The sequence below is a fragment of the Miscanthus floridulus genome, chromosome 18 (assembly GCF_019320115.1).
Source record: "Miscanthus floridulus cultivar M001 chromosome 18, ASM1932011v1, whole genome shotgun sequence".
Taxonomy (NCBI): Eukaryota; Viridiplantae; Streptophyta; class Magnoliopsida; order Poales; family Poaceae; genus Miscanthus; species Miscanthus floridulus.
In genome coordinates this window covers 23,500,552-23,644,730 of record NC_089597.1, presented here as the reverse complement: position 1 = coordinate 23,644,730, position 144,179 = coordinate 23,500,552, and the positions used below count along the sequence as shown (strand labels likewise).

The 144,179-nt window shown below is 47.8% G+C and overlaps 6 protein-coding genes and 2 pseudogenes across 7 annotated transcripts; 5 read left to right on the top strand and 3 right to left on the bottom strand.

The window, feature by feature from the left end:
- Window positions 1-5,121: 5,121 nt before the first annotated feature.
- Window positions 5,122-5,817, top strand: LOC136523485 (uncharacterized). The gene has a single exon (XM_066517155.1). It carries the CDS (start codon window positions 5,122-5,124, stop codon window positions 5,815-5,817), a length of 696 nt encoding a protein of 231 aa, XP_066373252.1.
- A 13,103-nt stretch (window positions 5,818-18,920) lies between these two features.
- LOC136520543 (RING-H2 finger protein ATL66-like) lies at window positions 18,921-19,484 on the bottom strand. Its single transcript, XM_066514098.1, has one exon. The coding sequence runs from the start codon at window positions 19,482-19,484 to the stop codon at window positions 18,921-18,923; it is 564 nt and encodes a 187-aa protein (XP_066370195.1).
- Window positions 19,485-59,277: 39,793 nt separating this feature from the next.
- On the top strand, window positions 59,278-63,255 carry LOC136520089 (protein IQ-DOMAIN 9-like; annotated as a pseudogene).
- Window positions 63,256-63,388: 133 nt separating this feature from the next.
- Window positions 63,389-65,182, bottom strand: LOC136520088 (3'-N-debenzoyl-2'-deoxytaxol N-benzoyltransferase-like; annotated as a pseudogene).
- Window positions 65,183-94,544: 29,362 nt separating this feature from the next.
- Window positions 94,545-99,050, top strand: LOC136520181 (protein SEEDLING PLASTID DEVELOPMENT 1-like). The gene is made up of 9 exons (XM_066513621.1): window positions 94,545-95,047; window positions 95,136-95,350; window positions 95,521-95,671; window positions 96,028-96,219; window positions 96,961-97,123; window positions 97,254-97,486; window positions 98,206-98,382; window positions 98,477-98,605; window positions 98,727-99,050. Exons 1-9 carry the CDS (start codon window positions 94,613-94,615, stop codon window positions 99,048-99,050), a joined length of 2,019 nt encoding a protein of 672 aa, XP_066369718.1. The 5' UTR covers window positions 94,545-94,612.
- An 8,572-nt stretch (window positions 99,051-107,622) lies between these two features.
- Window positions 107,623-108,267, top strand: LOC136519989 (uncharacterized). Its single transcript, XM_066513390.1, has one exon. The coding sequence runs from the start codon at window positions 107,732-107,734 to the stop codon at window positions 108,032-108,034; it is 303 nt and encodes a 100-aa protein (XP_066369487.1). The 5' UTR covers window positions 107,623-107,731; the 3' UTR covers window positions 108,035-108,267.
- Window positions 108,268-117,867: 9,600 nt separating this feature from the next.
- On the bottom strand, window positions 117,868-118,374 carry LOC136523484 (uncharacterized). The gene has a single exon (XM_066517153.1). It carries the CDS (start codon window positions 118,372-118,374, stop codon window positions 117,868-117,870), a length of 507 nt encoding a protein of 168 aa, XP_066373250.1.
- Window positions 118,375-123,614: 5,240 nt separating this feature from the next.
- LOC136520893 (glycolipid transfer protein 1-like) lies at window positions 123,615-126,247 on the top strand. 2 transcript variants are annotated; one of them, XM_066514570.1, is made up of 7 exons: window positions 123,615-123,800; window positions 123,999-124,118; window positions 124,617-124,672; window positions 124,896-125,026; window positions 125,121-125,256; window positions 125,754-125,885; window positions 125,969-126,247. In XM_066514570.1, the coding sequence occupies exons 2-7, from the start codon at window positions 124,001-124,003 to the stop codon at window positions 126,002-126,004; spliced, it is 609 nt and encodes a 202-aa protein (XP_066370667.1). In that variant the 5' UTR covers window positions 123,615-123,800; window positions 123,999-124,000; the 3' UTR covers window positions 126,005-126,247. The 2 variants fall into 2 exon arrangements, with proteins under 2 accessions (XP_066370667.1, XP_066370666.1); XM_066514569.1 differs by having other exon boundaries at window positions 123,993-124,118.
- Window positions 126,248-144,179: the final 17,932 nt, after the last annotated feature.

Below are 144,179 nucleotides of genomic sequence, written 5' to 3'. Positions count from 1 at the left end.
ACCCAACGGGCGGCGCCCGGGGTCGCACCCGTCAGGTCCAACACGACATCATGAACGAGGGGAACGATCTCCCACATTTCGCTTGGGCTAGCCAGAACATCGTTGCCGCGGCGTTCTCGAACTCATCGACCCCCAGGAGCGGGCGGTCTACCGAAATCTCCGGGTTCTAGTAGAAGCTGCCACCGTTCAATAGGCAGAAAGCTCCGCATCATGACTCCAACACGTGCCCTCTCTCCCCATCGGGGGAGTGAGGATGCCCCAGATGGATCGCTCTGTCCGCTCATCGCTACAGCCGCCAGGTGCAGCTCAGGAGACAGCAACTGTGCCTCGGTCCGACCTGGTGCCTACCCCGCACTAACGGACGGTACATGAGCGGCCCGATCTGCACTAGGACGCTCGCAGCGTTGTCAGCATCTGGCATCAGGCCAGGCATGATGATGATGTCCACCGAGCAGCGGTGAGAGCAAGCGACATGGATCCTGGCCAAACCATTGAGGGGAGCGGTCAAACGTGCCCCAGGCACGGTCGTCGGCTGGATGACCGGAGTCCCAGCCCTAAGGGCCCGAGACCATGGGCCTTTGACTGGCGTATCCGGAGAGCGCCGTTCCCACAGTGCTTCTGACCGCCCACCAACATCACCAAATACACAGGGGAAACAAACCCCGATATTTGACTCGAAGATTTCTAGCTTGCCTGTCGAGCTGGAAGGGTGGATGATGACTATTTCATCATTCAATATCTCCCCATATGCATGGGGGAACATGTTCGGGCATGGCTTGAATTCCTCCCACATGACAGCATCCGTGACTAGGCAGACCTCAAGAGGGTCTGAAAGGTCCTTGTGTGGTTTTGGTAATTGAGTGACAACCTTGGTGGACTAATTGTGTTTATGTGAGATACACAGGTGATTAGTCCATAGGCACATGTGTGTGAGCAACATATGTCATGAAGGTGAAAATGGCTTGGAGATATTGCAAAGCTCACACATGTAATGACGAAGGAGCTCATTGCAAATTAGACATGACATTGAGTCATATAATCAAGGTGGAGAAGATCAAGACATGACTTGACTTGTTGGACCAGTTGCAAGTGTGAAGGGCAAGTTGGAGGCTTTGGAGCGATGGACCATGTGGCGGTGAAACTTGAGCAAGACTTGACACCGATGGACGAAGACAACGGTGAAAAGCAAGTGAAGTCAAGATCAATGAACCAATATGATCATGTGATGATATGAAGTGGATCATATCATTGTTGATCATGTTGGTGCATGTGTTGCATCGATATTGGAGGAGATGGAATGGAATGCGCAAGGCAAAGGTATAACCTAGGGCATTTCATTTCACCGGTCATAGGTGTGTAGAGAAGTTGATGACCGGGTTTAGGATAGATGGTCGTACTATCAAGAGGGGCAAACTTGTTTGCATATCGGTCATCTAGTGCCACTCGAGTGATCTAACTTCGCATCATCGCTAGGATCGAGTGGCGTGGCAAGTTGAGTGGCTAATCCTTTGGGAAATGTTTGTAAAAAGCTAACACACATACACATGGTGGTGTACACTTGTGAAGGGTTGAGATGGCGACTAGAGGGGGGGTGAATAGTCTGACCGGTCACACTCCAGCTTCTGCGTCACCGTACGTCAGCCTGACCGGACACAGCCAGCCAGCGTCCGGTGCTTTCAGACCCAGCGTTCGGTCAGTTGACCGATGCCAGCGTCTTCGTGACCAACTCATTTTCACTTCTAACTTCTTCACCCTTGCTCCAATGTGCTAACCACCAAGAATTTGCATCCGGCGCAATAGAAAATAGGCATTCCATTTTCTCGAAAGCGTCGAACCCATCTCACCCCTGCAAACACCACCTCCTTTGTAAATGTGCCAACACCACCAAGTGTACACCATCATGTGTATGTGTGTTAGCATTTTCACAATCATTTCCCAAAGGGTGTTAGCCACTCAACTTGCCACGCCACTCGATCCTAGCGATAATGCAAAGTTAGATCACTCGAGTGGCACTAGATGACCAATATGCAAACAAGTTTGCCCCTCTTGATAGTATGGCCATCTATCCTAAACCTGGTCATAAACTTCTCTACACACCTATGATCGGTGAAATGAAATGCCCTAGGTTATACCTTTGCCTTGCGCATTCCATTCCATCTCCTCCAATGTCGATGCAACACATGCACCAACACGATCAACAATGATATGATCCACTTCATATCATCACGTGATCATATTGGTTCATTGATCTTGACTTTACTTGCTCTTCACTGTTGCCATCGTTCATCAGCGCCAAGTCTTGCTCAAGCTTCACCGCCACACGGTCCATCACTCCAAAGCCTTCGACTTGCCCTTCAGGCTTGCAACCGGTCCATCAAGCCAAGTCTTGTCTTGATCTTCTCCACCTTGATCACATGACTCAATGTCATGTCTCATGTGCATTTAAGCTCCTTCATCATCACATGTGTGAGCTTTGCAACATTTCCAAGCCATTTTCACCTTCATGGCATATGTTGCTCACACACATGTACCTGTGGACTAATCACCTGTGTATCTCACATAAACACAATTAGTCCACCTAGGTTGTCACTCAATTACCAAAACCAAACAAGGACCTTTCAACTTGGTGGTGTTGGCACATTTGCAAAGGAGAAGAAGTTGGAGTTGATGTGGATCAACTCGGTGAAGGAACGGAGGCAAGGGTTCGAAACTCCACCGGCGGAGTGTCCGCCCGTAGAGTGCAGATAGTCCGATGGTGCCACCGGCGCCCTATATAGAAAAGATAGGGTCTCACAGAGTGGATCGGATGCTGGTCATGTGGTGACTAGACGCTGGGGTCCTACGTCCGGTTAGTGGCAACCGTGAGCGTGCGGTCTCGGTCTCATGACCGAACGCTGGTGGGAAGAGTGACCGAACACTCAGGGTCTGTGTCCGGTCAGTGTTGACGTATGGTGACATAGGTCATGCTGGAATTAGGTGCATGAGCATAGAATTGATCGGACGTTGGTCTGCATTCGGTCATGGTAGACCGGACGCGTCTGGTCGCAAAACAAAGGCTTGAGGAGCTCTCTAGAAACGACCGGACTCAGGCGCAGCAGCGTCTGGTCACACTCCATGTGCGTCGTCTGATCACAACTTAACCGTTGATATCGGGCGGCTCCTGTTGAACGTAGAGCGACACGTGGACGGCATAGAGTGGCCGGACACTAGCAGGGTGCGTCTGGTCGATCTGATCGGCGCGTCCGGTCAACCCGATATTTGCCCAGTGAAGGGGCAATGGCTAGTTTAGCCCATGGGGCTATAAATAGAAGGTGGTCTCGACCATGGCTGGTGCTAAACACCTTGGGGGACTTTGTGTCCATGCTTGAGAGTGCTTGGGAGACCTCCATCTCACATATGCTTGATAGTGATCATTCAATTGTGTGAGAGAGCGATTCTAGTGCGATTGTATCATGAGGTTGCATCGAGTGGCACTAGGTGATCGAGTTGCAAGCCAGTGGTGCTTGTTACTCTTGGAGGTTGCCACCTCCTAGATGGCTTGGTGGTGGTCTCCACCGAAGCCCGCAAGAAGCTTGTGCGGTGCTCCGGAGAAGAGCTTTGTGAGGGGCACTGTGCTCGCTCCGCGGGAGCTGCGAAGAGCAACTCTAGTTGAGCATGTCATTGAGCTACCCTCACTTTTGGGGAAGGTTCTTGCAGTGCCCGACGTGCGTGCTTGGTGGGTGATGCCAATTAGCCACCAAACCACCAAGTGAGCGGTCGACACAACGGGGACGTAGCGTGTCGGCAAGCATGTGAACCTCAGGAGAAAATCACCGTGTTAACCTTGTTCTTCCCATTGGTTTGCAATCCCTTTACACAAGTTTGTGATTACTTTTATATACATTGCGCTTGTGTAGTTGCTTTTGTAATTAGTTAGCTTATGTAGCTCACTAGTTATCTTCTTGCTTGTGTAGCATAGAAGTAGCTCCCTTGCGTGGCTAATTTGGTTTATGTAACCTTGTTAGTCACATTGCTTAGTTTGTGTAGCTAAGTATTTGTGCTCTCTAATTTAGCTTGTGTAGCCTTGTTATTGAGCATTGCTAGTGAGCTTAGGTGGCTTTGTGCTTTTGCTTACTAGCATGTGTAGGAGCTCCACCGTTGCTTCAAGTACTAGTGGCATAGGTTTGTGTGACCTTGCTTCTAGAATTGATTAGATGAGCTCTAGCTAGCCGGCACCTTAATTGCTTAATTAGGATCTTTGCAAGGTGCTAGAGAACATAGATGAGGGGTGTAGTCTTGGCTAGACCAATAGTTTTAATTTCACATTTGTTTTGGTAAGCCGACATGATTAATTTTAGAAATGACTATTCACCCCCCCTCTAGTCCACCATCTTGACCTTATAGGGTCTTCATCAGGAACTTCCAGGGGACATATGTCTGCCCTAGAAACTCCTATGACCTCAAGAGTTGCCAGCAGGAGCCCAGTGAGTCCCTGTGGGATTATATCCGCAGGTTCTCCCAATGATGCAACTCCCTCCCTAATGTCGTCGATACGGACGTCATCAGCGCATTCCTCTCCGGAATGACCTATGAGTCCCTGATCCACAAGCTTTGATGCCTAAAGCCCCATACCACCCGCGACCTACTCGACGTCGCCACTAACCATGCCTCCAGCAAGGAAGCGATCGGAGCGGTCTTCAACGGGGGCTAGGACAAAGGCAAGGCCAAGTGCATGGACCAAGATGAGTGCCCCTCCACACAGAGGGGCAAGAAGAACAAAAAGGATCGGCGCCAATCAGACAACACCGTGTTGGTCTCCATGACTGATCGCACGGGCAAGCAGCCCCAACAAGAACTATCTAACCACTTCAACAAGCTCATGGATAGTCCATGCACCAACTATGCCTACCCCATCAAATACCTCTACAAGGACTGCGAGTTCCTCAAATGTTTCCTACGATAGGCTGGCGGGCCAAAAGAAGGGGACGGCAAAGAGGCGGTAGCCAAGAAAGGAGGTATGGCGGGCAAGGACAGAGATGGTTTCCCGATGCTGACGAATGCATCATGATCTTTGGTGGATTCGACACCATCTGGTCCAAACACTAGCACAAGGTACACTATAGGGAGGCATACGTCGCCGAGATGGCCGTCCCCTCCTTCCTTAGCTGGTCGGAATCTCCAATCACCTTCGATCAGAGGGACCATCCCTCCCATGTCACGAGACTGGGATGCTACCCGCTCATCGTCAACCCCACCATCCGTAAGAAGCACCTCACCAAGGTGCTAATGGACAGAGGCAGCGGCCTCAACATCCTCTATGTCGACACCATCGACGCCATGCACATCCTCCAGTCGGAGCTCCGCCTGGTGGGCTCTCCCTTCCATGGGGTGATCCTAGGAGCACAGACATACCCGCTCAAGCAGATCGACCTACCCATCATGTTTGGCAACCGGGCCAACTCCTGCTCGGAGGTCCTCACCTTGGAAGTGGTGGACTTTTTAGGGTCCTACCACACCATCTTGGGGAGGCCATGCTATGCAAAATTCATGGCAATCCCCAACTACACCTACCTCAAGCTAAAGATGCCGGGACCAAACGGCGTCATCACCGTGAGTAGCGCCTTTTTGCACGCCTTCACGTGCGACCGCGAGCACTATGAGCTCACCACTATGGTCGTCAACTCATCTGAGCTCCCGCGGCTCGGGGAATCATTGATCCCTGCAGTCCCAGACTGCAACAAACCAACCTCCTTGATGGCCTTCTGTCCGCTCAAGGAAACTAAGGCGGTGGGAATTGGCCCCACTGACCCAACCAAGATGGTTCAGATCGAGACCTAGCTCCTAGCCAAATAGGAATATGAGCTCATCGACTTCCTGCATGACAATCGAGATGTCTTCGCATGACAGCCTTCTGACATACTAGGCATACCACAGGAGGTCACCGAGCATGCACTACGCCTTATCCCAGGCTCAAAGCCCACCAAGCAGCACCTACGTTGCTTCGACGATGAGAGGCACAGGGCCATAGGCGAAGAGATTGCCAAACTCCTGGTAGCCGGATTCATCAAAGAGATTTTCCACTCTGACTGGCTTGCCAATCCCGTTCTTGTTAAAAAAGAAGATCAGAAAGTGGAGAATGTACGTTGATTATACTGGCCTCAACAAAGCATGTCCAAAGGATCACTTTCCTTTGCTATGCATAGACCAAATAGTCGACTCCACCTCGGGTTGTGAGATCTTCTCCTTTCTGGATGCCTACTCGGGCTATCACCAGATCACGATGAAAGAGTCTGATCAGCTCACAACCTCGTTCATCACCCCGTATGGTTCGTACTACTATGTAATCTTGCCATTCAGCTTGAAGAACGCTGGCGTCACCTACCAAAGGTGCATGCAGCAATGCTTCGCTGACCAAATCGACCCGCTCGATCAGCCTAATCAAGCCGAGCGGCCAAAACCAACGATCACAGTCTATGTTGATGACATAGTGGTCAAAACAACTCAAGCTTGAGACCTAATCACAAACTTAGCTGCAACGTTCGTGAACCTTCGAAGATTCAACATCAGGCTAAATCCCGAAAAATGTGTTTTTAGGGTTCCGAAGGGGAAGTTCCTAGGATACATTATGTCTAAGTGCGGCATCGAGGCCAACCCTGAAAAAATCATGGCCATCTCCAACATGGGTCCTATATGTAACGTCAAGGGCGTGCAAAGGCTCACTGGCTATCTGGCTACCCTAAGTCGATTCATCTCCCGGCTCAGCGAACGGGGGATGCCACTCTACAAGCTCCTCAAAAAGACGGACACTTTCATCTAGACTATGGAAGCTCAGCAGGCCCTGGAAAGCCTCAAAGCATCCCTGACATCAGCCCCAATCCTCGTCGCTCCCAAACAGGGAGAACCTCTTCTCCTCTACATCGCGGCCAGCAACCATGTGGTAAGCACCGCACTGGTCGTCAAAAGGGAGGAGCCGGGACACCAACTTAAGGTCTAGCAGCCCGTATACTTCATTGGTGAAGTACTCACTGACCCTAAGGTCTAGTACCCCTAGGTGCAGAAACTCCTGCACTATTTCACCAATCACGAAGTCACGGTTGTCACTTCATACCCGCTCGGGGACTTCATCCACAACCGCAACATCGTGGGACGGATCTCTAAGTGGACACTCGAACTCATGGGCCATGACATGAGGTACATCCCCCGTACCACCATTAAATCTTAGTCTCTTATGGATTTTGTCACTAAATGGACAGAGGTGCAGCTACTGACCCCGGATGTCACCCACGAGTACTAGACAATGTATTTTGATAGGTCCGTAATGGCGCCCGGTTCGGGGGCTAGAGTGATTCTGATCTCCCCGGACAGGAGTAGGCTCCGCTACGCCATTCGCCTCCACTTTTCAGCATCAAACAACATCACAGAGTACGAGGCCCTCATTAATGGGCTACGCATTGCCATCGAGCTTGGAGCTATGTGACTCTACATTCGTGGTGACTCAGAGCTAGTCGTTGATCAGGTCATGAAGGAGTCCTCCTGCAAAAGCCCCCTCATGGCAGCATACTACCAAGAGGTGCATAAGCTCAAGGAGAAATTCTAGGGGATCGAGCTGCATCACGTCCCTCGAAAGGACATCGATGCCACCGACTTTCTTGCAAAATTGGCCACCAGGCGAGATCCATCCCCAAGCGGGGTCTTCATCAACGATGTCCATGAGCTGTCCACCTGCATCCTAGAAGGTTCGGTCCAGACACACCCCGACGCCCAACCAGCGCCTGGGGGCTCCGACCCCAACACCAAGCCAGCACTCAGGGGCTCCGATCCTAGTACCTCCATGATGACATCACCCACCAACGTCGCTGTATTGGCACTCGATCAAACCAACTAGCGAGCGCCGCTACTCGCATACCTCCTCGAGGAGGTTCTCCCACCTAAAAGGACTAAAGCCCAATGGATCGCTCAATGCACCAAGACCTTCATCGCGCTTGGTGATGAGCTCTACAAACGAAGTCCATCGAGGATGCTCATGAAATGCATCCCCACCAACCAGGGGAAGCAGCTCCTCCTTGAGGACCATGCTGGGATTTGTAGACATCACGCGGCCCTAAGGTCGCTGGTAGAAAAAGCCTTTCGCTAAGGTTTTTATTGGCCCACCGCGCTATGAGATGCTGAGGAGGTCGTCCGCAGGTGTGAAGGATGTCAGTTCTACGCTCGGCAAACCCATTTGCCGGCACAGGAGCTCCAAACCATCCCAATTACCTGGCCATTTGTGGTCTGGGGCCTCGACATGGTGGGACCCCTCAAAAAGGGCCTAGGCGGTTTCACTCACCTATTCATAGTAGTCGATAAGTTCACTAAGTGGATAGAGGCCAAGCCCATCACCAACATCCGCTCGAAAGAGAGTCAAATTCTTCCTCGACATCATCTATCGGTTCGACATTCCTAACTATATCATCACTGACCATGGGACTAACTTCATCAGAAAGAAGTTCCTAGACTTCAGTGATGGATACGGCATCAGGATCGACTAGGCCTCGGTCGAACATCCATGAACTAACGGTCAGGTCAAGCATGCTAATGGCATGGTTCTCCAAGGACTTAAGTCACACATCTTCGACCGACTCAACAAGTACACCAGAAGATGGGTTGTAGAGGTCCCAGCAATCCTCTAGAGCTTGAGAACAACACCAAACTAATCCATAGGGTTCACACCCTTCTTCCTAGCCTATGGAGCTGAGGCAGTGCTACCCTCCGACCATGACCACGACGCCCCAAGAGTGAAGGCTTTCGACTATGACCGAGCCACGGAGGCTCAGCAAGACGCAGTCAACCTGCTCAAAGAGGCCCATGAGACGACCATCATCCATTCCGCTCGCTACCAACAAACCCTATGCAGGTACCATGAAAGGAAGATCAGGGGGAGGATACTCGAAGTCAGTGATCTCATACTCCAAAGGACCCAATCAATGAAGGAAAAACACAAACTCTCTCCACCATAGGAAGGGCCCTATACGGTGATCGAAGTAATCCAACCGGGCACCTACCGACTGGAGGACAACAACGACAATGTTCTCACCAACACTTGGAACATTGAACATCTATGTCATTTTCCCCTAAATTTGGTCTTACCACTTTTTTAGTCAACACTTACCCCTGTAAAGCACCCCAGCCCGAACACTTTCAGCCCGGGTCGCTCGGGGGCTCCATGAGGGTATAATACTCTTTTTTTACTATCACGTGGTAAACAACTTTGTCCCCGAATGGAAGCACATTCCATTCCTTTGATTGCCCCTACATAACTCTATTCTTACTCCCAACCGAACGCATCCTGCCACAACCTACGGTTATAAGCAACCGAGCCCTGTGGGCCATGCCCAGGCTCTTAATAGTTGCAGCCTATGGAACTAATGGACAGGTGAGAAAAAGAAAAGGATAAAAATGAAAGTTATGCCAGGATAAAAAAAATAAGGAACAGATAGTGTGGTTCTATCACAAGAACAAAACTAATGGATTCATTAATACAAAAACTGTTCACACGGGGGCTCACCCACAACTATTACATTTTTCTAACTACTTCTAATCCAAATACTACTATGGCCCCTCGACGACATTGCTTGACGCCAAAGGAGAGACTATGGCACATGCCGCCAGACGTAAGCACCGCTACAGGGGCCCCTCCTGGTTCTGATCCCTTGACTTCGGCAAATGTAATGGGTACCTCAAGGGACCCACCCAGTTCCATCGCCTTGACTTCGACAAGCGCAATGGGTACCTCAAGGGCGTCGCACCCATAGATGCTTAGCAACAGAGCATGGAGCTCCTAACCTTCTCATGTAGTTGAGGTAGCTCTTGGGCAAGGACATAGCTATCGAGGTATGGCCACCATGGCTAGAAGAGATCTCATCAAACTTTATGAACTAGCCAACCTAAGCAGCTATAGGCATGGAACCCTCCACTAGCACGATCCTGAGCAACTTCCCCTCCGACAAGGCTCACCCAGTGAACATCCATCGGAGAAAGTCCACACATGGCTCCATCCTAAAGAAGGCCTCATAGATGAATTCAGCATGCCACCCCCTTCGGCGGAAACCGCCCCTTCTCAGGCAAAGACGGTCGGCACCGCCCCAGGCAGCCTCCAGCTTGACATCGTGCATTAGATTCATGAAAGGATCTATAAGTCCTCCCCCTCGCTCACCCCTCTCTCACTTAGGAATCACCGTGGCATACAGGCACTCTTGGTGAGGAGGAAGAAGGAGGAGAGACAATAGTTGGAGAACAGGCAAAGGACTACAACGAAGAGCCCTCTCCCTCCCCCTATTTAAGGAAGAAACATGACAACCGAAGAGGGGCAAAAGATCAGAGTGAAAAACTCTCTCCCTTCCCCCATTCAATGCGGATGGGAAACGATGGGACACACCCTGATCAATGGGACACACGCTGACCGATGGAACGACGCCTGGTCAGGTGGAATGCCGCCTAGTGAGATGAGACATGGCCTGGGTATGGCCCACCACTATTGCACGACTGGGCACAAAAACCAAAGCATCACCACATGTAGGAAGCTCTCTGCATCCCTAGGCAGGACTTGAAAAAACCTAAAACGAGATCTCCACTGGGAGAGACCATCGGGCTTCCTAAGTCGATCGAACGGCTTAGAAAAACACACCGAGAGACAGGTAGGGAGCGAAGGGATGCCCCATATAGGACATGCCGACTCTGTCACGAATGACAAGCATGGGTCCTAGTCGGACATTTCTGACTGGAGCTCTCCAAACCCCATCACTCGAGTCATCAAGGTAACACTACCGACCCCCTCTATTTCTTTATAATCATTACATACATCCATACGCGCATTCATTCCATAGGCCCGTACCCCCCGAACGATTTGGGCACTGAACCACCCGAGGGCTCAGGAACTAAGCATCGCACGTGCAGTGAAATGCATCACAATGTTTTGTGTTGCATCACGAAGCGGTAGTTGCCTCATTCGATATGAGCAACAACAGAGCTAGGGGAGAAAAACGTAGATGAGCCTCATACGGCCCTCGCCCAGTCTGGTAGATAGGGTCATCTCAACCTTCTTGTTCGATCCTAAGCCTCCGCTAAGTCCATAGAATCTCCATCGAGGGGAGGCTATTAGGCCACCCGGGTCGATCTCCGGAACAACCTAGGCATCTATTAGGTTGTAGGTAAAGGAGCAGTGGAATGTCACAAGAGGGCTATGCTGACCCTGTCATGAACGATGGACCTGGATTCCACTCGATCATACCCGTTAGTGAACTCACCGAGCGCGTCATTCAAGCCTGAGCGATCAGGACAAGCGACAAAACTCAGCCCCTCCGGTTGTGAGAAACCGAGGATGGGGTAATGCACACAACTCAAACCGATCGCTACTAAGGCCCAACGGGGCTCGGGGGCTCAAGACACCAAATGCCTAGGTCTATGACCCCGAACTCACCCCATCTAGATATGCTCCAACTACACTCCAAAACTACCTGGGTCTATGACCCCGAACTCGCCCCATCTGGCTACGCTTCGACTGCACTCCAAAAACTACCTTGGTCTATGACCCCAAACTCGCCCCATCTGGCTATGCTTCGACTGCACACCAAACGCCTAGGTCTACAACCCAAACTCACCTCATCTGGCTACACTTTGACTACACACCAAATGCCTGGGTCTACGACCCTAAACTCGCCCCATCCGGCTATGCTCCAATTGCACACCAAACGCCTAGGTCTACGACCCCGAACTCGCCCCATCAGGATCCATGAGCTTTGGCTCGCCCGATCCCTAAAACTAACTAGCTAACTACCTCGACTGCGTGGGCTACACCGAGGCTAGGATCCATGACTCCAACTCGCCTGATCCCATGGCGCACACTGATGCCAGCACCCACGAGTTCCATCTCATCGGATCCCTAAGACTGCCTCGCTCGGTCCCACGGCGTGCACCGATGCCAGGATCCACGATCTCCGTCTCACCCAATCCCTCAAAACTAACCACCTCGGCTGCGCAACAACACCTTGGTTGATGACTTTGTCTCGACTAAAAAAACACGCACACGCCCGCTGATAAAACACCCCCTAGACGATTCTGCCTGAATCGCCCGGGGGCACAGAAGCTACACCCAAGGGTGCGCTCGCGCGCACCCACCGTCAAGACAAAAATCCCCCAGACGATTCTGCCCGAATCGCCTAGGGGCTCGGGGGCTCCTATCGGGTTCAAAACCCGGGGTTCCTCAGGGACTGGCTTCCCAAACAAAGGCTTGGCCCAAGCAGACAACACACAACTCATGGGCCGGCCCAAGTATCTAAACAGCAGGCCAGAAGGGCAATCCAATCACCGACCGGAAGGTCTGGACGAGGAGGAGCGACGCCCGTTTTTTTGACTCCGGTCCACCTCTTCGACTGGAGGGCTCACTTTGGTCTCTAGCCCACCTCCGGACGGCCTCTCCGACTGGAAGGCCTGGCCAAAAGACTACTTCCAACTCCGACCCCACGTCTCCAACCAGGGGTACACAAAAATCCTGCTCACTGCTCGTCTTCGACTAGCATGATCGGAACCGACTGGGACCGACTGACCGGGGACGCCCGCTCGAAAAGGACTAGGGAACGAATGGAGAAAGCAAGGCAGAGCGCACAAGTCAAACCATGATGCCAGGGACCGTAACCTATACACCTGCAGAAATAGTATTCTGCAATCTCCCTGACACAAACAGTATTGTAGGCGCCGACATTTTTCTCTATAGTTTTGTGGGCACCGTTAACTCCCATATAGTAAGGCCCCCACATGCCTCTAGGCATCGACAGTGTTGTGGGCGCTGGCTTTTACCATACTAGACGAACATGGTAAAAACCCCTTGCCTACCTCAGGTATCAATAGTGTGGCAGGCGCTGATGTCTGCCATGCCCAAAGAAGACAACACCACCTCCCACGTGCATCTAGCATTCGACAGTATTGTGGGCGCCTACCATCATCATGTACCCGCTGGCATGGGCAGCAAGGCTCAGAAGCATACGTACTCTCTCTCCCTCACTTGTAAGTCTATCCCCTTCATCTATAAAAGGGGATGCGCTCTCCCTCAACATTCAGGCAATTCCAGATCCATCAGATCGATCAAGTTCACTAGCTCACAACCATAGAACCGCTAGGTTCGGACCTCAAGCACATGCTTGAACACTTAGCTCATAGTAGAGCTCCTGTCACTCTCGGCCCTTCTGACCGGAGCAGACCGAACCTCTTATATCCCCATCTTTCTCCTTCTCGTTTGTAACCCCACTGCAAACTTCGAGCACCTAGGCTCAGGAATAAAGTCACCGACCGACTCAAACTGGACATATGGCATGTTGCCTAAACTAGTATAAACCCTATGTCATTGAGTGCTAGGCCACCTCCGATCACAACGTACGACAAAACTACAAATATTTACTTGTTGGTCACTTTCTGCACCGACACTATGCTTTGCCCGTGTGATTTTGGTCCCTTCGTCACATGATTTGTTATCCGTTGGATTTGTAGTTTGCCCGCATCGTGCACATCCATCTTTTCTGCTGCACTGTTCTCTGATTCTACCCATCCCAAGTGGGTCCCACCTATCATCATGTTTTTGAAAAACATGCCATTTACTTCTCCCTGTTGTTCTTGTGTTTATTCAATTCCCCATTTCCCTACGTCTCCTCAGGTGGGTGTGGAGCGAGCTCCATTTCCGGTGATTTGACTTTGTCTGTGAGTTCTTATTGGCTTTTCTCATATGAATCTGGTAGATCTGGTCGACGCGGTCCTGATCTGTCATTTCCTCTCCGTTGGTTGTTTATCTGTGTTTGATTTTTGTGTTTGTCTTTGTTTCCTCTGAGCATATTCGAAGGAGAGCAGTTGCGTCACCGGCGGTGTGCCCTCTCTATGTGTTCTTTTGCTTCTCTGCAGTGCCATCGTGCCGTCGTCCACCCCTCACGCAGCGCTGTCGCCTTTGCGTATTGCGGCGTGGCAGCTTCGATCCCCCACCATAGAGAGCCTCGACACCACGTCCTAGATCCAGAGGCAATTGTAGAAGCGTTCATCTCCACCAAGCTGTCCCCATCGCCGCCATGATCATCTTTGGCCTCGCAAGTATGCAAAGAGTAGTCTAGCCATGGATCGGCATGGATCTAAGGCCACCACGCCAAGCCCAAGGAGGTTGCCTTCCTCCATAAATGTGAGCTCTCTGCTTCTGATTACCTAGTAGAAGTTGTGTGGATGGGCTTGTTTTTTTGTCTGTATAATGTTTTTACCTATTTGGTTTCTATATGTAATTTTCCTTCTGATATGATACACTAGGATCAGAAGCTGGGGTTTTCAAGTGATGCTATGAGGAAATTTAGTTTTATCCTAAGTGTTGTTTAATTTCTGTATGAAACTGCTTTTGGGAAAGTTTTCCTAGGGCACGTGGTGAAGTCTCAGATTTTGTTTATTGTGAATGATTACATCTGACATTCTGATTGATAGTTTCATGGATTAGTAGACCTTTTTTAAGGTTTCATTTCGCATTATGTTAGATGATTTATATGCCAGCAGATTTTGTACCTTGCTAGTACCATTGATTTGAAAAGTTATATGTGTGCTTATTAGAGATAGCACTGAATGATGCTATCTATTTTTAGAGTTCAGATTACTAATTGTATAAGATGTACGCTTACAGAAGCATAGTTGTTGTTCTGACAGTGTTTGATTTCACTTCGAATCACTGCCTTTGTATTGTTATTCATTTTGCTTTTGATATCTGACCTAATTTATTGCAGATTAAAGACTAGCTTCTTGCCGTTATATTCAAGTCATAAGTCATTACATATTATTTATAGATTTGTTGCACCTTATTATTTGATAATTTGTTTTTTTTTGTTCTGACAACTAGGAAGCCAATAAGATGGGGGCAACCATAATGGTTTTTTGTGTGTTTATTTCATTTGTGCATCATGTGCATTTGTACAGAATCTTCTTTCTGGCAACTGTTATACAAGTCTATTTGACATTTTGACCTACTGAATAATATAAATGTGTTCTTAGCACATGATATGTTACTGGATCAGGTTGAGTTGTGCACATGTTCTCCCCTGCAGTTATTCTTTTTGCATAGAAATGTGTTTGTAATCCCACTTTGCCTACTCCTGTCACCAATTTTGTTGGCCCTTATTATTTTATTAATTTTCTTAGCCATGCATTTTGTTATATTTTTAGTTTAAAAACTTTGATCTATATCATTAATTACAGATATATTTTATTCAAGTTACATCGCATTATTTGGTGTAAATGCAGTCTTAGTTCACTGTAATTTAATAAGTTCATTAATCTGAATTTTATTTTATGACATGTAGTTTTCTTACTTTGATTTGTTTATTTGATTCAAGGCCCTCAAATTTATTTATATTTGCAATTCGTAAATTCATAGAAAGAATATAGTTTTTGTATTTTTTTTCTTTTTGATATGTTTGGTTATTAAAGGCCAAGTAATTCTGTTATTTTGCATCCATAAATTAATTTTGAATTTCATCACTTTGATTATTTGTCGTATGTATATGCTTTCCTCCAATACGTACCAATTCATAGATCCTACTTTATGCATGCTTGGGTGGGCTAATGTGTATAGTAGTTATTTGAGGGTGTCCAACTGAGTTCTTTTGCCTGATTCGGTAGCAATGATATGCGTTTTTAACAGAGAATATTGCTTTTCTCATCATAGTAGTAGTTGGAGTGAATATGTCGAGTGATTATTTTTATTTACTGATGCATATGTTTTTCTAGTGATTTTAATGTGCTGAGATCATTCTTATTGTATACTGATCCATGTGCATAGGAATGCGTTTGTGATGTCAGTTCTCACATATCTATTTTATTTTATTTACATAATCTTGGATGTTGTAATTGTAGTTATAGATCACTGTAGTGATTTTAGTATTGCTTGTGACCGTCTTTGTTATGCCACCCTACACATAGCACGTTCTGTTTTCTCATCATTCATTGCCCTTTTTGGTTGTTAACTGCCGATTCTCGGCTGAAAGCTCATGTTGCTCTTGCCATTTTTTGCTATCATGTTCTGGTCCATGCCTGCGCTTGCTGCTTCTCCCATTTTATAACTTTGGCAGCTTGCTGATGCCTCATAGTTGATCATTTCATCCCGTGTTGTTATGCTTCCTTATGTTTTTGTTTACAAAAATCTCGTTAATTCCTCACAAGTTGTTTCATCTGGTGCTTGCTATCTTGCCTGTTGTATATATGCGTTATCTGTTGCTTTCTCGCGAGTTGTTCTCTGCATCATTAGATGCATGCCCTTAAGTTTTTCCTTTGTCTTACTATGAATGTATTTTCATGCTTAGACTTGGTTGCTTGATTTTACTTACTATGTGTTATTAGAAGCTGTTCCTAGATTAGTATTTTTTTATTTACATATCATTTATAGTAGTTTGACATGACTATTTTGGTGTAATTCATCATATGTAGTATTGTAATTTTTATTTTAATTCCTTTGTCTTTTATTTTTTCATCATATATGTTTATTTGAATTTGATTTCTATATAAATTTATTCGATTTCCAGTTTTGATTTTTTGATTATCTGTTTGTTGTTTTTTATCTTGCTTTCTTCTTGGCCAATCTACTAGCACAAATCTGCATCTAGTAAGAATGTATGGCCCCACCTGATAATGCACTTAATTAATTTACTATCGTGTTACTATGAATTAATTTTGTATTTACACTAGAGTTCAACTAAACTTATAGTGGTTAATTAGGTGTAATTGTTAGTTATTATTGATGTATCTAATACTAAGTGAAAAAAGTTTATTAGGCACATGTTTGGCTCATAGTTTGGATGGAGTATGTTTACTTTGATTTGTTTGTTTCAGGCAATGCCCTCAGAATCTCTTCAGTTTTACTTTCCATAGAAAATTTTGGTTTTTGTATTTTGTTTATTTGGTGCTAGTTTTTTATTCTCTTTTTGTTTCTTGAAGTTCTTTTCTATTAAATTTAGATTGTTTACCCATTAGTTATTTTTGCCAAACAACATGTTTGTAGCAAGACTCACAGATACAATTGATCTATTTTATTTCAATTCTCATGCTCTAATTTTCTGTCCATTTGTTATATTGTGTGTCATTATTGATGTTTTGATCTCAAATTTTGTTCATTCGTTTATCTGGTATGTTGAGTTGGAGCTGGATGTGGTGGAGGATGTGGATGCAGAGTTGTTTTCCAATGTAGTAGAGAGCATGATATGGAGGTGGTTCCTGATGGTGTTCTTGTTTATTTGGTCATATTTTAGAATTTGAGGTACTGATCTTCTCCTATATATATATAAGTGTTTTGAAGATGTTTGACTATTATCCATTTTTGCTTTCATGTCATAGTTTCTCTTCTGCAATTATCCATTTATTTTGGATTAGTTTTGTAGTTACAGTAGACTTCAACTTCACTTACAGTTGTTCATCTAGTACTAAGTTTATCAGGATTCGTCAATTTTTAGTGGATTATGACTTCTATTTGATCTGCTTTTTCATAGATTTTTTAATTTTTTTATCTGTTTGGTTCATCAAATGGCTGCAGATAGTTTTTGGTTTTTGCATTCCATAGAAAATTTTGATTTTTGTAGTTTGTTAATTTTATTTTTGAATATCTTTGTTCTTGCAGTACAGAGAACAAATTCTGTTTGAACCAATTTTGATTTGTTTTTGTGATTTTCTTTTTTCCTATTTTTGCAATACATTGATTTTTTATTTTGATTTTCTTAAGTTTGTTTTTTTATTTTTCTGTTTGACTTTTTTTGTATTTTGCAGTCATAGAAAATTCATCTTTTCTTTTTTTTGTTTGTAAAATATGTTAGATGAAATGGCCTCACTATGTCACGTTTTTGGCTCACGTGTGGATGATGGGTTATTTGGGAATGTATAATTCATGTGATTTGTTCTCCTGTTTCACTTGAATTCTGGTTGCATTTATCTTTGAGTGATTTGTCCTTTTTTTATTACTCGTGTGACCATATGACATAAATCACTCAGATTTTTTTGTTTTATTTGTGTGATTTGTTCCCTCAAATTGCTTGAGTGATCAGAGGGGGTCAAATCACCCAAGTTTCAAATAGACAGATCCTATTTGAATCGTTTAACAACTGAACAAATTCAAATGAAAAAAATTATAAAATTCAAAGTTTTAGATCATGTTGAATTCTACAACTTTGGTTTGGGGTGTCTCTTCATTTGAGGTCATTCATAAAAAAAAATTGAAATTCGAAATCAAAGAGTTTAAAACATAATTTTTGGACAATGATTTCAAATGAAACAAGTCATCAACTATAAAGTTATAGATCTCTCCTAGAGCTACAACGTAGATATAAAGTTTATCTTGGTCTAACCTAATTTGAAAAAGTTATCAATTTGTTGTATTGTACCTATTTTTAGAGGTGAGCTACATTTCCAAATGCTAGAGACGAGGGTGTTTCTAGCCGTCCCTGAGAAATAGAGGACATTGCTAGGGATGATTGAAAATACTAACGGCCTTTAGAAATCGATTTCAAGCTATTGGGTGCTTCTAAAAATCGTTTATGTAGCTATGAAACAAACATGTCCCTATGTGTCTCACGGACAAAATTATGTGATTTGTAAAATAATTTGTGGCCATTCGGCTAGCTAGTTAAACTTAATCAGAATCGGCCCCTCAAGGTTCTGGGGCATTTTCTTCCATGTGGATGAAGGCTTTGTTGTTGGTGGTGTTGTTATTGTGCACATTTCACACATCATAAGTTCAGTCTCGGATTATATTTAAAATAAAATCGCTTGGCATGAAAATTGTTTCATGCCGTCATGAACGATCATGAGCCTGTCACAAGAATCCTGATAAACTCAGACCTAACGAAGAGGATTGGTATAAAAAACCAGACTTTCTACGATCTGATTGAGTTAGTGCCATACCACCGCCGCCGCTAGACCGGCAACTCCGGCACGGCGGCACCGACGGCAGCGCGGCACATCGGGCACGTGGCGTGCGCGCGCAGCCACTGGTCGATGCACCCGGCGTGGAACAGGTGGCCGCACGTCGGCAGCCGCCGCACGGCCTCGCCGACCGCCACCAGGCCCAAGCATATCGCGCACTGCGCCCACCCCGTCGCGGCGTGCTCCCTCTTGTACCCGAACGCCGCCGGGAGCGCCGAGATCGCCGCCGCGTCCATCCCTGGTTCTGCCGTACCGGCGGCCGGCCGGAACCATCGACGATGGGCGGAACCAGCGGGGAGCGACAGGTGCAGGAAGGGGAAGCTGCGGGAGATCCTGACACGATGGGCGGCGAGAGCGAAGACGAGGAAGAGGACCACGACGGCGGTGGCCGCGGCGGGGCCGAAGAGCTGGTACGTCAAGAAGAACATCAGCGCGGAGGCGAGGAGCAGGGCGATGAGAACTCGGCTCTCGTAGGCGTAGCCATTGGTGCGGCTCGCCGCCGGGCTGGGCGGGTTGCCGTGCAACGCGGCGGCGGCGCCGCCCGGGGGGACCATGGCGTGGCGCAGCAGTGGAAGTGGGCCTGGGAGCGCTGGCGTCTAGCGAGCCAGTGGAAACGATCGGGGTATGGGTATATGGCAGTACAAAGTGGGGGGAAACAAAGTCGTCACCGAAGCTGTATTCAATTTCCAGCGGAAAAAAACTGAAGTTTGAAGATTTTTGTATTAGTAATTAGTAGTAGTGGAGGTAAGATTACCTAAGTACCCCTTTAAACTGATTCTTTGTTTTTTTGGTTTGCCGCGCGATTAGAGGGACGCATGCAGCATCCACCAGCTGACATGCATGCATGCATGCAGTTGAAACACAGAGGATTCATTTTCATTTAATGTATGTGGGCCTTGTCGACTGACTAAATGTGCAATGATACTTTTTTGGAGACTAAGATTTGAATTAAAATATCAAAACAGATTTGAGACTGAGGTAATATCAATGTATCACTATCACAAAGAGGATGCTTTTCATGTAATCTTCCTTTTTTTTTCTTAATGGAATCTTTCACTCGAGTTGTCTCTGGAAAAGATTTCATCTTAATATCTCCAAAGAACGCATTTGTTCTGAGGTCATGCATATCATTTGCATGCAGTTGAAAGACTGAGGATTCATTTGCATTTAATGTAGTACGTGGACCTCTTTAACCATCTAAATGGTAAAAAAAATTTAGAAAAATTGGCAAAAGAGTTGCCGAGTTACAGTATTATCGATGCAGGACCCACGGGATACACCGCAAGGAAGAGAGGAGATCTAGTTTGATTAGGATTCCTCCCATGTAATCCTAGTAGTAATACTACCATGTAATTCTACTAGGACTCTACATTGTAAACCGACTAGGACTCTGGCCTCCTGACTATATAAAGGAGGGCATGGCTCCTTAGATGGGCAGGCAGGAGAAGAGAGTTAGAGACAACACTCCACAATCAATCCAACGCAAAGGATAACGCCGAACTGGACGTAGGCCTATTACTCGATTACGGTCGAGGGCCCGAACTAGGATAAATCGACTGTCTCTCGTGTTTACCGTTGAGTTCTGCATACGCGGAAGCCCGAACAAACTGCCCCGGGAACCCGTGGCAGGCTATCGGTGGTGAAACATCGATAAGTATATTATTAGAAAGGAAAACACCAATACAAAACAAAGAACAACCAAAGGGAAAAATCATGCAGTTGTGCAACTGCTTTGGGGACTAACAACACCTCCCCTACAACTACTACTACAAAAGAGAGTGGTGCTTGGAGGAACTATTTTGAGCTATTGGCATAACGATCCATGATCCTTAGAGCCCCAGCATTTTAACGAAATTGCCTGATATCCCCCTGAATAATGTAAGCTAATTGAATTGGTTGGAGACCCACTTTTCAAAATGTTCTTCAGTTCCTTTCTTTCCACAAGTTCCACTCAAAGTAGATCATTACGCCATCCAAATTCCGGTTGCCCTCTTTGGAGACACTAAGCCTGCTTTTGCGCCACCACCAATAAAACGAAGTTGTTGTTGGAATGACCTGTAGGTTTGATAGACCATTACAAATGATCAAGTTTTCTAGGGCCTGAGGTAACATAAAGAGGAGGCTTTTCATGTGATCTTCCATTTTTTAGTGGAATCTTCCATTTGAGTTGTTTCTAGAAGAGAAGAAACTCCGAAGATCTCATCCTAATATCTACAAATAACCCATTTGTTCTGTGGTTATTTTTCTAGGTTGCGCCTTTTTAAATAAAATGCCTCATAGGATGAATATCAAATGGTAATAAGAGTTTGGCAAAGAATCACTTTTTATCCGAGGCTGAGAAATCTGAATACAAAAATCGGGGTTTCTGCTTATAATTCAGGGAGCATCTTCCTCTTTACAAGTAACAAATATATAGTTGGATAATTGGATTTATAGTTAACTCATTGGTGGTTGAACAGCCTGGATTTTCAACATACAAAGGTTCATGCACGTCGTAGAGTCATAGACACCAATATATCATCCATTACCAAGGCATTTATGGAAGGTAACATTCAGGTTCATGTAGGCAGACACCAATATAACATCCTTTACCAAGGCATTTATGAAAGATATCTACTTTTCTACTTCATCCATCTAAAAATAAATCAATTCCTAAAATCATCCAGAGTATCTTAAGTTTGACTAACTTTATAGAAAAATATAACAATATTTATGATACTATACAAGTATAATCCATTTCATGATATATATAGTTATACTAATTTGGTATCATAAATACTAGTGTTTGTTTATAAATTTGATCAAACTTAAAATAATTTGAATTATGACAACTCTAGATGTTGATTTAATTCCTAATTGATGAGGGAGTAGCTAGTTACTCGTTTCTAAGCATAGTACAATAACAAGTACTGCCTCGGTCAAGAAAGTTTGGTAAGAAAATAAATCTATGATATGTGGGACAAATGCTAAGAAAGATGTGGCGCACTATAGTTATGGCAGTGAACCAAATGACAGCCCGAACAATGTAGCATGACTAACCTGTGGTCACAAACCAATATGCTCTTAAATTATAGCTAAATGGATGACTATTGTCTAATGTCCGAAAGACACTGCTAATTAATACTCAGTATAAAACTTTTGAGAAAATTCAGTATATAAGTTTAATATACTAATTAATGATCAAAGTTCTCTTTGATTTTTTTATAAGGACTCGTTGAGAGTTTAATTTCATCAAGAGCCCCATGCTATCAAAGAGAGGATATTTTTTCTACGGGTTATTAAAGATAGAATAGTTTTTTTCTTAAAAAAGAGATAGAATAGTTATCAACAGTCGTAGCTACTTCCGTGTATTTTGAATCCGTTTTGACTGCCTGATGCATCTGCATGTGAAAAATTATCGCTTGCATATGGCTTAAAACGGCGGAGTCCTAGCTGAACAGGACAGTTTAACGATGCCAGGTGTTACGTCACTTTGTATAATTAAGTAATTAAAAATAATTGTGCCATGAAAATGGTATTGATTGGTTTTGGGCGTCCAGAAGAACGGACGTATCCCCCACGCTACGCCCAATAAAGGAGACGCGTCGTGTTAGAATTTATATGGATAAAATTCTCTAAATCCATATGAAGAAATTCTAATAAATCTCAAAGGTCTAATATATGTGTTTCTTAATGGGCTCATTCTGTTCGCTTGATCGTATTAGCCATGCTTATCAGCCATTATATAGTGTTTTTCTCTCACAACAAAATAGCATTAGCCGGCTTATAAGCCACAGAAACGATCAAGCGAACATGGTGTTTATTGTTTAAGTCCATGAGTAGAGGTGAAAGGTGCAACGTCAATTAGTACCATATTACTAGTTGATATGGAGGTAGGGAGTTCTCCTCCCTATATATATATGTACCAATCTTTCTTGGAAAAGACATAACAACAATAGAACTATCATTGGAAGTTTGTAGTTTGGAAAATCCTAAGATAGTTAATTAGTGTTTTTCACTTCTCACTACTGCGTTGCCTTCTAAGTTTCCCCATCCCAATCCTCTGCGTGTACAGAGAGTTGGGAGAGCAGGCCTTCGGAACCGCCGTATGCATATGTGACATATGCTCGGGTGTGTGGGCGATCAGGTTTTTGGGGAGCGTATTTGTGACTGCTCGCTTCTTCTAGGTGACTACAGACGTCTTCTTCTTCTTCCTCGGATCGTCTACTTTCCGGTGGACGTTCGAGGGACTGCACTGCGTACATCTTGGAAAGGACATAACAACAATAGAACTATCATTTAAAGTTCCTAGTTTGGAAAATCCTAAGATAGTCAATTAGTGTTTTCCATTTCTCACTACAGCGTTGCCTTCTAAGTTTTCCCGACCCGATCCTCTGCGCGTACGGAGAGTTGGGAGAGCAAGCCTTCGAAACCGGCATCTACATCTGTGACATCTGCTCAGGTGTGTGGGCACCGATTGTGGTCCGTGACTTCGAGCAACTCACCATGAGTGGGACTGGAGCCACCGGTGCCTTGAGCATGGGTCCTTCCGCAGGGTACATCTCTATTTTCAAATTGGTTAAATTCAATCTCATTTTCGCTATGATCAGTATGTTGTTTATGAACATATTTGCTACTAATCTAAGCGGTAGTAAAATCACACACGTGCACATATTTGTCATCACAAATTTGTTATTATTTTTCTGAAATAATTTTAACATGAAAATGTCTAAATTTCTAACAATCCAAAAACCTGATATTAGGCAATTTTCTATTAGTGGTTTTGCTGTGCTGCTTTGAACCCAAATAATTTTAATGGAACAAATTACAAGATATGGCGTGCTAAGATGGTGTTGTGGTTAACTGCTATGAACTGCTATCACGCTGCACAGGGGAAGCCTGAACAATTTACTCCTGAGGAGGAGCAAATGTTCATGGCAGCCGATAACCTATTTCGAGGCATCGTAATTAGTGCACTTCATAGCAAGTATGAGAACAACTACATCACTTGCACGACAGGCAAGGAATTATGGGATGCACTTGATGCAAAGTTCGGAGTTTCTGACGCCGATAGCGAGTTGTACACCATGGAGCAGCTGTTTGACTATAAAATGGTTGACAACCATTCTGTGGTCGAACAAGCTCATGAGGTACAGGCACTGGCTAAGGAACTCGAATAGTTTCCATGTGTGTTGCCCGATAAGTTTGTGGTCGGCGGTATTATCGCTAAGCTGCCACCTTTTTAGAAGGATTTTGCTATCTCCCTAAAACACAAGAGACAAACGTTTAGCGTGGCTGAGCTTATTGGGTCTCTTGATGTTGAGAAGACGGCGAGAGCAAAAGACACATGTGAAAAAGGAGTTGAGTCTTCTGCTGCCACTATGGTGCAGAGAAAAAACAATAATGCATCTCGTAATAAGAAGAAGAACAAGCAAGTGAACAACTCGAAGCCAAAACAAACAACCACTTTTAAGAAGAAAAAGAACAACAAAGATGGTGGTTGCTTTGTTTGTAGGGAGTGATGAGCATTGGGCAAGTTCGTGAGCAGACCGCAAATTTAAGCAAGAGAAGAAATCTGCAAACATGGTTGTTAGCGAGACTGAAGGAGGAACATCTAGGTATGGTAATTCTTTACATATTGTTCTTTCAGTTTGTCATTCCCCTGGGTAGTGGATGGACACTAGGGCTAATATTCATGTGTGTGTTGATACTTCTTTATTTTCTTCTTATCAGGTCGACGAGACTAGAGCCTTGCTGATGGGGAACGGGTTCCATACGCGTGTTCTTGGTGTTGGTATGGTCATTCTGAAGTTCACTTCAGGAAAGACGGTGCTGTTGAAGAACGTGCGGCATGTCCCTTCCATCAAAAAGAATCTAGTTAGCGACTCTCAATGTTGTCGAGATGGTTATAAAATTGTCTTCGAGGCCAATAAATCTGTCCTGTCAAAGTATGGAACTTTTGTTGGTAAAGGTTATGATTGCGGAGGCTTGTTCCGCTTATCCTTGCATGATGATGTGTGTAATAAGATTGTGAACAATGTTATTATCCCTAATGAGTCAAATATTTAGCATTCACGCCTTTTGTCATATTAATTTTGGTTGTCTATCCTGGCTTGCAAATCTAAATTTAATCCCAAAATTTAATTTGGTCAAAGGTTCTAAGTGCCATGTGTGTGTGCAATCAAAGCAACCTCATAAGCCTCACAAGGCTGCGGAGGCCAAAAAAACACTCGAAATCTTCTAGTTTCCAATACATTGGATCAGTTGTTGCTATACTCACAGAATCATCAGCATGAACCAGCTCAACATCATCTTCATGCCACTAAATCAAGCATTGATGCATAGTCGATGGCACACAATAATTTGCATGAATCCAATCACGACCAAGGAGTAAACTATATGAACTATTTCCATCAATGAGAAAGAATGTGGTGAGCAAAGTCTTACTTCTAATTGTTAATTCAACATTTATTGCCTCCTGGTCTTGGATGCATTATCCCTAAAATCATTAAGCATCATGCCAATCTCAATTAAATCTCCTAGTCCCTTGCCAAGCTTGTGAAAAGTAGTATAATGCATAAGATTAACAGAAGCACCCCATCCATCAACATTTTGCTCATCGACTTTCCATTAATAAAACCTTTTACATATAAAGCCTTTAAGTGCTGATGATTGACTGGCTTATCAAATATAGCTTGTTGTGTCACTGTCAACTTGACAACTATCTCCTCATATTCTGATTCATCAAAATCTGAATAAACTTCTTGATCTGCTGGAGCTCTAAATTCTGACGGCAAAAGAAAAATCATTTGAATATTAACCGATGGTTGACCCCTATTGGCTGTTTGTTTAGCACGCCATACTTGAGGTTTACTAGGTTTCTGAACCTGTTCTAGCTCTCTATTCCTTAGATATTGTACCCTTCTTTTCTGACTTCTTGTTAAACCTCCTAGATACCATTGCCATTCCTACCAAACATACTCTTCCTCATCATCTTCTTCTTCATAATCAGCCCAATTTTGATCGACAACTCGCTTCCCAAGCCAATCACGAACACTTCTGTTTTTTAAGCGCTGATCCATATTATGATGATACTTAATTTGAGCATGGATAGATCAGCTGTTGGCTTGAGATTGCCTAAACTCTCAATATTGTTCACTACACTCTGGGCAATTATTTCTAGTAGGTAATTTCAAACCTTTATTCCAACAATGTCTGAAAAAGGGATAATTCCAATGTGATTTAGCTTGTTATCTTTCATACCTCTTTTCTTCTTGTTGACGCTGGTATTCTTTCTCTTCTAACCAACACTGATAATCATTTTCCTTTTGTCGTTGTCATTTATTCAACAAAATTTAGGATGTAACACGTGGTCTCATCACCCCATTTCTTGACGTCTCTCCCTACTCATATCGGCACTTCTGTTGGTCACAACGCCTTTTAATTTCTCTGTATTCATCAGTCGATATTTGCATCTCTGGATCAACTGTTCCAGTTTCTTTGGCCCTAGTTGATGTTAGAACTTTAGTCTTCTCTCTGAGCAACTTAGCATCAACCATATTCTGATCTCTTGGGAAAGGATTATCATCAACTTTCATCTTCCGAGGTGTATCAAATTTAAGCTTCCCTTGCTGAATAGCCCTCTGTATATGTTGCCGGAAAATTCTATACTCATTAGTAGAATGAGAAGTAGTGTTATGAAATTTGTAGAATTTCTTATTCTTCAGCTGATCAGGAGGTAACATAACATGAATGGTGGGCAACTTGATCTATCCTCTCTCAAGCAAGAAATCAAAGAGCTTGTCTGATTTTGTGACGTCAAAATCATAGCTTTCTTCAACTCCTTTTCCCCAAGGATTTGGTACCATCACTGTCTTCTTAACTCAATTCCATTCAGCTACAGCAATCTTCTCTTCTTCATAATCCTCACTATCATCATCAACTAAATAAGGATTATAAGCTTCATCAATCGTGGCATTCTTCTAGAATCGGGTATCTCTATGCATATTCTGGAATTGGCTATTAAGTGCTGCCACCCATTGAGCCAACTGACCTAAATTGTCAAACTCTTGCCCAAGTAGTTTTTCTCTCCACGTTGGCAACATTCCTTGGACAGCCAAATTAGCTAGCTGACCATCAGTCAGATTCAATGAAAAGCACAAACTTTTTGTTTCTCGGAACCTCTAAAGAAACTCAGCACCCGATTCATTAGTTCTTTGCCTTATGGACGTCAAATCTATGATTTTCTCTTCTTCTGTCCTAGTATAGAAATATATATGAAATTTCTTCTCTAGGTCAGTCCAACTGGTAATAGAATTAACTGGTAACGATAAGAACCAGGTGAAAGCTGGTCCAGACAGGGACAAGGAGAAGAAATGAACTCGATGAGCCTCTTCAATGGATGCTTTGCCCAACTGAGTAAGATACTAACTGACATGTTCTATTGTACTTGTATTATCTTGGCTAGTGAACTTAGCAAATTCTGGAAGTCTATAATTTATAGGAAAAGCAACCAAATCATGCCACTCTGGATATGGACGTTTGTACGAAAAGACTGCCCTTTTGGTTTTAAGCCGAATTGATTCTTCATCATTTTGGTCACTCTCAACAACAACTCATCAGCATTTGAATCTAGATTTCTTTGTAATTGTTGACCCATCTGTGGATTAAAATTTTGGGTACCTTGATACCCTGGATTTGGAATCATATGAAGGGCATTATAATCCGTACCATAATGATATCCTTGTGGAATCTCTATCCGTTGAGTCCTTTGCTAATTTACTGCTTGAAGTCTCTAGTTGTAAATATTGGGATCTATATCTCTATGAATTCTTTGAACTGATGGTGCTATTTTTTGAGCCGACGACGGTACTTGGCCTGATGTGCCAAAATTAATCATTTGATTCTGAACTTGCCCCATCGGCTATTGCACATGCTGCACTGATGATTCAGGATTATACTATATATGATTAGTAGTAGTACCCTAAGCTTGCTCAGATGAGCTCTGAACTGCCTAGGCATCATCATTGCCAGCTAGTGCTGCCTCTTGATGGCTAGTACCGACTTGATTAGTCCCCTGAGTCGACGGATGTGGAATGTTGTAATAAGTCGGTCTAACCTAACCAATTGGATATCCATGAAACACCTCCTTTATGGTATTGTGGAAAGTGTTCAAGAAAGCTGTGTTATGATTCAACATGGCATCATGAATAGATTTGTTTACAGTATCTACAAAGAAATGCTATGATTAGCTTCATCTGTATCTAACTGCCCATGCATCAGAACTCTTGGTAGTGAATATTTCTGAACAACTTATTGTCATGTGTCTTGGTGTAGGACAACAAACACTTGTTTTGAAACTCCTCTATAGCTTTACCAATGATTTATTTATCCTCATTAGGTAAGTCTTCATAAGGCACCATAAGAATGTCCCTGTTGTTGTGAGATGCCATGACGATTATGGTGTCCCACGGGGCATGCCAAAATGCATGTCGACACAAAAACATGGTGATGGCGAATGCGCCTTACACACTGCAAGCCAGAACAATCCGGAGATCTGCTTAGCTTCAACCAGGACCAGTCGATCCTGAAAGTCTCAAAGGCGTGCCAATCAATTTGACCTGCAATTGATAAGGAGAGAAAGTTTTATCAGTAATTTTGGGTGGAACATGCCGGTGTTGCCCAGACAGTTACAAGTATGCTCCTTCGAGAGCAGCCAAATAGGAGAATCAACTAAATAGCCGATACGATGAGAAATCGACTGTTAGGGACTATGATGCTCGTGAGTCATGATTGTTTTATGATAACAAGTACGATGCACCCAGATATAAGTAACATCATCAGCTAGGTGGATATAACCAGTGTAAAGCATTGAACTGATGAGTTTAACGAGAAAGGATATAACATGTTCACAAATCGATTGTCTAGTACAAATGAATCTACAAATGCTCTAAATCTAATCTGTTACCATCAACAGTGAGGTTCGATCGGATCGATATAGCTATGAAAATAATAACAAACTAAGGCCAAAGAATCCATAAAACCATCTATACAGTACTAGGCTCATGGAAAACGTGTTATATGTATGAAGGCACAGGCGAATCAGCTAAAATAGCCGATGTAGGCATAGCAAACAAACATAGTACATATCCCGATCATGAATAAAAACACTAATCGATAATCTCTAATCTAAAGCCTTACAAGTGAGGTTCGACTGGATCGATGCAGCTATGGTAGTATCATTGGATTAGATCTCATTAACTAGTGAGTTTATCTAAGATTAAAACATGTCTCTGGATGCATACTATGCTTGATTGGAGTAGAGATAAAACAACCGATTTAGCATAATTGAGCCATCAATTACGAGATTCAAAGCATGACCAGAACAGAAGATGACCAATTGTGATGATATGATGTCGATCTATCTCTATCTCAATCAGATGATTTATTATGATTAATGGAACATTAATTATAACAAGATTGACAATTGGTGAATTAGCCAAAAAACAGCAAGAAAAATCTTACTAATCTTAACAGATTTGATAACTAGTGATATTGTGTTGAACAATAGGTTATTTAACACAAGATCAATAACTTTGATCTATAGTATGATTCGTAAGAGATCAATCAGCTGATATAGCCTTACAAATAATGATACAGATCGATAACTAACTTATATTATACTCGTAAAAGATCAATCAGCTGATGCAGCTTTACAAGTATGATACAAGTCATGACGGTACCCACAGATAAGCCAGAGGTTGATCGGATCGATGCAGCCCTGCTTGTTGAAGAACTCATCGAGATCTACAGTACTCCTACTCCTAAGGGTTGGCGTGAAGCTGAAAAATGTTGTATTGATTGATTCGTGTCCTTTACAATAGCCGGGGTCCAACATTTATACCTAGAACCTAAGCATGAATCCTACTCAAATATGACTTATTACAATTCTTGGAGTAAAAGAAAACATTCCTAACTTAAGATAACTTAGACCCTAATCTTTTTCTTTTTGTAGAGTCTGACATATTTTTTCCTGATGCCATTCGTGGTAGTCCATTGACGTTGTCTGCTGACATCTTCAATCGAATAGCCAATTCTGACACTACATCAAAACCAGCTGATATCGATTCATGTCTGATCGATTTCTTGATGTAAACACTAAGGAATGGTGTAAACCAGCTTCGAGTTCCTACGTTCTTCTTTCCAAATTTTAGTGTAAACACTAAGGAATGGTGGGGTGAGGCTATTTTGACAGCGTGTCATGTCCTGAATAGAGTTCCTACAAAGAATAAAGAAATCAAACCATTTGAGGAATGGGAAAAGAAAATATTAAATCTCTCATATTTGCGCACTTGGGGTTGCTTGGCCAAAGTGAATGTGCCAATTAACAAAAAGCACAAACTTGGACCTCAAACTGTTGATTGTGTTTTCCTTGATTATGCTATTCACAACGTTGGATATAGATTCTTAATTATAAATTCTAGGGTACCTGACATGCATGTTGGTACTATCATGGAGTCTAGAGACGCTACATTTTTTAAAGAGAATTTCCTATGGAAAATACACCTAGCAATCTAGTCATGAACCTATAATTCCCTATGAGCAATTTATTCCGATAGAACATTCTGAGGAACCCCATATGCACAATCCTGAGGAGGATGACATTGTAGTCACTGCAAAGAGTAAGAGACAATGGACTGCAAAGTCTTTTGGTGATGACTACATTGTGTACCTTGTAGATGACATACCAAGAATCATTGAAGAGGCATATTCTTCTTCTAATGCTGACTTGTGGAAGGAAAGCAGTACGGAGTGAGATGGATTCAATTATGTCTAATGGAACTTGGGAAATTGTTGAACGTCCTTATGGGTGTAAACCAATAGGGTGCAAATGGGTGTTCAAGAAAAAGCTTAGGCCTGATGTTACAATTGAGAGGTACAAGGCAAGGCTTGTGGCCAAGGGTTATACCCAGAAAGAAGGTGAAGATTTCTTCGATACTTATTCACCTGTTGCTCGATTGACTAAAATTCGAGTGTTACTTTCTTTGGCTACCTCTCATGGTCTTATCATTTATCAGAAAGATGTAAAGATGGCTTTCCTAAATGGAGAGTTAGAGGAGGAGATCTATATGGATTAGCCAGATAGATTTGTAGCAAATGGTCATGAAGGCATGGTGTGTAAACTATTGAAGTCCTTATATGGCCTAAAACAAGCTCCTAAGTAGTGGCATGAGAAGTTTGATAGAACTTTGACATATGTCGACTTTGTTGTGAATGAAGCTGATACATGTGTGTACTATTGGTATGGTGGGGGCAAAGGAGTGATCTTGTGTTTATATGTTGATGACATACTGATCTTTGGAACCAACATTAATGTGATTAAGGAGGTTAAAGACCTTTTGTCTAATAATTTTGAGATGAAAGACTTAGGAGAAGTTGATGTTATTCTTAATGTCGAGCTGCTAAGAGAAGGCAATGGTGGGGTTATACTTTCACAATCCCACTATATGGAAAATGTATTGAGTCGCTTTGGGTTCAGTGACTATCAATCTGCTCCTACGCCTTATGACCCTAGTGTGCTATTAAGGAAAAATCGAAGAATAGCAAGGGATCAATTGAGATACTCCCAAATTATTGCTTCGCTTATGTATCTTGCTAGCACTACGAGGCCTGATATCTTGTTTACTGTGAGCAAACTAAGCCAGTTTGTGTCAAATCCGGGAGATAATCATTGGCGTGCTCTTGAGAGAGTACTGCACCATCTCAAAGGTACTATGAGCTATGGCATTCACTATATCAGGTACCCGAAGGTATTAGAGGGTTTCTGTGATGCTAACTGGATATCTGATGCTGATGAGCTTTATGCCACAAGCGGATATATGTTCTTGCTTGGAGATGGCGCTGTTTCCTAGAAGTCTTAGAAGCAGACTATTTTAACGAGTCAACTATGGAAGCAGAACTCACAACATTAGACACCACTGGCGCTGAGGCTGAGTGGCTTCGTGAACTCCTTATGGATTTACTGGTTGTAGAGAAACCTATACCAGCTATTTCTATGAACTGTGGCAACCAAACTATGATAACTAAGGTAAACAGTTCTAAGGATAACATGAAGTCCACAAGGCATGTTAAGCGGAGATTAAAATCTATCAGAAAATTGAGAAACTCTAGAGTGATAGCGTTGGACTATGTCCACACATCTAAAAATCTGATAGATCAATTCACTAAGGGACTGTCACATAATATGATAGATAGTGCATCAAGTGAAATGGGCTTGAGACCCACATGAAGTCTATCATGGTGGTTACCTATTCTATGCGATCGGAGATCTCATGAAGTAGGATGGTGAAATAAGCCAGTGGTAGACTATGAGGAAAGACCCTTAACTTGGCCCATGTCAGATGCACATCTTTCCTTTGCTGTAAAGCAGGTTGTTTTTTACCTTAATGTGTTCCAAGTGGCTTGCTGAAGCAAAAATGTTGTCCTACAGAATATCTTTTGAGGAATACACCTATATGAGTTCGACTAGTAGTCACAGTCTATGAGATTTGGGTGATCTCTAGATACTCATAAAAGGCCTAGGAGTATGACTTATATACTCCAACCAGAGGGGATGCTTTTGCCAACCTAGTATCAGTAAAGAGTTTAGGTGAAACTCATTCACACAAAACTTGCAATTCAAGGCTGATGACTCTACGATCCATCGACGTCCCTATTATGATATGCAATGCGATGCAGAGATGATGCAATAGTTAATTAACCAGGCAACAACAACTCTTAAAACCAAAGACATACTATGAACTAACAAGCTAGCTCTAATGACTAGTGTTCTAATCTACGCATCAACATCATCAAGAAAGGTGTCATTTCCCAACAAGTGCTTTTAGTTATACAATTCCAAGGTGTTAACAAGTGTCCCTAAGTGTTATTGTAGTAATAATATTCTAGGGGCATACATTTTATATTTATATTTTCTTTTAATTTTATTTCAAACATTAAACTAGTATTCACAAGTTAAATTAATACTCTAGTCGTCTAGTACCTACTGAACATATAATTCTTACTAGAGTACAAACATAGCGAAGTTATGCTACTGTAAAAGTTTCATAGCATTTGGAGCATAAGAACTATTTTAATTACTTACAACAAACCCTAGAGTAATTTTTATGACAATTATTTTGCACTAAAGCATATGATTTTATGTGTTCACAGTGTAGTACAATCTGTGTAGAGTTCAACAAAACTTGATTTACCATTTTATGATTTCTATTTGATTTATTACGGATTTTACAAGTTTTAGCCATTTTAAACAAAATAATAAAATTAGCAGAAAAAGAAAAAGAACCACCACTGCATTAGGCAGAGCCGATCAAGGTAGGCCAGCCCAACGGCGAAGCCTAGGCCATGGGCGACACAAGGCCAGCCCAGGCGGTGCGCCTGGCTGGCAGTCTAGCAGAAAACAGTGGCCCACGCGGACGCGTGGCCCACGCAGGCAGGGCGCGCGCGTGGCCACAGGTCGTGGCCCACCACGACAAGCGTGGCCCACCGTGGCATGAACATCCTAGGTGCGGGCGGTACCAGGCTAGCCCAAGCGGATGCATGGCCGGTGGCCTAGCAGCCAAAAGTGGCCGACCCACGCGTAGTGGCCAACTTGCACAAAAGCCCCTAAGTTTTCCCAGAATCAACTAAGCCCTTTCTTGTAAATTTATGAGTCTAGCGTTTTCACAAAATGAACATGGTAAGATTTGCTATTTGTGTTAGGGTCCTTTCTCTACCTAGAAATAGAGCAGCATAGGGGAAGGGGAATCGATCGGTGGCGGTGCTGTACACGGTGGCTCCCGGCGCCGTCGACCCGGCGTCACGGCACTCGACCTAGGTGAGGTTGCTACCGGTGTATGCCCCTGACGCGAGTGGCAAGGCAGACATAGACTGAGACGATGGCAGTTGTGGCCTGGCAAAGTAGAGGAGGCGCAACGGCAGAGGAGCTTGGCACGGCGGCCATACGTAGCCGTGGCAGGGGAGGCAACGACGGGCGGCCATAGCGCACTAGGGGTGGCTGTGGTGACGCGGCCATGGCAGGGATGGTGCCTAGTGGCCTGACCACAGGGAGGTGCAGCCAGGCAAGGCGATGCCGTGGAGACAGAGCCCCGCTGCGGCATTAGTAGCAGGGCGATCGGCGCGGACAACAGCAGGGCGGCCGGCGGACTAGTGCAGCGGTGGCTGAGCTCGGGCTCACACAGGACAACGCTATGGGACTACAAGACCAGCGTGGGCCAAGGAGCTCACGCATGCACACGAGGGGGTAGGGCAATAGTGGGCATGGCCATGGCATGCTACGGGGCAGCGGGTAGGTCACAGTTTGGTCGTGCGCTCTGTGGTGGTGAGGAGCGAGGAAGGGAGGAGCGGCGTGTGGGGCATCGGCGGCAATGGCGCACAGAGGAGCAGTGGGTCTAGCATGGGAGCAGGAGTACACACACACTCATGAGGGGAAAAGGGGAGAGACAATAGGCGGGTGGCCCAGTGATGGTGCTGCACGACAGAGAGAGGGGAAACTAACAGAAGCAAGGATGAGCAGTACATGGCAGCAGCAGCCCGACCATCTTTCTTAAAGGCAAAAGACAGCGGCAGTAGCAAGGATGCTCGCACTTGGCGCCTAGCATAGGATAGAAGTGGTATTCTAGGTGCAACAGAGATGATGCGACGAAGCTGGTAGGGACCACGAGCATGTGGCCCGGTTGACAAACAGAAAAAAGACTAGGCATGATGCATTGAATCATAGCAGCGGGTCCCAATAGGGCCGCCGATGTTGGCTAATGTTAGAGCAGGGCAGGGAGACGTCATGTCCCTACTATGGCTGGGCCACCGACAAACGGTAACGAGCATGAAATTTAAAGCAATGCAAAAACTGCTAATGATCATGATTGACGTTCAACAAATTCCATGACCCTAAGGTTGATCTTATCAGGTATCTAATGGGGCAACCCACACAACAAAAGGACTACCCAAGAGGAAGATACATGCGTGCCAAAATGAGTTCGTCCTCGAAGTTTCGGTTCACGACGGAGCGTCGACACAAAGCTCGCAGCGCATTCTAATGAACTTAGGCAAATTTCTCCGAGCTCCACGTGACACTCAACACGACTATAACCTACACCCATCTCGAGTGCTCACCTTGGGACAACCAATAAGTACCAAAAACATGGATCTAGTGCCTAACAATTTTTGTTAGAATTCAAATGTCAAATCGGCATTGACTACTATCATCGTTTCTGACTTAGAGAATAATAGCTTGGTTAGAACTAACAACCTTTAGCGCTTTTGCCGTAATTTTAATATGCCTAAACCTAATTAATTCCAACTTCTATGCATTTCATACACTCATCCATACGTCATACTGACTTGTAGAAACAAAACATCTAGGAACTAATTAACCCGTTGTTCAATATAATTCGCCAAAGTGACACTTTTAAACATAAGTTAAATTTTAACATCCGAGAAAATCGTTTTGGTAAATCCTCTTAGGTCTAAACCTTGGTGCTAAGCAAGTTTGTAACACTGAGGTGTTACAACCAACCCCCCTAAAAAGAATCTCATCCCAAGATTCGAAGCAAGAATCAGAAGAGGGGAAACATGATTACATTTCATAGATCAGGGATTACACGAAAGATTACACAACCTCGAATACAAAACCACACGGGATTTAGAGATACATGGTTAAGAGCAACCTAGTACAACCAATGCTTAATCCAGAAGTCAAGATAGACAAGGGCAATGGAGAAACAACAAGATAATGATTATCCAAAACATGGCGTATGACCAACAGATCTAGAAACAGGAGACTGAGAAGTCAAACATCGTGAACCCTAAGACCGAACTAACTAATGGTAGACTTGAACTTCTTCAAAACTAGGTCCTTCTTCTTCTCGGATTACACCATCACCTCAGACTGATGAACCTAGCTCCACAATGTCAACTAGATCTCGTAACTTTGCGTCAGGTTTGATGGGATGGGAATGGAGAAGAAGAGCAAGAACCAAGGGTATCTTATAGTGGTGAACGGAGGTGGGGTGCAACACACCGAAAGTGGAGACAATGTGGATGGGATGCATAGACGGTTCATGTTGTGGGGATAAAGTCGGCCATGGTGTGCTTCCTACGCAAGTGAGCGGAGGGGAAATAAAGGAGAGGAGAGAGGGTTCGCTCGACGAGGGAGGCGTGCGGGCGACCGTGTCCCCAAAAGAAGAAAGAGGGGGGATCTAGTACGAGGACGAAGGCATGGGAGTCGAGAGCTGACTAGATGCTAGGGAAAAGAGAAACACACAGTGCACGAGGACAACGAGTGTAGCACGAGGCTATGGCCATGTGAGAACGGGGAGCTAAAGGGCCCAACACAGATGGCATCCATAGGGCACGCAGCGAAACAATCTGGCAGGCATAGTGCGGTCAACTAAACATAGGGCTTGGGACATGATATCCACTCAGGCTTTTCCAAGCACTCCCTACTACCTAAGACTAACTTTCCTTACTACTCTTCTTTTTCTTTCCCTTCCTTGACCACATCCATCTTTCATGCATACTAATTCGATGTCCTATGTTCTTCCTCCAACACCACCTCCTCTTGTTTACTTTGAGAGAACACTATTTCATTAACCCGTTGTGGATTTCCTGTTCGAACACCTAAATATTTCCAAGGAGAATATTTGTAGCAAAAGCGGTATGGCGGTGTAACTTGGTAAAGGTACTTCGTCAACAACCTCGATACCAGCGTGTGCTAAGTAGCATCACCATGTGGCAACTGTTCCACAGGGAGCCCTCGGTTTTGTTGTGGCACCATAAGCTATTAATCAGGCAACTATTACCAACTTACACACCATGAAGGCAGTGGGGTCATAGACCACAGAATAAGAGGAGTATTGCAAGGGAAGATTCAACAACAAGGGTTCCCTTCACAACAAGGGACAAGGAATTCAAATCCAATGGCGGATTTGATTTAAAGAGATTCAAGTCTTCTACTGGGATATCCACAATTAGTCGATATAGTGTCCTATGGTCTCCATTCATGACTGGTTTGCTGACCTTTGAATGGTAACTTGTCGACATAATATCATCAGTAGTCCTTCGAGAGGTATCCTACGAAGGTAGATTGATCGGCAGAGATGCGTGTAATCAAGAAAAAGAAGGCAACAGAGACACATGAGTTAGATAGGTTCAGGCCGTCAGTATGACATAATACCCTACTCCTGTGGTCTATTGGATTGTATTGGCTATCGTATGATATTGCATGAGTTTGGAGGGGGTCCCTGCCCGCCTTATATAGTCCGGGGGGTAGGGTTACAAGTCGGTAAGATCTGAGAGATAACCGAAAAGTAATAACGGATTACATGAATCATGGGATCATACTTATCCTAACAGATCTTGTAGTATCTTCAGGATATCTTTCTAGTGTCTTGCGGGAGATGCCGAGCAGCGTCGTGCCCCGCAAGGCTTCATCTTATGGGCTAGGCCGCCCCTAGGGGCACAACAAATGTGGTCTGCCATGGGTATCCGGGGACGTACCCCCATAGCTAGTCCCCAAGTGCCTTGTACCCATTGTGGAACACCATCTTGAGCTTGTCCGAGTAGGTGCGAACAAAGCTGAGCAGTCAAACTCATGGTCCGACCACCATGATGAGTTGTCGAGCAGTTGTGAGCAGTTGCCGAGCAGCGTGAACCATCGCCAAGAAGTGTAACCCAAGTATGGCTTGCCATAAGGGTGTACGGAGCTCAAGTTCAGAATCGAAAATTTCCTCATAGTGGACCAAGTGTGCCCACTTAGAGTCCAACCAAGAGAAAAGGAGATAGTCTTCTTCAGCTTCAAGAGGCACAAAATCTTTCAAATTAAAACAAATACACTCACCGCAAGGTGAAGTGTGCCCACTTAGTCCCCAAGTCTGACAATAGGTGACGTAGTCACGTGGTGCCAGGGTCCAAAGTATAAGAAAACTAGAAGACTAGCCGAGCAGGCATCCAGTCCTCGGGCGTAGCCCCGAAATGAGAAAAAGCACATTCACCGCAAGGTGAAGTGTGCAAACTTAGTCCCTAAGCCTGATAGTAGGTGACGTAGTCACATGGTGCCAGGGTTAGAAATAGCAGTCAACAGAAGAAAGTCCCCAATGTGGTGAGGAACCGAGACATAATGCTGACGCAGTCCCCAAGCCATAAGAGGAAGTCTTAGAGAAAACAAATCATGGAGAAAATACTGGAGTAACGACTGTGCAGTAGTAATTACTAAGCCATAACGGTTGGCGAAGAAGTCGGCGAATATTTGGTGAGCAGTAACAAATTGAGGAGATAAATGGGTGATACGGGCCGCGATTACGCGAAAGCCTAGGTAACGGCCCACCTTGCGGTTGCAGAGAATTCAGAGAGGCGCAAATCCAGGAGCGGTTTCCCAAAAACCCTCGAATGCGAAAAGGTGTGGAGAGTGCTTTATAACTACGCCACAGCACCCCGCACTCCCACATTTGCCACTTTGCCATTTCATCTTCCTCCTCAGCCATCACACTTCTAGATTCATACGTGCTTTCTCTGCTAATCCCAAATTAGATCTAAGAAATGACGTCGAAGAAGGCGGCTGTGAAACTAAAGAAGGCAGCCACTGTAGCCAGCCATGACAAGGAATGGGTGCCATCGAGGATGGGGGAGGCAGAGATCAACAGGATGGTGGAGGCGGGCATTCTCTCTGACCGAGTCACCACCGGATGTGGTCAGCCAGCGAAGAGCCCTTCCCCATGCCTCATACTGATGAAGTAGTGGTGTTTGAGGATTATTTCTAGCGTGGGTTGGGATTTCCTGTTCATCCTTTCCTAAGGGATCTATTAGAGTTCTAGGTAATTAATCTATGCAATCTCCACTCAAACACCATCTTGCACATCTTGATCTTTATCCACTTCTACGAAGCGTATCTGGGGGTTCTTTCGCACTTCAACCTCTTCAGACACCTATTCTAGTTGAAGAAGAAGGGCGGCAGCGGTTCCAAGGTGGTCAGCGGCGTATATCTACAACTCTGAGACAGAATGGTGAGTGAGTACATCACTGTACCACTAAATATGTCTCTAGAGGGGTGGAATGCCAGGTCATTCTACATGAAGCAGAGCCATCCTGCAATCCGCTGTGACATCGACCACATCCTAAAGAGCCAAAAGAGCAGGTTGAAGAAGCCAAGCAGTGCCGACATGGAGCAGATGAGGGAGCTCCTCGACCTGATAAAAGGTGTGGAGATTAATGGTGGACTGCTGGCGGCAAGCTTCATAGTGTGTCGCGTCTAGCCCTGTAAGGAGAGGGTCCACCCAAGCTTTGACTTCAAGGGCAACGACGACGACACCCGGTAGAGAATGGGGAGGCTGACGAGGGATGATGTGCTAGAGCGGGCCATAGAGCTATTCACTCCAAATGCCTCATTCAGCGTGTTAAGGCCATCGAGGGCCTTCAACTGTACAAATCTGCCTCCTTAGGTAACCATCCCAATTGTTTTGTTCGTGATGGTTTTTATCCATAATTGTTGTCGAGCAGTGAACTGATTCACTTATGCAAAGATCCATTTGTAGGAAAGAGCGGTGTACTTCTCGGGTGTGCCAATGGGTGATTGGTCGTAGGTAGTAGACGCCCGGCCACCAAGTCGACCTGAGGAAGATGCGGCCAGCACCTCATCAGAGACCAAAGGCACAAATGCTGGTCAAGCGGAGAGTACCCCCCTCCCTAGTGTCAGAGAAAATCCGGGGGAAGAGAGCAGCGGCAGATGAGCCGGCCCAGAAGAAAAGTAAAATGACAGGCATTGTTCCCTGCAAACCAAGCGGCATCTTGCTTGGTGGTGACCATGAAGTGTGGCGATGTTCGGGTGGTCGGATGACGATGGGGCTCCAGTAGCTCCTCCTCCAAGCAATAAAGCTCCCCCGCACAGCTCACGCATAGAAGAGCATCTGAAGGGAGCAGAGGGAGTCCCTGAGCAGCAGGTGACGGGAGTCCCAAAGTGATAGGAGGAGGCGAGGTCGATAGCGAAGGCCACAAGACCTCCACCATAGGGTGTACGAGTCGACCCTAGGCCCATGCCTGGGGGCTCTAGAAGGCAACGCTGGTTCAGAAAAGTATACCAACAAGCCAACACGTAAGTAGCCTTGCCTTGGAGTTATTTTGTTATCATATCCTCATCTTTTTTTGGTGACTAACAAGCTAATCTAATGCAGTGTGAGGCAAACAGAGGATCTAACCCTACCCATCTAGACTGATGAACAACCGAGGGCTGGTCCCGGGGTGGAGGCAATGCCAGTAGACCACGTCCTAGAGTCCCTGAGTGCTTGGTGGCTCATAGAAGAGTCAACCGCCACTACTGATGTACTTAGTGGCAGCAAACAGTTTGCACCGACGGCAGACGGGTCGACGGCGATGCCTGGGGCAACGGCGGAAAATGTTGGGTCTTCAGCGGTGAATGTAGGAGATGTCGGTGCCACGCCTAAGTCTAGGGCAGTGAGACCGGTGGCGCCCGAGGAGCAAACGATGCCCCCTGAGGCATTGTAGGGCATGGTTAGACACATTGCCCATCCACTGAGCCCCCTGGTGGTGCCTCCTGCTATGGAGGAGGAGGACGAGGTGGAAGAGATCGAGCGTGAGGAATCATGACCTCAAGCTGGCCGAATCCTCCACAAGCGGGGCGACGAAGTGGTGGTCGTTGAGGAGGAGGGCACCACTAGGGAGCTCAAGAGACTGGAATCCACCCTGTCAATGGTAGTGAAGCAGATCAAGGCCAGTATTACATTGGCGATGGTTGTCTGTGTTGTCGGAGAATGGAGATCTTCATAATCTTGTTGTTTTTGTAGGGCATAGCTCAGACTATCGAATAGCGGCACCAGCTGATCAAGAGGATGGAGCCCCTCACTGAGGAGAATGGAAAGCTCAAAGAGGCGATGAAACTTATGGAGAAGAACATCTAGTGGTCCTAGCGTGAGTGAGACCTTGCTGAGTCCAACGCGCGGGACCTAGAATACCAGAAGGGCGTCCTAGCTGGTGACCACATCCGAGTAGCTATGGGGCAAGTCCAAGCAGTTGGCCTTTGTCTCCAAGCAGCTGACGAGTGCTTCTAAGCAACTAGAGCAGAAGTCCGAGCAGCTCAGAAGGGTCTCTGAGCAGAAAGTAGGTATGGCGTATTGGCAAAATTACTTTACATTGTTGAAAAGTCATATTGTGGCTGACGACTGTTGTTCTTGTAGAGCAAGATGCGGAGCTTGGCCAGCTATGCCAAGCTATCGATCAACTCCGAGAGGAGAAGATGAAGGAGTCAGGTCGAGCAGAGAAGCTGGCCGAGGAGCTAAAAGGTGAATACGTCATGGTCGGAGTTACTACTAGAATAATTTCTTGGCTTGATGGATCCTTGTGATGCCTACAGACTATCGTCGGAGGGTTAAGGCATAGTTCGATGTGCTAGAGCAGGATGCCAGGACCCAAAGGAACAAGTTTGATGCCATAGTCACCAAAGTCAAACTGGTGCTCAACTGCGTCGACCTAGAGGCGGCTCCCTAGGCCGACGGTAGGCCGCCATGTCTGGACACCATCATTGAAAGGTGCAAGGCGGTGTGGGAGAACTTCAAGAGCTTCAACAATGATGCCATCGTCACCGCCATTACACATGCCCTGGCGGTGGTCCGGTCCCATTACCCTACCATTGACCTTCAAGCGATAGGGGCCAGATTCACTAGAGGAGCGGATGTGATGGAGCACCAGTAGCTGGAAGATGAGGTGGAAGACACGGTGAAGAAACTGGCCAGCGACATCGACCTATTCGGCGAGATGGACGACGATGGCAAAGCCCGATGATCTGCTCAGAGGACATGCTGTAATAATTGAATAGAGTAGTTAAAACACGCAAGGGCATAGATAGACATTTATGTATATGTATAAATGTTGACATGTGCATCTTTATGTAGTTTGCTAGTATTGTGGTGAAGAAATCATTGTAGTATTAACCCTAACACAATTATACATAGTATAAGTAGCGTCCGAGCAGTTAGTTCATTACCGAAATCTTTGGCCTTAGCTAGCCCATAGTCCATAACGCTGAGCGTGGAGCCCGTGCACATGTAGGAGGAACAGGCATGACCAAGGAACCGCAGCCGACCACCCATAACACAGAGCGCGGAGCCCGTAGCACGTGTAGGGAGAGATCGGAGACTGGGTCTTCTCCATAGAGAACAGAGTAGAACGTGTGCTGCTCAGCAGTTGGCGAATTAACTTGGAGATATACGTAGTATAAGTGGCGTCTGAGCAGTTAGTTCTTTACTGTGCTCTTGGCCTTGGATAGCCCATAGTCCATAACGTCGAGCGCAGAACCCATGCACATGTAGGAGGAACAGGCATGACCAAGGAACCGTAGCCAACCACCCATAACACAGAGCACAAAGCCCATAGCACGTGTAGGGAGAGATCAAAGACTAGGTCTTCTCCATAGAGAATAGAGCGGAACGTGTGCTGCTTGGCGGTTGGCAAAACATTTTAGAGATATGGAGAAACGCGACAGAGTGTTTATGGCAATCACATGTTGGAGATATGGAGAAACATGGCAGAGCATTTATGGCGATCTCATATTGGAGTTCATTAAGGAGTAGCTTAGAGCATGGCGACCGTAAGTGGAGATTAAATCATAATGGAGAAATAATGGAGACAAATTATGGTGACCAAAACTTTATTCATCATGGAGTGGAGAATACATATCTGAAGCATTTCAAGGATAGAAACGTATAAGGTGCTTGATGTGCCATGAATTGGGGATATCGATTCCGTCCAAGTCACATAGCCGATAAGACCCTAGTTGGGTAACCTCTTTGATGACATAAGGCCCTCCTAGGGGGAGGAGAGCTTGTGCAACCCTTTGGTTTTTTGCTTTCTACGGAGAACAAGATCGCCGATAGCAAATGAACGACCTTTGATGTTGCGGTTGTAGTATCTCCGTAAGCCTTCAAGGTATTTGGCTGTGCAGATGCAGGTGATCAGGCATTCTTCCTCGGTCTTGTCGATGTCCTCTGTCCGAATAGCCACAGCTTGCTCTTCATCATAATGTTCCACCCTAGGTGCTCGAAAGGCAATGTCCACTGGTAGTATGGCTTCAGAGCCATAGACCAAGAAATATGGAGACACACCGGTGCTGCGACTAGCTTGAGTGCACAGTCCCTAGACCACAGCTGGTAGCTCTTTGAGCCATCTACCCAAATGCTTTTCTTCTTTCTGATATAGCCTCTTTTTGAGGGCGTCAAGGATTATGTCGTTTGCCCATTTGACCTGGCCGTTGGCTCTAGGATGGGCAACATAGATGTATTTGATGGAGATGCATCAGTCTACACAGAAGTCTAAAAAATGATGACCAGTAAATGTAGTTTCGAGATCGATGATAATGCTGTTCGAGAGACCAAATCTATGGATGATATCTTCAAAGAGCTCGACTGCTTTCTTTGCAGTGGTCGAAACAAGCGGTTTCTATTCGATCCACTTGGAGAACTTGTTAATGGTGATGTACATGTACCAAAAACCACCTAGTGCTAGCTTGAAGGGCCCGATCATATCCAGTCACCAGCATGCAAAGGGCCAGGAGGCTAGGCTGGTCTGTAGTTCTTGTGCCAACATGTGTATTTGCTTGGCAAAAAATTAGCATCCTTCACAACGTTGGATGAGGTCTTCAGCATCGGCAATGGCCATGGGCCAGTAAAAACTAGCTCAGAAAGCTTTGCCGACCAGGTTTCTCGAGGCCACGTGGTTGTCGTAGGAACCAGAGTGAATTTCGAGAAGTAGTTTCACTCCCTCTTCTTGGGTGATGCATTTCAGCAGTATCCCTTCCTTGGCACTTTTCCTCATCAAGTTGCCATCCACCAGCACGTAATGCTTGCTTCGATGGATTAGACATTCGGTTTCAGTCTTGTTGGTGGGCACTTTGGTGCTGGTGAGGTACTTGATGAACTATTCCCTCCAATCAGCGTCCGATGAAGGTACTATAAGTACCAGTTGCTTGGCGAGGGGGATTTCTTCCACTTCCTTCTCTTCCTTGATAGACGACGTAAAGAGGTCTTGAATGAAGACCCCTAGCAGAATTGCGGCACGAGAGGAGCCTATCTTGGATAGGTGGTCGGCGAGTTGATTTTGATCTCGTACCATGTGGTGGTACTCGATACCATAGAACTTTCCTTCAAGCTTCTTGATTTTTGTGCAATATGCATCCATCTTCTCACTGGAGCAGGACCAGTCTTTGTTGAGCTAATTGACAACCAGCACGGAGTCCCCGTATACCATGAGGCATTTGACGCTAAGCTCAACGGCTATACAAAGTCCGTGGAGACACACTTCGTATTCGGTGGCGTTGTTGGAGGCTAGAAAATGTATTCGGAGAACGTATCGGAGCTTATCCTTGGTTGGCATAATAAGTAGAATGTCCGCACCAACACCATTGATGTTGAGGGCACCGTAATAAATAGAATCACCTAGTGCTCAGGGCAAGTAGCGGCGATGGGCTCATGGATCTCGGTCCACTTAGCGACGAAATCAACGAGCGCCTGTGACTTGATGGTAGGCTTGCTTCTGAATTTGATGGAGTAAGTGCTGAGCTCGATAGCCCACTTGATGATACAGCCATTGGCCTCTTTGTTGTGGAGAATGTCCCCTAGAGGGAACTCGGTAACCACAGCGATCTTGTAATACTCGAAGTAATGACGGAGCTTGCATGACATGATTAGAATAGCATATAGCAGTTTTTGAACTTGAGGATAATGAGTTTTGGGCTCGTTAAGGACATCACTGATGAAGTAGGATGGATGTTGCACCTTATAGGCATGCTCGGCCTCCTTGCATTCGATGACGATAGCTATGCTAACGACACGAGAAGTGGCGGCGATGTAGATCAGTAGAGTTTCATCTAGTCAAGGCACTGTCATGATCGGAGGCTTTGTTAAAAACAACTTGAGCTACTCAAAAGTTGTATCTGTCTCCTTTGACCAGGAAAAATGCTTTGAGGCCTTGAGGAGTTTGAAGAACAGTAATCCCTTTTCACCAAGGCGCGATATGAAGGGGCTTAGAGCAGCCATGTAGCCTATAAGCTTCTATATGTCCTTTACGCAGGTCGAACGTTTCATGTTGGTGATAGCGGAGACCTTGTTGGGATTGGGTTCAATGTCACGGGCACTGATGATGTAGCCCAGGAGTATTCTGGGTAGAACCCCAAAGATGCACTTTGAAGGGTTGAGCTTCCATCGGTACCTTTTTAGGTTGGCAAACGTTTCTTCGAGATCAGCGATGAGATTATTAGTGGTCTTGGACTTGACAACCACATCGTCGATGTAAGCTACGACATTGTGGCCTATCTGTTATTCAAGGCACATCTAGATGGCCCTTTGGTTGGTCACCCTGGCATTCTTGAGTCCAAAGGACATGGTGGTATAGCAGTATGCACTGAAAGGTGTGATGAATGACATCTTGATCTAGTCTTCTTCCTTGAGGGAGATCTGGTGATAGCCAGACTAACAGTCGAGGAAGGGGAGTAGTTCACAGCCGGCGGTGGAGTCTACAACCTCGTCTATCCGAGGCAGACTGAAGGGGTCTTTAGGGCAGTGTTTGTTAAGATCAGTGTAATCAATGCACATTCTCCATTCTTTATTCTTTTTTTGAATGAGAACAAGGTTTGCTAACCACTCAGGATGATACACTTCTTTTATGAATCTGGTAGCTAGGAGCTATTTTATTTCTACCCTAATTGCCTCCTTCTTGTCTGGTGCGAATCAACGGAGTTTTTGCTTGATCAGTTTGGCGGTCGGTGATACATTCAAGGAGTGCTCAATCTTCTCCCATGGTACCCCCGGCATGTCTGCATGTTTCCAAGCAAACACATCAGCATTGGCATGTAGGAAGGAGACAAGCGCTCTTTCCTATTTGGGGTTGAGGTGAGCCCTAATCTTTACTATCTTGGAGGGGTCATCGAGGCTGAGGCTGACTTCCTTGGTTTCTCTAGACTTGGTGGAGGCACGAGGAGGCTCCAGCGATGGGATCTCCATGTCGTCGGCGAGCACCGTCTTGGCATCGGTGACCACACTAGCCATCTAGATGGAGAGGTCGGTGGCTTTAGCGAGGGCGAGACTCTCTATCTCGCAAGCATAGGCGATGGAGAGGTTGGCCTGTAGGGCCAGGACTCCTATAGGTGAAGGCATCTTCAGCACTAGATAAGCATAGTGCGGTACAGCCATGAACTTGGCCAGAGCTGGCCGACCAAGTATGGTTTGGTAGGCGCTGTTGAAGTCGGCGACATAGAAGTTGATGTGCTCGACACGATAGTTGCTTGCCGTGTCAAACTGTACTGGTAGGGTAATCTCTCCAAGCGGTTTGGATGCCCTACCAGGTACCACACCCCAAAAGGAGGAGTCAGAGGGTGTGAGATCTGTTATCCTGAGGCCCAGCTCCTTTAGGGCTTTGGCGAAGAGGAGGTTCAAAGCGCTCTCACCGTCGATGACATTTGCATCAAGGATGAGGGGGAAATGCCCTATATAGGGGATGTCCACCCACTGGTCAGCCCTGCTGAAGGGTGATGGGGACCTTGGACCAAGGGTGATAGCTGCGGTTGGCGGTGGCATCTTTCGCATTGACGGCGAGCACCCAGTGGGCGACGAGCTTCCGTTCTCTTCTGCTCTCGATGCAGGCAAGGCCCCCAAAGATGGTGGCGACCACCTTGTCGTGATCCTAGAAGGCATTGTTATTGCCTATAGGTGGTTGGTGGCCTCCAATGCCACCGTTGTTGTCGTCGTTTGGTTTTTTGGCCTAGAATGCCTTAGCCAAGCCGAGGCATTCCTTCATCTTATGCTTGGTGTTCTTGTGCAGAGGGCATGGGCCATTGAGGATCTTCTTGTATTGCTCATCATAGTTGCACTTGGCGTGAGGTTCATCTACGGTGTCGATGATATGGTCTAGTCGGGGGTGACGATATTGACCAGACTTTGATCCTTCTGGCCGATCACGACCTCTATCCCAATGATGACTGCAGTCGTCATAGCGGCGGTCACTGTGGCACCGGTCGTCGGGGCGATCATCGCTGCGACAAGTTGGGTGATTAGTGCTCGCATCCTTGTTGAAGTGCACCTCAGCTTCCTCGGCATCGGCATACTGGTTGGCGATCATAATCATCTCACCAATCCCTGTTGGCGGCTTGCGGTTGAACTTGGAGCAGACACCACGGTGATGGAGTCCTCATACGAAGGCGGTGATGACCTCAGCTTCTGTGATGTTAGATATAGAATTCCTCATCTCAAAAAAGCGTCTGATGTAGCTATGGAGAAGCTCGGACGGCTTCTGGTAGATTCGATTCAGATCATGCTTGGTGCCCGGCTGAGTACACGTAGCCATGTAGTTGTCGGTGAAGACCTTTTTCAGCTCTTCCTAGGATCCGATGGAGTCCGAGGCAAGGCTTGTGAACTAGTTCATGGCGGTTGGTGTGAGGATGATGAAAAGATAGTATGTCATGACACTTGTATCTCCTTCGGTGGTGTGCACAGCAGTGGTGTAAGCCTATAGTCACTATGTGGGGTTCATCCTCCCCTTGTAGGGCTCGACCCTAGTGATTTTGAAACCACGGGAACACTAGAGTGTTCGGAGTGCCCTCGTGAAAGCTAAGGGCTCTTCGGGGTTTTCGGTGTCATGATCTATAGTGTTGCTGATGTTTAGCGGCTCAAGAGCTGAGTTCGGGTAACTGTACTCTTGCTTGTACTCTTGGTGGTGGCATACTTCTTCTTCATGGTGACCGAAGCGGCGCTCGTCGATATGTCATCATGCATCTCAAAGATTATTGAGGTGCACCAGGATGTCCTGGTCGACCTCCTAGTCGTGTTGGCGAAGGTGTTCGGTGCAGTTGCCCCTAGCTCCCCTTAGAGGGTTTGCCTATCGTCGTGGTCCTAGTCGGTGAAGCGACTTGGGCAGCGATTGGATCTCAGCGCAGTTGATCGGCGAATCGAGCTTGTGGAGTATGAAGGTCTCTGATCCTAGCGGATCTCATTGACCTAGCAGTGCACCGCTTTAAGCATGGTGGTGACCTCTGGTGTCTACGGGAGCTGAGCGAGCTCATTGGTGGCCACGGCTAGGTTGGCGCTTAGGGTCTTGTAGACATCGTGTCCATCAACATGGACAAATTTGTCATCGAGGTTGCAGTGGAGTTGGCGTGGCCTTCCTTGCGAGTCAAGTTGAGCCTCGGCCATCGTAAGGGCAGCCTCATTCGCTTGGCGCTGAGCATGGTTGGTGTTCCTATTGACACGGGCGACGCGGTCCTCCTCGGTTTCCCCTTCCCATGGGGGGCTATCGATGCTGATGTTGAAGATTGCGCCACCCCAGAAAGGAGGGAGAGGAAGTTGTTCGACGATGGTCTCGGCGACAGTCTCCATAGAGCCTTGGGACTCAGAGTCTGGATTCTCTTCCAAGATGGTTTGGAGGGATGCCTTGGGGCATTATCCAATGTGCAACATGTTGATGATCGGCGGAGGCTGATCAGCGATCTGGTCAGTGGGAGGTTGGACATCTTCAACCTGGTCGGTGAACTTGCCCTTTAGGGCATCTTGGTAGGTGGCGGTGACGCTGGTGAGCCCAAAGGGTAAGGCCATAACCCCTAGAGCTTCCCGAGTAGCCTCTGATAGATCTAGATCGAAGGGTGGTCGGCACTGAACTAGGGTGGTCAGAGCCAATTCTATGATGGAGAGGCAATCGGCGAGCTTCTGGCCGACCTGATCGATGGATGCGATCAGATCATTGTTGTTGATTTGCCTCCTCTGGTAGCAAGGAAGCGGATGGTGAGTTGTTGATGAAGGCGACCTCAGAGGTGGTTCTGAGATCAGATCTACAGTCGTAGGTGTTGGAGTGATCAACGCATAATCGATCTACACTAGCTCGATGAGCTCTCTGACGCTATCAGCATTGATGATCCATGAGATTGATCCGACCGTGAAGATCTAGTCAGGCTGTGGGAGGAACGAAGAGCCTGCGGAATGTACCATCTTGTTCGATATAGAAACAATACGCACACCCCTACCTGGCACACCAACTGTCGATAGAATATCATTGGCAGTCCTCTGAGGGGTATCCCACTAAGGTAGATTGATTGGTAGAGATGTGTGTAATCAAGAACAAGAAGGCAACAGAGACACATGAGTTAGATAGGTTCAGGCCATCAGTATGACATAATACCCTACTCATGTGGTCTATTGGATTGTATTGGCTATTGTATGATATTGCATGAGTTTGGAGGGGGTCCTTGCCCGCCTTATATAGTTCAGGGGGCATGGTTATAAGTCGGTTAGATCTAAGAGATAACCGAAAAGTAAAAACAGATTATAGGAATCATGGGATCATACGTATCCTAATAGATCTCGTAGTATCTTCAGGATATCTTCTCGGTGTCTTGCGGGAGACGCCGAGCAACGTCGTGCCCCACAAGGCTTCATCTTGTGGGCTAGACTGCCCCTAGGGGCACAGCCCATGTGGTATCTAGGGTTGTACCCCCCACATAACTTCTCTTATAACCCTCTTAGCTTCATCCTTGAAAACTGTAAGCACGTCTAACGGGACTTAAGGTAGATGGACGTAATAAATCCAGCGAAGTAAATAAAATGCACATTCCAATGGTCTTATACGGGTACATCATACAGGCATTCACTCTCCACTTCTCAACACATCATTAACCTTCCCTTCGATCGGACGATCTCAACAACTATGAACGAACAACAACGGTAAGAGTACAATACCGGAGAACAGCAACAAAAACACTACTACTATGGGTACAGCATCCCAAGGCAACTAATCTACTCTGGACCATGCATCTTCATTCCTAGCCTTGGTGGATTCTTCTACCGCCCTAGCTATGGATCTGCATCTTCTCTTGGCAATGGCTGAGTGAGAGGAATCAAGGGCTCTACTTCTGACACTTCTGAGGATGGGGGTGCTGGTGGTACTGCCGCACCAGCTCTCCTTCTTTCTGGCAGGTGGATAGGGATTCCCTCCACAATCAAGGGATCCTGCCATTTAGTAGCCAGCGTCCTCCGCTTGGCCCTAGTGACAAGATAGGCTTTTCCCAACTGATGGGCATGCCGATCTTCAGCCTTCTTCAGAGCTTCTGACATGGCAATCTTCTGACTCTCAGCGACAGGCCACACTAGCATGCGCCTTGGCCAGCTGCACCTGGAGCATCCTGGAGAAGATCTCGGCTTCCTCGGCTCGATGAAGGCACGTCCTCATCTCCAAGGCTTGCCGGTCATACTGCTCATCCATAACAAGCAGATACGTGGTCAAGTGCACCACTATTGGACTATTTTCTTATGCATCCCGCCCTTGCAAAGCCTCCATGTGAGCCCTCCATGCCCGTCGATTCTTGTCCAAAGGTGGAAAGAACCTCATGGGGGTATGGGCAATGGGCTCCTCATAGATCTGGCAAAGGTACCACAAGGCTTTGTGGGCCACAACCTGGTAGGTGTCGACAAAGTGAAACCCAGTTGCAGTCACATTCCAGGCTTCAGTGAGGTCGAGGAACTCTTCACTCTTCCCAATATAGACGGTAACCTCACACCGCTCGGGGACATGCTTCTCATACTCATGGCCCTCATAATCGGGACGATCTTTGACTCCGAGCTTTTGCAGGGTGGCATGCAGCATTCTGGGAAAACCCTCAACGTTCAAGCAGTAGCTACTAACCCAGGCTCCCGCCATCCCTAGCGGTGGTGGTGAGGATGGACTCAGCGAAAAGCTTGCTCAAAGAAAAGCTAAACGAGCTAAGGTGCGTTGAGTGGTGCTATTAAGGGCTAAGCCCGGACCTGCTTATAAAAGCAAAGCGGCCAATGGTCCTAGCGCGATCCACCAGGTTCCTGCGCTGTATCTCTATGAATGAATCGACCAAATTCTTTGTGAGTTCGAGGCGAGCGATGTCCGAGGCCATTATTGACTAGTACGACTGCAGGGCAAGGGTCCGACCAGAGCATAGAAAAGGGGTACGGGGAGACATAGGTCACGTTAGATGTGAACCATGGGCGAACGCGGAGCACGAAGCCACAGTGCAGAAATAACTCCAGAATAGGATGAGTCAGTCGTGCACAAAACGACACGCGTGACACCTATGGATTGCGTATCTGCAAGCAATACGGGCAATACAATACACAAACAGGATATGCATTAATGCACGTCCTATACGTTCTTCCACCATTGCCAATATATAGGGCAACTGTTCTCAAATTTTTGGCACATCGTTCTCTCCATGTAGCTAGTCGATACTATCGGACTATGCTCGGGGTTAGCGTACCTACAGAAAAATTTATTAAGCCTACCTAAGTCAGCAGAGTGTCATCTATCCTGGATACATAACCATAGTAATAGGGCTACTTATCTAACTTCGCAGTTGAACGCCCTAACTTTTTGCAAAAATAGGTTGTCAAATTTTAGTTTAGAAAAGGATCTTGAAGCTTTATTTCCTCATTTACACTCTGATACCACCTGTGGCAGAACCGCCTAATCTAACGTCTTCTAGTAGTACTTGTCTTCCATTAGACACTAAGTACTCAAGGGGAACACCAATTTATGCAGTTCCATCAGGCACACCCCAAGGGAGAATCCAAAAATCCGCATTTTTTCATCAGGATCATAAATCAGATAATAAAGCTTATATCATTATTAACCATTTCTTACATCATTTTAATACAGCATCAGAGTATAATATTTATTATTTATAATAGCGGAATATGATCATGTTATCAGAGTTATGAACAATTTAATTTAACAACAAAATATAAACATGTGGTTAGAATTACAGCGGAAATAAATATCTATTCATGACTTGGTAAAGCATCAATATATAAACTATGACAACAAATTATAAAACTTTCATTTATAAAAATATTTAGTGAGAGTTATAAATAAAGACTGATCGTAGCGTAAGGAATCCTCTCTGAGCCCACCAGGAGGAGTCCACACACAAGGGTCAGCTCTAGCATCCACCTGTCACCTGCAACAGGAGAAAATAAAACCCTAAATACTCAATTGTACTTAGCAAGACTTATCCGACAGGAGGAAAGAAAAGACTCCAAGGATATGCAAGGCTATCTGGCTTGTGGGTTTATTGCATCCGCAGAAAACATTACTAAGCGTGCGTTCTTATATACGATTTTTATTAGCAGTCGCATTAGTTCATTAACCAACCATTCTATGTAAGCACATGCGCTACTTTATTAGCATCTAGCATACACATATGTTACAAGTGTATGTTTCAAATATTTCAATTGTTTGAAATGTATGTTGCAAATGTTTTTTTTTTGGTGTTGCATATGTTGCAATGGATATACACGTATGTTGTAAGTGTACGTTTCAAATGTTTTAGCTGTTTCAAACGTATGTTGCAAGTGTTTTATCTAGATATTGCACTGGCTATACATGCATGTTACAAATGTATGTTTCAACTGTTTCAAACGTATGTTGTAAGTGTTTTATCCAGTGTTTTCCTAAACGCTAAACGGTAAACAGTCGGTCACCTACCATTTAGCCATTATTCGGGCAAAACGTCCCATTAAACGGGCTAAACGGGTGATTAAACGGGGTAAACGGGTAATTAAACGGAAACGGCGCACCACCGTGTAGCGTTTACACGGTGTTTAAATGGGCTAAACGACCGTTTAGGCGAACAGTGGCTTTATCTGAATTGCATATGTTGCAGTGGCGATACACATATGTTGCAAGCGTATGTTTATAAATATTTCATTTGTTTTGGACATATATTGTAGCAAATGCTTTATGTTGTAAGTGTTGCATAACCAGGCATGGGAGGTGGACGCAGACGGAGGTGGTCCTCTCCTGCATGCGGAAGTGAAGTGGGCACGGCGGACCCCACATGCATGCGCAGGCGCATGCGTACCGTAGTAGCAGGCGGGGCCAGGGTGGCAGGTGTGGAACAGCGTGTCGGTTGGCGGGGCAGGAGCTGCATACATGTGTTGTGGGGCCCGCCCAAGCAAAGTGGGAGGCGGAGGCGTCGTGCACTATGCTGTTTGCTGTTGCATGCAGAGGGAGCGCGTTAGGCGTGTGGGTGGGCAGTAGGCGTAGGCATCTGGACGGATGCCATGTCCGGACGTCCGAGCGCTAGTCTTTCTATGTGAAAAATCCTTTTTACTCGGTGGAATGTTTTTTCATGAAATAAATAAAACATTTTCACGACTAAACAAGCGTACCATGTTCTATCAGAAGCAAAATGTTTGCGAACTAAGCATAACTTAGCTATTTAGATTCGTTGTGGCAAAGCCTACTCACCACCACCAAATAAAGTTCAAGTACTTGTCATTAGCGTGAGTGCTTATATTTTTCTAGATTTATTTTAGGATTTAACGACATTATTTTTTCAATAATAAAGTCATCACATGCGTGTCACTGATAACTTAGTGAAGGAAAAAGGGATGAGAGAGAGAGGAGATGGATCATAGCGGGCACCATATCTGAGGGACTAATAAGGGTAACATCATCATATGCGCAGCATGTTACACGGGCACTTGCCAAAACTTTTGAAGACTTATTAAACCTCATGTGGCATAATTAACAAGTTTAAGGTGGCAAAAGATGTATTTATGAGTATTGGGACCTAAATGAGAATGTGTGACAAGTTCAAAGACCGCTAATGAATTTTATTTATTGACCTCACATGTGAAGGCCACATCATTGCATAGCTATTAAGTATGCCACGTGGACGATTTAATGCAAATACTGAATTTTTTGACCTCACGTGGTATAACTAGACTAAGGGCTTGTTTGATATAAGAGCTAATTACTACTGGCTAGCTAAAAAAATTAGCTCAGTGCATCTAAATAGGAGGACTAATAGACGAGCTAAATTTTAGCTAAGTCTCCAACTAGTTATTTTTCAACTAGCTAGCCAACCTCAGCTAACTTGAGTTAATGTTTAACCTAACCAAAAACTAGGCTAGCTCATCCCAACAAGCTCTAAGGTGCATTTTAAGAGTATCGGGTATGGATAAAAATTTAGGATAAATTCAAGAGCTGCCGATCAATCAAATTTACTCCAGTGAAATTTATTCAAAGGAAAAGGTATTCAGTGGTTGACGCGTAGGTGCGCGATGCATGCGTATATGGCAGTAATGGCACGCATTGCTCATAGCTCTGTGAACTGTGATGCGTGTTCGTGTTCGTTTCGTATTCGTTTTTGTGCCCTTCCCAAATCCCAATGATGTGCGTGCAAAAAGGTGTGATTTCTTGATTGGCGGCCCAGCCCGTAAAATCGAGTGGCGAAAGCATTGGGCCTGGCCGGCCCAATGGAAAATTTGTCCAAAAAGGGGGAGAAAAGGATGGCTCTGGCAATAGGCAGAAAAGTAGTAGTACAGGACGCTTGGTTCTTGGGACAAAAATGGAAAAAAAAAATCCCTTGTGTCTCAAAAAAGGAGAAAACTATCTCAAAAGGATAAATCAAATAAAAAATGTAACCTGTGTTTTTTTTGTAGCGTTATGTTGAACAGTGACAATTAAGCTATATGGGAGTGTTCGGCTGGTCATTTCAGCTAGCTTATTTGCTGACTTATAAGTCATAGTACAGTATTTTTCTCTCTAAAAAAATCAGTCATACAAATCAGACTGACGGTCAACGCAGCCGACAACCAAGGCCCAGTTTAGTTGCCGAAAATTTTGGCAAAACGACATTGTAGCATTTTCGTTGTTATTTGGCAATTAGTGTCCAATCATAGTCTAATTAGGCTTAAAATATTCGTCTCGTAGATTTCGTCTAAACTATGTAATCAGTTTTATTTTTTATTTATATTTAATGCTTCATGCATATATCAAAGATTCAATGTGACGAGAAATCTTAAAAAAATTTGGCGTTTTGGAGGGAACTAAACATGCCCCAACCTAAAAGAAAATATGGCCGACAAAATCTGTAGTTCTGTACCCAGCCTAGTACGCGCTCAACTGTCGCATTATGTATACCTACTATTATTTTCGCAGCGGAATCTTGCACTACTCAACAGCCACCTATTTTCATTTGCATATGATCCATACGGCAATATCATTCATGTAGTACACCGATCGCTTCCTAACAATTCCAGTGATTGCTCTCGTGCAAGAAATATCTTGGATTCTTAATTAATCTCGCCACCCCATTTCCTGAATCCTGATTCGTTCTCGTTCTTCAGAGCGGCCGCGTCGTTGTCCACATGATTGGAGGCAACCGCTGCTGCGTCTGCACGAACACGGCCTATTAATAATTTCCAGCTGATCCCATCATCCAAATTCGCCGTTTACCAGCTGCGCGAACCACAGTCGATCGGTTATACCAGTCGAATGTAATCATGCTCGATCACGACCTCTGCTCCAGGTTCGTTTCAATTTTTTTGCTGTTAATTAAGGCTCGTTTGGCTTACTCCATATTCAGCTTCTTTTTTCAGCCGGAACAGTGTTTTTCTCTCGCAACAATTCAGTCAGAACAGTATTTTTCAGTCAAATTTTAACCAGCCGAACGGGGCCTAATTGTAGCAGTTGGGTTACTAAACGCTCAATTATTATGAAAATTTCCGGCTAAAATACCACGCTTTAGTATTATTATAGGCATCTCTCTCTTCTGCTTGTTTTGTCTTTCCCTTATGTCAAATGTCATTAGTCCCTCTTTTTACAGTCGAGAACCCAAACCGTGGCAGCCGGCAGTCGCCGTCGCCGATGAGAACTGACATCGTCCATGGCCAGCTGGACGCCTGGACCGGAGAGCCGCGGAGACTCGCCCGGCGCTCGGGGAGGCCGCCGGTGCTGGGGAAATCCGTGCGGCCGCAAGGCAACTTCCCCGCGACCTGCTACTGGTAAGTCTCGACAAAAGCTAACACCTGCTCGAGTTTTTTTTTTTTTTTTTTTGAGATGTTTGGAAGGGAATTCGGTGCAGTTTCAGGTTGGTGATTTCCTGGGGCATCAGATCATGAGGTTTATTTAACCATTTAATTTACTACGCTGTCGAAAAATGTCATGATGCAGGGTTCCTTAAAAACCAACAACTTCATGAAGCTGCCTTCAGACTACGTAGTTGCTCGTCAATTATAAATCTAGCTAAAGCGATAGATTTATCATACAAGTACTAGTGCAATCATACAACAAGCTAATAGTTGTACTGAGCTTCCCATGAAACTTGCTATTGCAAGGACGGAGGAAAAACGTGACCTGCGGCCGGATGATGTTGATGTTGCTGCAAGTTTCTCCTCCTTATTGAACATAATTGACTAATTGTCTATCAGTTCGATCGTATAGCATGCAGTTGCACGAGGTAACTAATCAACAAGAAAAAACTGAAGAGCTAGTTCAGACGAAAATACGTTAGCCACGTCAAAGTTTGTCATCCAATTTATTGTTCGGCGAGCTCTTTACGCTGTAAAGGGATAGCCTGAAAAATCTACACTTAAAATAGAACCAACTTTTCACCTCAAAGATTGGAGGACTCAACCTGAAATTTGCCAGTTTCCAGGGGGCAATTTCAAAACATACGCTTGTCTAGCGACCAATCTGACAGGTGCACGGTTCAATTTGGCGTAGCCACTACGGCACTGTCGGTTCCAATCCAACGTGGCCATCACTCGAACAGTTGAGATGACATGGCATGCTCTGACACGGGGCAAATATCATCAGTTCATCACTAAACATACCTTAACAGCCTTCAGACTACATACGTAGTTGCCCGTCAATTATAGATCTAGCTAAAGCGATAGATTTATCATTGAAGTAGAAGTACTAGTGCAATCATACAACACAGGCTAATAGTTATACTGAACTTCCCATGCATGGAATTTGCTAATGCAAGGACGGAGGAAAAACGCGTGACCTCCGGATGATGTTGATATTGCTGTTGCTGTAAGTTTCTCCTCCTTGTTAAACTTATTAATTCTGGGTTCCCCATAATAATTATGTCCCATCCCTTTAGCTAATTTTGCTCTTAATTAAGGATCATTTAAGTCAGATTTCTTTGTTATTGGGATAGTTAAATTCTTTAGGATCCATCCCCCAAAGGAACCGGACATGAGAATTTTTCATCATCGGGCTCGAGCAAGAATGAAAGAAATAAGACCGTGGAGGATCTAGATAGAATAAGGTATATAATGACTCAATGACTCAAGGTAAGAAAAGCTTTATCAATTTATCTTTTCCGAAGTTGCGCCTATAACTACTCATTGAAAAGAATCCTATTCTTATGCTTAAATGCTCAATATCCAAGTGGGCTTACAAATTTGATCATGATCAATTACTTTGTGGATTGTCTCTTGATTAGTTGGTGTTTATCCCCTTATCAGTTCGTATATCATGCAGCTGCACGAGGTAACTAATCAACAAGGAAAAAGTGAAAAAAGAGCCAGTTCAGACCAAAATACTCTTATGCTAACAAGTAATAACGTCAAAGTTTGCCATCCGATTCATTGTTCGGCCAACTCTTTGTACGGTAAATAATGGGATAGCCTGAAATATCTACATTCAAAATAGCACCAACTTTTCATCCTCAAAAATTGGAGGACTCAACCTAAAATTTCCCGTTCTCAGGGGCCAATTTGAAATATACGCCTGTCTAGCGACCAATCTCCAATCTGACAGCTGCACGGCTCAATTTGGCATTGCCACAATGCCACTACGGCACTGCCCCTTCCAACGTGGCGTGGCCATCACTTGAGCAGCTGAGATGACATGGCACGCGCTTACACCCGCAGGTGTCATCACTAAACATATCGTTCTATCTTTAAAAGAAAACGTCGTAGTACTTCTCATACATTAATAGTTAACCAATGCACCAATTGATTCTTTTATTTGTTGATGGCCTGCACTGCACGAGTTGCTCTCATCTGTACCCGCCTTTTTCAGCTGCTGAGGTATCATTTTTCCGAAGCTGCTGATGACACATCATGCGCACATCAACCAGACGGTCGCATTACCTTGCATTGCACTCATCACCATCGCTCGCTCGTCACCACCATAATTGTACAAAGACATGCCGATCTCGACGTGCTGTCTCTCCACGACAGTACACACAAACAACCAACCCCCTCCTGCATTGCATTTGCATGGCTTCAGTTTAGCATAACCTATGGCGCCTATTGTCGTCTCGTCTGGAGAGGACAAAAACGGGCGGTTTCCTGCAGGAAGGAAAGCGTGTAGTAGGCTGCAGCAAGAGCAAGGCATCGGCAGACGTGCGGCCAATCACCGATTCACCGGCGGACCAGGCGCGCGGGGGCGCGAATGGATGGATCTCCCGGCCTGCGAGTGATTAGCTCCCGCGTCGCTGTTGGTGTAGGCTGTGAGGCAGGGGAAGGGAACAACACCAGCGCACCAACCGTTGTAGACTAGCCCAGCCAGCCCAACGTGCTCGTCGCGTCCCTCTTCCTTTTTTTCGGCAGCTTCTCCAGGGGATTTCAGAGCAGAGCTACCCCGGCCGCCGTGTTGCGTAGGCTAAAGGGGTTGATACATTCGCAGCTGGAGGGCGGAGCTGGTCAAGTCACCGCGCCCGGACAGCAATGGTCGTCAGGGAAAAGGGCGGTGTTGTTTTATTGCTGTGTATATACTGTAGACTGCTTCAGTCTTCAGATTCAGAACAGGAAGAAAAAATGGTCCATTTCTACTCCTGGAGACCAGAACTACGACATGTGTGTTGCGGTCGGTTGCATTGTTGCAACCTCTGAAGGATGGCCGATCACAGTCTTGACTGCAAGTCTGATCTGCACTGCACCAAGTGATACGCCAAAAATGCTCCACCTCTGTCCTCTGATCTCGAACGCAAATGACATATGCTCTGCTGTAGTGGTGCGGTGGTGCCTCTGAAGATGGTCCAGCAGAGTCTTGAAATGCAAATGCAAATGCAAATGCCCATCCTAAACCTGGGAGAGCTTCAAGATTGCCCGCTGGTGACAGTCACACCACTGGCTATTAGCTTAGAGTTGCTGTTCACCATTCACCAACCAGGAGATGAGAAGTACTGCCAGGACCATTACCTGCCAAATAGTACCTCTATTATTGCTCACACTTCCCTTTTAACTCGACAGTTTCTGAGGTTTCTTCACATGAGTGAACAATACTGCTAAAAAAACAACTGCAGTCTGCAAGCCTGATGCTCTGCCCTGCCCTGCCCAAGTGGGTCATTAAGGAGAAGTCAAGGAGAAGCTGCCTGCTGTCCCCATTTTTTTACTGTCAAAAAAGTTGCCACTAACACTGCAATCACGCAGTAATTGAATTGAAAGTCAGCAAGTCAGTGGGTCAGTGGCCGAGGAGGGGGGGAGCCACGAGTAAATAAAGAAAGTAACGTGGGAGCAATTGGACAAGGGACTTGATCTGGACCTATATCTAACTCCAGCCCTGCACCTTTCCACCTTCCCTCCCACCTCCCTCCCTCTCCGAAAGCTGGAGTGGAAGGAGATCCATTGCTTCCGATGGGTGCCTCCCGTCTCTGACCTCCGACCTCTGCTGCCTTCTCCCCCTACCTGACAGCTACTCCTGATCGGATTCAGGCTAGGTCACAGCCCTCCTCTGAAACTCAGGTACTTAGTTTCTGCTCCTCTGTTACCTGGTCCTGGGCTTCCCTCCCTTCTTGGTCTGGTTCTGCTCTGGGTTTACGAGGGGTGCCTGCTTTCTCTGTCCTCCGATGGATGAACAGAGGATTCGATGAGCAGTCATGGGATTTTTCCCCCTGGGTTTGGTCTTCTTGGTCAGGTTAGAAGGAGAAAGCCCCGACCTTTCTTGCAGTAACCTTACCAGTTCTGAATGATTTCAGAGGGTTCTTTTAGTTTCGTTTTATTATTACTCATCTTGTTCTATTTATCTTGGGTATCCATTCTTGTTCAATTTGACGAAGTACCTGTCTGAATACGGTTTTCTAGAGACGGTCACCAAAAGAAAGTTCATTGTCTCATGGTTACTAGTAAATTTTCTCGTAGATATTCAGAATCAGAAATACTATGACTGCTTGTTTACTTCAACAGGTTTTTGCTTTTTTTTACTCTATCAGAGTTTCAGAGAGATTCAGAACGAGGCTCTAAACTTGCTTCATCTGTAATTATTTTCTGCGCCGTGATCAACGCATGTTGCACCATCACGTGGAGTCATTATTCTTTTGCAATTTTTTTAAACAACACATACTAGCTAATCTATTCCCCTTCGTTTTCCTTGTGATCTAAGCAAGTGGACCTGAATACGAATTGATCTCTGCGGTGCAACCCCGTTGAAGACATGGGGTCTGGGGACTGGTTCAAGACGATCATCAGCAAGAAAAAATCGAAACGGGCAAAGTCAAAGCACGCAAAGGTACACTCCATCATCCTCCTTTCTTTCTTTGCTAGCCTCCAGAAAGAAAAAAAAAAGCCTTTCTAACCCATTTCCAAGCCCCTCCTGTCCTGGATGTCCTGTACACCAGCTTGCCTTGCATGCCTTCCAAGCAACCTGAAAAGTGATGCCATTCATTCCATTCCATCATTAGGAATGGCCAGGACAAGTGGACATACTATCATCTGAGCAACTAGGTGTGCTGTTGCTGTGCTTGTGCTAATCATAATTAGAAAGTTGGCTGTAAGGAAAGCTTGGTTTGTTGGTAGCAATAATGGAAGGTTACTGATGCTGGCTTGTTAGAGTTAGGTGCTACCTTCAGGATAAGACCTTTCTGCATATATGGACGCACTTGGTTGCTCCTAATTGGGCCCATTAAGCGACAACAGGAAATCATAAATCGTCTACTTGGATAATGACTAATTGTCTAATTGTATATGCTAAATATCAAAGAGTTCTTTTTCCTTGAGTTCTTTTTGCCATAGCCCATAGCTGCTTGTTTTCTCTGGTGTTGCTTTAGGATGTGATCTGGCATTTGACAACGTTTTCTGTTTGATTCAGTTGCTGAAATTCTGTAAGGTGTGTTATCTTCAAGTCTCACTTTTGAATTTGAATCGGACATTTGGAATAATTTGACTATGGAATCGATCTGTGCTGACATTTCGAATTCATCTGCCATGACACTTCTTCCTGCATAAATATTTAGAGATCTGTAAGGAAAACCTGATTTGTTGGTGGGAGTAATGGGAGTTTACTGATGCTGACTTGTAGAACAGTGTGTTAATTAGACTTAGGTGCTACCTTCAGGACAAAATCCTCTGCGGATCTGGAACATCAATGGTTGCTGCTAACTGGGCTCATCAGCCCATCAACAAACAGCAGGAAATCTGAATTTTTTACTTGGGTAATGATTAATTAATTAAATGTGCTAAATATGTTTTTTTCTTTGAGTAGTTGAGTTGTTTACTAGTTATGTCACGGCTTCTTGTTTTCTTCTGCATTGCTTTATGTGATCTGCATGGCACGTATAAGAACCCGTGTTTATTATTTATTAGGAACCTCCACAGTTTTTGTTTGATTCAGATACCAAAGTTCACTGAGAGTTGTTATGTTCACTCTCATTTTTTCACTTGGACTGGCTAGCCAAAGTAATTTGACAACTGAACTGATCCTTCATGACTATTTCCACCCATATCAATATCAGAGGTCGGATGACCTAATGAAACTTTACTAGTCCTAATTGACAGGAGGTGTATTTTTGGTTTATGGGGTTTTCAAGTACCTAAGAATTATATGCACCCATAACTAAATTGACTAACGAATATTTTTCAAATGCGTGTGAGAGAATACTGTACCAATGATTATTAACTTCCAACCGTTTTCATATATTTCTTTTTACTAATGAAGCTCGCTGGTCAAGTAACAAATGGAGGCAACCAGACAAATCAGAAGTTAAACGGCCCTTCTTCCAGTAGTGACGACCATGAAGACAATGCAGCACTAGAGGAATGGGCTGCTACTCGCATTCAGAATGCGTTTCGGAAATACAGGGTAACATGAATCATGGATGATATGGATTGCACTACCGCTACATTGACTACTGAATTGAGATATTTTACAAACAAATTGTTTACCTTTTTTAATACTGCTCATCACTTACATGCAGGCAAGGAAGACCCTGCGTTGTCTCAGGGGAGTGAAAAGATTGCGTGTTGTCGGTCAGGCGAATCCGGTTAAGAAGCAGACTGCTGCCACGCTGAGTTACATACAGTCTTGGAACAAGTTGCAGTCAGAGATAAGAAACCGGCGTGCTTTCATGGTCACCGAAGGACGCAACAGGAAGAAGAAGCAGGAGAACCAAATGAAACTTGAGGCAAAACTCCATAATTTGCAGGTTAGTTTTAAGTTTGAAGCCCAAGAGAAACTAATTATTTTTATCTGATGACATTGCATTTTTTGTGTGTGTTTCCATCTTTTATTAGGTTGAATGGAATGGAGGTTCGGATACTATGGATGAAATACTTGCTAGGATACAACAATCGGGAAGAAGCAGCAGTGAAGCGTGAGCGAGCCATGGCGTACGCGTTCAACCATCAGGTTTATTATACTCACTAATTCTGATGTTGTAACTCATTCTATTATAGAAATCCACATCTAAGGTTCAAATTAATATATAATAGTCAATTTTCATTTAAAATGTAGACACAATCATAATTTGTTCAAGAGAATATCAGCATTATGAGTGCACTAACAGTGTGAAGACAACGACATACTTTACCCTTTGGCAGTGGAGAGCAAGGTCTGCTACAAGTCTAGGAAACTTCAGCTATGAAGTCGGCAAGGGTGGCTGGGGCTGGAGCTGGATGGACCGCTGGATCGCAGCACGACCATGGGAGCCACGATCCTTGGTCCACCCTGAGAACCCAAAGAAAGCACAGGCAAAGAAGGAGAACAGCACAAACCCATCAGCTCTCAAGCTGCAAGGCTCTATTACCCTAAGCAACAATATCAATGACCGGAAAGCCCCTAAAAAGAAGCCATTGCCTTCATCTTCTCCTACTGATCAGAAGAAACCATCACCGTCGCCTTCTTCTGATCAGAAGAAACCAGTACCGAAGGAGCAGAGAGCAAAGGCAGCTGGTACTCCTCCACAACCAAAGGCCAAGGATATGAAGGGGAAGCCAAGAAAAAAAGCCGCAACAGAAAGTGGCTCCTTCGGTCAGCGCATGAAGCTTGCTGCTGCGAAAATGGTTACTGATCATGTAAGATACATCTTGTGAAGTTATCTCGTGTTCATCACTCATACTTGTATGTCTTCGTTTTTGTTTTACGGTGATATGGGACGAGGAGTGTCCAATCTAGAATGTGCTTGGTTTGAGCGATTGCGCACATACAACATATCTGATGAGAATTGTTTTGGTTAGGACTAGGATCTCTGTTATTCATTGTTGTGCTGTTGTAATAAGACTTGCCTGGCTATCTGCTTGAATGGAAGGTCTTGTTGGAACAAAATGTAAGCTCGTTCTCTGTCCATAACATCAGGTTCAAATGGCAAAAGTCATATGTATATTTGATAAGTTATTTATTCCATCCAGATTAGGATTAAATTCAAATTTGATACAGATAATTCTGTTTCTCGTATATCTCTAACAAGTTCACAGCTTTCCCGCTGAGCTCTGCTGCGGTTGCAACAGCAGCTCCTGCATTTCCTCTCTGAAACCAGCCAGCGCCGTGCGCTGCAGAGCGATGAACACCTTGAACCCTCCCCGCCGCCGCTCATCCCCCGCGCCGTAGGGCAGCAGGAAGCACGGCACCGTGCTCCCGAGGATCCTCCACGAGAGCGGCAGCACGGAGTCGGGGCCGCCCCACCCGAAGTCGACCTCTCCGTGGCCGAGCCGCCGCCAGTCCGTGAACGCACTCACGGCGCCCGCCGTGACCCCGTCGTGGCGGTGCAGCTCCTGGAAGTCGACGTAGGATCGCACGTACTCGTCGTCCACGGCCTGCTTGCTCTTCCTTATCAGGACGGCGGTTGCTGCCAGTTGCTGGGCGACGAGGTCGCCGGCGGCCACGGCGACGTACACCGGGACGCACACGTTGCCCCAGTACCCGTCGGCGAGCGGCGGGTCGACGAGCTTGCCGATGTTCATGGAGTACACCATCTTCACCACCTCGCCGGGGCTGGTCCCGTTTGCCTTGACCCTGGCCGCCGGTCCACGCGCACGGTGAGCGTCTTGCAGTCTTGCTGCGATCTGAATTCTCAGACAGGTAGTGGAGTGTGCTTACGGCTTACCTGGCGCGCCAGATGAACGCGGCGACAACCTCGAAGGTCGTGAGCTGGATGCCAGCCTCGTCGGTGATCCGCGCTCTGAGCGCCTCCACGCGCTCGTCGCTCACGTGGAAGCAGTCCCTCGTGAGCTTCCGCTGCTGTTCGCGCCATCCCTCCGCGGTTCCGTACGGCCCACACCGCGCGACGCCGCCGTCGAGCGCGAGGGACGCGGTCGAACACCTGCGTCGCCACGCGCGGCGGGCGCCTCGGCACCAGCAGCTCCCGCCGCTCCCACACCGGCGCCACCTCCGGCGGCCCCTGCCCCCGCGCGAACCGCGCCGCGGCGGCGAGGAACTTGGTGACGCCCGCGCCGTCGCAGAGCGCGTGCGCCACCCGCATCCCCAGCGCGACGCCGCCGCACGCGAACCGCGTGGCCTGGAGAGCGAGAACCGGGGTATCCACGTCGGCGTCGGCGTCGCCGTCCCCCGGAGGCGCGAGGCGGTCGAGCAGTGGCGAGCCGGGGCAGTCGGTGTCGACGTCGGCCACCGAGAGACCGGACTCCGCGAGGATGATGGGCACGGCGCCAGCGCCGGGCACGGTGCCAGCGCCTACCACGACGTGGCCGTCGCGGAGGCGTCCCGCGAGCGCCGGGTAGAGGCCGAGCGCGGCCTCGAACGCGGGCGGGAGGACCGCGTGGGGGTCGATGGACGGCGGCGAAGGTGGGAAGAAGCGGAGCGTGCGGAAGGTGACGTCGAGTGCGTTGCGGTCGGCGTCGAGGCCGGAGAGCGGGAGGGCCGCCGCGTGCTGCGCCGGGACGGGTGGCGGCGACAGGCGCACGGTGTCCAGAATTCGCAGTCGCAGCTGCTGTGGCTCCATGGGAGGAGCGCGTGTGAGCCGCCGTTCGAGCTGGAGAGCGACTGCGTCAGTGCAGCGACAGACTGACAACCAGTGCTGTATGAGTCGGCGGCCGTGTGAGAGCTTGATCGTGCGCCTCGGCAATGAAGAGGACAGCGAGGAGCGGGAGCTGTCGAGGTTTAAAGCTGTCAAAACATGGAGGAAGTAGGTGGCATGGCAGATTGGCAAGAGTTTGGTGAAATGTTTTGCGGTTTCACAAGGAGAAGCGACGTGGAGGCACAAGCGCCAGTAGTCCAACAGCACTGGCGGACCTCAAGCAATTCGGGCCATGTTTAGTTCGCACCAAACTCTCAATTTTGGCACTATGTAAAAGAAAATTCTCCATCACATCAAACTTGCGGTATATATATGGAGTACTAAATATAGATGAAATCAAAAACTAATTGCACAGTTTAGTTGAACTTTGCGAGACGAATCTTTTGAGCCTAATTAGTCAATGTTTAGACAATAATCCACAAATACAAACGAAATTGCTACAGTGTTTGCCGTCACATCAAACACTGTGCAAATGCCGATTCCGGCGCCAACTAAACGTGGCCTCGTTTCCGTCTGTTCTCTGTCGCCTCGGTCTCGGTACAGTGTCGATTGTCGAAGGAAAAGGAGAAAATAAATCCATTTTACTTGAGTACTATTGTCAAATTGTCATGTTCTAATTTTCGTCGTTCCCAGACATTTTAACCTTCGTTTAGGCCTTATTTAGATGCGCATGTATTCGTCTCAATCTATATGGGTTGAAGTGGATTATAGTAGAATTAAACTAAATTCTATTCTATTCCACTCCAACATATGTGAATTGATGTGGATACACATACATCCAAACAAGGCCTTACTTCAATCTTGTACGGAGTCGCCTGCTTGCACAGTCAACCCTCGATGGATCACGAGTCACGACTATCAGCAAATCTAAGCATAGTCGGAGTTTTGAAAATGCGAGACTTGGTTCACACAACCAGGGGCGGATGGGGTAGTCACGACTATCAGCAAATCTAAGCATAGTGTATGTGTATGGGGTACAGCTGTACCCCAAATTTTTTGTAAAAATATCCAGTAGAAAATATCTATAACATTTTATATCAAATAAAAATAGGGAATTACGAGCGCCCGAACGTCCAAATCAGATGAACGTGTCCGGATGCCCCGTGCATGCTGCTGCCCTAGCCCGCCCGCTCGTGCCTACTGCTGCGCCGTATAGCTGCTGAACACGCACATCCATCCCTCATCTGCCTCACCCCACCCCCACACGCGTACCTCGCTCCTGTCTGCCTCACCCACCCCACACACGCACCCTGGCTACGCCTGTCACTCCTTCCCCCTAACCCCTCCTCTCTCCATGTGGGTGGGACCTAGGAGCCCGAACGAGGACGAGCACATCCCGTCCGCAGGACGCCAGGCGCGTCGTGCGCCCCATCTACCGGCCCCCGGCTCACCACGCCCCTTCCCCCAGTACTCAGGCTGTGCTCCCATGACTATCTGAACATACCTCTAAAACACTAAACACTTGCAACATGAAACTCTTAAATGCAACATAAGTCTAAAGTAGATGAAACATTTGGAATATACAGTTGCAACATATGCAACAACCAGATAAACCACTTGCAACTTGCAACATGAAAACACTTATTGCAACATAAGATTAAAACAACTAAAACATTTCGAACATACTCTTGCAACATATTTGTGAAACATGTGCAACATCCAGATAAAAAACGCTTGCAACATACGTCTGAAACCGATGAAACATTTTGAACAAACGCTTGCGATGTTGCCTTCGAAACACTTGCAACATATGCAACATCCTGATCTACTTTTACAACATCCATATGAAACACTTGTAACATACCTCTGATAACATCTAAAATACTAGAAACATATATTTGCAACATAGGGAGAGGGAGAGGCCAAGGCCGGTTGATTTCGGCCTCGAAGTGAGAGCCGATGCCGAGGAACTATATTACTTTATCATGACCTTGGGAATGACTATCTTTGTATGAATGTTGATGAATTGTATCCTTAAATCTGTACACCTAACTATTTTATTGTCATTCTCTTGACATATTATTATATCATTAGCGAATTGCATCGCTTAGGTCCGTACCCCCATATTTTAAATCCTAGATCCGCCACTGCACACGATATGGCTTAGAAGGCGTCAATTGGCGGTGGGGTAGCTTCTGCTATAAAACATGTTGCCAGCGGTTAGGACCTTTCTCTCTCCGTCTATCATGATCAACGTAGTAGATGAAAGTAGAACACATAGACACAAGAGATAGGGAGACTATTCTTGATTTCTCTGAATATTGGTGTCAGTGCAGAATATGACCAACTAGTAAATATTTATAGTTTTGCCGTACATTGTGATCGGAGGTGGCCTAGCACTCAATGACATAGGGTTTATACTAGTTCAGGCAACGTGCCCTACGTCTAGTTTGGGTTGGTCAGTGACTTTATTCCTGAGCCAAGGTGCTCAAAGTTTGCAGTGGGGTTACAAATGAGAAGAAGAAAGATGGGGTGTACGAGAGGTCCGGTCGGCTCCGGTCAGAAGAGCCAAGAGCGACAGGAGCTACGCTATGAGCTAAGTGTTCAAGCGTGTGCTTGGGGTACAAATCCAGCGGTTCTGTGGTTGTGAGCTAGTGAACTTGATCGGTGCTTGTTATCTTCAAGAAGGGCTCTCTTTTTTTGGAGGGGGCGCATCCTCTTTTATAGATAAAGGGGATGGCTTTACAAGTGAGAGGGTGAGGGTACGTATGCTACCGAGCCTTGTTGCCCACGCCTATCGAGCCTTATTGCCCACACCGGCGGGTACAAGATAATGGTAGGCGCCTACAACACTGTTGATGTCACTGTAGAGTGTCAGATGCATGTGGGAGGTCGTGCTGCCTTCTTTAGGGATGGTAGACGTCGGTACCTGTAAATACTGCTTGATGCCTAGAGGCATGTGAGGAGTCTCACCACGTTCACCCAGTACGATAAATCCTGGTGCCCATAACGCTATCGATGCCCAGAGGCACGTGGGGGGCCTTACCGTATGGGAGTTTTTAGCGATGTCTACAATATTGTAGAGGGAGATGTCGGCGCCTACAATACTGTTTGTGTCAAGGTGGCTACAGAGTACTATTCTATGCAGGGTATGGTCCCTAGTACAGTGGTTTTGACTTGTGAGCCTTGCCTTGCTTTTCTCCGCATGTCTCCTGGTTCCTACCGAGCGGGCGTCCCCGGTCGGATGGCTCCAGTCGGCTCTGAGTGCGCCGGTCGGAGAAGAGCGGTGAGCAGGGTTCTTGTGATCCCCGATCGGAGTCGCGGGGTCGGAGTCGAAAGTAGTGTTTTAGGCCAGGCCTTTCGATCGGAGAGGCCATCCGGTGGCGGCTGGAGTCGAAGCAAACGCTCTGGTCGGAGAGGTGGGCCGAAGTAGCCGATGAGCGGGTGTTGTTCCTCTTCGGCCAGACCTTTCATTCGGTGATTGGGCCACCCTTCCGCCCTGTCGTTTTAGACTCTTGGGTCGGCCCATGAGTTACGTGTTGTCGGCTTGGGCCGAGCCTTGGCGTGGAAGCCAGTCCCCGAGGGACCCCAGGTTTATGAACCCGACAGGAGCCCCCGAGCCCCCAGGTGATTCAGGCAGAATCATCCGAGGGATTTTTGTCTTGCTGGCGGGTGCGCGCGAGCACACCCGTGGGTGTAGCCCCCGAGCCTCCGGGCAGTTCGGGTAGAACCATCTAGGGGGTTTCCTGTGTTATCAATGGGGGAGTTTTTATTTTGGGATAGAGTTTTGTCGCCCAAGGCGTCGTTGTGCAGCTGAGGCGGTTTTTTAGTTATTTTGAGAGATTGGGTGAGAGGGAGCTTGTGGATCCTGATGTCGGTGCACGCCATGGGATTGAGCGAGGGAGTCAGTCAAGGGTTTTGGATGAGACCGAGCTCACTGATCCTGGCATCGATGCGCACCATGGGATCGGACGAGGTAGTTAGTTTTGGTCGAGACAGAGCTCACTGATCCTGGAGTTGATGCACGTCGTGGGATCGGGTGAGGTAGTTAGTTTTGGACGAGACAGGGCTCATTGATCCTAGCGTCGATGCGCGCCGTGGGATCAAGTGAGGGCATCCGTCTTGGATGAGACAGAGCTCACTGATGCTGATGTCGATGCGCGCCATGGGATCGAGCGAGGGAGTCAGTCTTGGATGAGACAAAGCTCACTGATGCTGGCGTCGATGTGCGCTGTGGGATCGAGCGAGGGAGTTAGTCTTAGATGAGATAGAGTTCACTGATGCTGGCGTCGATGCGCACCGTGGGATCGAGTGAGTCGGAGTCGTGTTTTGGATGAGATAGAGCTCACTGATGCTAACGTCGATGTGTGCCATGGGATCGAGCGAAGGAGTTAGTCTTGGATGAGACAGAGCTCACTGATGCTAGCATCGATGCGCGCCATGGGATCGAGTGAGTAGGAGTCATGTTTTGGATGAGACAGAGCTCACTAATCCTGGCGTCGATGCATGCCGTGGGATCGAGCGAGGGAGTCAGTCTTGGATGAGACAGAGCTCACTAATGCTGGCGTCGATGTGCACCGTGGGATCAAGCGAGTCAGAGTCATGTGGCGAGATCGGGGTCGCAGACCTAGATGTTTGGAGCGCAGTCAGAAGCGTAGCCGGATGGGGCGAGATCGAGGTCGCAAACCCAGGTTTTTTGGAGCGCAGTCGGAAGCATAGCCGGATGGGGCGACATCAGGGTCGCAAACCTAGGTTTTTAGAGCGCAGTCGGAAGGGGCAAGTTCGGGGTCGCAGTCCTAGGCTTTCTGTCTTAAGCCCCCGAGCTCTGTTGGGCCTTAGTAGGGGTCGGTGTGAGTTATGTGCGTTACCCCATCCTTGGTTCCTCATAACCGGAGGGGTTGAGTTTTGTCGCTTGTCCCGATCGCTCGGGCTCGAGTGACGCGCTCGGTGAGTTCGCTAACGGGTGTGATCGAGTGGAATCTAGGTCCGTCGTTCGTGACAGGGTCGGCATAGCTCTCTTGTGACATTCCACTACTCCTTTACCTGCAACCCGGTATATGCCTAGGTCGTTCTGGAGACCGACCCGAGTGGCCTAACGGCCTCCCCTCGATGGAGATTCTATGGGTTTGGCGAGAGGTTCAGGATCAAATGAGAAGGTTGAGATGACCTAGTTTGCCAAACCAGGCGAGGGTCGCACGAGGCTCATCTATGTTTTTCTCCCCTAGCTCTGTTGGTCGCTCATGTCGAATGAGGCAACCGCCGCTTCGTGATGCAACACGAAATGTTGTGATGCATTTCGCTGCACATGCAATGCTTAGTTCCTGAGCCCCTAGGTTGTTTAGGCCCGAATCATCTGGAAGGTTCGGGCGTATGGAATGAATGCGCGTATGGATGTATGAAATGATTGTAAGGAAATAGAGGGGGTTGGTAGTGCTCACCTCAATGGCTTTAGTGATGGGGTTCGGAGAGCTTAAGTCGGAAATGTCCGATCGGGACCTGCGCTCATCGTTCGTGGGTGAGCCCTTGTGTGAACTTTTTTGTATTAATGAACACATGCTCACCTTGATGGCCTGAGTGACGGGGTTTGGAGAGCTTCAGTCAGAAATGTCCAACCGGGACCCACGCTCATCATTCGTGGGTGAGCCCTTGTGTGAACAATTTTTGTATTAATGAACACATGCTCACCTTGATGCCCTGAGTGACGGGGTTTGGAGAGCTTCAGTCGGAAATGTTCGACCGGGACCTACGCTCGTCGTTCGTGGGTGAGCCCCTATGTGAACAGTTTTTGTATTAATGAACACATGCTCACCTTGATGGCCTGAGTGATGGGGTTTGGAGAGCTTCAGTTAGAAATGTCCGACCAGGACCCGCACTCGTCGTTCGTGGGTGAGCCCTTGTGTGAACAGTTTTTATATTAATGAACACATCAGTCCTATTCTCTACGACAGGATCACTATCTGTTTCTTGTTTTTATCCTGGCGTAGCTATTGTTTTTGTCCTTTCTTTTTTGCACCTGCCCGTTAGTTTCGTAGGCTACAGCTTTTTTAAGAGCCTGGGCATGGCCAGCGGGGCTCGGCTGCTCATAGCCGTAGGTCGTGGCGGGGTGCGTTCGGTTAGGAGTGAGAACAAAGTTACGTAGGATAGTTAAAGGAAAGGAAAAGTGCTTCCATTCAGGGGGAAATTTGTTTACCACATGACAATAAAAACAGAGGTAATATTCAGTATTATGCCCTTATGTAGCCCCCGAGCGACCTAGGCTGAAACTATTCGGGCCAGGGCGCTTTTTAGGAGTAAGTGTTGACTAAACAAGCGGTAATACCAAATTTTAGGGGAAAACGACGTAGCTGTTTAATGTTCCAAGTGTTGGTGATAGCGTTGCCGTTGTCGTCCTCCAGTCGGTAGGTGCCCGGTCGGATTACTTCAGTCACCATATAGGGTCCTTCCCATGGCAGAGAGAGTTTGTGTTTTTCCTTTGTTGATTGGGTCCTCCGGAGTATGAGGTCGCCGACTTCAAGGATTCTCCCCCTGATCTTTCTTTCGTGGTACCTACGGAGAATTTGCTGATAGCGAGCGGAGCAGATGATGGTCGTCTCGCGGGCTTCCTCGAGCAGGTCGACTGCGTCTTGTTGAGCCTCTGCGGCTCGGTCGTGGTCCAAAGCCTTCACTCTTGGGGCGCCGTGGTCAAGGTCGGAGGGCAGCACTGCCTCAGCTCCGTAAGCTAGGAAGAAAGACGTGAACCCTATGGATCGGTTCGGGGTCGTTCTTAGGCTCCAGAGGATTACTGGGACCTCTGCCACCCATCGTTCGGTGTATTTGTTGAGTCTGTTGAAGATGCATGACTTGAGTCCTTGGAGGACCATGCCATTGGCACGCTCGACCTGACCGTTGGTTCGTGGATGTCCGACCGAGGCCTAGTTGATCCTAATGCCGTATCCATCGCTGAAGTCTAGGAACTTCTTTTCAGTGAAGTTGGTTTCGTGGTCAGTGATGATACAGTTAGGAACGTTGAACCAGTAGATAATGTCGAGGAAGAATTTGACCACCTCTTCCGAGCAGAGGTTTGTGATGGGCTTGGCCTCTATCCACTTGGTGAATTTGTCGACTGCTATGAGTAGGTGAGTGAAACCACCTGGGCCCTTTTTGAGGGGTCCCACCATGTCGAGGCCCCAGACCGTGAATGGCCAGGTGATGGGGATGGTTTGGAGTTCCTGTGCCGGCAGATGTGTTTGCCGAGCGTAGAACTGGCATTCTTCACACTTGTGGACGACCTCCTCTGCATCTCGTAGCGCGGTGGGCCAGTAAAAACCATGGCGAAAGGCTTTTCCGACCTGCAACCATGGGGCCGTGTGATGTCCGCAAATCCCGGCATGGACCTCAAGGAGGAGCTGCCTCCCCTGGTTGGTGGTGATACACTTCATGAGTACCCCTGACGGACTCCGTTTGTAGAGCTCATCACCGAGCACGATGAAGGTCTTGGCGCGCCGAGCGATCCATCGGGCTTTGGTTCTTTTGAGCAGGAGAACCTCCTTGAGGAGGTAGGCAAGTAGCGGTACTAGCCAGTTGGTTTGATCAAGTGCCAATACAGCGACGTTTGCGGGTGACGTCGTCATAGATGTACTAAGATCGGAGCCCCCGAGCGCTGGCTGGGCGTCGAGGTGTTTCTGGATCGGACTTTCTAGGATGCGGGCGGATGGCTCATGGATGTCGTTGATGAAGACTGATGAGGACATCGCCACGCTGGACACACCGATGTCATGGTCTTCCCCAAGTTGTAATTCGTTCCCAACTCAGCTGCCACGTCGTCCTCGGATTCAGCAGACACGTCGTCACTCTTTCGGTCATAACTTTCTCATACGACATTGAAACGGGCTGTTCTTGGATGCGTTGGAAAGGGGACGACGACGCCGTCGTTTTGGATCTGGTCCCAGCTCCAGAAGGTCCGTGGATCATTCTGTGTGACCATGGCAAGGTGCTGCATCACCTATTTGGGCCAACTTGGCCATGTATCATGTCGGGCCTTAAGCCCAAGTTGTGGGCGCCCAACCCCTGGCCGTCCCCAACCCTAGGTCGAGTCTTAGACTATAAACATAGCTACCACCGCTGCTACACAATTGGGTTTTGTTTAGAGTTTAGTTTTCCATCGAGAAACTGAATCGTTCATTGTAACTGTGGTGATAAATCCTTTTACAGTGATCCAGGGCCCCCGTTCTTGATCTCCTCCACTGTGTCGATTAGTCCTTTGGAACCGAGTTCTTGAATCCTTTATTGAAATTCACGTCATTCATATTTGCAATTTCAGATTATGTGTTTTACCTTCTTGCTTGTGCTCTTCGATTCGCTTGCAGGAAAAGCCTTCTTGGCGAGGTCAATCAAGTTGTGCTTGGTTGATAATCAATAGAGCAGTGGTGTAACGGTTGTAGGGTTTGAATCGTGTCTGATTTGAAGCCGGATCGCCAATGTTGAGATCTCCACAAATCGAACTTACCGGCTACCTCTCGGAAGATCGGGCATGTACTCATCAATTGGTATCAGATATTTCAGGTTTACCGCGAGGTATAATCTCATTTGCCTTAGATTCATATTTGTTCATTACCTAGACTCCACAAAAAGCCCAAAAATATTTCAATTTCCGTTGTCCTATCGCCCTTTGTGCCTTTGCAATTTCGTTTCAGATTCGTGTTGTTGAGTTTGTGTCCGTGGTCGAGTCTTGTTGCTGGTTTAGGATTGTGTTCGTGGTCGTAGTTCAATCGCCCGTTGCTGTGATTTTTGTTTTCCACCGCTATCCCATCCACCGTTCCCAAACAACAAGTCGAAGCCACCACATTACTCGACTTGCCCCCGCTAGCCGCCTTGTGTAACTTCTCGCCGCCGCACAAACCCTAGATAGGTTGCCAGTCGCTCTTATTTTGCCTGCATCGCAGCCCTCCTTACATCATCAGGCGAATACCTACTGCTGTTAGTCACAGTGACAATCCTGTGATCGGTGTTAGAGTTTAGGGATGCTTTGCCCTAACTGCCGCCGCCGTATTGTGCCTTCCAGAAAACATACCTTGAGATACCTTCGGTAAAACAGGCATAACTTTTCGCTCGTTTATCAGAAAAATCTGAAATTTTTTCAGCAGCTTCTTGACAACATTTGGAGCCGACCCAAACTTGGCTTTGCCCTGTTTGGTTTCATCAGAATTGCCAAAAAAATTCAGGAAAATATAGAAAAAAAATTGTCAAAGTTTTTGCGCGCTTTCCAGAGCACGTGCTGAATTTCTGTAGACCACATCCCACCTCAGTTGTAGGTGCCAATTTTTGTGGTTGCATCTTTTTTGTGGTTCCCACCTCAGAGAAAAGTATATAAAAAAATAGTGAAAAAAAAGTTTGTTTCCTACTAGTGCCTTTTGGAACAATCTGGAAAAAAAAATTCAGGAAAAAAGGAGAAGTTCGGGCTATTTGCTTGCTCTGTGAGTTCTTTCGATCGTCCTTTGTTTTCACCTTGTTGTGCTATGTCTCGACACGTCTTAACCAGCACCTGTGATTTGTACTTTGGATCTAGATTGAACAATCATTACTCTACACTCATTAATTGCTAATCCTTGCTGTCATATTGTGTGCCTACCCATAGCTCCACATATTCTTCTGTCAGCACAGGTTCATCTTGCAACTGTTACCCACGCTCAACAATAGATTGCTTCGCCACTTTGGTTTTGCTCCTGTTTGGCATTGGTAAGAATACAGGCAAGACGGTGGTAAGCCGCTTGTGATTTTGCATTCCACTTTCACCACCATCACCACCACTACCACTTCTTTCCTTTTAGTTGATAGGGATAATACTTTGGTGTTGTCTTTTTCTATCTTCTAACCATGGCAGGAACTCCAACAGACTTCAATGAGTGCGTGTCCAAGGGCGAGCTTACAACATTCATGACTGAACAACGCAATCTTATGACCGAGCTGACGCGCAACGTGAACAATCTGGTCACCTGCATTGAACAGCTTGAGCAACGCCCTCCACCTTATCGTGCTGATGATGAAGATATGGATGCTTTTGGTGATGAAGATGCGTATGCGGACGGTGGTGCCTGTCGCCGCCTCAACTTCAATCGTCGCGGTATGGAAGGTAATAATCATGGTAATAATGATCCTTTTGCTAAAATTAAATTTAGTCTACCTCCTTTTGCTGGTAATGTTGATCCAGAGGCATATTTAGATTGGGAGCTTGCTGTTCAACAAAAATTTGATTCTCATAATGTTCCTGCTGAGCATAGAGTTAGACTTGCTACTAGTGAGTTTACTAATTTTGCTTTGTTCTGGTGGAGTGATCTTTGCAATGCCAATAATGCTGCTGCTGTGTCTCAAACTTGGAATGTTTTAAAGCAACGTATGAAATCTCGTTTTGTTCCTCCTTATTACCAACGTGATTTACATTTGAAACTATAAACTTTAAAACAAGGTGATAAAGGAGTAGAAGCATACTATCAAGAATTGCTTATTGGTTTAGCACATTGTGGTATAAATGAAGATGATCATGATGCTAGTGCTAGATTTTTTGGTGGTTTAAACCATGATATACAGAACATACTTGATTACAAAGAATGGCGCAATTTTTCCCAATTGTATCATCTTGCTATTAAGGCAGAACGAGAAGTACAGGGACGCAAACAACACCAGCCTTTCAGGTCTAACAATGGGAGGAATTTTCAGCAGCGTTCCGAACCGGAGACGCCCAAGCTTCCTGTTGCACCACAGCCATCTACACCTCCATTTTCTTCTGGGGTAAGTAAATTGTCTAATGTATAGTTTCCACAGCTGAAGAAAGGTGGCACTCTGGGTGCTTCTACTAGCTCCTCCTCGTCTAGCTCTAAAATCATTTGCCACCAATGCAAAGGCATGGGACATGTCATGAAGGAATGCCCCAGTCGTCGCGCTTTCATGGCTACCGAGGATGGATATGTAAGTGCTAGTGATGTTGAAGATGATTTAGCCCTTGCTACTAACATTGATGCAGATCCCACCGAGGGCGATCAAGAAAAGGAGGCCATCACCATTGACTCCGTGGCTGCTGCCGCGGACTACCCTAGCCTTCTTGTGCAGCGTGTGTTGAGTACACGTGTGGGACATGAAGAAGAGATGAAGATCCAACGCCACAATTTGTTCCACATGTATCTCATTGTGCAGGGTTGTCGTGTTCTCACTATCATCGATAGCGGGAGTTGCAACAACTTGGTGAGTTCAGATTTGGTTGACAAGCTTGGCTTGACCACACGACAACATTCGTATCCATATAAACTTTAATGGTTCAATAATAGTGGTAAGACTAAGGTAACTAAATCAGCATGCATTACCTTTTTCACAGGCTCTTATCATGATACTGCTGATTTTGATGTTGTCCCTATGCAAGCTTGCTCCATTTTGTTAGGTCGCCCATGGGAATTTGATAATGATGCTTTACACCATGGTAGAACTAATACATACACTATCATACATAAGGACAAGAAAATTACATTACTGCCTTTGTCTCCTACGGATATTATTAAACATGCTAATGAGATCAAAAATAAACCTCCAACAGACATTGCTAAAAATAATGGGATTAAGTTAAAAGGAGGTGCTTTTCTTGCTACAACTTCTGCTACTGCAAAGCTATGTGATAATCCTGATGCACCATGTTATACTATGTTTTGTCAACCGTTTATGTCTGGTGCATTGCCTGCTGTCACTAACCTTTTGTAGGAGTTCGCTGATGATGGGATGGAGTCGAGGACGACTCCAAATCTAGAAGGAGGGGATGATGAGGACATCGCCAAGATGGAGTCGAGGACGACTCCAATTCGAGAAGGGGAGGATGATGAGGACATCACCATGCTGGACACACTGACGCCATGGTCTTCCCCAAGTTGCAATTCGTTCCCAACTCAGCTGCCACATCGTCCTCGGATTCAGCAGACACGTCGTCACTCTTTCGGTCATAACTTTCTCATACGACATCGAAATGGGCCGTTCTTGGATGCGTTGGAAAGGGGACGACGACGCCGTCGTTTTGGATCTAGTCCTAGCTCCAAAAGGTCCGTGGATCATTCTGTGTGACCATGGCAAGGTGCTGTGTCACCTATTTGGGCCAACTTGGCCATGTATCGTGTCGGGCCTTAAGCCCAAGTTGTTGGCGCCCAACCCCTGGCCGTCCCCAACCCTAGGTCGAGTCTTAGACTATAAACACAGCCACCGCCGCTGCTATACAATTGGGTTTTGTTTAGAGTTTAGTTTTCCATCGAGAAACTGAATCGTTCATTATAACTGTGGTGACAAATCCTTTTACAGTGATCCAGGGCCCCCGTTCTTGATCTCCTCCACTGTGTCGATTAGTCCTTTGGAACCGAGTTCTTGAATCCTTTATTGAAATTCGCGTCATTCATATTTGCAATTTCAGATTGCGTGTTTTACCTTCTTGCTTGTGCTCTTCGATTCGCTTGCAGGAAAAGCCTTCTTGGCGAGGTCAATCAAGTTGTGCTTGGTTGATAACCAACGGAGCAGTGGTGTAACGGTTGCAGGGTTCGAATTGTGTCTGATTTGAAGCCAGATCGCCAACGTCGAGATCTCCACAAATCGAACTTACCGGCTACCTCTCGGAAGATCGGGCCTGTACTCATCAAAGACCCCACTCGGGGATGGATCCCGTCTGGCGCCCAATTTTGCAAGGAAATCGCCGTTGTCGTTGTCCCTTCGAGGGACATGATGCAGTTCAATCCCCTAGAATTTGTTCTCGAGCTTGCGGACCTCTTGGCAGTATGCTGTCATGAGGGGGCTTTTGCAGGAGGACTCCTTCATGACCTGATCCATGACCAGTTCCGAGTCACCGTGAACGTAGAGTCATGTAGCACCGAGCTCGATGGTGATGCTCAGTCCATTGATAAGGGCCTTGTATTCCGCAGTATTGTTTGAGGCTAAAAAATGGAGGCGGATGGCATAGCAGAGCCTACTCCCGTCTGGGGAGATCAGAACCACTCCAGCCCCTGAGCCGGGCACCATTACAGACCCATCGAAGTACATTGTCCAGTACTCATGGGTGACGTCCGGGGTCGGTAGCTGGACCTCCATCCATTCGGCGACAAAATCCATGAGGGCCTGAGACTTAATAGCGGTGTGAGGGGTATATCTGATGTCATGGCCCATGAGTTCAAGCGCCCACTTAGAGATTCGTCCTGCGGCGTCGCGGTTGCGGATGATGTCTCCGAGTGGGTATGAAGTGACGACCGCAACTTCGTGGTCGGTGAAGTAGTGTAGGAGCTTCCTAGTCACCATTAGCATGGCGTACAGGAGTTTTTGCACCTAGGGGTACCGGACCTTTGGGTGGGTGAGTACCTCCCCGATGAAGTATACGGGTCGCTAAACTTTGAGCTGGTGTCCTGGTTCCTCCCTTTCAACGACCAGGGCGGCACACATGACATGGTTGCTTGCCGCGACGTACAGGAGTAGGGGTTCTCCCCGTTCAGGAGTGACGAGGATTAGGGCCGATGTCAGGGATGCTTTAAGGCTTTCCAGAGCCTGCTGGGCTTCCTCAGTCCAAACGAAGGTGTCCGTCTTTTTTAGGAGCTTGTAGAGCGGCATCCCCTGTTCACCGAGCCAGGAGATGAAGCGGCTCAGGGCATCCAGACAGCCGGTGAGCCTTTGTATGCCCTTGATGTTGCGTATGGGGCCCATGTTGGAAATGGCCGTGATCTTTTCGGGGTTGGCCTCGATGCCGCATTCGAACACGATGTATCCGAGCAGCTTCCCCTTCGGAACCCCGAAAACACATTTCTCAGGGTTCAGCTTGATGTTGAACCTTCGGAGGTTTGCGAATGTCGCCGATAGGTCTATGATCCGATCGCAAGCTTTGGTTGTTTTGACCACTATGTCATCAACATAGACGGCAATTGTTGGTTTTGGTCACTCGACTTGATCAGGCTGATCGAGCAGGTCGATTTGGTCGGCAAAGCATTGCTGCATGCACCTTTGGTAGGTGGCGCCAGCATTCTTTAGGCCGAAAGGCATGGTTACGTAGCAGTACGAACCATACGGGGTGATGAATGAGGTCGTGAGCCGATCAGATTCTTTCATCACGATCTGGTGATAGCCTGAGTAGGCATCTAGAAAGGAGAGAATCTCACAACCCGAGATGGAGTCAACTATCTAGTCTATGCGCAGCAAATGAAAGTGGTCCTTTGGGCATGCCTTGTTGAGCCCAGTATAATCAACACATATTCTCCACTTCCCGGTCTTCTTTTTGACAAGAATAGGATTGGCGAGCCAGTCAGAGTGGAATACCTCTCTGATGAATCCTGCTGCTAGGAGCTTGGCGATCCCTTCACCTATGGCCCTGCGCCTCTCATCGTCGAAGCGACGTAGACGCTGCTTGGTGGGCTTTGAGACTAAGATAAGGCGCAACGTGTGCTCGGCGACCTCCTGTGGTATCCCCGGCATGTCAGACGGCTGCCATGCAAAGATATCGTGATTGTCGAGCAGGAAGTCGATGAGCTCGCATTCCTATTTGGTCGGGAGCTGGGTCCTGATCCAAACTGTCTTGGTTGGGTTGGCGGGGTCGATTCCCACCGCCTTGGCTTCTTCGAGCGGACGGAAGGCTGTCGAGGAAGTTGGTTTGTTGCAGTCTAGGACTGCCGGAGCCGATGACTCCCCGAGCTATGGGAGCTCGAATGAGTTGACGACCATGGTGGCGAGCTCATAGTGCTCGTGGTCGCACGCCTGGCGTGGTAGGACCCTGGAAAGTCCACCACCTCGAAGGTGAGGATCTCCGAGCAGAAGTTGGCCTGGCTGCCGAACGTGACCGGCAGATCGATCTATCCGAACAGGTATGCCTGTGCTCCCGGGATTACCAAGTGAAAGGGGGAGCCTGCTAGGCGGAGCTCTAATCGGGGGATGCGCATGGCATCGAGGGTGTCGACGTATAGGATGTTGAGGCCGCTGCCTCCGTCCATTAGCACCTTTGTAAGGCGCTTCTTGCGGACGATGGGGTCAACGATGAGCGGGTAGCATCCTGGTTTCACAACGTGGGAGGGATGATCCCTCTGATCGAAGGTGATTGGAGATGCCGACCATCTAAGGAAGAAGGGGATGGCCATCTTGGCGGCGCATGCCTCTCTATAGCGAACCTTGTGCTATCCTTGGACCAGATGGCATCGGACCCACCGAAGATCATGATGCATTCGTCAGTGTCGGGGAAAATGTCCCCATCCTTGCCTGCTATGCCTCCTTTCTTGGCCACCGCCTCCTTGCTGTCTCCCTCCTTTGGCCCGCCGATCTATCAGAGGAAATGTTTGAGGAGCTCGCAGTCCTTGTAGAGGTGTTTGACGGGGTAGGCGTGGTTGGTGCATGGGTTGTCCATGAGTTTGTTGAAGTGGTCAGGCAGCCCTTGTTAGGGCCACTTGCCCATGTGATTAGCCACGGCTACCATCGTGGTGTTGTCCGATTAGCGCTGATCCTTTTTGTTCTTCTTGCCCTTATGTGTGGAGGGGCCCTCGTCTGGGTCCACACGTTTGGCCTTGCTTTTGTCCCGGCCTTCGCTGAAGACTGCTCTGACCGCTTCCTTGCCAGAGGCGTGGTTACTGGTGACGTTGAGCAGGTCGCGGGTGGTATGGGGTTTCCGGCAGCCAAGCTTGTGGATCAGGGACTCGCAGTTCGTCTCAGAGAGGAATGCACTAATGACGTCTGCGTCGATGACATTAGGGAGGGAGTTGCATCGTTGGGAGAACCTACGGATGTAATCCCGTAGGGACTCACTGGGCTCTTGCTGACAGCTCTTGAGGTCCCAGGAGTTTCCAAGACGAACATACGTCCCCTAGAAATTTTCGACGAAGACCCTCTTGAGATCCGCTCAGTTGCAGACGCTATCGTGCGGGAGGAATTCAAGCCATGCCCGAATATGTTCCCCCATGCAAATGGGAAGATACTGAATGATGAAATAGTTATCATCCACTCCTCTGGCCTGATAGGTGAGCCAGAAGTCTTCGAGCCAAATGCCTGGGTTTGTCTGCCCGGTGTATTTGGCGATGTTGGTGGGTGGCTGGAATCACTGCGGGAACGGTGCTTTCTGGATACGCCGGCTGAAGGCCCGTGGTCCTGGGCCCTCAGGGCTAGGGCTCCGGTCATCTGCCAGGCGACCGCACCTAGGGCACGTTTCACCGCTCCCCTTGATGGTTCGGTCAGGATCTGTGTCGCCTGCCGCTGTACGGTGGACGTCATGATCGTGTTGGGCCCGATGCCAGTTGCTGACGATGATACGAGCGTCCTGGTGTGGATCGGGCCACTCGAGTACCGGCGGTTGGTGTGGGGCAGGCGCCAAGCTAGACCATGGCAGGGCTGCCACCCCCCGAGACACACCTGACGGCTGTAGTGGTGAGCGAATGGAGTGATCCATCTGGCGCATCCCTGTTCCCCTAGTGGGGAGAGAGGGTGCGGGTTGGAGTCGTGACGTGGAGCTTTCCGCCTATTGGATAGTGGCGGCTACTACTAGAACCCAGAGGTTCCGGTGGACTGCGTGCCCCTGAGGGTCGACAGGCTCGGGAACGCCGCGTAGAAGTATTGCCACAGCAGTGATGTTCTGGCCTGCCCGGGTGAATTGGGGGAGATCATTCCCCTCGTTCATGATGTCGTGTTCGACCTGACGGGCGCGACCACAAATGCCACCCGCCGGGCCACGCGCATAGGGCGCAACATGCTGTACTGACTGCGCCGGTACATGCGGTGGCTAGCTCTGCCGCCGTTGTTGTAATTTCTCGGCATGCACTTGCGCAGACTCGAGGGCCCCCGCACATGGGTCTGGAGGCGTGTGAGTCTACGTAGACTCCACAACCATCGGTGGCTGTCCCGGAGCATCCGCCATAGCGCACTCTCAGGACAGATGGTGGCGGGGTGCCACGTCGCCGATGCTAGAATCGTCGCTCTTGCCCTCGCCATCTGAGAGTTCAGTAGGAGCGTAGCCTGCCATTCCCATGAATTCGGATGTGAGGGGGGATGACGCCAGCATCCTTCGGAGCCCCCAAGCGTACGCATCCACGGAGGACGCGAGGCCATTGGGGAATCGATCGTACGGTGTTCATGGTGTGGGCAATATAGTCCCTCCGGGTGATCGGTGGGAGACAGTAAGCAAAGAGTAAATAACAGTACGCATATTGCTTACAGTGGGGTTTGAGCAGAGAGTTTGCTCAGAAAGAAGCGTAGATGCCGCATCGTTGAAGCCATGCATCCCGGAGTCGATGGAGGGCGCCCCTCTGACAGGTGCCAGGAGGTGTAGCACGCCGAGCCGGTCAGTGACAAAGTCTAGGCTTCCAAAGAGGAAGGCCTGGGATGGCTCGAAGACGGGTGGAACCCGCATCCCAATGGGTGAGAGTGCGGGAAACTCCAGCGAGTCGAAGCGAATCGTATCGCTCGAGCCTGCCATGGCGAGGGTGGCAGAAAAGTGGGCCATCCGATGACAAAAAGTGTTGAACGTACAACGTCTTCCCCACGGACGGCACCAACTGTTGGTGCAGAATGTGACCAACTAGTAAATATTTGTAGTTTTGCCATACGTTGTGATCGGAGGTGGCCTAGCACTCAAGGACACAAGGTTTATATTGGTTTAGGCAACATGCCCTACGTCCAGATTGGGTCACTCAGTGACTTTATTCCTGAGCCTAGGTGCTCGAAGTTTGCAGTGGGGTTACAAACGAGAAGGAGAAAGATGGGGTGTACGAGAGGTCCGGTCGGCTCCGGTCGGAAGAGCCAAGAGCGATAGAAGCTACGCTATGAGCTAAGTGTTCAAGCGTGTGCTTGGGGTATGAATCTGGTGGTTCTATGGTTGTGAGCTAGTGAACTTGATCGGTGCTTGTTATCTTCAAGAAGGGCTCTCCTTTTTTGGAGGGGGTGCATCCCATTTTATAGATAAAGGGGATGGCTTTACAAGTGAGAGGGTGAGGGTACGTATGCTACCGAGCCTTGTTGCCCATGTCTACCGAGCCTTGTTGCCCACACCGGTGGGTACAAGGTAATGGTAGGCGCCTACAACATTGTTGATATCACTGTAGAATGTCAGATGCATGTGGGAGGTCGTGCTGCCTTCTTTAGGGATGGTAGACGTCAGTACCTGTAAATACTGCTTGATGCCTAAAGGCATATGAGGAGTCTCACCACGTTCACCCGGTATAGTAAATCTCGGCGCCCATAACGTTATCGATGCCCAGAGGCACGTGGGGGGGCCTTACCGTATGGGAGTTTTTATCGGCGCCTACAATACTGTAGAGGGAGATGTCGGCGCCTACAATACTATTTGTGTCAAGGTGGCTATAGAGTACTGTTCCGTGTACGGTATGGTCCCTGGTACAGTGGTTTTAACTTGTGAGCCTTACCTTGCTTTTCTCCGCACGTCTCCTAGTTCCTACCGAGTGGGCGTCCCTGGTCGGATGGCTCCAGTCAGCTCTGAGTGCGTCGGTCGGAGAAGAGCGGTGAGCAGGGTTCCTACGATGCCCGGTCAGAGTCACGGGGTCGGAGTCAGAAGTAGTATTTTGGGCCAGGCCTTCTGATCGGAGAGGCCATCCGGTGGCGGCTGGAGTCAAAGCGAACGCTCTGGTGGGAGAAGTGGGCCGAAGCAGCCGACGAGCGGGTGTTGTTCCTCTTCGGCCAGACATTCCGGTCGGTGACTGGGCCGCCCTTCCGGCCTGTCATTTTAGACTCTTAGGGCGGCCCATGAGTTACGTGTTGTCGGCTTGGGCCGAGCCTTGGCATGGAAGCCGGTCCCTAAGGGACCCCAGGTTTATGAACCCGACAATTGGTGATTACAACATAAAGCTCCCACGTATATATAGTCGTACCAAAGCCTAAGAGTTTGGTAAGAGCCCACATACAAATAGACTAGAATTAGAATTTCTCCTTCTCCTTTCCTTCTAGGATAGAGTCTGTATGTTTTATAACACTTCCCCTTGGACGATTACCACGATATGCACATTGAAAGGTCCTTGTTGGTTTTGGTAATTGAGTGACAACCTAGGTGGACTAATTGTGTTTATGTGAGATACACAGGTGATTAGTCCACAGGTACATGTGTGTGAGCAACATATGCCATGAAGGTGAAAATGGCTTGGAGATGTTGCAAAGCTCACACATGTGATGATGAAGGAGCTTAAATGCACATGAGACATGACATTGAGTCATGTGATCAAGGTGGAGAAGATCAAGACAAGACTTGGCTTGATGGACCGGTTGCAAGCGTGAAGGGCAAGTCGAAGGCTTTGGAGTGATGGACCGCGTGGCGGTGAAGCTTGAGCAAGACTTGGCGCCGATAAACGATGGCAACGGTGAAGAGCAAGTAGAGTCAAGATCGATGAACCAATATAATCATGTGATGATATGAAGTGGATCATATCATTATTGATCGTGTTGGTGCATGTGTTGCATCAACATTGAAGGAGATGGAATGGAATGCGCAAGGCAAAGGTATAACCTAGGGCATTTCATTTCACCGGTCATAGGTGTGTAGAGAAGTTTATGACCGGGTTTAGGATAGATGGCCGTACTATCAAGAGGGGCAAACTAGTTTGCATATCGGTCATCTAGTGCCACTCGAGTGATCTAACTTTGCATTGTCGCTAGGATCGAGTGGCGTGGCAAGTTGAGTGGCTAACATCCTTTGGGAAATGATTGTGAAAATGCTAACACACATACACATGATGGTGTACACTTGGTGGTGTTGGCACATTTACAAAGGAGGTGGTGTTTGCAGGGGTGAGATGGGTTTTGGGTCCCTCTCTCCCTCCCACCGAGCTTGCGAGGCGGGATTCGGCGCATTCGGGAAAATGGAATGCCTACTTTCTATTATGCCGGATGCAAACTCTTGGTGGTTAGCACATTGGACCAAGGGTGAAGAAGATAGAGGAGAAAGGAATTCGGTCTCACTGTTTAACAGTGACCGGACGCTGAGTCCGAAATGACCGGACGCTGAAGTGGTGCGTCCGGTCAGGCTGTCGGTCGGCACAGTGCTTAGGGTTAAGCACCGGACGCTGGGCTGCGTTCGATCGCGTTCGACCGGACGCGTCCGGTCATGCTCGGGAGCTTACTGGAAACGACCGGACGCTGAGGGTCCAGCGTCCGGTCAGTTGAAGTGCTGCGTCCGGTCGGCAGATGACCGTTGGGATCGGAAGATGACCATTGAACGCAGGGGACACGTGGCGAGTATCGCGTGACCGGACGCTGAGGTCCAGCGTCCGGTCGATCGGACCGGAGCGTCCGGTCGGCCCGACCGTTGCCCAGTGAAGGGGTAACGGCTAGTTTAGCCCTTGGGGCTATAAATAGAAGTGGCCTTCGGCCATGGCAACAGCTGAGCACACTAGAGCCTTGGTGGCTTGTGTAGTAGTGCTTGGGAGCCCTCCATCTCACACATACATGATAGTGTTCATCCGATAGTGTGAGAGAGCGATTCTAGTGCGATTGCATCGTGAGGTTGCATCGAGTGGCACTAGGTGATCGTGTTGCAAGCCGGTGGTGCTTGTTACTCTTGGAGGTTGCCACCTCCTAGACGGCTTGGTGGTGGTCTCCGTTGAAGCCCGCAAGAAGATTGTGCGGAGCTCCGGAGAAGAGCTTGTGAGGGGTACTTGTGCTCGCCCCGCGGGAGCCGCGAAGAGCAACTCTAGTAAAGCGAGACGCAAAGGGCGACAAGTGGTCCGGCCGGGTCAAGTGCTAGAGCTTGTGGTAAGCACTCCACGTGGGAGAGTGTGACTTGCGAGTCACCACTAGCAAGAGGACCGGCGGCAACCTTGAAGCTTGTCTCAACGGGGACTAGCGTGTTGGCAAACACGTGAACCTCGGGAGAAAAATCATCATGTCAACTTTGTTCTTCCCGTTGGTTTGCAACCCCCTTACACAAGCTTGTAATTACTTTCACATACATTGTGCTTGTGTAGTTGCTCTTGTAATTAGTTAGCTTGTGTAGCTCACTAGTTACCTTCTAGCTTGTGTAGCATAGAAGTAGCTCCCTTGAGTGGCTAATTTGGTTTTAGTAACCTTGTTAGTCACATTGCTTAGTTTGTGTAGCTAAGTATTTGCGCTCTCTAATTAGGCATTGGTTGCCTTGTTATTGAGCTTTGCTAGTGAGCTTAGTTGGCTTTGTGCTTTTGCTTACTAGCATGTGTAGGAGCTCCCTTGTTGCTTAAAGTACTAGTGGCATAGGTTTGTGTGACCTTGCTCCTAGAATTGTTTAGGAGAGCTCTAGCTAGCCCAACACCTTAGTTGCATAATTAGTATCTTTGCAAGGTGCTAGGAAACATATATAGAGGGGTGTAGTCTTGGCTAGACCGATTGTTTTTATTCCGCATTTATATCGGTTAGCCGACGCGATTAATTTTAGAAAAGACTATTCACCCTCCCTCTAGTCCGCCATCTCGACCCTTCACACATGCCTCGTTAAAAACTCCATCCAAAAATCCGGTGGGAAAAACGGTTCTTGGAGAAAAGAGTACATCATATTCGTTAATTGCATTGCACATGTTGTCTCATTAAAAACCTTGTGTGAGAAACCTTCAAGTAAAAACTCATATAGAAAAAAGAGTACAACATTTAACCTTCTTGGTCATTTATTCTTTAGGATAATCTATTCCTCATGATAGATATTGATCTTCATGATCTATGCATAAACTTCAGTGTTTAGCAAATATGATCTACTTGATCTTTATAATTCTACTAGTGGTTTACCTTCAAGGTAGATTCAATAAAAATATGCTCCCCCTCATAAAGCTAAATTTTGAACTTCATTGTTTAAACCACATTTTTCATAAATGTGTGCTTAATAATGGTATGCAGGACCACAATACTACATCTTTCAAAAAGTTGGTTCATAATTCTTCTATGAATTATATGAGAATAAACAAGAGCAATATGCTTCATGCATAATAACCACTTATTAGTTGTGCAAAACAAATAAATTTTATCCTTCAAAATAATAAATTCTTTCAGAGGATTATGGGGTAAATAAGTTACAATATTTAATATCTTCTAGATAGTGTATCAAACTTATACCAAAGTTTGAGTACTTATAATTCTTTCTTAGTGGATTTTCAAATTATATGTTCTACAAATCTTCAGGATTTTATTGCACCACTAAATAATAGTAAATTCAGTCTTGCATTTGGCATTTAGGGGATAATTCAATTGCCAAATTCACTTTAATGCTAGCTTTTCAATATGCACTTTCTAAGTGTTTATATGACACCTTCATGGTGTTTATGATTCCTCATTTGCTTTCTATCGGGTCAGATTCACTTTAGGGATTAATGGTGTTTATTTAAGAATCGACTAGTAAATTCTTCATAGATTAATTCCTTCAAGGATGTTCTCATTCTTAGCGAATAACAATTTTCTTCTATAAGATATATTCTCTACTACATGAGAGATTATTATATGATATACATAATGAAATAGTGTTATTCACTACAAAGTCATTCAATGACTCTTTTCCTTCTAGGACATGCTCTTCTCGAGACTTCAATATTCATTCAGGAATATATTCTACCTTAGACTTCTTAAGACTTAGTATGAGATTTAATTTCCATATGTTGTAATTTCTATTCTTCAAAAACTATATTGATTTTCATAATTCACTTACTAACTACATATTTCATATTCATTCATTTCATTTGCTAGAGATATAGCAGAACATTTATTTCTTCCTAGTAGAAGATTTAACCTCAATTGCTTTCTTCATTGACCCGATATAATCGCTACAGACGACTTTGCCATGGACTTTGTTTTCCGGATCCAGGTTCTCATAAGAGAAACATTCGCAATTGTAGAGGTAGCGTTGTCGACAACTATTATTTTCTTCCAACACTCTCACAATGTGAGATTATTCTATCTCTTTGTCATTTCCTAAACAAGAGATAATTTATTGTTCTACGTACCCAACACTATGATGCGTGCGCTTAGTGCATTGGATTTCATCTTCATGATGATCCTCTTCATGAGGTGCTTAACCTTTTTTATGAGATATTCTCTTCGTGAGAATGGAGGATTTTTATTTTATTTCTATTCAGTAAGTATACACTAAACTAGAATTCATAGGCGTCCCCGTAGATTTTAGCTTGATAGTATACAACATTTAGTTTACTACTAGTAAACACAACTTCTAATTTATAACTTTAAGTTACTCCTCTCATTTAAAAAAATATCTGGCATATGCTCCACTTCATGCTTTACAAGAGTATTAGTCAAACTATTGTTTGATTTAGTGTGTGATACTATTCCTGCTTTAAGCTCTAAGGAATATTTTTCTATTAAAACCATTTTCCTTCTATGGAAATAATATTTGGCATTCAACATTGGCTTTCTCTCTCTCTAATGCCAATATTAGATCTTTAATAGCATACTTCAAAAGATATCCCCTATCGTGGGTTTAAAATAATTCAAATTCATGTATCTCTAAGTACAAGTGGAGACCCATTCATGTATGCTATGATGTAGTTTTATGGAAAATATTCATGCACATATTTTAACACGGGGGTTATTATTCACTAAATGCAGTGAGCTAGAATATATAAAGTGCACTTAAGAATGTTTAGCATTCCTATAAACTCAGGGATGTTCTCCCCTAATTTGCACTTATCATAGTTTATATAACTATTTTATTGCCTAGCTTCTTTATTATTTAGCCAAAAAAATGATCCAATCACTCGTACATAAAAAAATGGACCATATACTTCAAATGTATAAAATCACAACATTCAAAATTACATGGAATTTCTTATAGAATTATCTAATTGCCATAATGCAAAATTCCTAAAATGCCTTTTTCATAAATTCCAAATCATCATAAGTGTGTTATGCACCATATTAATTCCACAATTATTCATCCCATCAAATTGGGTTAGTCTCCATTAAGCTAATTTCATATTAACTCACTCCCCCTAATCTTAGGTTGCTTGGCCTTAGACCGATCGTATTGCTTTTGCTGCGATGCATTAAACAGCAACATATTCATTACTTCAATAAAAACTATTTTGGCAACATGCTAGCTAGCCAATTTGATTAAAAGGGGAAAAGTAATAGCTACAAGCTACGAATATAGCTTCTATGCTAATATTTATATGGGAGTAAAGATAGTTATAGCTCGACAAGAGCACAACATAGTGATACATATTCATGTGTAATGTAGAATATCGGTATTCAAACCAACTTAACAGATAACAACAGAATGCAAAGCTACAAGCTTGCTTGCAATTAGTGTAATGTAGAGAAAGTTAACTCGGCCAGAAGGGACGCGGCTAGGACTTCAAGTCCTGAAGCACTTAAATATAGATTTAGGAAGGCTATGCCTATTAAATATATATTACCCATATTTTTTATGCCTTTACCCAAAATCTCTCCCCCTTTTCATGCCATAATTACTTCAAGTAGTAATATGCTTCATGTATCATCTATGAATAATTATTCTTAATGTTCCATAGAATCCAATCATACTTCTGGTATTCATTGGTTCTGGCATGAAATTCACATATCAAGTGCACTATTTAGTGTACAACAACATATTCAGGGTATGACTTAAACTTTTAGTTTCTGGGCTGAAGTATTAAATACTTAGTTTATAGATTATACTATTTCTTTCACTAAATTGATCCTTCTAAGATCAGTTAATATGATAGTATAGTCTAATTGTTCATGTGCTTCTAAAAATTTAGTTTCCTTTCTACCTACATGGTAGCAGTGCACAAAGAACTATAACCCTTCATGGTTAATTGAGGCTTCTTTTCTTTGTGGATAAAATTAATGCAAATTTTGTTTAGATAGGCAATAGGCAATTATTTATATGTAAAACATATAAATCTAATTCATTTCATATAAGATTAACATATATTATTGCAAGTAAAAATTGCAACTAAGAACTTCATATTAGCCTTCAAGCTAATAAAGTAACCATTAATTGTTCTACGAGTTTACATAATTCACTTAATTCAACGGGAATTAAAACTTAAAGTACCACCACCACTACTATCAATACTTCATGATATGAATTTCAAAAGCAACAAATCTATAAGCACATGATTTAAGTTCTTCTTCAAGAGAAACTTTAAATGTTCTAATTTCTATCCATTCTTACATGTCTTAGCTTCAATGCTTGACATTTAGCAGCTTCATGTTTGCTCGATCCTTCTAGAGTAATATATGCAAATTACATATCCTGATTTATAGATCTATCTGGATGATATTGAGTAATTCTAGATGATATTGGATACTTTTAGTACTTCAATGCTCTTGATCTTGTATTTCAAGAAACATTTCTTCTGGATTTAGACAAATTTGTCTTTATCATCTCGTCTTCTATGATTTTTAACACAAAGCTTCAAGCTAATTGTATTTGTTTATAGAGTAGCATTTATATCTTATATGGTCATATAAGCTTGAAAATTCAATTTCCAATATTTCTAACATTATGCAATCATCATAATATAGGATATCTTCTAGAATTTCTCATGCAGCGAGTCCCATAAGACCTTTAGGATTTAGCTTGGTCACATGCTCATTATTTTGAAAGTAATACCAGGAATTACTATGCTTAAGATCTACTCCACTTCAGTGACAGTAGAATATACTATGAGGATTTAACAATGATCATGCTATATAATTCCACCATTTAGGGCAAGTCTAGGATATTCCTTCTTCATGAATGTATGCATATATCATTATAACTAAGTCATGTGTATATGAGTTTACTGCATGTAAACAAGTAGCAAAGTGCAAAAAAATAGTGGATGGTTATACAAAATATTCTTAGAAGCATCCTAACATTTTTCAGGATTATGGTATATGCAAATTTTTAGAATTAATACTATGCATTTGTTCATCCCAAAAAATTCATTATGTTAAGAAAAACAAATATAAGTCTCTCAAGGGTGATAAGTCTAAGGTCTGTAGGATTTAGAGAGCTCATATACCTTATGACATGTTTCTAGTGTAACCATTCAAGACTTTATTCTTGCAAATTACATGGTAGAAAATTCATAAAAAGGGGTTGCACTACCATTTTTCAGAATTAAATTCAAAGCGTAGAAAAACTTTTAGAATTAATCTACTATTTGATTCAGAAAAATAAAGGTAGAAATAACACCCATTAAACTTCAGATTTAATGTGTATATATGCACGCTCTTATACATATATGTGTATAAAAAAATACAGTAAATATGCATAAACAAAGGGTCTATGGTTAATTAATCAGAAAATTGCTTTAAAACTGAAATTTTCAAGGGTTTATATCGAAAACACCAATATAGGCACTATTCTGCTAGAATACTTGACCTATGGTCAATTCTGCAAGAATCAAGGCCTTGCTCATAAATTTCAGATTTATTGAACCCTTTCTTAATATTGCTTGATTTTATGGATTTTTTTCGCTACTCAATTCCGGTCCAAAAGCCTGTCGGGATCTCAGACTCGGAATCCTGCTTGATCCCGTAGCTTTTCTCTTCCTGAGTCCTGACGGCCTAGCCCGTAGCCTTTCTCGGCTTATTCTTGATAGCCACGACGACGACAGCGGTGCACCGGAGCCTAGATGTGCAGTTGTGCGGCTGGTTAGCAAGACATGCACGATGCTGCCGATAGCGTGCAGGACTGCAGGCTATGTCCTCACCTGGGATTCTGTCCAAGGTGAGCGGTCTGCGGTGTGCGATAGTCGATAAGCAGCAACCGGGAGCCGAACGTTGGATGGATTCGTGGCCTGCGAGCCACACGACACGACGGAGAGGCCGTGGCGGCACTCGGCGGTGGCATTCAGGCCAATACGTGGAACGTAGGCATGCGGCCGGACAACTACAGTAGCAGATCATTGATGAGTTGCTACTTTTCTTTCCGAGAAAAATTCGTGTGCGGTCCTCGAAGTTGGCATTCATATGTCATCTAGGTCCCTGTAATCTCAAAGTGCTATTTCTGGGGTCCTTCAACTGGTTCCGAGTTTTAATCACGTCCAAATGGATCTTAACCCATAATTACGCTGACGTGGCATGCATCTTACCTGTGGGCCTGCACCACACCGAGCCCCCTTGGTCCCTGTCTCTCTCTCTCGGTCGCGGCAGCGGCCCGGCGCGGTTGGGCAAGGCGGACCGCGCGCGTGCACGCGGGAGCGGCGGCGGCGCGGCTATGCCGGCGAAACGCACGAACGGCTCGGCGGCGGCACGGAGGCGCCTCGTCTCCTGAAGGGCGCTCGGCGAGATCCAGGTCGCCGTGGATCCGGCACACGTTCAGCAGGCCTCGCCAGACAGTGTCCGTCGGCCCCGTGGGCATGCTCCCGATCAGCGCGTGCGTCGTCGAGCCTTCCGGCGTGACCTTGTGCTCTAGCCGCATGCGGTTGAAGCACCGCAGCCCATCCTCGAGCAGACCGCGCGGCTGCAGGCGTTCAGCACGCCGACGTACGCGGCCACGACGGGCGCGTGGCCCTCCCGGAACATCGCGTCGAACACCTGCAGCGCCTTCAGTCTGTCCCCGTGCAGCACCAAGCCGGATAGCATGGCGCTGTACGTCCACGCGTTCTTGTCGTCCATCGCGTGGAGGCGTCCCGGCATGCAGCGCCTTCCGTCCATCCCGGCCCAGCAAAGCGAGCTTTTCCCTTTTCGCATCGCATCACCCATCGCCCGCTCGAAGTCCCGGCTCACCGTCGTGCTTGGGCACCGCACTGGTGCATGCACGCGCACGCATGGCGGAGCGGCTGCTCCAGGCGCACCAGGTGGACCTCTGCATCGGCAAGCCAGCGCTGAGGTGGCTTCCACCGCCGTCCACGGTCCCGGACGCCATCGCCGACCTCGCGGTGTGGGACGGTAGCGAGGGGTCCCACGTGGCCGGCCGGTGTGCATGGCCGGCACTCTGTTCTCCGCCATGGCCGAGCTCGGAGCCGTCCGCCCCGTCGCCCTCGCCGTCGCGGCCGGGCACAGCGCGCTCTCCGCCGTGCCGCACTGGCTCCCCCACGCGCGCCTCGTCAGCGAGATCTCGCCGTCCGCGCTCTGCTTCGGCGGCGGCGCCATCACCTCCATCAGCTGCGCTGCGTACGGGTTGCCGTCGTTGCGGAAGATGGCGGCGGCGGACTGGCGAGACGGGATCGCGTAATATAATGGAGATCTCGGACTTGATCTCCGCCAGGGCGGAGTGCCTGTGCTCGCCACCGGCACGTCGCGCGGAGAGGAAGGCCTGCGGCGGCCGTCGCAGCCTGGGCGGGCGGCGCGGCCAGGGAGCCGCGAGGGCTCGGTCGAGGAAGGAGAAGAAGGCGTGCTGAGGGAGGAAGTAGAAGATGAGGTGGACCACGGCCCCACACGTCAGATGCAGTCAGCAGACACGTCAACGTGTAGAGTGGGTTAAGACCCGTTTGGACATAGATGGTATCCGAAGTCAAGTTCATAACACCTCTCGTCAACTCGAAGGACCGTCCATAAATTTTCCTCATTCTTTCCTGCAGGGATGCTGGCGTTTGCATGCCATCTGTTTATTCATTCCATTGCTCCTCGATTTGTGGCGTCCAAGCAAGTACTAGATGCCTTTCTTCTTCTTTTTAATTAACCCTAGATGCAATATGCGTAACAAGTATTTGTTTACATGTATATACTGCGAGTATACACATAATTCAACGTGCATAGAATATATAGACCAACTTGATGGCCGGCACAAATAATCTGCAAGATTTTTTTTTCATACCTCATATAGGATGTCAATTTAATCTACGTTACTTGCTGCATAGAACAGTGATTAGTAGATACATACTACATAGGACGTTTGGCATTGTCGTAGATCTATCTGCTTACGACGATGGTGCATATCGATGCAGTGCAGATCAGTTGTAGGTAGAGGTGGCAGATCAGTTCCACTAAAAACGTCGGGATGTCGACGTTGTCGAAGTTGTCGCGACAGGGACGACATAGGCATGAGCATTGGCGTCAAAGATCAACGGCGGTTTCAACAAGTACGATGTCGACGTAGAGTTTTTTCATGCTGATAATATGTTATAAAACATATTGCCAGTGGTTAGGACATTTCTCTCTTCGTCTCTCATTATCAACGTGATAGATGAAAGTATAACACATAGACACAAGAGATAGGGAGACTATTCTTGATTTCTCTAAATATTGGTGATTACATCATAAAGTTCCCACGTATATATAGTCCTACCAAGGTTTTAGATTTTAGTAAGAGTCCACGTACAAACAAACTAGAATTATGATTTTTCCTTCTCCTTTACTTCTAGGAGGATAGAGTCTGTATATTTTACGTTAGCTTCCTTCTCGAGTTCTTAAGCTTTTAGGCACAGTTTCCAGTAACTCTAATTCCTCATGCAACAATAACCGTAACAACGCTAATAGCTGTTTTTCTCTCCTCCCATGCAATGAACTTAAAGCTCGCAAAAGCCATGTTTTGTGGCTCTTTCGGCTTTGCCTCTAGCTAATCTGGTAATGTAGGATGAAACCTGACAATGGCCTAAAAGTACCGTATACAAAATGGTATAATTCCGGTATTCCCACACGGCCACACACGTGATCGACACCTACTGCTGTAATGGGGGGAACTGGCATTGAACTGTTTGACGTGGCGTGATCTGACCCGTCCAGTCATCCAATCGAGCGGTCGCGAACGAAGAGCAGCGAGGTGTAGCAAACTGGAACCGAAACAACGGCTCCCCATCGCAAACGCTCTCCCTCCACTAGTACCGTCGTCCACTCCGGCCGCGCCCCACGCCGATGCCGCCCCCGCCGCCACTCCACCTCCGCCTCCGCCTCCGCCTCCGTCTCTCCCTCGTCCCGCACCACCCTATCTCTCCTTCTCGCGGCCATGCCTCCCGCTCACCATCCGTCGCGTCCTGCCCTCTTTCGGTGCGCCCCCTCGCCGAACGCCGCGGTGGGCGCCCGCGCCTCCTCTGCGCCGCGGCCGCGCGGGGCGAGGCCGAGGCGGAGGGCTTCGCGTGGCCGGATGGGTCCGAGGAGGAGCTGCGGCGGCTCCTGGAGCTGCTCCCTTGGGAGCTGAGGCGGCGGGTGGAGACCCACCCGGAGCTCCCGGCTCTCGTGGAGGTGGTCATGGACCTCGGCCGGCCCCCGCTCGCGCGCTTCCCGTCTGGAGACTTCCTCCTCTCCCACCGCCCCATCTCCTTCGACGACCTCCGCCATGCCACCTCCCAGGTCCGGCCCAAACCACTCTGCTTATAATCTGTTAAGCGTGGCGCGTTAGCTTGCTGGATTTGTGTCATAATAATGTGCGTTGTGCTAGGTTGGGGACTTTGGAGCGGATAATCGTGCTGGAATCAGCCGGACGCTGCACCGGATCAGCGCCATTCGGAACCGGAAGGGCGTCATTGTAGGCCTCACTTGCCGTGTTGGGCGCGCAGTGCCCGGGAGCGCTAATTTGCTTCAGGATTTGGTTAAGGATGGTGGCTCATTGTTGCTCATCGGCCCACCTGGGGTGGGGAAGACTACTGTCATAAGGTAGGATGGGGCTGACAAACTGGATTCAGATGTTGATTGAGTAGTTGCGTGATTGAGAAATATACACAATTACACATCAGCTAACAGCTATGATCACAGATGTTTATGTGACAGAGTACCAGACTACCAGTACCTACCATTTATCATCATGTCATTGTCTTGTCATGCAGAGAAATTGCCCGTATGTTAGCTGATGACTATAAGAAGCGGGTGATGATTGTCGACACATCTAATGAGATTGGTGGGGATGGTGATATTCCTCACCCTGGAATAGGCAATGCACGCAGGTTACAAGTGCCTAACCAAGACATGCAGCATAAGGTCTGTTACCTGTACCTGAAATAAGCTGTTTTGTCCTATATTTGGAGTATGAATAATACAGTAGGCCTATGAATTAGTATTCTTCTTAACTGTGCTTCCAGCCAAGTAAGTTATATATTGTGTATTGTATATGCCATAGTGTAACTCAAAAGTCTGTCTCTGTTACCCACCGCTGATGCAAAAGGGGTTTTATAGTGCCTGGCAATATTTGAAAATCTATCCATATTCCTATAAGGATTAGGGAATCCATGGTTTAAGAAGGTCACCGGACCAATTTATTTGTGCATTGGACACTGGCGTGCTTTTTAGTTCAACACTTACTGTGTGTGCTGATTCGTTTATTCAATATCAATCAGGTACTTATAGAAGCTGTGGAAAACCATATGCCTCAGGCAATTGTTATTGATGAAATTGGAACTAAACTAGAGGCCATGGCTGCAAGCACCATTGCACAGAGGGGCATACAGCTTGTTGCAACTGCCCATGGGGTAACGATAGAGAATCTGATCATGAACCCATCACTAGAGATGCTTGTGGGAGGAATACAGGTAAGGATGTTCTGCATCATCCTATTTCCTGTTCTCAAAATATTGTCTTTGCATACCACGGTAAAAATTAACAGTTCTACTAGGTTAAAACAATGAAAAATAACATAGTGTACCTCTATAACTTCATTACCTGACTCGATTATTGACTTGGAAATCTTTCAGAAATCCATTCAGAGATATAGTTCTGCTGTTTCCTGGCTCTTGCTGCTTGAAATGTAGCACATCAAATTATTCAATCAAACATTGCTTGTAACAATTCCATGATCCAATATAAGAGATGAACACATGGCAAGATTGTTATTAATTGGCATATCACTGCTCTCTTGATGACAAGAAAGTTTTCAGAAATAGTTGCTGAATACTAGAAATGGAATAGGTAAAAAATATTGAGAGAAAATTGACTTTATTCGTAAATTAAGTTGTGTGCCCTGTGTACTCATTATTGATCATGACATAGGGCGTGTACTGATTTATCTGTACTGTGTCTGAGTACGTGTGACTTTTCAGTTCTTAAAGTTTGCTTGCTGAAGGTTTTTTCTATGCTTCCCAAAGGAAGACTTCATATAGAGAGAAAATTGTCAAATGGTTGAGTGCAACCGAGCAACTAATTGTCATAGCAGAAGCCTAGCTTTCTTCTCGGAAAGCACAGAAGCACCTTATGTGCAGTTTTTGTGTTTCTCTTTACTTTTTGGTCAAAAAGAAAAAAGAAGATTTCTAATCGTGCCCTTTCTTATCTAAAAGAGTGTCACACTTGGTGATGAAGAAGCTAACCGGAGAGGAGTTCAAAAAACTGTCCTAGAGCGCAAGGGCCCATCAACATTTACATGTGCTGCAGAGATCGTCTCGAAAAAAGAATTACGTGTCCATCGTAGTCTGGAAGCCACAGTAGATGCTCTACTCGCAGGTTCTCACTGATTTCTCTATTACTTAGCTGCATTATCATGTTAAATTTGATGATGTTATTTATGATATTGAACATGGAAATGTGTAGATCTGATGTCACAATGATTCATCTTGCACTTTTGTTGGTGCAGGCAAGCTGCCTAATGTTGAAATTCGGAAGTTGGGTTCAAAGGGATTGATGCAGGAAGTTTCTGTGCAAATGGAACAATCATATCTTGGTATGTTTGATGCAACTGAATTTGATGGTGACTCTCTAAGGAATGCCAGAAGAAGCTTGGACTCTGCATTTAATCTTGACTCTGCTGAAGGGCATATAGAGAGGACAGATGGAGCTGGTTCAAGCTTGAATCTATATGCATATGGGGTACGGATGTCTTCAATAGCTCATTCTTTTGATGCCATAGTTTTCTGAGCAGTGCGCCCCTTTACATCAGTATGTAGTTTCTCTGCACAATGATTTTGTATACAGAGTGTGGCAAAGTGCTACCCCCTCCCCCCCTTACTATAGTTGCATCATTTGATATGGACTATTAGGGTATGGTAGGTATGTTGGCTATATAAAACAGAACCATTAAGGTACGGTAGGTATCTACCACTCAAAAGTATGCTTATCTGGTCAGTTACTCCTAGGCCTCTATGATATTGATCTTTGCTGTTTGTTATGGGTAGTGGCACTATTAGGGTAAGGTAGGTATGTTCCATTGAAAAGGATGCTGAACTGGTCAGTTGCCTGTAAGCCTCTATGAAATTTAATCATCCCTGAACCCTGATGATCTTTTTTCTGGAGAGTGTATCTGAAGGCTGGTTTTTGGGAGTGGTGTGGGAAGCCAAGTTGTCTTGTGACTTACTATAATCTGCATGCCTACATTTAAAATTTGTGATTCCTTTTATTTGGGTATACATATAATTGCTTATACCTAATTCAGTAACTTACTAAAATCTGTATACCTTTGTTTGTTTGCATACCCGCTCCTGTCACTGCAACAATAGTGGTTATAGCATTTGGTTGCCGAGTTTTGTTCTAAAGTTTTTTTATTAAGTTTTCCGAACTTAGTTTGTAACTTATTGGATAGGCTGTTCTAGATCTCCGAGTCGACTGCCTTGCAAGCCATTCAACAGCTGGAGTTGGAGGACATTGTTACCTTAACTTATAATATCAGTGAAGCTGATGCAGTGATCGCGTTACATTCAAAGCTCAAGAAGAATTCTCAGATTCAGGCTGTGGTGAAATCTCAGGATATACCAGTTTTCTTCGTGAAGGTTTGCCTGCACACTTGCCATTTACAGGACACTGTTAATATTGAATTAGTTCCAGGAATTCTTATTCATTGTATTGGCTCTCTGTTCTTCACAGACAAATTCCCTGTCTCAAATCACTCGGGCACTTCGTGCTCTTGTTGACAATCACATGGACGAGCTGATAGACATAGACTACGACGATAAAGAAGAAGCAAGATCATCAGAGGAGACTGATGCTCTGGAGCTACGCTATCATCCCTGCGTATCTACACTCCTTTTCTTTTCGGCGGATTCCTGACCGCCTTCACCATAACATCGTTACTCGTCCTGGACAAAGCATCCAATGGTTGTTCCCCGATGTTCAGGAGGCAAGGCTGGCAATCGAGCAAGTAGTGATCCCGAAAGGCGAGAGCGTGCAGCTACTGCCGAGGCCATCAAGCATCATCTCATCCCAAGTGGATCTCGTCGAAAGCTTCAGCCTCCAGTGGGAGGTCATCGGCCAAGAGCCTAACGCGTACGTGAGGATCCTTCCGCACATCGCGCCAAAAGAAGCTGAAGCTACTATCCAGGACACGTTTAGATTGCAAAAAAATTTCAAACCGATGAATAGTAGCACTTTCGTCTTATTTGGTAAATATTGTCTAATCGTGGACCAACTAAGCTCAAAAGATTTATCTCGTGATTTTTAATTAAACTGTACAATTAGTTATTTTTTTAGCTATATTTAATGCTTCATGCAAGCGGCTAAAAATTAATGTGATGGAGAGAGAGTGAAAAAACTTGGAATTTGAAGGTGATCTAAACAAGGCCCCAGAAAGAAACCCAAGCGGTGGGGCTCGCCGATTCAGAGAGCTCCGATGACTTGGATCATACCCAGAATGGCATCACGAGGCTACCTTTCCTACCCGATTAGCGCCTGGCGTATCCTTTCAGTTCTTCGTGCCCTGCCGTTGTACCTGCCTGTGTATATATATCCCATCTATTTATCTGGGTAACTTTCACCAGAAAGCACTTGCGAGGTTGCGTCTACAAAAGTGGATAGTGCTCTTCTTCGTGTACAGTGATCTGTTGTGGACAGTACAGTCATGTTCATGCATCCCTTTCCTTTTCACCTTTTACATGCTCTGCCAATTCCCAAAGTCGTTCTACTGAACAAGATAAGCAAGCATAATCCGGTCGTTGCATTTCTGCCGTTAACTAGTGGTTAAAAGCTCCATTCTTGTACCAGGTCACTCGTCGTGCATGCCATTTTCATTTCAAGGCCTCGTTTAGATTGAAAGTTTTTTTTTTAACCTGATGAATAGTACCACTTTCGTCTTATTTAGCAAATATTGTCTAATCGTGGACCAACTAGGCTCAAAAGATTCATCTCGTGATTTCTAACTAAACTGTGTAATTAGTTATTTTTTTACCTACATTTAATACTCCATGCAAGCGGCTAAAAATTGATGTGATGAAGAGAGAGTGAAAAAACTTAGAATTTGGAGGTGATCTAAACAAGGCCAAAACATAGTACTCCGTACGTACAGCATTTTGTGGGTTCCACATATTGGCTGCTAGCGACTTGAAAATAGCATAGCAGATGCGCTTTGATATCAGTTTGAAGCGCCGTTGAAGCTAGATCCTCATCACGCACCCGCCGCGTCCGGCTGCTCGCCGCCCTCGAGAGGCGATGATACCCGTACGAGCCATGACGGCAGAAACAAAAGCTGCCAATGGCCGGCCACGTTGGTGGCCGCCTGGCCGGACGTGACGTGACGTGACGCATTAGAGCGGAGGTGGGGTCAGGCCCCGTTTAGTTGTAAAAATTTTTGGTTTTTAGCTACGGTAGCACTTTCGTTTTTATTTAACAAAAATTGTCTAATTATGAACTAATTAGACTTAAAAGATTCGTCTCATGATTTCTTGGCTAACTGTGCAATTAGTTTTTTTTTGTCTACATTTAGTACTCCATGCATGTGCCGCAAGATTTGATGTGATAGGTACTATGTAAAAAATTTTGGTTTTTGGCTTCAACTAAACGGGGCCTTACATGGTCGTTGAGCATAAGACGACGATCGAGTAGAGGAGCCACGCATGCGTAGGGGCCATGGCGCGGTCACGCACGAAGAGCCGAAGATCGAGGCTTTGCCGCCATTGCTCCGGCCGGCCGGCCGGCGAATAGGATGTGATGCAGATGCAGCAGTGGAAACTGACACGGATCGCGGTCTAATGAAGCCGTCGTGCGTGCGTGAACGAATAATATAGTACAATAATAATGGGTGGGGGTGGGGTGGGGGGTGTGGGCTGGAGAAGGTAGAAAGGCATGGAATCTTCAAAAAGAGGTAGAAGGCATGCAGAGCAGAGGACGAGAGGAGCTAGCCCAACGGTACGTGCGTACGTACCACTATTGTATTCGATGGCCTGCTGCGCTTTTAAAGGGTACTAACTATCTCCAACAAAACAGACCCAAATCAGAGACCCATTTTATGATTTAGGTCACGCACAGTGAAAAAGTCATCCATCCGCAATATCTCTTCTCCAACAACAGCTACGCAAAAATCCTCCCTGCTCCCTCTCCTCTCTCTCCGCTCGATCCCTCCCTCTCTTCTCTCCCCCAGGCGGCGGCTCTAGATCCGTGGTTCCCCGCCCGGCTCCCCCATCGGCGGCGGCGCCCTCCACTCCCATCCGGCGGCGCCCCTCTCCATCCCGGTGGCCAGCTTCCCACCCCACGACGATGGCGCGCCTCCCCATCCTGGATGCCGCATGGCAGAGGGCCGCGGGGTCCCGGCCCCAAGCGGCGCGGTGGCGCGGGGCGGGTGTGGGGTCCGCCAAGCGGCGGCATGGGGCCGAGGAGAGGGCTGCAGGAGGCGCGAGGTGGCCGGAGAAGTCGGCACCCAGCAGGTTCGGCGCACGTCCTCCGTCCTGTACGTGTTGGCGGCAGCTCCGTCATCCCGGCGCCCCTTCCCCTCCACGACGGTCGGGCGAGCGGGCGCGCCGACGTGCTTGTGGAGGCTACGACGTTCTCCCGTCGTCGGAGGCATGGCGGCCAAGCCCCCTCAGATGCGGTCGGCAGCAGGCAGGAGGCCGAGCCCACTCAGATCCCGGTGGCTCCTCCCTCGAGCGGCGGCGCTCCTCCCTCGCCGGCATCCACGACGGCGGGCGGGGATAGCGAGACGAGGTGGTGGCGCACATCCAGATCTGGCCCGCGCGACCGCCTGCTGCCCTCCCTCTCCTTCTCTCCCTTTCCTCCTCCTCCTCCACTCTTCCTGCTTCCCTCTCCCTGCCCGCGCCGCCGCAGTCCGAGCATGCTACGGAGTCGCCCGGCGCCCTCCATCGCGCTGGAGATTTGGGTCGTGTGTCCGGAGGACGCTTATTTGCCTTCCCTCTCTCCTCCGACGCAAAATGCGTAGTCCGATTGCCTGCTCCGTTGGAGCGGGATTTTTTACTGTGCAGCATGCATTTTGGGTTTAGGTCTTCAACTGCATAGGCTGTTGGAGACAGTCTAAGGCTGGATAACGAGGCAGCTTGGCTCGGCTCGTTCTGGCTCGTTAACATAACGAGCTAGATCGGCTCGGCTCATTATCCTAATGAGCCAGAAAGCCAGTTCGGCTCGGCTCGTTAAAAGCTTGAGCTGGCTCGTAAAGCTCGTGAGCCAGATATAAAAAATATACAAAATATAATATTTACATTTATATAAAGTTTGACAATAATAATAATACAAAAGAAATGCATCTAACAATCTTAAATCGAATAAAAAAATTAATATGCGCTAATATATATACAAGTATAACAAAATACTATAGTATTCATGCATCTAACAACTTTAAATGATACTTTTTTCCTGGAAGCTTGGCTCGTTTAGCTCGCGAGCTGGCTCGTTATAGCTAACGAGCTAAAATCTTGGTTCGGCTCGACTCGTTATCTTAACGAGCTGAGCCGAGTCGAGCCAGCCACGAGCCGAGCGAGCTAACGAGCTTCGAGTTTTTCATCCAGCCTTAAAGGGAACAGAATATTTAACAATTTTCTCATAATCCTACTGCTAACCCTTGAACCCCTCAATGCTGATCATCTCCTTCAGCTCCATGAACCGAAGATGGCCGAGCGGTTTGGTGAGGACGTCCGTGAGTTGCCGACCAGTTTCTACGAACTCGATGACAATCTGCCCTCCATCGACATAGTCCCTGAGGAAGTGGAACTTGACGTCGATGTGTTTGCTCCGGTCGTGGAGAACCGGATTCTTCGCGAGGGCGATGGCGGGCTGGTTGTCCACCATCAGTGCTGGTGGGTGAACTTCCACACCGATCAGCTCGCTCAGTAGCCTGCGCAGCCACACGGCTTGGCACGCCGCTGTGGCCGCCGCCACGTACTCTGCCTCGCATCGCACGTGGACAACGCCACCACCTTCTGTTTACAGCGACAGCCATGAAATTAGAGCCGGCCCGAGGAAGACGAGCACGCCAGAGGTGCTCCGCCGTCCGTCGATGTCCCCCGCCATGTCTATATCGCTGAACACAGTGAGCTGCAGCCTACTTCCGTCGGTCTTAGGAAAGATGATCCCATGATCCATCGTCGCTTTGACGTAGCGCAGCAACCGTTTTAGTGCAGCCCAGTGATCCTCTCGAGGATCCTCCATGAAGCGGCAGATGTAGCCCACGACGAACGCAATGTCCAGCCTCGTGTGGACTAGGTAGCGTAGACCGCCGACGATGCTCCGGTAGAGTGTTGCATCTACCTTCGCCGTGATACTGGCCTTCGTCAGCTTCAGCCGCTCCTCCATCGGAGTCACACACGGCTTGCACTCAACCATGTCGCTCCGCCGTGTCATTCTGCTGTGGTGAGTACGGCGCGGTGTGGTGTCGCACCATACACTGATCTGTGCAGTACACAGCGAACTCCACTGAAGTAAATTCGCCACCACGATTAGTCCTTAGCACGCGCAGCTTCTTGCTGCTCTCCGCCTCCGCGCAGGCCTTGAACTTCTTGATCGCCGCCGCCGCCTCGTCCTTGCTCGTCAGGAGTTGCAGCCACATGTAACGACTGTAATCATCCATGAGCAGGAGAAAGTACCGCCGACCACCGTTTGTGGCTGCGCGTGATTGGCCCACAGAGATCACCGTGGACGAGCTCGAGAGCATGCACCGTGTGATACTTGGCCGTCTTTGGGAACGACAGCCTCCTCTGCTTTCTGGCTAGGCAGCTGTCACACAACTCGCCTCCGTGCTCAATGTGAGGCAGCCCTCGGACCATCTTCTCTAGCCAACCGAGTGCGTCGAAGCTAAGATGACCGAATCGGGTATGCCACAACCACGGCTCCTCGGTGTGCCATGCTGCCAAGCACACCAGCTGCTCCACCTTCAAGTCGAGCAGGTACAACCGGTTCTGGGACCTCTTCACCTTGGCAAGAAGGCGCTACTCTCGGTCCCTGATCCTAAGGATGCCATCCTTGATCAGTACCCCGCTACCACGCTCATCCAGCTAGCCAATGCTGATGATGCTTGAACGCAGCTATGGGATGTAATATACATCCGTTAGCGCACGGTGCTCGTCGTTCTAGCACCTAAAGATGATGGTGCCGTGCCCTCGGATCGTCACCCTTGAGCCGTCACCGAACTTCACCGTGCCGCTCACGTCATCATCGAGCTTGGAGAAGGCTTCCTTGGAGCCCGTCATGTGGTTGCTGGCGCCGGAGTCCAGGTACCACTGTCGCTCCTGTCCACCGCCCACACGTCTGAGGTGGACTTGGGCACACGGTTCATCGAGGTGGACAGCCTTCAGAGCCTTGTCGTGCTCGACTACCGCCGTCACCTCTCCCTTCTCCTTGGCCTTGACGTCGTGAAGTGCACAAAACATCGCCATCAGGAGAGTGGCCTCATCATCAACAGCAGCCTTTGCCAGATGAGCCTCAGCCTTCTTCTCCTGCTTGCGATTTGGGCACTCCCTTACCTAATGGCTCGTCTTCCCGCAGCGTCGGCAGACATTGGGTTGACCTTCTTCTTCTCCGAAGAAACCTTGCCGCGGCGCTTGCCATCGCCACCGTGGCTGGAGGAGGCTTCCCCGGAGTTCCTCTGAGCAGCCCACTCCTCCTCTGTCAGCAGCAGCTTGCCGCTGTCCTTCGACGCTGTTGCCTGCTCCATGGAGAGAGCAATCTAGATGTACTTCACCGGCACAGAGTAAAGGTACTTGGAGACCGCCTCTTCTTCGACGATGTGACGTCGTGGCTCTTCAGCTTGCTGATGAGCGTCTGTAGGCAGAGAGAGAAATCCTCCACCGCCTCACCATCCTTGAACTTGAGGTTGGCGTACTCCTGCTTCAGCAGCTGGGCCGTCGCCTTTTTTGCGTGGTCGGAACTGACGCGCATCGCCATAATGGCCTCTCACGCCTCCTTAGCAGAGCTCTTCGCCCCCAACGGCTCCCTGTACTCCGCTGGCACAGTAGCGAGGATGGCCTCTAACGCTGATATGTCGTCTTCTTCGTTGTCGGTGCCTTTGTCAACAGCATTCCAGAGCCGTCGGGCTCTGAGCTTGACCTTCATGGTCACCGACCACTCGCCATAGTTGGTGCGAGCCAGGTCAGGCAACTGGTGCCGCTAACCTCCCGTACCGTGCGCACAACGACCTCCTATCGTGGCTAGGCAGCCACTGTCGCTCATCTTCAAACCGTCCGTCATCGCCAGTGGTTAGTCCGACGACGGCGCTTGTACCGCTCCGATACCACTTGTTAGCCCATGGATCTCCGACACGGGTGAGTCGACCACTCACCAGCGTTGCCGACCACGCACTATTGTTGCCAACCACACACTATGTCTAGAGGTAGAATAAGTAAGGGAGAACAGAACACACACACAGCACAAACACCAGCATTGGCCGGAGCTCTACAGAGGACATGGCAAACTAAACTCGCTCTTTACTGAGTTGCAGTGGCAAACTATATATACAACTCTACCAATCTAATCCTAGTACACAGACATGTCAGGCTATTATGCTGCTACAGTGTCTAGATGTGACAGCAGGTCTGACTTTGACGTATGCCCCTGCTATGGCTACAGTGCGGCAGGAGAGCCGTTCGGCGCATTCCCCTGCAGCGGCTATAGTATCACAGCAGGGAGCCTTTTCGACGTCGTCTTTCCTTGCTGCGCGTTCACACGAAGGAGGAGCAGATTATTTAACAGATTCATTCGAGGTGATCTCCGATCTGGCTAGCAGTTAGCTCGATAAGGAGCTTCCAACCGATTGCTCGACTGCTCTTGCGTGCGTGTGTGACGTCAAGGCCGGTTATTCTTCACGAATGAAATCTGGCAATCAGTAACGGTCACTGCTACAGGATGGCCTTGTTGTCCCGGGCGGTAACGGCCTTTAGTCCCGGTTACCGCGCCGGGACAACGATCCCGGGACTAAAGGTGGAACCTTTAATTCTGGGTCATCGAGCCAGGACTAAAGAGGGACCTTTAGTCCCGGTTGGTGTGTTACCAACCGGGACTAAAGGCCCTCCAGCCGAGCAAACGTGGTCGCACCCTTTAGTCCCGGTTGGTAAACCCAACCGGGACTAAAGGTTTTTTTTTCCTTTTTTTTGATTCTATTTCTATTTTCCTTTTTTTTTCTATTTTCATGCTGCTACCAGGTTTTTTTGTTTCTATTTCTATTTTCCTTTTTTCCTATTTTTAATTGATGGTTCGTTTTGGTTTTTGAATACGCATTCTACGCTGCTAGAATATACGTACGTTTATAATGTTCAACATTTTGTATAAACTATAGTACGAAGGACCTTTAGTCAAGGATCAGCAGTACAATCCTGTTCAAGTTCGTGCTGCTTGGTTCGAGAGCTGAGCTTTTAAGTTAGCTTTCACTCTTCTGAGCAAGCGAGGTGGTGCTAATAGGTGGGACTGGCTTGCAATTCCAGCATATTGCGTACTGGGCCGGCCCATCGAGGCTCCTGTAAACGCCCGGGACTAAAAGACCTTTAGTCCCGGCTGATAATACCAGCCGGGACTAAAGGTATACCTTTAGTCCCGGCTCGTAATACCAGCCAGGACTAATTGATTTGGTCGTGTTCAGTTGCATCGGACCAGCCAGGACTAAAGGTCTTCGTTTTCGGTGTCAACAATAAATGCAAGCAGGTAAATTCAAGCCGGGACTAAAGCTCGTAAATGCAAGTAAATGCAAGCCGGGACTAAAGCTCGTAAATGCAAGCAGGTACAAGTAAAGCACCATCAAGTACGTCTTTGTTTCTTATTGCTACTTTAGTCCCGGTTGGAGTTTCAATTCCTACATACAAATGCAAGCACGACAACCGGGACTAAAAGCTTGAAACATGCATATGGGTCCCGGTTGGAGTTTCAAGCTCTAAGCTTTAGTCTCGACTAAAGTTTCAAGCTCTAAGCTTTCTAGTATAAGTAAAGCACGGCAATAAATGCAACCAGGACTAAAACTTAGAGCTTTAGAGCTTAGAGCTTAGAGCACGGCAATAAATGCAACCGGGACAACACGCTGTCAGTCCCGGCTCAAAAGACTGCCTGTTACAGTTTCAAGCTTTAGTCCCGGTTGGAGACAGCAACCGGGACTAAAGGTCCCTTTCTAGTCCCGAACGTAGCCTCCAGCCGGGAGTAGACTTTTACTCCCGGTTGGAGGGACCACCCGGGAGTAAAAGTTAACCTTTAGTCCTGGTTGGTAGCTCTAACCGGGACTAAAGGTCCCCTGCAGCAAATGTCTGCCGCAGTAGCCGTTGGGCAGGAACCTTTAGTCCCGGGAGCAAAAAATGTCGAGGCTAATGCCAAATTGGGACATCGTTCTAAAGTTTGTTCTCTAGTAATGGGTTTTCCTTCCATACCTAAATGCGTGGCTGACTGGCCTCTATCAGGAAGCTAGCTAGCTGGACCAGTGTCACCGGTACTCGTCCACTTGGAGCATCAAAATGCATGTATACCCAAAAGAATAAGAATCCGCTAAAAATTCTGATCCAGATTCCAGAGAGCCAGTCTCGTGCAAAAGGAAATGGGAACCTACATGCAACTTGGCTTAAACTAGGTCAGCACTCCGCTGTCCTCGATCTCAAAAAGTCGTTTCAATTTTTTCTGAGCTCACCATCGTCTATCGTGTGGCAGTGCGGCACAGAGGGACCTCCACTCCACCTCCACCACTGTATTGCTATGCTATTGCATGCAGCAATAACTAACCACCAGCTCCTGATCAAGGCATGCAACGGACAAACTGCACCAGCCTATAAATTCTCCATCGGTATCGTGTAACTACCACAACAAAGCAATCGAATCGAAGCTAGCTGCCACACACAACGCAAAGCTAGATAGCTATACTCCTACATTCTAGGATTCCACGAGGACGACGACGACCACGCACGTACGTACACCAAGCCGAACGAAGCACAAGCTGCTGCCATGGCGTCCACCAACTCGAATACGCTGATGAAGGTGCTGCTCTGCGCCGTGCTCCTCCTGTCCACGACCGTCGTCGCTGCCCGCAGCCACTGCGAGCCTGACTGTCGCCGCCGCGCTGCTGTGGTGATCACCGGGCGGAAAATGCTGGCCGGCGCCGCCGCGAGTTTGGCAGCGGATGCGGTGACGACGACAGCGGCTGCTGCCGTGAGCGTGCCGCGGCTCACTCGCCCCGCGGCCGCCGCCGCGGCCTACTTCGAGTCGAAGAGGGCGAGCCCCAGCGGGCCCGATCCTCAGCACCATTAACCACCATTTTAACCCTCGCTCTTGCGCCTTTTATTTGTTGCTGTGCGGCCGGATGACGTATGGATCGGAACTATGGGTGACGAGGATCTGCAACAGAGTCAGAGTTACGTTCGTAGTAATAATCATATATAGTCACAGAGTGTTGTCTGTTGTAGTGTTGTGTTCTTCTTTCAAAAACAGAAGTGTCGTACTGTCAACGAAGATTGACTGTTGCTGTCTAGTGGCGACGCCGTGTGGAGAAAATAAATGTTGTCCATGGTTGAGATCCAACAATGCGGGCACAAATTTTAGCTAATCGACTAATTTTCTCTTAAACGCATATGGTGGCTAGAGCACAAATGGATGAATCTCGTCAATTCAACTATAGCTTTGGCAAGCTCTAACACACTCTGAATGGCTAGGTATAGAGGTATATATGGCCCAAACCAACCCAAATAGCCATTGGACCCTTGGGTAGCATTTGAAGTTAGTATATGATAGCTGTGATCACAGCTGAGAAATCTGGTGCCCCTACCACGTCGACTAGCCATTGTTGACCTGCTGACCTTGGAGGCCTATTTATCCGATGGTTTCTCCTGTGCCCGTCCCACAGGACAATTCGGGTGCACTGTCTAGAGGACTAGGACCTCTCTACACTGCATCGTTAATCTCCTGTGCATTAATCTTTGGTGCCACACTAGAGAGCGTTGGTTCTCTCTTCTTCCCCACTACTCATGTGCAATACCTTTGTACTTAATCTCTGGTGCCAACACCAGAAGTACACAAATGCACTACTTCTAACTCTACCTTGGACTGGGTCCACTTCATTTCTCTAGTGCCTTCACCAGAGGGCTCCGATGCACACCGAAAAGATCTGGTGCACCTTTATGATGCTCGACTGAGTGCATTTCTTCATGTCCATTTGTTCGAGCTTCACTTGTATGATGTCTTGAGCTTCATGGTTTGTCTTCAACGCCCCACTATGATCTTCCTTTGAGCTATTGGTTGTTTGATCTCCACCTTAGCCTAGCTCAAGTCCATCTCTTGCATTCATAAGACTAAGTATCTTTTATACTAGCAAACATTGTTAGTCTAGGGTCCACTACTCTGTCCCAAAAAGAAAGTAGCATAGGTTTTGGGTAGGTCAGACTTTCTTAAGTTTGACTAGGGTTTGTACAAAATATTAGCAATATTTATGTCTTCAAATAAGTTTATTATGAAAAAACATTAAATGATTAATCTAACAATACTTATTATGCACCATAAATATTAATAGTCTCTTATATATATTTGGTCTGAATTAAAAATATTTGACTTCTTGAGAAGTGAGAATGACTCTTTGCGGGACAGATATGGAGTATGGTTATTACAATATATAGCATGATTATAGGAAAAATATGAAACTAGTCTAAGCTAAAACAATTTTCCTATGAATTTTCTAAGACAATCATATTCTAGGCTTTTAATTGCATATATTTTTATAGAAAAAAGTATCTAGAAAATAGTTGTTTAACTTTTAAAAAAATCTAATTGACACATTGAACTATCAATGGAGTCTGATTTACCTCTCTCAAGCACTTGTGATGGCTCACTTGGCCTCACGCATTCAAAACCAGCCAGGGGAGTAAACTCGAAGGGTTTCAAAAGTTGATTGAGGTTAAAAAACCATTTTTTATTCATAGAGGTAAATAGGACTTCGACGAAAGTTGGAGGAGGTCGAATTAACATTTTGGTTTAGGAAAAAGTCTACTTGACCCCCCCAACTATCATACTTGGTCTACTTCACCCCCTCAACTATGAAACCGTCTGTTTTACCCCATGAACTTTCCAAAACCGTCTATTCTACCCCTGGGCGGTTTTCAGCGGCGGTTTTGCTACAGCACCGTTACAGTACTGCAGCAAATCCGTTGTTACTGTAGCAACACGCCGTTACTGTAGCAACCGCCGCTGAAAACCGCCCAGGGGGTAGAATAGACGGTTTTGGAAAGTTCAGGGGGTAAAACAGACGGTTTCATAGTTGAGGGGGTGAAGTAGACCAAGTATGATACATGGGGGGTCAAGTAGACTTTTTCCTTTTGGTTTAGGAGTACCATGCTGTGAATAATGGCCATACAAATTCGGGCCAGCCCGGCCCAGTTTGGCCTCGGTGTGCTTTCGCTTTTTTCATTGCCTCGGTATTGAGAGCCCCACACCCACACAAATCATGGATTGGTATACGATTAGATGAAGAATCACCACTGAAATTTTATCTAACGATGAGAGCATACTTGCCATCATCTCTTCGCCTTTGCTAGATGAAATTTCACCACGTTGTGATAATTGTCGAACTGGAGTGTTGCAGGTATAGATCAGTTAGGGATGACAGTGGGTCGAGTAATTTACGGGTAGAGCATTTACCTAGCCACGGCTATACCCAAAACTTTAACTCTTACCCGTACTCGTAAAGGCTAGTGGGTAAGATTTTGTAACCGTGCCTGCACGCACCCAACATGTATTGGGTACTCGCTGAAATATTTAGGAGAGATCAAGTAATACATCATAGTGACCACAACAATACGTATAATTCAAATTCAAATCTACCACACATATTTCCATGTTAGCAACAAGGAATGATTCATCTAGCAGAGAATTAAACAAAATTCTAGTTCACAACACACACAATCTATCAATCTCAATTACATTATAGAGAGTTTTGTAGGACTGTGTACACTACACAGTAGCTCACAAGTCACAATACATAATAGTATAGTGTCGACAGAATATCGTCGGCAGTCCACCGAGGGGCACCCCGCAATGGTTGATTGATCGGCAGAGGAGCGTGTAATCAAGAACAAGAAGGCAACAGAGACACACGAGTTATACAGGTTCAGGCCGTCAGTATGACGTAATACCTTACTCATGTGGTCTGTTGGTTTGTATTAGCTATCGTATGATTTGCCGTGATTTCGTAGGGGGTCCCTGCCCGCCTTATATAGTCCGGGAGGCAAGGTTACAGGACGGTTAGATCTGAGAGATAACCGGAAAGTAATAACAGATTACAAGAAATACGGGATCGTGCATATCCTATCAGGCTACGTGACATCTTCCGGATATCCTTCCCATGCCTTGCGGGAGGCGCCGAGCAGAATCGTGCCCCGCAAGGCTCCTTCTCGTGGGCTGGACCACCCCTGAAGGCGTAGCCCATGTGGCCTGCCGTGGGTATCCGGGGTCGTACCCCCCACAGCTAGTCCCCGAGCGCCTTGTACCCGTTGTGCAACGCCGTCTTGAGCTTTTCTGAGCAGGTGCGAACCAAAACCGAGCTGTCCAAATCATGGTCTGACCACCATAACGAGTTGCCGAGCAGTTGAGAGCAACTGCCGAGCAGCGTGCAACATCGTCGAGCAGTGTGTTCCAAGCACGGCTGTTCCGAGCACGGCTTGTCATAAGGGTGTAAGGAGCTCAAGTCCAAAATTGAAAATTCCTGCATGGTAAAATGAAGTGTGCCCACTTAGAGTCCGACAGCGATGGTAAAGATACCTGGTTTTATCTCCCAGAAGCTCGGAGTCTCTCAGAAGAAACAAACACATTCACCGCAAGGTGAAGTGTGCCCACTTAGTCCCTGAGCCTGGCAGTAGGTGACGTAGTCACGTGGTGCCAGGCTCAGAAAATAATGAAAAAACTGAGCAGGTAGCCTCGAGATGAAAAACGAACACATTCACCGCAAGGTGAAGTGTGCCCACTTAGTCCTCGAGCCTGACAGTAGGTGACGTAGTCACGTGGTGCCAGGCTCAGAAATTAGTAAATCGTCCGAGCAAATAGCCAGTCCCCGTGTTTCTGGCGTAGATATCGGATAAACAAGCCGTGGTGGAAAAATCAGAGTAATGGCTGTGCAATATCGGTTATTGAGCCTCATTAAATTGCGGAGAAATCGGAGAATAGGTGGCGGCGATAAATGAGTGGCGTGGGCTACTGTTACGTAATAGCCCAAGTTGTGGCCCATTAAACCATTTTGGAGGAGTCGAAGTAGCGCTGATCGCGGGAACGGTTTCCCAAAAACCCTCAGGCGCAATGAAAACTGGAGGAAGTGCTTTATAACCGCGCCGCCACATACACCGCCTCCTACCTCACTCAGTTTGCCTTTCTTCCTTCATTCGCAAAACCTATGCTCCACATTCCGCACCATCACGAGCACTCGCCTCCAACCCAATTCCAATCCGGAGAAAATGGCACCGAAAAAAGGAGCCGCAAAGCCGAAGAAAGTGGCCACCGGAGCCAGCCGCGACGAGGAGTGGGTGCCGTCGAAGATGTCGGCGGTGGATCTCGATAGGATGGTGGCGGCGGGCGTTCTCCTAGACCGCCTCACTGCTGGATGGCGGCCAACTAGTGGTGAGCCCTTCCCGACACCACATACCGATGAGGCTGTAGTATTTGAGGATTATTTCTGGCGAGGATTAGGGTTTCCTGTCCACCCCTTTCTGAGGGATCTTATGGAGTTTTGGGCGATTAGCCTCTGTAATCTGCATCCCAACACCATTCTGCATGTTTCTATCTTTATCCATTTCTGTGAGGCGTTTCTCGGTGTTCTTCCGCACTTCAATCTCTTCAGGCGCCTGTTCTGTCTGAAGAAGAAGGGGGGTAGCGGTTCCAAGGTGGTCGGCGGCGTGTACCTGCAACTCAGGGATGGGATGGCCAGCGAATATATCAGTGTACCACTAAATACCTCCCTTAAAGGTTTGAATGCCAGATAGTTCTATATTAAACAAAGTCACCCAATGATTCAATGTGACGTCCATCACATCCCGGTTAATCATATTAACTGGTCGGAGAGACCCAACAATGCTGAGATGGAGCAGGTAATGGAACTGCTAGACTTGATTAAGGGCGTTGAGCTTAGGGGTGAACTGGTGGCGGCTAGCTTCATAGTGCGGCACGTTCAGCCCTGCAAAGAGAGGGCCCACCCGGCATTTGACTATAAAGGTGACAACGACGGTACCCGGGAAAACACAGACCGTCTGACGAAGAAGGAAGTGATAGACCGTGCCATGGACCTATTTACTTCGAATGTCTCATTCAACTGGCCAAAAGGAACGAAGGCTTTCAACTACACCAATCCACCTCCTCAGGTAACCATTTCGCTTCGCGTCTAACAGGCATTAATTGCCGAGCATAGGACTGACTTACTTATGAAAAGATCCATTCGCAGGATAGGGCAATATACTTTTCAAACGTGCCGAGAGCCGATTGGCCAAAAGGGGTGGACATTCGGCGGCCGCTACAGCCCAAAGAGGAAGAGCCGAGCTCCTCGTCGGATAGTCCATCCCCAGTATCAGAGAAGATTCACGGCAAAAGGCCGGCAGTAGACGAGCCGGTCCAAAAGAGGAGGAAAACCGCAAGCTCTCATGCACACAAAGCAGGCGGCATCTCTCTTGGTGAAGACCGAACAGTTCGACCACGAAGAACCGCCGTGCTGGAGTGGTTGGATGATGACGAGGACCAGTCAGTGCTTCCGCCGAGCACGAAGGAGGCATCGGCGGACGCTGAAGCTCTCAAGCAGCAAGCAAGGGAAAGTTATGTTCGGGCAACGACGGAAATCTCGGCGACGCAAACTTCTGGAGTCCCCGAGCAACAAGAGGGGATAACCACAGAACCACACACAGAAGGTGGGGCCCCCGAGCGCCGAGAAGAGCAGTAGCCTGCTGCAGAGGCGCAGGGGTCCTCCCATCGAGCTGACCAGGCAGCCGCACCCGGGGGATCAAGCAGGCATCGCCGATTCAAGAAAATCAATCGAAAGACGAAACCGTAAGTATGTTTGTCTTGGAGTAATAATATTGTTCCTTGATTTTTCTTGGTTACTGACAAGCCAACATTACGCAGAGCAACGCCGAGGCCCGTGACCTCAGAAGAAAAAATGACAACTGCTCCCGGCTGGGAGTCCCTAAGTGCTCGACGAACAGAGGACGGGCCAGCCACTGCTGCCGGCATTCCTGGCGATGGTGAATCGTTGGCGCATACGACAGGCGCGTCGGCGACCGTGACCAAGACTACGACTAAAAAAGTCGATGCTTTGGTAGCAGAAACTGCAGCTGTTGATGCACCGGAGGCTATGGATGCAACTCCGCCAACGGCCGAGGAGCAAACATCGTCACCCGCGGGGATGCCGGGAGTGGTCGGCGCAGCTGGCCGACCACGGAGCCCCCCAGTGATGCCTCAAGCGACGGCGGAAGAGGACGAGGTTGTGGAGATCGAGCGTGCCGCACCTAAACCCCAGTCCGTCCGGATTCTCCGAAAACGCGGGGAAGAGGTAGTAGTTGTTGAGGAGGAAGACACCACCAGGGAAATAAAGAGGTTGAAAACCGCCGTTGCTGGAGTAATGACTCAGATCGAGGTTAGTACCTTACCTGGAACACTGACATATGTTGTTGGAGATCAAGGTTTATCTTTTGTCATGTTAATCCGCAGGGGATAGCTCGAACGGCGGATCAACGGAACCAACTGATGAAGAGGATGGAGCCCCTCGCTGAGGAGAACAAGATACTCCGGGAAGCATTAAGTCTTTCAGAGAAGAGTATTTAGAGGGCCCAGCATGAGCGGGACCTTGCGGAGTCGAACTCGCGGGACCTTAAACATCAGAAGGAGGTTCTGTCCAAGTGACTAACGGCTGCATCCGAGTAGCTGAAGAAGACGTTCGAACAACTGGTGACTGTATCCGAGGAACTAAAAAATATGTCCGAGCAGTTGGGCAAGAAAAACGGAGAACTAAAAAATAAAACCGAGCAGCTCGACCGGAAGTGCCAGCAGTTCGAGGTTGTATCCAAGCTGAAATCCGGTATTCCTTTTCACATAATGTACTTTGCAGTAGTTGGCCGTTCGTTTTTTTTAAACCGTTGATTTTGCAGAGCAAGATGCAGAACTCAACCGACTTCGTCAAACCGTCGAGCAAACCCGACAAGAGAAAACGAAAGAGTCGGAGTGAGCAGTTAAACTGGCCGAAGAATTGAATGGTAGGTACCCCCTGATCGGAAGTGATGTCGTAATACTTTGTTGTCGTGACGAACTGTTGTAATTCTTGTAGATTACCGACATAAAACCAAGGCACAGTTCGATGTGCTGGTGCAGGAAGCCAAAGTCCAGAAGGACAACTTCAACACTATAACTGCCGCAATAAAACCAGTGCTCGACTGCGTTGACATTGAACCGGTGCCCCGTCCTGATGGTAGGCAGCAAGGGCCAGACACCATCATTCAGAGATGCAAGGCAGCATGGGAGAACTTCAAAAACTTCAACCGTGACGCTGTTTTGACCGCCGCTACTCATGCCCTTGCAGTGGTTCGGTCCCATTATCCGTCTGTCGACATCCAGTCGATAGGTGGTGGGTTCGCCGATGGGCTGAGCGACGCGCAAACCCAGCAGCTGGAGGATGACGTTGAGGATGTAGCAAAAATTCTTGTCGGCGATATAGACCTGTTTGGCGACACAAAAACTGCCGGCGAAGCTTAAGAAGCTGCCCAAATGTTATCGTCTGTAACACTTGATTAACCTGGCGATGAAAAAACATTGTATTTACTTCCCAATGCAGTTATGCGTAAGTAGTGTTTGTTCAGTTAGTTTTCACTAATCTTGACGCCTTAGCTAGGCCGTAATCCGTAACGCGTAGCGCGGAGCTCATGCGTATGTTGGAAAAACAAGCGTTATCACAAGATCGTAGCATACCGTCCAACACGCAGAGCATGGAGCTCATTGCACGTTTGGTGGGATGTTGGGCCCTTGGTGTCCTCTGCAGTTCTCATTGCAAAAAAACATGCTGTTCAGCAGCCAACTTGACTAACTTGGCGAGAAAAATAGTTCAAGTGGCGTCCGAGCAGTTAGTTCATGCCTGAAATCTAGGCCTTGACTAGCCTATAGTCCGTAACGTCGAGCGCAGAGACCCTGACACGTGTAGGATGAACAGGCATGACCAAGGAACCGCAGCCGACCAACCGTAACGCAGAGCGCGGAGCCCCTAAGCGCACGTAGGATGTAGTCGAAGACTGGGTCTTCTCCATAGAAAACAGAAGGAAAAACGTGTGCTGCTCGAAGATTGGCGAGCTGTGTTTTGAAATTTGGAGCGGAAAATCGTCGTCTTTTATGGTAGAAAAACCTGTGTGATCCGGAGAAAACATAGTAGGCGATTTATGGAGAAATCGTACTCGGCGAATTGGAGAAATCGTGTTCGGCGATTTTTGAAGTTAACGTGTTCGACGAATTGGAGAGATCGTGCTCGGCGATTTGGAGAGATCGTGCTCGGCGATTTGGAGAGATCGTGCTCGGCGATTTGGAGAGATCGTGCTCGGCGATTTGGAGAGATCGTACTCGGTGATTTGGGCGTACTTGGCGAGCATATTGGAGGCCATCACGGAGTGGCGTATAGCCCGCTAACGGTAAGTGAAGCTTATGATGAAGGAAAAATGGAGAGAAATTATGGAGACCAGAACTTTATTAATATTAAAGTAAAGAATACATATATATATTACTTCAGGGGTAGAAACGTATAAGGTGCTCTATGTGCCAGGAGTTGGGAACATCGAGTCCATCTAAGTCGCATAAGCGATAAGACCCTGGTCGAGTAACACCTTTTACCACGTAAGGGCCCTCCTAGGGCGAAGACAGCTTGTGAAGCCCTTCGGTTTTTTGTTTTCGACGTAAGACGAGGTCGCCGATCGCGAACGAACGACCTTTGACGTTTCGGTTGTAATACCTCCACAGACCTTCGTGGTACTTGGCTGTGCGAACACAAGTAATCAGACGTTCTTCCTCAGCCCGATCAATGTCTTCTGTCCGAACGGCTGCGGCCTGCTCTTCATCATAATTTTCCACTCTAGGTGCTCGGAATGCAATATCCGCTGGGAGTATGGCCTCTGAGCCATAGATCATAAAATATGGAGATACGCCGGTACTGTGACTAGCTTGAGTGCGTAGTCCCCAGACCACAGCTGGTAGTTCTTTGAGCCATCTGCCCGGATGCTTTTCTTTTTTTGATAGAGCCTTTTCTTGAGGGCGTCGAGGATCATACCGTTAGCCCACTCGACCTGGCCGTTAGCTCTAGGATGAGCAACGGAAACGTATTTAATAGAGATGCACCTGTCTTCGCAGAAGTCCCAAAAATGATAGCCGGTAAAAGTTGTCCCGAGGTCGGTGATGATGCTGTACAGGAGACCGAATCTGTGTACGATGTCTTCAAAGAGCTCGACTGCTTTCTTAGCAGTAGCTGCGACGAGTGATTTGTACTCGATCCACTTAGAGAACTTATCAATGGCGACGTACACATACCGGAAACCTCCTGGCGCTGGTTTGAAAGGCCCGATCATATCCAGTCCCCAGCATGCGAATGGCCAGGAAGCTGGAATGGTCTGTAATTCTTGTGCCGGCACATGTATTTGCTTGGCGAAAAATTGACACCCCTCACATCGTCGAACGAGATCTTCTGCATCGGTAATAGCCGTGGGCCAGTAAAAACCTGCCCGGAAAGCTTTGCCGACCAGTGTTCTTGAAGCCGCGTGATTGCCACAGGAACCGGAGTGAATTTCAGAAAGTAGCTTCACACCGTCGTCTTGGATGATGCACTTTTGCAGTATTCCTTCCTTGGCACTTTTCCTCATCAGGCTACCGTCTACCAGCACGTAATGCTTACTTCAGCGAATTAGTCGTTCGGATTCAATTTTGTCGGCGGGTGTTTCATCGCTGGAGAGGTATTTGATGAACTGTTCCCTCCAATCGGCGATCGGCGAAGGTACCGCGAGTACCAACTGCTCGGCTTGGGGTACTTCTACAACTTCCTTATCCTCTTTTATAGATGGTGCCAGGAGGTCTTGGACAAAAACTCCTGGCGGAGCCACGGCTCAAGAAGATCCTATCTTTGATAGCTGGTCGGCTGGCTGGTTTTGATCCCGTAGCACGTGGTGGTACTCGATACCGTAGAATTTCCCTTCAATTTTTCTAATTTCGGCCCAGTATGCGTCCATTTTTTCACTGGAATAGGACCAATCCTTATTGAGTTGGTTGATAACCAGCGCGGAATCCCCATATACCATGAGGCGTTTGACGCCAAGCTCGACAGCTATACGGAGACCATGGAGACATGCTTCGTACTCCGCGGCGTTGTTGGAGACCAGAAAATGTATGCGGAGAACATATCGAAGTTTGTCCTTTGTCAGCGTGATGAATAGAATGCCCGCACCAGCACCATTGATGTTAAGGGCGCCGTTGAAGTACATCACCCAGTGCTCGGGGCAAGTGGCGGCAATTGGTTCTTGGATCTCGATCCACTCGGCGATGAAATCAGCAAGCGCCTGTGACTTAACTGTTGGTCTGCTTCTAAAATCAATGGAGTAAGTGCCGAGCTCCATGGCCCACTTGATGATACGGCCATTGGCCTCTTTATTGCGGAGAATATCCCCTAGAGGGAACTCTGTGACCACGGCGATCTTGTAGTATTCGAAGTAATATCAGAGCTTGCGTGAGGTAATCAAAATTGCATATAACAGCTTTTGCACCTGAGGATAACGAGTTTTGGGCTCATTAAGTACCTCGCTGATGAAATAGATCGGACGTTGCACCTTGTAGGCGTGTCCGGCTTCCTCGCGTTTGACAACAATAGCCGTACTGACAACGCGAGAGGTGGCGGCGATGTAAACCAGCAGAGTTTCATCTGGTCGTGGTGATGTCATGATTGGAGGTTTTGTTAGAAACAACTTGAGCTGCTCGAAAGCTGTATCTGCCTCCTCTGACCAAGAAAAAAGCTCAGAGGCCTTAAGAAGCTTGAAGAAAGGTAGCCCTTTTTCACCTAGACGCGAGATAAAACGGCTTAGCGCAGCCATGCAACCCGTAAGCTTCTATATATCTTTGACACACGTCGGCCGTTTCATGTTGGTGATGGCGGAGACCTTGTCAGGGTTTGGTTCGATGCCCCGAGCGCTGACGATGTAGCCGAGCAGAATACCGGATGGAACTCCAAAGATGCACTTTGAAGGGTTCAGCTTCCATCGGTATTTGCTTAGGTTGGAGAAAGTTTCTTCAAGGTCGGCAATAAGATTGTCGGCGGTTCTAGTCTTGACGACCACGTCATCGATGTAGGCTTCGACGTTGCGGCCGATCTGTTGGTCGAGGCACGTCTGGATAGCCCTTTGGTAGGTCGCGCCGGCGTTCTTTAGTCTAAAGGACATAGTGGTGTAGCAGTATGCACCGAAAGGATTGATGAACGACGTTTTGACCTGGTCTTCCTCCTTGAGGGAGATCTGATGGTAGTCTGAGTAACAGTCAAAAAAGGAGAGCAACTCGTAGCCGACGGTGGAGTCTACAACCTCGTCTATCCGAGGCAGGCCGAAGGGGTCTTTAGGGCAGTGTTTGTTAAGATCAGTATAATCAACACACATTCTCCATTCTTTATTGTTTTTCTTAACAAGAACAGGATTAGCTAACCAATCTGGATGATACACTTCTTTTATAAATCCGGCAGCTAAGAGCTGTTTTATTTCTACCCTAATAGCCTCCTTTTTGTCCGGCGCGAATCGGCGAAGTTTCTGCTTGATCGGTTTAGCGGTCGGCGAGACATTCAAGGAGTGCTCAATCTTCTCCCGTGGTACCCCCGGCATGTCTGTAGGTTTCCAAGCAAACACATCGGCGTTGGCACGTAGGAAGGAGACAAGCGCGCTTTCCTATTTGGGGTCAAGGTGAGCCCCAATTTTCACCGTCTTGGAAGGGTCGTCGAGGCCGAGGCCGATCTCCTTGATTTCCTTGGACTTGGCGGAGGCACGGGGAGGCTCTAGGATCTCCATGTCATCAGTAGATGCCATCTTGGCTTCGATGACCACGCTAGCCATCTAGATGGAGAGGTCAGTGGCTTCGGCGAGGGTGAGACTTTCTGTCTCGTAGGCGTAGGCGACGAAGAGGTTGGCCCGCAGAGACAGGACTCCTGCAGGCGAAGGCATCTTCAACACCAAATACGCGTAGTGCGGAACGGCCATGAACTTGGTCAGAGCCGGACGCCCTAGTATGGTATGGTAGGCGGTGTCGAAGTCGGCGACATAAAAGTTGATATGCTCCACTCGGTAGTTGGTTGCCGTGTCGAACTATACTGGTAGGGTAATTTCCCCAAGTGGTCTAGATGCCCTGCCAGGTACCACACCCTAGAAGGAGGAGTCTGAGGGCGTGAGGTCTGTTGTCCTGAGGCCGAGCTCCCTTAGGGCCCCGGCGAAGAGTAGATTCAAAGCGCTCCCACCGTCGACAAGGACTTTTCTGAAGAGCACCTTCTGGACAGTCGCATCAAGGACGAGGGGAAAACGCCCTGTGTAGGATATGTCCACCCACTGGTCGGCCCTGCTGAAGGTGATGGAGATTTCAGACCATGGGCGATAGCTACGGTTGGCGGTAGTTTCTTCTAAAATGACGGCGAGCTTCCGTTCCCTTCTGCTCTCGTTGGAGGCAAAACCCTCGAAGATGGTGGCGACCACCTTGTCGTGGTCCTAGAAGGCATTATTATTATCCCCAGGTGGTCGGCGTCCTCCGTTCCCACCATTGTCGTCGTTGTACTTTTTCTCCTGGAACTCCTTAGCCAAACCAAGGCAATCTTTCATCTTGTGTTTGGTGTTCTTGTGCAGGGGGCACGGACCGTCGAGGATCTTCTTGTACTGCTCATCGTAGTTACGCTTTACGCACGGCTCCTTGACGTTGGCAACAAAGTGATCTGGTCGGCGGCGGCGATTCTGACCAGGTTTGAATCCATCTGGCCGATCACGTCCGCTGTCCCGATGGAAACTACGATCGTCGTAGCGGCGATCGTTATACTGTCGGTTGTCGTTGCGGTTGTCGTGGCGGCGAACGTTGTGCTGTCGGTCATCGTTGCGGTCGTCGTGGCGGCGAGGCGGGCGATTAGTGCCCGTATCTTTGTTAAAACACACCTCCGCTTCCTCGGCGTCGGCGTACTGGTTGACGGTTGTGATCATCTCGCCGATGCCGGTAGGTGGCTTTCTGTTGAACTTAGAACGGAGTTTTCGGTGATGAAGTCCTCGGACGAAGGCGATGATGACTTCGGCCTCCGTGATGTTGGGAATAGAATTCCTCATCTCGAAGAATCGTCTGATGTAGCTGCGGAGTAGTTCGGACGGCTTTTGGTTGATGCGGTTGAGATCGTGCTTGGTGCCCGGCCGCCTGCATGTGGCCATGTAGTTGTCGGTGAAGACTCTCTTCAGATCTTCCCAAGAGCCGATGGAGTCCGGGGCGAGGCTTGTGAACCAGCTCATGGCGGCTGGCGTGAGCATGACAGGGAGATAGTTTGCCATGACGTTGGTGTCTCCTCCGGTGGCGCGAACGGCGGTGGCGTAAGCCTGCAGCCACTAAGTTGGGTTCATCCTTCCTTCGTAGGGCTCGACTCCGGTGATTTTGAAACCACGGGGCCACTGGAGCGTTCAGAGTGCCCTGGTGAACGCAGGGGGCCCTTCCGGGCTGTCGAGGCCGACATCGGCAGTATTGCCGACGACGATCGGCTCCAGAGCTGAGTCCGGGTTGCCGTACTCTTGCTCATACTCCTGGTGACGTCGTACTTTATCTTCATGGCGCCCGAAACGTCGTTGATCGATACGCCGTCGTGCATCCCGAAGGTTACTGAGGTGCACTCGGGCGTCCTGTTCGACCTCTTGGTCGTGCTGGCGATGATGCTCGGCGTGGTGGCCTCCAACTCCCCCCTGGGGAGGTAGTGACTGGTCGGCGAAGCGGTTTTGACTGGGGCGGCGATTAGATCTAGGATTGGCTAATCGGCGGATTACGCTTGTGGAGCATGAAGGTCTCTGAACTTCTCGGATCTCATTAACTTGACAGTGTACCGCTTTAAGCATAGCGGCGACCTTGGCGAGCTCGGGCGTCTATGGGAGGTGAGCAAGTTCATTGGAGGCCACGGCCAGATTGGCGCTCGGAGTCTTGAAAACGTCGTGGCCGTCAACGCGGAGGAATTCTTTGTTGAGGTTGCGATGGAGGGGCCTTCCTTGTGAATCGAACTGGTTATCACGAGCGGCCTCGGCCATCGCAATGGTGCGTTCGTTATCACGCCGTTGCGCGCGGTTGGCGTTCCTGTTTTCACGGGCGGCGCGTTCCTCATCTGTTTCGCCGTTCCGAGGGGGGCTGTCGATACTGACGTTGAAGATTGCGCCACCCCGGAAAGGCAGGAGAGGAGGTTGCTTGGTGAAGGTCTCGGCGAGGGGCTCGGTGGATCCTTGAGACTCGGAGTCCGGATTTTCCTCAAGGATAGTTTGGAGGGATGCTCCGAGACCCCGGCTGGCGTGCAGCATGTTGACGGTTGGTGGAAGCTAGTCGGCGAGCCGGTCAGCGAATTTGCCCCTCAGGGCGTCCTGATATGTAGTTGCGGTGTTGGCGAGCCCGAAGGGCAGGGCGGCGAGCCCTGGAGTTTGCCGAGCATTGAACATCGACATATCAGGATCGAAGGGTGCTCGGTGCTGAACAAGGGTGTCCAGAGCCGACTCAGCAATGGAGAGGCAATCGGCGAGTTTCAGGCCGACCCGATCAATAGATTCGATCAGATCGTCATTGTTGACATGCCTCCTCTGGTAGCAAGGAAGCGAGCGGCGAGTGGCTGATGGAGTCGACTCCGGAAGTGGTTCCGAGATTGGATCTGCGGTTGCAGGTGCGAGGGTGGTCGGCGCAGAACGGATCTGCACCGGCTCAAGAAACTCTCTAACTCCGTCGGCGTTGATGACCCACGTGATGAATCCGACCGTGAAGATCTGGCCGGGCTGCGCCAGATAGGGGTATGCGCTTGATCCATGCTCATACAAATAACACAATGCAAGAACTAAAGTAAACTAACAGTTCACACAAAATACTTATTCACTTGATGCAGGGAAGTGTTCTCTAGCTCGCACAAATAGTATAGTGCTATGTAGTTTGGTATGTACAATACATGTATTCTAAAATTGTGGTTATCTGTCAGGTACCTACAAGTGAAGTACCCATACTCTAACCAAATGTACCGGTGGGTGAGTTTTCTTGCCTATACCCACACCCGTTGGGTTGGTACCCGGGTCTGATTGTCGTCCGAAAGACCGTAGCCATGAACAACCCAAGATAGAAAAGTAGAGTTTATGATTAGTCTGAATGCAAAGTTTTGTAAAATCCAATCAGAGTGAAAACTATGGTAGGCTTAGTGACAAAAACAAGCATGATTCGATCAATCACATGTTTTTGGCTGCTTATCCTATCTTTATACTACTATATACTATTGTCTTAGGGATCATTCGAGGGCTTGTTTAGATGTTCATGTATCCAACTCAATCTAAAATCACTTCAACACACATAAATTGAGGTCATAAATGAAAAAAAATAAGTTGCTGCGTATTTACAAAATAACGTCGAGTATGTTTACATGTATATGGGTACAACCAACCAATTTTCAAAACAAGTCATGATTTTCTAAAATCTAAAACAGAGAAAACACTAGTGGTATTATATTTTTTTAGCAACAATATGCCTTTTTTATGTTTAAAATGTGGTTTATCCAAGAGGGCTTAATTGGACAATACGATTTTGACCGGTGGCCCTTGGGCCTAGATATTCAGTCTCCTCCAGGCCCACAGAATTTTTTAGGGAGTGCTCCAGTTCACCGCTGCCTTTTTCTTCTCCCGTGTCCACCCTGCGTCTCTGCTTGCGCTCTGGTGGAGCTACTGGTGACCGCCGCCGCCGCCGCCGCCGCCGCCACGTGCTCGGTCTAGCCTCGTCGGCTCCTTCGCAAGGTCTTGGCCCGTCGCCGGCGGCCAACACCCACCAGGTATTCGCACCCCTTCTCTTCCCTTCCTGCTGTATTCGGATCTGGGTAGTTGTATTCGGATCTGATCTAATTATTATGCCTAATAAATTGGATACTTTTTTTACAAAATTTATTGGGTGTACTGTGTACATGTGTACACCATGTCCTCTACTGGGTCTGCCCCTAGTTGCGATGATGTGTTGATTCTTTCAGGTTCAGAGATGGCAGAGACGGTGTTCACCCCCTCTTTGGAAGGGATGAAGCATGTGAAGGCAGAGAACGGAGTCATTCTTACCAAGCCTTTCCTTGATGTCTGCAAGCAAATCTTGCCTGTCCTGGGTAACTCATTTGCTTCGCTGTCAGCTGCATGGGGTTTCATTACTTAATCTCTGATTTGGTACCATGCTGGTGGGGCGGGTGCAGTGAACGGGCTTGAGTTATTTCTGTCATTACACATGGTAGATCGATTGTCTAAACAATGGTTTCTGAGAGCTAAGACAAATTATCGTCGATGGTTATGCCACCTTGAAGACGCACAAGTCTTTTGACATTCTCTGTGAAATCACCATGATGTTTAATGTACGATTCAGTAAAGATCACCTATTTTTTTTATAAACTTGGAGTTTTGGATGGTTACAATTTTTCTGCGCACATGTGTGCGATACTTATGTTGATCCTTGAATCAAGGTTCGGTGTTGTCTTAAACCATGGAAGAGCAAACCATTGGGTCTTAAAATTGCAGTTCTGTGTTCCTTTATGTTGAGCTGTACTTGTGTTGCTTAAACAATAAGCTATTTTTCAATAATTTTTCCTTTATCCCCTGCTTTTATGCACCAGATAAATTTGGAGCTGCTATGGCACTTGTAAAAACTGACATCGGTGGCAATATCACAGTAAGCAAATCTTTCTGCAAGATTTCTATTATACTAGTATCATTCAAAGGTTATCTGCAGTGTTAATGTTGTCTTTCAGTTATCTATGTTGAGATAATTGATACTGATAGCTACTTTGGACTGTTCTGCCTCTTGCTTAGTTCATTTCTCACTTCTGGAGCCCTTGGAGTTCCAAGTTATTTTTTTCTTTTTAATTTCAATTGACTTGATCCTCTTCTGTCAGAGACTGGAAACAAAGTATTCTTCAGATCCATCAAAGTATGAACACTTGTACAGCATGGTTCAGGAAGAAGTTCAAAACAAGACCGCAAAAGGTTCCTCAAGCTGCACGAATGGGCTTCTGTGGCTCACCAGGTGCTTCAATTTCTTATTGTTTGTCACTTTTCATTGCAACTTGATCAGCATGTCAAGTATGTGACTTTTATTTACTCAAAATTTTGCATGTCAGGGCCATGGATTTCCTTGTTGAGTTGTTTTGTAACCTGCTTGAGCATGCAGACTGGACCATGACTCAAGCTTGCACTGATTCATACACCAAGACTCTGAAGAAATTTCATGGCTGGCTTGCCAGTTCTAGTTTTACGGTAGAATCTTTCACTCTATATAATGATCCATACAAGTGATGGAATTCTATCCACATAGGCAATCTGTTTCTTCATTCTTTCTTGAGAAAATATTATCAACATATGAATTCTGGAAATGTGAGTCTAGTTTTCACATGGATTGCCAACCTGAATAGCAAGGCATCAGCGCATGATAGATCAAAGGATAGCTTTGACTTGTTTTAAATCTGAAAAGTTCTTTTCAAGAACATTTTCTTGTCACATCCAGTTTTGTATCTATGACTTCATCAATCCAAATTCTTCCATCCAGTCTTCTCTCTCTGAAGAACTAAAAAGTTAAAACAGGTGTTTTCACAATTTCTAGCTACAGACGACAAACACCAGATAGTCATTTAGTTAATTTGAACTGTCTACTGAAACCCTTATCTTTTATAAGATCGTTTGCGTACTTTTAGTTGGAGTATACCCCTTTTATTGGTGCTTCCATTTGTTGATTTACTTGTATAAGTTGATGGCAGGTGGCCATGAGGCTCGCTCCTAATAGAGACAAATTTATGGAGGTCATTAGTGGAACTGGTGACATCAATGCAGATATTGAGAAATTTTGCACAACCTTCTCTCCTTTCCTCAAAGAAAATCATGACTTTCTGGTATGGTCTCTCCCAATTTAAGATAATTTGTTTTGCTACTTAAGTCTCTTTTTAAATAGCTATTGGTGGTGCTATTCTTGCAGGCGAGCATTGGTCTTGATGATATGAAGGCTTCATAGAGCAATCTTCGTGGTGATTACAACAAAATAAACATGTCTTATCAAACTCCAGTGTTGCAGATGATATACCTGTTTTCCGTAGCCAACCCCTTGAAAATTATACAGAGTGATAATAATTTGTCCGCATGATTGACCATGGCTACTTACACAGCCAATTGACAGTACTCAAAAATTTACTTTCCAAACTCAGACCCCCTGTTACAGAAAATCTACAAATGTTGATGTGGAACTCTTGTGCTATAATTATCTACCCTTTAATCTTGCAACAATAGGTAAATTCCTGCAAAAACCAGAAATGTGCCTGCCACGCCAGATGTTATGCAGTATGCACATTTCTTTCTAGCAATTTTCCAGTTCTGGATTCTTGCCAAGTGATCTGTTCCTCGAAGCAAATGTGCTTGAGTCAATTGATTAGTTACTCAGCCTTAAACATGGCATCTTGATAACAATGCCAATCGGCCAGGCCAGGTTTGCTGTTTAGACACCATGTTCTTGTGAAATACGATAGCGGTTGCGCTGAACTGAGTTGTTTTGAGTTGGTTGGTGGAATGATATGCAATTTATGTGTGGAGGTTCAGTAGGGGTATTGTTCTTAGTTAATTTATGTTACACGAATATAAGAATATACATTTAACTGTGTATGCTTAACAGTTAACATTATGGTGTTACACTAACGAGGGTAGTTGAGCAAAGACGAGGAGCCAAGCCACAGGGCAAAGGGCGGCTTGCTCCGTGCTGCGCATAGGATTAAAATCTCTACCAGTGGAAAATGACACAGATCGCCGCCTAAACAAACCATCGTAAACAGGGGCCATGATGAAAAGGGTCCAAACGTATATGCCATTTAGTTAATACTACTGTAGCTAGGTTCGTGCCTTTGGTGTGGTCCTGTACAGACCAACACTTTTGCAAAAGGATAGTGTGGTCCTATACGCTTTTGCAACGGGATAGTTCAACAGAAAAGCTAGGATAGTATTGTTCATCACAGTGGAGTCGTACGTGGATACTGGATAACTCTAGTGCCCGTTGACAAACCGATGTAGAGTACGTACGGCAAAGTTCATGCACATATGCAGGTGGCGACAAGAAGCAAGATCCGGCTCAAGATTTCGGCGTCGGTTAATTCGTGCGAAGTGATCTGGCTCGGTCGAGAAAGCCTGTAAACTGATTGCTCGTGTGACGTCAGCATCGATTGTCCAATGAAATCTGGCAATCAGTAACGGCCTTGTTTGGACATATATTAGCGATAATAGTTACAATATTACTAGCGATAGCAATCAGCTAATAACTTTTTATTAGCGGGACTATCACATAACTGGCCTGTTTGGCAGGACTCCTCCTTGACCCTCCAGCTCCGGCTCCTCCAAAGGAGCCATGCCAAACATTTTGTCGGAGGAGCCGTTTTTCAGTGACAAATTGTGGCTTTTGCAAAACGGCTCTGGCTCCTCTGGAGAAGCATCAGGAGCCCTGCCAAGTACCCTCTTATTAGTTGAGCCATGTTTATAACCGTCTACCTAATGTACTACTTAATTTGGGGAAGGCAAATATAATTTTTATTAGAAAGATAGTCTATTTTGAACTAGTAATTGGACTATTAGCTAGAGTGTTTATATCTATTAGTGTTAATTTTAGTTACTAACAATTAACACTAATAATATATCCAAATGGGTCTTTAGAATACTAATGGTTAACTAAACTGGCCTGTACCAGGAGGTGGATGAACCTGTCATCATCCACTGACCATGTAACATAGTATATATCTGCAAACTAAGTTTTCTCATACGATAATGTTGTTGGTAGGGCGTCCATCTCGTCCGGACGCGCGTTGGTGGGCCTCAACGCCTGAACGGTCCAACAGGCAACACTACTATTCGCATAAAAATAAAAAAAAAAATTGCCGCTCGCACCTTCTTCTCGAATCTCCGTTGTTTCCCCATCCATTCTCGAACCAACTCTCCGCACCTGCATCGCCGCGGCTTGCTCCACCGCGACCGCGCTGCCGTGCCCGCATCGCCATGGCCGCAATGCAGCGACGTGCTGCACCACGCCCGACCGCCGCCGCCCGCTTTCCTGTCTCTCCACCGCCACTCACCACTCACCGTCGAGTTCTTCGAGACGACGCGGAGTGGTACACGACGACTACTCCAGCGCGGTATTCTTCACCACGCCTAGCCGCTTGCCTACCGCCATCCTCCCTCTCCACTGCACCCGAGCGCTGCTTGCTGGCTACCGCAGTTCTCCATAGGGTTGGCCATGGCTGCTGGCGACGCCATGTTTTGTTTCAGGTGTATTTCAGAAGTTGTTTTCAAGTATTTCATCTGTATGTTGCAATGGCTACAGACGTATGTTGCAAGTCTATGTTTCAAGTGTTTCAGTTGTTTCAGACGTATGTTTCACGTGTTTCATCTGTATGTTTCTTGTGTTTCATTTTGATGTTGCAAAAGGATCTAATGCTGCAATTGTTGCAATGGCTACACACGTATTGTCGGGGACTAATACTAGGGTACCCAAAGAGGAGGAGCTAACGGTCATCAACATTGATTCAACCGAGCAGTCAAGAGCGCGCCTATAGCTCCGCCCAACCCCCAGGTGCGCGGGCTCCGCCTCGCCTGACCCCGAGGCCGCGATCTCTGCCTCGCTCGACCTCCGGGGGCAGGCTCCGCCTCGCCTGACCCTAAGGGCGCAATCTCCGCCTCGCCCAGCCCTTGGGTTTGTGCTCCGCCTCGCCCGACCCCAAGACCGCGGGCTCTGCCTCTCCAGACCCCTTGGGTGCGGACTCCGTCTCGCCTGACAGGGACCCATACCGTCGCCAACCACTCCAGGTCTAAGCGTATGGGCCTGGGTCAAAACTCTAACACTAGGGAAGAGACCCGCATGCCCCGATGTAACCTGCGGCCACGACGGGCCATACCTGAGGATTCACATCAAGAACAGCGTCGGGCGTATAGGTGTTGTTCTGTCTAACCCTCATACGAACACTGATAGGCACATCAGTTCACCACGATGTCCGCCAGAACAGAGTGGAGCGCCATGACCGACGGATGACGCCTATGCATGGCGCCAGTGACGGACAGGACCGCGATGTGGAGCTGTCCCTGTTGACATCTACAGGGTCGATGGGACCCGCATGAAGGAGAAGGACCCGGTGATCCTAAAGACCTTCTTCTCCCTCTCTGGTTCTTATCTTTTCCTCCGTTGTAACCCGCGCTTTCACTTGGCCTATAAAAGGAAAGCAGGGCGCCCCATGAAGAGGTCGAACCGATCAACCCATCAAGATCCGATACAGATCCACACAAGAGCATGACACGAACGCACAGCCAAGCAGCAATCGAGCTCTCAGAACACACTCACTCCTTTCACCATAGACTTGGGATCCTTTCCCTCTCTCGCCCGTTTGTAACCTCTACTACAAAATTTTGGTGCTAGTAACACGAGCAGCAGCGACGAACTGGACGTAGGGACTTTCTGCCCGAACCAGTATAAACCTCATGTCCTCTAAGCACACCATCCGAGCCAGACGCGCAATAATACAAATTTACTCATCGGTGGTAACTCGAAACACCGACAGTTGGCGCACCAGGTAGGGGCCTTTTGCGAGTCTCGACGTCCATATCAGGCCTCGGATGGCTAGTCACAACGTTAGCTAGGTCCCGGGCGCGCACGTGCGCTTCGAGAACCTGGACTTCATCATCATGATGGAGGGAGAGTTGGTGCGGGCTCCCATCGTTGTCCAACCCCTCCACTCCTCCGGCCTCGATGCGATCGTCGAGGCGTTTGAGGAGCTACAGTTGCACGCACCGGAGGCCCGCACCTCTTGAAGCGACTAGCTCCTCGGCTTTGACTACGGGCGGCTAGAGCGCCAGCTCGGCGCCTTCTTGGGACCCCGACCGTCCCAAGAGGACTTGTGCCACCTCACCTTCTCGTTCGCCAACATCATGACATAGCTTGCCGGAGGAGAGCCACTCTCCCCAGAATAGCTCATTCGAAGCGCCTCAATAGCGCTCCCGTCTGGCCTTTGCAACACCACAAAGACCGTTGGCCACCCTATGGCGCAACGCACGCCTCCATCCCCTGCGAATGATGAGTTCGTGGGGATAACCAAATATGTCATGAAATCTTTCCACGACCTCCTCATGGGAGAATCGGGGTCGCCCTCCGACTCTGACTCCAGCGGGGGGAGCCATCACTCTTCTCGTGAATGTTTCATGGCAGGTACCACCGAGGGACACGTCAAAAACATCCATGAGAGAGAGGCTACCCCAACGAACGACCTCAACGATGAGGTCAAGAGGGATGCAGGGGCCCCACCTCGCCTATGGGTAGAGCAGCTAAAGGCCTAGCACTAAGAGCTCGAGGAAGCATGACTCAAGCTCGAGCAGGAACGTGCGGAGCTCGAGCAAGAGATCGAGCGCCATGGAGATGGAGGGCGTGCGTGCACCGTGGCCCATGACGTGAACCAAAGGATGATCGAGGACGATGAAGCCCTCCCACACTTCACCCGGGAAAGCCAGAACATCACTGCTGCAGTGGCCTTGCTCCGGGGGCTTCCAGGGCCCACGACGCCTGAGGATCGTCGGGCCCATCTTGAGATTCGCATGCTACTCGAGCGTGCGGTGGCGCAATAGGCTGAGAGCTCGCTGTCCCGATGACGTGAGCTCGACGCCAGCCAGCGTGCGCCCTTAGAGCGACCCAACATGGATGTATCAGTCCACCAGGCATAGCGAGGCAGCAGGCCGCGATCACGGTCTCGGTGCATGAGCTTTTTGGCCGCAACCATGACGCGCGCGACACCCTCGATGCTCGTAGGCGTGCCTACGGCGACACGAGGGAGGGGGCAACTGTGGCTACCACCCTCATCGTGGTGGACACTATGACAGTGGCAAGGACCAAAGCCCAAGCCTCGACTTGCTGGGACCTCAGGCCTTTGGCTGACACATCCTTGACGTCGCCTTTCCACCGCGGTACCGACCGCTGACCAATATCCTGAAATACTTCAGGGAAACGAACCCTGGACTATGGCTCGAGGATTATCGGCTTGCTTGCCAAGCCAGTGGAGCGGATAATGATGATTTTATTATCCGCAACCTTCCATTGTTCCTGGCCAATTCGGCGCGAACGTGGTTAGAACACCTTCCGCCCAACAGAATCCAAAGTTGGGCGGATCTGAAAGAGATCTTCATGGGAAACTTCTAGGGCACATACGCGCGTCCGGGGAACCCATGTGATCTCAAAAACTACCGACAGAAGGCCGGGGAAACTCTCTGTGGGTACATCTGGCGCTTCTCCTAACAGTGCAATGAGCTGCCTAACGTCGCCGACACCGACGTCATAGGAGCCTTCCTATCTGGGACCACTGACGAGTCCCTGGTTCACAAGCTGGGACGTTGAAAGCTCTAGTTTGGTTTTGGTTAATTGATTAAACCCTAAGTGCTAATCTAGTTTATCAAGATGATTATGAGATAGGTAGCACTACTCCAAGTGATGAAGCAATGGCAAAGATCATGACAATGGTGATGGCATGGTGATGGTCAAATGCTTAAACTTGGAAAAGAAGAAAGAGAAAAAACAAAAGGCTCAAGGCAAAGGTACAAAATGTAGGAGCCATTTTGTTTTAGTGATCAAGACACTTAGTGAGTGTGATCACATTTAGGATAGATAGCCGTACTATTAAGAGGAGTGAAACTCGTATCGAAATGCGGTTATCAAAGTGCCACTAGATGCTCTAACTCATTGCATATGCATTTAGGATCTAGTGGAGTGCTAACATCCTTGAAAATGTTTGTGAAAATATGCTAACACTTGTGCACAAGGTGATACACTTGGTGGGAGATGGGTTTGTAGATGTGCCAACACCACCAAGTGTATCACCTTGTGCACAAGTGTTAGCATATTTTCACAAACATTTTCAAGGGTGTTAGCACTCCACTAGATCCTAAATGCATATGCAATGAGTTAGAGCATCTAGTGGCACTTTGATAACCGCATTCCGATACGAGTTTCACTCCTCTTAATAGTACGGCTATCTATCCTAAATGTGATCACACTCACTAAGTGTCTTGATCACTAAAACAAAATGGCTCCTACATTTTATACCTTTGCCTTGAGCCTTTTGTTTTTTCTCTTTCTTCTTTTCCAAGTTTAAGCATTTGACCATCACCATGCCATCACCATTGTCATGATCTTCGCCATTGCTTCATCACTTGGAGTAGTGCTACCTATCTCATAATCATCTTGATAAACTAGGTTAGCACTTAGGGTTTCATCAATTAACCAAAACCAAACTAGAGCTTTCACCATGCCGCGCCTAGAACCCTGGTCAAAAACATGTTCTAGCAAGGCTTCTACTGGTCGACCATGGTATCCGACGCTGAACATATTGTGCACACCTACAAAGGGTGTCGATACTACGCTCGGTAGACCCACCTACCGGCCCAAGCACTCCAAACGATCCCCATCACATGGTCGTTCGTGGTCTGGGGGCTCGATCTGGTCAGACCTCTCAAGAGGGTGTTCGGGGGCTATACGCACTTGCTTGTCATCGTAGATAAGTTTACAAAGTGGATAGAGGCTCGACCAATCTCCACGATCAAGTTCGAGCAAGCCATGCTGTTCTTCCTCAACATCGTCCATCGCTTTGGGGTCTCGAACTCCATCATCAGGGACAATGGCACGTAGTTCACCAGAAAGAAATTCCTCTGATTCTACGACGAATACCACATCCGCGTCGATTGGGCCACCATGGCGCACCCCCACATGAATGGGTAGGTCGAGCATGCAAACGGCATGGTCCTACAAGGCCTCAAGCCTAGGATCTTCCACCGGTTAAGCAAGTTTGGTGGACAATGGATCATGGAGCTTCCCACGATGCTCTGGAGCTTGAGGATGACCTCGAGCCGAACCACCGACTACACACCATTCTTCATGGTCTATGGTTCCGAGGCTATCCTCCCGACCAACCTCGATTATGGAGCACCGAGGGTCAGGGTGTATGATGAATAGGGAGTCAAGGCGTTCCTCGAGGATGCCATGGACCAGCTAGATGAAGCGCGCAACGTTACCCTCCTCCGCTCGGCCAAGTACCAGCAAGTGTTATGCTGGTACCATAGCCATCGAGTGCGGGGTCGGGCATTTAACGTCGGGGACCTGGTGCTCCACCTCGTCCAGAGCAACAAGAACCACCACAAGGTCTCTCCGCCATGGGAGGGACCGTACGTCATCGTGGAGGTGCATCGACCAGGCACCTACAAGCTCAAGACCATCGATGGTGAAGTCTTCATCAATTCCTAGAACATCAAACAGCTACGTCGTTTTTACCCTTAATATACGCACACTTTCTCTTATCAGTTTCGCTACCAACTCCCTAATCTTTAGTGACACCCAACCCCAGCAACGACAGGGGGTCGGGCCTCACTTAGGGGCTGATATGAGCATATCTGCCCGGTAGACATTCTCTACGCTCGACTTTTTCTCACGTTAAGATCCAGAAGCAAGGGTTACAAAAATAGACGCTGAGTAAAACTGGTCGAACTACAAGAAACCTACGCCCCAGCGGCTATGGCGTTTTTGCTCACCAGCATGATCAGAGTTTTTTCCACATCCCGAACTTTTCTAGCCTTAACTACGGAAAGAGTCGGTACGCGTCTAAGAGTATATCCACCTAGCAACCATTCTCTATGCCCAACCCTCTCTCACGTTAAGACCTAGAAGCAAGGGTTGCAAAAACGAACATTGAGTAAAACTGGTCGGACAGCAAGAAACCTACGCCCCAGCGGCTATGATGTTTTTGCTCACCAGCATGATTAGAGTTTATTCACCTACACCCCGAGCTTTATAGCCTTAACGACAGAAAGGGTTAGAACACATTAATCTTTTTATACAAAAAGGGGAGAAGGGCTAAAAATCTGTTTGGCCATAACGAAATCTAAGAGCTTGTTCACTTATTACAAGTTTGCCGCCTGGCTTATCTGCCCAACTAAATTTTTGGGGAGGATGATCTCATCCTCTATCTTCTTAGGAATGTCCTATGCCAGCGGAGCACCTAGGTCAGTCAGACGGCTCGGGCTGCTGTTGAGAGACAGGCAAGGAGCAGTAGGATGCCCCATGCGGGTTATGCCGACCCCGTCACGAACGACGAACCCAGATTCCACTCGAACATATCCAATAAGAGCTCCCTGAACCCGTCACTCAAGCCTTCAAGGTAAGTCCTGTGCCAGCGGGTCACCCAAGTCGATCGGATGGCTCGGGCCGCTGCCGAGAGACGGGCCACCCTTAATTTACGCACGTCTTCTCCTATTGGTTTCGCTATCGACTCCACAATCTCTCAGTGACGCCCAACCCTAGCAACAGCCAGGGGTCAGTCCTCATTCGGGGGCTGGTAAGAGTATGTCTATTCGGTTGACATTCTCCATGGCCGACCCTTTTTCACGTTAAAAAACTAGAGGCAAGGTTTGTGTAGACAAACGCTGAGTAAAACTAGTCGGACCGCAAGAAACCTACGCCCCAGTGGCTATGGCATTTTTGCTCACCAGCGTGATCAGAATAAGTTGCCTGCACTCTGAGCTTTAGCCTCCGCCTTTCCAAGAAGGGTTTGGAGGGGCCCACCTACAGAATCTCCATCGAGGAAAGGCCAGCAGGTCACCCAATTCGATTGGATGGCTCTGGCGCTACTGAGAGACGGGTAAGGAGCAGTGGGAGGCCCCATGCAGGTTATGCCGAATCTGTCACTAATAATGGACCCAGATTACACTCAGACATATCCGATAAGAGCTCTCCAAACCCGTCACTCGAGCCATCGAGGTAACTTTACCAACCCTCATTCCACTTTTCTAGTGCATGATCATTCATTCATCCATTCCCATGCATGCTTTCAGACATTCATCCATACATTCATCTCATACGTCCAAGCATCGCATATGCAATTATTGCATCACAACGCTTCGCGTCGCGTCACGAAGCGGTAGTCGTCTCATCTGATATGAGCGGCGACTGACCAAGGTTCGAAGGTTGGCCCGCAAAGGGCTCGAGGCCACCTCGCGTCAAACAGAGCCAGGGGAGAAAATGCAGATGAGCCCCAGCGGCCTTTGCCCGGCCCGCTCAGAAGCGGACAGGGTCATCTTGACCTTCTCGTTCGATCCGAACCTCGAGCCATGCCCATAGAATCTCCATCAAGGGAAGGCCAACGGGTCACCTGAGTTGGTCTCTAGAATGACTCGGGCATCTACCAGGAGGTGGGTTAAGGAGCAATGAAATGCCACATGAGGGCTATGCCAACCCCGTCACGAACGATGGACCCGGATTCCACTCGGGCATGTCCGTTAGCGAGCTCGTCGAGCGCGACACTCGAGCCATCGAGGCAAGTGTCATTAGCTCAGCCCCTCTGGTTGCGGAAATCATGGACGAGGTGACGCATAAAACTTGGCCGACCCCTACCGAGCCCAATGGGGCTCGGGGGCTTGAGCCACCTGCCCAACTCAGGAATCCGACCGATCGAGGTTGGAAGGCTAGTCCACGAAGGGCTTGAGACCACCTCACGTCAAACAGAGCCAGAGGAGAAAACACAGATGAGCACCAGCAGCCTTTGCTCGACCCGCTCAGAAGCAGATAGGGTCATCTTGACCTTCTTGTTTGATCCTAACATCGAGCCATGCCCACAGAATCTCCATCGAGGGGAGGCCAACGGGCCACCTGAGTCGGTCTCCAGAATGACTCGGGCATCTGCCGGGACGCGGTTTAAGGAGTAGTGGAATGCCACATGAGGGCTATGTTGACCCCGTCATGAACGACAGACCTAGATTCCACTCGGATATGCCCATTAGCGAGCTCACTGAGCGCGTCACTCGAGCCATCGAGGCAAGTGACGTTAGCTCAACCCCTTTGGTTGCAGAAACCATGGACGGGGTAATGATCGCAAAGATGAGCTAACCCTTGACCGGACCCTCGCTACGTGTGGGGGCTTGAGGAAAGTTGGACTCGCAAGGAGACTGAATGCGTGGTCGTAGAACGATGGCTCAGATCCTAGGGAGGGGATACGTGCGAAAAACTAAGGATAACATTTCTAAAACAAGGGACGCTTTCTCCTACTAGTTTCGCTATCGTCTCTCTCGATCTTTAGTAAAACATAACCCCGGCAACGACAAGGGGTCGAGCCTCACTCGGGGGTTGATAAGGGTATATATATACCCTTTCTCAAATAGTCACCGTGCCCGACCCCTTCCTCACATTAAAAACATAGAGGCAAGGTTTGTGGAAATGAACGACTAAGTAAGGCTGGTCAGACTGCAAGAAACCTACGCCTTAGCAGCTACGGCACTCTTGCTTACCAGCGTAATCAGAGTTTCTCGTCCACACCTCGAGCTCTACGATCTTAACCACAGGAAGGGTCAGAACGCATCAACCCCTTTTTACACACAAAAAGGAAGAAAGAACAAATTTGTTCAAATGAAATAACAAGTTTGTTTAAACAAAGCACAAGGGTTGGAACTTGTCCGCTTATTACAAGAATGACGGCCCAACCTATTTAACTAACTAGCCCCTCCGAGGGAGAACTATGCCTTCTATCTTGTCCACCAGGTCATGCAAAAAGGGAGCCACCGCCATTTCTATCTCCTCCAGCTCGTGGACTTCATAACCAGGCGTGTAGATGTGGCTCATCGCCTCCAGATCGATGATGTCCCCATAATGAGAACGAGCAATCGTGAAGGACTGATTGACCCTAGCACGAAGGGCATTCCTCTCGAGCTGGCGCACCCGGGCCGTGATCTCGACAGCACGAGCCATGAGCGAGCTGGTTCCCTCCGATCGTACCACCTCAAGGTTGTCGTAGACCACGCCGAGGGCGGCGCTCAGGATACCGTGCTCGTCACTCTCTGCCTAATGTTTTCTCCTTTCCTCGGCAAGATCGACAGCCAGCCCAACAGAAATGCTCTTGGCCTCTAGCTTTTGGGTCATCTCCCTTTTGAGCTCGGCCTAGAGGGAGCTAACTTTTTGTTGCGCGTCGTCGTGCTCTTGGCAGGCCTGGTCATGCTCTCGGAAAGCCTGGTCGTGCTCCTGGCGAGCCACGTCGCGTTCCGAGCGTAGCCTCTCCATGGTTTGGATCAGTTCATCCCACTCCTTGCGTAGCTGAGCGACCACTGTGGCATCTAGGCTCGCCCTTTTCTCTAGGGTCACGAGCTTCTCCTCGGCCCCAGCCTCAGATCCCTTTCTTTCTCAACCTCGCTCAGAAGGTCAAGGCTCCGTTGGCGGGTTTCGACGTCCTTCAGGAGCAACTCATCCCGCTCCTTCCTGACCCTGGCGGCTTCTTCATCATCCTTCTACGACCTCGTCGATAGGGCCTTGACCGCCTTCTCGGCCTCATCATCATCCCGACGGGCCTCGTCCACCCATGACCGAAGATTGGCCACCTCCTCAGCAAGGCGAGTCAGCTCGACCACCCTTTGCTAGGCGGTGGTGAGCTGAGCTGTCACCTCCCCACATAGCCGTGCCTCCTCGATGAGGTGGTCCTAGGTTTCCTTCTGTTGACGAAGGAACCGAGATTTCCCTCGGCTGCCAGCTATAAGGGACTGCAGGGAGATGATGGTCAGGATACAAAAAGTATATAGAGGAAGAAAAGGGCAAGAAGCAGGACCAAACCATACCCGACCAGAGGGAACAACAACGTTGCACAATGCGCCCATGGCATGGTCTAGGGCCTCAAGCACGGACATGATCCCTACGTTGAGGCTCTCCCGCTCCATGCTCTCTGTGGCGTCGTCAAGGGTAAAAAGAGTCGACGCCGAATCCTACGGATCCGTCCACTGGAGCAGGGGCTCACCCTGTGCGAGCGAGCTGCTGCCCACTAACGTTAGGGTTAGGGATGACTCTCCACTGGCCCCAAGGGCCGTCGACCCCTCTCGCCGTGACGTTCCCACTAGGACGCCCCCTTCGACGACGGAACGGGCCAGCGGTGCGAGCGCGAACCTCTCTCCTAGCACCACAACTCCCGGGGACCCCTCAGCCACGTCCTCCTCCGTCCGGCCCACGCCAGGTGCTGTCGCTTGGGCCGCCGATGGCATGGGTCATGCCAATGCATTGGGCAACGCTGCGATCACGCCCGACTGTGACCCATCTCTCACGGCCGCCGCCACCTCCACCTGCGTCGGTAGAGTCATGACCGGTTGCATCGCGCCCGCCATAGTCGGCACCACGAATGCGGTCGCAGCCCCGTCCGCCCTGCCATTAGCAGTGGTATCATGGCTAGCATCGGCTGCTCTACGACGTCCAAAGGTGACCCTTGAACGCCCACGTCCGCCTGTCCCATCGAGGCCATAGGCGCCACCATGGGCGGTGCCCGATAGGCCGGCGACGCGATCACACTAGCGCCGCTCCCACATGAAACAGGCGCGACATCAGCCAATGGCCGCCACCTCGATTGGAGGGCCATGCTCTTCTTTGGTGCCAGCGCCAAGGTATTCCGCTGCCTGCCGATGCTGCAAAGGACAAAACACAAGTCACGATGAAATCTAACTAAAACAGGAAAAAACAGAGGAATCGATAACTCATCTCGGCTCTATCGGGCGGCAGATGCGTTTGGGGGACGAACCCCTTGACCCTTGCTCTGCCTCATTGGAATGAGGCCGCTTCGAGCCCGCCCCTACTCCTGGGCAGAGGGGCTCGCCCCAGGCATCTCCTAGGGCATGTTGGCGGAACGCCCCACTCCCCTTGGCTCTTGGGGCACGACGGCGGGGCCACCCACCTCCGCTGGCACCTCGGGCGCGATGGCAGAGCCGCCTACCTCTGTTGATTCCTAGGGCGGGCCGATGGTACGTCCTACCTCCACCGCCCCACTAGATGTACCCTCTTCTCCATGGGACAGGAATGGTCCCAACGCCTGCAAGGACGAACTGATGCCTGTCAGCGCATCCTCGTTCTCCAGGTTGCCCCACTCGATATCGTCGGCTATTGTTTCTTCTTCCTCCATCACCTCATCATCATCACCATCATCATTGTCATCATCGTTGTTGGTGTCCTCCCCTCGTTCCCGCGCCCATAGCTTCTGCTGCTTCTTCCTCTTCTTCTCCTCCTTCGCCTTCCTCAGCCGCTCGCCCTCAGCGCGATTCGCCGCCCTCACGGCTGAATCCCTCGGCAGCGAAGTCAAGTGATCCATAAGGATGAGGTCCCTCGGCTGGTCCCGCCCCTCTCAAAGTTAGTCCCACGGGGTTGGGAATTCAATTGAAGAGAAGGCAGGAGAAAGGGAAACTTACGAAGACGACATAGCCTAGCTCCGGCCGCATCGGAGGATGCCCCAGCACCGAGTAGACGAAGTTGAGGGCGGCACCCACGTCGTCCCGCAAAGGCTCCATCACCTCCTTAATGCGTTGCGCGATCTTGGAGTTGGGGAGCATTCCCTCGATGAGCGTCGTTCTGTCGAACGACGCCTCGGGCGCCATTGCGTATAGCGGGAGCGCACGTGTCATCAACGGCGCCACCCTCCTCGTGTGGTAGGCCCCGATGACGCTCAACCCTTTTAGGCCATTCTCCTTTAGGATGTGGATGGCGGCAATGTTGTCTCAGATCTTCTTCTTGTCTTTCTCCGGCACGGCCCACTTCCTCCACTGCTCCGGGGCCTCTTCGATCAGGCACCCGGTGAACTCCGGCAGAAGGGCGGCGGCGTCATTATTAAGGTAGAACCACTGCGAGTGCCACCCCTTGTTGGACGTCGAGAGCCGCATGGACGGGTACTCGCTGACCCGATTGTTCCAAAGTTGGATGCCGGCGCACCCCATCGGCTTGTGCAGCTCCTGCCTGTAGCCCTTCTCCCTCTTCCTCTAGAGGCTAACGACGAAGAAATACCTCCATAAGTCAAAGTGGGGGATGATCCCCTGGAATCCTTCACACAGCACGACAAACGCCGCCATGTGCTGGATCCCGTTGGGATTGAAATGCTGCAGCTTAATCTTGTAGAAGTGCATCAGCCCCCAGAGGAATTTGTGGGCGGGGGTCGCAAGCCCACGCTCGTGGAAGTGGGCGAACGACACCACGTAGCCGTTGGGTGCTGATGGCGAACCCTCGTCACTGGGCAGCAACCACTCCTCGGCCGAGGTCCATGCGTAGAGAAGACCACGACGGATGAGGCCCTCTATGCGTTGGAAGGTGATGTCAGAATGGCACCACGGATCCATTGGAGGTGGGAGCAGATGGATGCGAGCTCAACGGTGGCGAAGGTGCGGAGGCAGGAAACCTAAGCGTTGGTGGTGGTGGCGTGGCTACAGAGGCTAGGATGTAGGCATGCGTATGAAACCCAGAGGGCTAACCCTTTGGTTTTATAGGGGCGACGGGTGCGAGGAAACCAACCGCCCGCCTAGATCTCCGCGCCTACCACAACCTGTCACCATGTCTTGTCAAGGGGCCTACGCACGCAACCTATGGCCGTCCCCTCGAAAAACATGCCGAACATTTCGCCTCGCCGAACGGGCCACGACCCATCACAGGTAAGAGGGATACGGAGCTAAAAATGCTCCTACGGCCTGTCTAAGCCTAGGAGTTTGAAGGTTGGCCCACCGACGGTTTTGATAATAGCTCCAGGCACTTTTAGACTGAGGGGTGGAAAGGGATGGGCCCACTAGCAGCCAGTACCCGGGCGCACGAGCATCACGGGTGTCCCGGCCCACGTTTGAGCCTCAGACGGATATGATCCTTGGTTTTTCCTCGAAGAAAGGCAGAGAGCCCTCGGGACCGATCGAACGGATCTGAGAACTATATGGATTGACCGCTGAGAATCTAGAGTCGGACACCAGCTGACCCAGGCCGGACCCCCACGAATGGGATGCAGGGGCCCCACTCGGACTAGCCCGTTAACAACTCACCAAGCACCATGGCTCGTCCATAGAAGAAAATCATGGCATGGCTCAGCCCCTCCGTTTTTATCGGAAAAAACGCTTGAGGGAAGACGATCATGAACCCTCGACCGGACCCCTGCTACATGCAGGGGCTCAAGGAAAGTTGGACCCGCAAGGAGACCGAATACACGGTCGTGGAACGACAGACCCCCGTAGGGGTCGAAATAAGGAAAGACCTTTTCCAACCCACCAAATCTCACGACTATACCCCCGAGAGGCCTGATCACCACGAAAGGGAATCGCCGTCCCCAGGACACGCCATGGGCGACAAGAAAAGGCAAGACCCTTAGAGTCCTTCTGTTTTGAAAAAAGCCTCCGAATGAGTATTCTACTCCTCCGCAGGCTCGAGGGCCACTGTCGGGGACCAATACTAGGGTACCCAAAGAGGAGGAGCTAATGGTCATCAACATTGATTCAACCGAGCAGTCAAGAGCGCGCCTACAGCTCCGTCCGACCTCCGGGGCGGGCTCCACCTCGCCTGACCCTGAGACCGCGATTTTCGCCTTGCATGACCTCCGGGGGCAGGCTCCGCCTCGCGTGACCCTGAGGCCACGATCTCTGCCTTGCCCGACCTCCGGGGGCGGGCTCCACCTTGCCTGACCCCGAGGCCACGATCTTCGCCTCGCCCGACCCTAAGACTGTGGGCTTTGCCTCACCAGACCCCTTGGGTGCAGGCTCTGTCTCGCCCGACGGGGACCCATACCGTCGCCAACCATTCAGGTCCAAACGTATAGGCCTGGGTCAAAACTCTGACACCAGGGAAGAGACCGACACGCCCCGATGTAACCCGCGGCCACGACGGGCTATACCTAAGGATTCACATCAAGAACAGCATTGGGCGTACCGGTGTTGTTCTGCCTAACCCTCGTACGAACACTGACAGGCACGTCAGTTTACCACGATGTCCGCCAGAACGGAGTGGAGCGCCATGACCGGCGGATGATGCCTGCGCATGGCGCTAGTGACGAACAGGACCGCGACGTGGAGTCATCCCTGTTGACATCTACAGGGTCGGCGGGACCCGCATGAAGGAGAAGGACCCGGCTATCCTGAAGACCTTCTTCTCCCTCTCTGGTTATTCTCTTTTCCTCCGTTGTAACCCGCGCTTTCCCTTGGCCTATAAAAGGAAAAGCTGGGCGCCCCATGAAGAGGCCGAACCGATCGACCCATCAAGATTTCGATACAGATCCGCACAAGAGCACAACATGAACGCACAACCGAGCAACGATCGAGCTCTCAACACCCACTCACTCCTTTCACCAGATACTTGGGATCCTTTCTCTCTCTCGTCCGTTTGTAACCCCTACTATAAACTTTTGGTGCTAGTAACACGAGCAGCAGTGACGAACTGGACGTAGGGACTTTCTGCCCGAACCAATATAAACCTCGTGTCCTCTAATCACACCATCCGAGCCAGACGCGCAATAATACAAATTTACTCATCGGTGATAACTCGAAACACCGACACGTATGTTTCAAGTGTATGTTCCACATGTTTCATCTATTTTAGACGTATGATGCAAATGCATGTTCCAAATATTTCAGTTGTTTCAGATGCATGTTTCATGTGTTTTCATTGAGATATTGCAATGACTATACAAGTATGTTTCAATAGTATACTGCATATGTTGCAACGGTCGGACGGATATTGCAGAGTAGATGAAATGTTAGGACTAGGGAAGGGGCGCGGCCGAGACAGAGCGAGGTGGAGGACGGGGGCACGGTGGGGATAGCACCGCGTGGAGGGGAGGAGCGCGGCGTGGCGGGGGAAGGAGCGCGGCGGGCTTGACGCCGGGGGCACAACCGGGATGGGGATCGAGTTGCGGATGGTCGAACGTGGTCATTGGCGCGGGATCGGTCGTGGGTGGTCGGACGCGATTTCGTCGCTGGCGCGGGATCTGATGCAAGCGCGCGCGGGTGGGGGGGGGGGGCGTCCGATGCGAAGCAGTTGCAAGCGTCCGAACGCGGGCCTAGGGCCGGACGTGCGCGCGCTAGCCCTTCCCTTTCTCATATAAATTAAGGGTATGCTTGGTTGAGCTAGAGCTAGTTACTAGTTAGATTAGAAATTAATTTAAATTAGTTAAGGTTGTCTAGCTAATTGGTTAACAACTAGTTAAAGATTTGACTAAAAATTAGCTTGGCTACCTATTAGCTTTCCTGTTAAATGCACTAAGGTCAATTAGCTCTTGTATCAAACAGACCCTAAAATCAATAAAAGACTGACCAATCTCGTGTGCAAGAAAAATGTAGAAAACCGATGTGCAACATGGTATAAAGTTTAAACTAGTTAGATGTGCAAAGTGTCGAGATCTTTTTTGCGAGATCGATCGTCGTCATCGTCGCAGTGCGGTACAGGGGGACTCCACCGCTGCATGCAGCAGCAAACCACCAGCACAACGCAATGCGACGACAAACTGCTCGGTCACTCGGGGCCGCCTATAAATTCTGGACCTGTGTCGTGCATGTAATGTTCTACCAAGCAACCATCGAAGCAAGGTGCCACAGTCCACGACGACCTGGACCGACGGCGTACGAGACGACACCAAGACGGCCGATTGCGAGACGAAGGTGCTGCTCCCATGGCGTCCAGCACGAATGCTAAGGTGCTTCTCTTTGCCGTGCTCCTCCTGTCCACGACCGTAGTCTCGCGCGGCCACTGCGAGCGTGACGACCACCGCGGCGGGGTGGTGGCGATCACCGGGCGGAGAATGCTCGTGGCGGAGAGCGATGCCGCGAGCACGCTAGCGGCCACAACGACGACTGCCGTGAGCGTGCCGCGGCTCACTGGCGCCGCCGCGTCGTACTCCGAGTCCAAGAGGGAGAGCCCCGGCGGGCCCGATCCTCAGCACCATTAAATCCTCGCTCCCGCGCCTTTAACTGCTTGCATGGTAATAATCTCGGCAAACTCGGCTGCTGCACGATGAGTTAGCTAGACGAGCAATGCAAACTAAGAATAATTGTATTTGGGACGATGATCCTCTAGTTTCATTCTTGATTTTCTGATAAATGATGTAACTATGTATCCTTAATTAATAAAGCCAACCATTTATATCAAAAAAAAAAGTGTGGCTGTTTGGTTTTGCCGGATGTAGTCGTCTGAATCAGGCTGACTCCGGACGAGGTGGCCCCTCGGTTTCGCTACGGACGAGTTGGTTCCTAGGATTAAACAACGATCGTAACCGCTTGGTGCCGGACGACACCATTCCGTGTCTCAATCCAAACGAGTCCGTAGGGTCGGATGTGGTTCGGATGGCTCCGGAATGGGTCGGTGATGCAATCCAAACACGCTGGGATGATACAGT

What these genes read in the sequence shown, in the direction of transcription:
- LOC136523485 (XM_066517155.1), top strand. Translation starts at nt 5,122, where the DNA reads ATGGCCGTCCCCTCCTTCCTTAGCTGGTCGGAATCTCCAATCACCTTC.
- LOC136520543 (XM_066514098.1), bottom strand. Translation starts at nt 19,484, where the DNA reads ATGGTCCCCCCGGGCGGCGCCGCCGCCGCGTTGCACGGCAACCCGCCC.
- LOC136520181 (XM_066513621.1), top strand. Translation starts at nt 94,613, where the DNA reads ATGCCGCCCCCGCCGCCACTCCACCTCCGCCTCCGCCTCCGCCTCCGT. An exon ending in ACCAAGACATGCAGCATAAG is followed by an intron (nt 95,672 to 96,027) that starts GTCTGTTACCTG and finishes AATATCAATCAG; the next exon opens with GTACTTATAGAAGCTGTGGA. An exon ending in TGAATCTATATGCATATGGG is followed by an intron (nt 97,487 to 98,205) that starts GTACGGATGTCT and finishes AGGCTGTTCTAG; the next exon opens with ATCTCCGAGTCGACTGCCTT.
- LOC136519989 (XM_066513390.1), top strand. Translation starts at nt 107,732, where the DNA reads ATGGCGTCCACCAACTCGAATACGCTGATGAAGGTGCTGCTCTGCGCC.
- LOC136523484 (XM_066517153.1), bottom strand. Translation starts at nt 118,374, where the DNA reads ATGGAGCTCGGCACTTACTCCATTGATTTTAGAAGCAGACCAACAGTT.
- LOC136520893 (XM_066514570.1), top strand. Translation starts at nt 124,001, where the DNA reads ATGGCAGAGACGGTGTTCACCCCCTCTTTGGAAGGGATGAAGCATGTG. An exon ending in ACATCGGTGGCAATATCACA is followed by an intron (nt 124,673 to 124,895) that starts GTAAGCAAATCT and finishes CTCTTCTGTCAG; the next exon opens with AGACTGGAAACAAAGTATTC. An exon ending in AAGAAAATCATGACTTTCTG is followed by an intron (nt 125,886 to 125,968) that starts GTATGGTCTCTC and finishes CTATTCTTGCAG; the next exon opens with GCGAGCATTGGTCTTGATGA.